The sequence below is a fragment of the Nycticebus coucang genome, chromosome 17, assembly GCF_027406575.1.
Source record: "Nycticebus coucang isolate mNycCou1 chromosome 17, mNycCou1.pri, whole genome shotgun sequence".
Taxonomy (NCBI): domain Eukaryota; kingdom Metazoa; phylum Chordata; class Mammalia; order Primates; family Lorisidae; genus Nycticebus; species Nycticebus coucang.
In genome coordinates this window covers 5,929,117-6,073,295 of record NC_069796.1, presented here as the reverse complement: position 1 = coordinate 6,073,295, position 144,179 = coordinate 5,929,117, and positions in this window count along the sequence as shown.

Sequence of the window (144,179 nt, the reverse complement as noted above, 5' to 3'; positions counted from 1 at the left end):
TATCTAATCCAGGGTTTTACTTTCCTAGTGGGTTTGTACCACATTGAAAGACACATGTAAAATATAAAACCCATATCACATGATTTCCATAAAATTTTTGTAATTGTGACAATACAGTGGTAATGGTTAGTGGAGGAGGTTCCACATGCCCTACGATTTAAGAGATAAGAAAAATGTTAATTCCTAAAGACATACATGACTTGGGAGACTAAAGAACTCTACAAAGACTAGAGATTGTGGAGTGTAATTTTGGAACCGAGAGTGACCACTTTTTCTGAAAAAACAAACAAAACTGAGCTGAAGGGGGATGGTGATACTGGCTGAGGGACAGCCAAGTGAGACCCGTCCCCTACAGATAGGTTTCACTGAGCCATCAGCAGTTTGTCATCAGGCTCGCTTCCGCAAGGGGGGTACCGCAAGGCACATGGTCTCAGATCTGGAAGTGTAACAAGCTAATTAGCTCAGGTGGGGATTAGACCCTTTGCCTTGACTCCATTAGCACCAGACGCTAAGCAGCCAGGGCGCCTAATTGAAACTGGCTCCGAGTAAAGGCCTTTCTCGTTACCTTGTTATCCTTTCATTAAAAAAAAATAATAATAAGGACAAGGAAATATTTTAATAAAATAATGTTGTGTAAAATGTTGCACAGAAACTATTTATTTTTATATGCCCCTATTAACATTTTTAAAACAGATGCTTCAAAGAGAATATGGTTGCATATATATGTGTACATTGGATTTATGAGGCAATTAAAACACTTGGTGTTCTAAATTTTAGAAATTAATTTTTACTCAAATATTATAACTGTTATATGCCTTTTAAGGCTAAGGAATGTGCTTAACCATTAAAACCATTAAAATTCTAAAATACACATTTTTGTTAATCATGTGGAGTACCTGAGATCTTCAAAAATAAACACATTTCAAACATTATAAGAAGTTTAGGAAATTTAGTACAATGCATAAAACTTCATAGATATAAGTAATCAATCATATATTGCTATACTGTGGCCTGTCTTCTAGAAAAACAGTAAATTTTGGTATATTTTTACAGGGTACTTTTACTTTTAATTTCTTCACATCCGTAGCATGCTGTGTTAAACATATCTTTTGAAAAAAGGTACTGGTTGCTACTAAATCAAGCATTTGTAATTAAGATAAAGAAAATCGTTTTCCTAGATTGCTAACAGTTGTCCATCTATATCCACAGTTTCCATACTGTGGATTCAGCCAACTACAGATCTAAAGTATCATAAAAGTAAGAACAACAATAAAGCAATTGGAAACAGTTAAAATAATACAAACAAAAAGCTACAGTCTCCCAACTGTTTACACAGCATTTAAATTGTTGCAGGTGTTGTTAGTAAACTGGAGATGATGACTAAAGTACAGGTGGATGGGTATGAATTACCTGCAGACACTGGGCCATTTTGTAAAAGGGACTTGAGCCTTCTCAGATTGTGGTGGGGAAGAGGACGGGTCCTCCGACCAGTCCCCCACAGACACTGTTGGACAACCGTGTATTACAGACGCCTTAAAATCCCGCATGGACAGTGAGTAGATTAGATGCCGAATTTTCATAGATTTTGTGTTTAGCGGTGACATTCAAGAGAAAAGACAGAACCCCATGTGGGTCCTGAACACTGGATGGAACCAGACAATTGTTTTGAACATTTTGGGAAATTTTCACCAAGAGATTTGGGGTTAGAATACAAAGGTACATTTATTTTACTCCAAAAAGAGCAGAGTGTTGATAGTTTGGCATCTAGACATTATAAATAAAGAAGCATAAACTAAACTACCACATACCTTTTAAGATTTAAATCTGTCACGGTGCACAATAATTTTATTAATAACACAAAAGCTTATTTTATTCCTTAGAGCTATGGAAGGCCATAACCTACTCAGCTCCAGTAACCTAGAAGCTAGAATCGTTTCTGTGGACCTGTAAGATTGCAAATTTAGTTTTCTGTTTAAAATCTCTTTAATCTATTGAATACAGCGTAGAGATGAAATTATTTCAATACGTGTTTACATACTGGACTTTAAGAAATTCATTCCATTCCTCTTTTGAACTTGTATATTTTCAGGTCTTCATTAAAGGGAGGTGTAGTAGGGGAAACTGACTCCATTCCTCCAGGTAGTAGCATCTTGAGGTGGAGCCTGGAGAGTCTGTAAAAAGCATCTGCAGTGGCGTCTCAGGGTCTGGAACGGACTCCTAATTCTGCTTTCCTAAATGCCAGTGAAGTCAAGGACCTTTGTGGATTTGGTGACATTCTGATGCAAATATTTCCCTTATACCTCATCTGGGTGTTCTTATTATTGAGTTATAAGTGTTCCTTACATATCTTGTATATATGCCCTTTGTCAGATATGTAAACCACGAATATTTTTCCAGCAGCCTGCCTTTTTATTTTTCTAACAGTGTATTTTGAAAAGCATCTTTTTAATTTTAATGAAGTCAAAATTTTATATAATTTCATTTCCTACTTTATGGTTTTATTATGTCCTCTTAAGAAAAAAATCAATGCCTCATTTAAGATCACAAGGAATTTCATTTTTGCTTTGTTTTGTTTTTTAGGTCTATATTTCTAGACATTTGGGTTTATAATCTACTTCAAGTTATATTTTTTTATTTCAGTGAGAGAATTCTATTTTTATTTGTTTATATATAGATATCAATTGTTCCAGCTCAATGTGTTGGAAAACTCTCTTTTACCCATTGAATCATCCTGGCAGTTTTTTGTAAAGTCAGTTGCCCCTGTATGCCTTGACCTTTTCCTAATCTAGTCCAATGATCAATCGTCTATCTTCCCACAATAAAATGCTCTGACTAGATGTCTTGAAATCAGTAAGACTCATCTATCTTTCTTATTTCACAGATGTTTTGGCTTTGCATTTTCATAAAAATTTTAGAAACAGTGTTTCAATTTTCTAGCAATGAAAACAGCCTGTTGAGGTTTTGATTGAGATTGCATTGTAACTATTGGATACCTTTTGATATCTTAACAATATTCAGCCTTCCGACCTGTGTGCCTGGTGTTTTCCTCTATTTACTCGTGTCTTCTGCAATATCTGTAAGCAACATTTAATAGTCTCCAGGATAGAGGTCCCATTCATATTTCATTATATCCATCCTTACATGGATTGTATTTTTATGCTCTTATAAGTGATCTTTCTTAAAATTTCAATTTACAAATATTTCCTATAAGCACAAATCCAGAAACCTTACTAAACTCACTTATATGTTATCATCACTTTTTACATCTTTAGGGCTTTCCACATAGATGATCACGCTATTGGAAAACCAAGGCAGTTTTCACTTCATCCATAAAGTATGTTTTTATTTATTTTTTGCCTGCCGCACTGGCTTGTGCCTTCCTTGTACTGTTGGGGAAATAGTGAGAGCCACTTCCTTGCCTCGTCCCTGATGGCAAAGGAAAACATTCAGTCTTCAGTACCAAGGACAATGTTGAATGTTAGTTTCAGAAAGATGCTGTGGATACCGCAATTTTGTTTGCAGTAGGTTCTCGGTCTCAGTGATTCCAAGAATGAATCCATGGACCACAGATCAGTGGTAAGACAAAGATTTATTTTATAGAAAAGAATACAAAAACTCCAAAGCTCCTGGCAGAGAGAAAAAAACCCAAGTCTGGGGGAAAAAAGCTCCCTTTCTGGGCTCTTTTTCCAGGGGTAGGTATATATAGTCACTTGTGTTCCTTGTGGTTACATGAGGCCAGGACTTGGTGACAATGAATGGACAGAGGGCTTTCCTGGGAGGTAAGATAATGAACCCATTAATGAAGGATACAATCCCTTCAGCAGGGGCCTGGAACTGAGGCCCAGGAAACTTACATGAAATTGACCCAGGCGTAGGAAATGGGGGTTTCCTGTTCAGCCCTCAGTGCAAGGGGAGGGAGACACTAAGGCCTGGTGTCCTGCCCCTCTGGCTCTTGGGGGCTCCTGCGGGGGCCCCCTGCCTGCCCGCTGCTGGTTCCTTGTCCAGCTGTCCCACCAACACCTGCAGGGCAGAGGCAGCAGGTCTGCCCCTCAGCTCCCGGAGGCTGGCTGGTCTATATCACTGTTACCAGGTTGAAGATGTTTTCTGGGAGGCACCTGTCCTGTATCACTGTTACCAGGTTGAAGATGTTTTCTGGGAGGCACCTGTCCTGTATCACTGTTACCAGGTTGAAGATATTTTCTGGGAGGCACCTGTCCTGTATCACTGTTACCAGGTTGAAGATGTTTTCTTCTGAAGTATAGAGATCTTAAAAAAAACCATCATAAATGGCAAATTAGTTCAATTTTTTTCAAATGTATCCAAAGTTTACGGATTCTCTTATCCCTTTATATGATACATTACTTTTAAATATTAAGCAAACTTTAATTCCCAAGATGTATCTACCTGGTGGTTGAGCATTATCTTGTCATGTATTGTGGGATCTTAGCTGCTAAAATTTTGGTAGAAGATATGTTGGTAGAAGAACAACCCACATTCCCAAGGCTCATTGAAGAATAAGGAGCCAAATGGACCTTTATCTTCTAAGCCATGAAAACATTGTTACAAAATAAAACTTCTGTGTCAAACTGTCTTCAGAGTAGAAATTTAGCAACATTTAAGAAAGAAATAAAGCTAATTCCATGCAAGTCCACCATTCAATGAAAGAAGAAAAAACACCAATTAACTAATTAGATGAGGCCAGCATTATCCTGATAAGCCTTGTAAATATGGTAATAAAAATATAACTACAAAGCAATATCCTTCAGAGACATAGACGTAAAAGTATTTATCAAATAAAAAACCAAATTCAGATCTATTTTTGATTTTGATTACTAGTTGAATTCCACCGTGGCCAGAGAATATAATTGTTGTGTTTTAATTTTGTGAGGGCTTTTGAAATTTACTGGGCTTTTTAAAATTGTCCTAATATACTGTCTTTATTGCGGAGTGTTCTTTATACTATTGAAAATAATGTATGTTTACTTTCATGGGTATTCTATAAATATCAATTAGGTCAAGTTAATTGATAATCCTCCCCAGGTCTTTTATATCTTTACTCTTTTTCCATTTGTTCTAATAATTACTGAAATTGCATGCAGGAAATCCAAGGTAACTGTAGAGAGCCTGTCTCTTCTTTTATTTCTATCAGATTTTGCTTTATTTCCCAAACTATGTGAGATTTTTATGTCCCTCTGAAATGATTATTGTTCCCTCTTCACCCTGGTCCTATTTATTTACATGGTCTGATGTCAAAACATTTCTCCAGCTTCCTTCGCTTAATGTTTGTATAACACATTTTTATTTTGTTTGCTTTTCATAGACCTTTCTAGCACCAGCTATTTTAATATCCATTTTAAAGATCTATCTCCATCATCTTTTGGCTTATGTATTTTCCAACGTTATGTACTTAAATCTATTTCTGGGTTATCTATTTTACTTCCACTGTTCTCTTGTCTGCTCATATGCCAATGCTACACTGTTTTAATTATAGAAGCTCAGTATGTTTTAAAGTCTGGCAGGGCTGCTCTCTATAGGCGTTTAGTATTCCTTGTCCTTCTGTGAACAATTCCTCGGCTATTCTTATATTGGTCTGCCATATGAACTTTAGAATCAATTTTTCTAACTCTATAAAAAAGCTTTGTGGCATTTTTATTGAGATGACATTGAATTTATAAATTAAGTTAGGGAGAATGACACCTTTCTAATGTTGAGTTATCCTCTCCAAGAATATGAAACCTCTTTTCATTTGTTCAAGTCTTTATATATATACAAGTATTATACACATAATTTATGATTTAAAAATACATACAAATATATTTTGTGGGGGTGAAAGGAAAGTTTCCCTTAGCCCTGGAAGGTCTGCTGAAAGATTAATCACAAAAAGGCAAATTAATAAGAGACAGAGATTTATTTACTGTACGCATGGAGAGAATCACAGAGTGATTATCCCAGTGAGGTCCAGATATTTAAATACACCATTTCAGAGCAGAGGGACAGATGAAAAATATAGGTAAATCTATTTAGGAGCAATAATGGCTACTACGGGGGGTGAACAGATGCTTGGGAGAATGAATGGATGGGGGAACAAACAAATTGATTGTAAATGATTCCTGCACACGCGTGGTGGTTTCCTATATGCCATTAATTTTCTCTCAAGCTTTACAGCCTCTTTACGAAGCAATTGTTTAAAAGATGGTGTATATGGGATCTTGTCCCACTTACCTGAACTTTAAATAACAATTTAAGGTTCCATCCGTCAGCCATCTCTCTTACACCCAGCACACATATTGGCTAAGCAGTATTACAATAAAACACCACTGTCTCTTTTTACACATAGGCTTACAGCTACAAGTTGGCCATCAGGCTGCAAGGACTTGCATCTGATTGGAAGAGCAGGAGATGGGAGCTCTCTGCAGTGGCTGAGGTGGGTCCTGCACTCTCTCACCTGGAAAGAGTGCTCCTACAGCCTCGCCCCAGGCCTGCTCCTCCCCTCTCCTGCTCATTTAGCAAGTCGCCGGGTCCATTCCACTACAGTGCAATGGGGTCCAGGCAGGGACACCAAATTTTGTTTTGGAAAGTATGTGATGGGACCCTGAGGCCAGACCAGTGAGAATGAAGAACAAAGACAAGTGGTTTAAGTAAAAGGAATAAGTTAATTAATTTGCTGGCAATTGAGGAGGACAGCAGACTAGAACTCTACAAGACCACCCTCCTGCCTTCAAGCGGAAAAACAGGGCTTTTTAAGGGGGGGGGAGTTTCTCCTTGACAGACGCACGTGTTGTGGAGTCAGGTTAATGTTGTTTGTAACTGGTGGCTTCAGTGGGCGTGAACTCCAGTGACTATGCTACTGTGACCTTGTCCACACAATTCTTGTGCCTTCTCCTGTGCTTTAAGATGCTAGAAAACAATCGGCACAAACATATTTTTCTGCCCATTTGATGACTGGCCTTTGCGAATGCAGGTTTAAATTCCCAATAAGGGTGAGAGCTTTTAAAGACACCACTGGTGTGAAAAAACATTGTGTTGTTCTTTGCAGCCCTTTACCTCTGTTGGTTACCTGTATCTTTCTTTTTTTTATTTTATTTATTTTTTTATTGTTGGGGATTCATTGAGGGTACAATAAGCCAGGTTACATTGATTACAATTGTTAGGCAAAGTCCCTCTTGCAATCATGTCTTGCGCCCATAAAGTGTGACACACACCAAGGCCCCATCCCCCTCCCTCCGTCCCTCTTTCTGCTTTTCCTCCCCCCCATAACCTTAATTGTCATTAATTGTCCTCATATCAAAATTGAGTACATAGGATTCATGCTTCTCCATTCTTGTGATGCTTTACTAAGAAGAATGTCTTCCACTTCCATCCAGATTAATACGAAGTATGTAAAGTCTCCATTTTTTTTAATAGCTGAATAGTATTCCATGGTATACACATACCACAGCTTGTTAATCAATTCCTGGGTTGTTGGGCATTTAGGCTGTTTCCACATTTTGGAGATTGTAAATCTCAAGCTAGACCTCCCATTTGATCCTGCAATCCCATTACTGGGCATCTACCCAGAAGGAAAAAAATCCTTTTATCATAAGGACACTTGTATCTTTCATTTGTTTAGGTGCAAATTTTCATCTTGTATTATTTTACCTTTGCCAATAGACCCGCTCTTAAAATTTAATATATCGCATTTCAGCAGTGATGAAATCTCAGAACTGTTTGTCTATCAAAACCTCATTGGTGTGCCTTTTGATAAATCTATAATTATAAACTATAGGATGACAGCTTTCCCTGTAAGTACATTGAAGACATTTGCGTTCTGAGTCGTGCTGTATCTGATGAGAACTTTGTTGCTATTTTTGCTCCTTTTTAATTTTCCTATGGCTATCTATGAAAGGTAATCTATTTCTTTGGTTTTCAGTAATTTGATTATACTGTAATTTTGAGTGGTTTTTGCCATATTTTCTACTTATTATGAAATACTTTGAATCTATGAAATTGTAGTTTTTACTAAATTCTGAAAAATGTTTGCCAATATGTCTATAAATATTTTCTTCAGCCTTTCCAACCTCATTCAAAATTTTTAGGTCTTTCTTACCTGATTGTTAGACGTTGGCTTTTTGCATTCTTTTCTCTCTATGTATTATTTTTATATAACTTATAATGATGTCTACAATTATTTTATATAACTTATAATGATGCCTATTACTTTCTTATTTGCAGTGTTTAATATGCAGTTACATACCCTGTGCATTTTTTTCTTTGATGTTTTTAATCTCTACAAATTACCCGTGGCTCAGTGAGTAGGGCGCCGGCCCCATATGCCAAGGGTGGCGGGTTCAAACCCAGCCCCGGCCAAAATACAACAAACAAATAGCCGGGTGTTGTGGTGGGCACCTGTAGTCCCAGCTGCTTGGGAGGCTGAGGCAAGAGAATCGTGCAAGCCTAAGAGTTAGAGGTTGCTGTGAGCTGTGTGATGCCACGGCACTCTACCCAAGGGCGGTACAGTGAGACTCGGTCTCTACAAAAGAAAAAAAAAAGGTGAAAGATTTATATGATCTGAAAAGAAAGCAGAGTATAATTATATGTTCTTTAAAAATATGTTTCCCATTTTTCTTTTCTGTCTTTCTTTTTTTTTGTTGTTGTTTTTGGCCGGGGCTGGGTTTGAACCTGCGACCTCCGACAGATGGGACTGGCGCCCTACTCCTTTGAGCCACAGGTGCCACCCTGTTTTCCATTTTCTATGTTCCTTTTTCCAGCTTTTAATACCTTCTCTGGAAATATGGAAAGCCATTTTACTTGCATGTTTCATATGTCTTCAGGATAAGAATTTTCTTTTTCAACTGCACATTTGGTCTCCGATTCTTATCTAGCTTTCCCCTTCTTCAGTCTTCTGAGCTCCTTGTAATTCTTCCTCCACACACCTGTTGCCAACTTACTTGCTGACCAGTTTTCTTTTTCTCTCTTTAATCTCTTGGTTTCTTCTCTGTGCTTTGTGAAAAAATTCCCAGTTTCTTCTTAAATTATGATTAAAATTTCCAGAGGGTCAACATTACTGTTTTTAGCCTTTTATTTAATTTTGTTATTGTAACTTACATTCATTGATTTTTGAAACACGTATTCAACTTCGTTCTATTATAGTTAATTTTCTTTGGTTGACAGACACTTTATGGGGGTTAGAGTAATTTTAATGTCCACCCATCTTATGCTTTACATGCTGTTACTAAAATAAGGCTATGTTGAAAATGTGTTTGATCTATTTTCCTTGTAGCTAAGTGTGAACATATGGTTTGATCTTAACCTGTGTGATGACAGCAAAGTTCCTTCGTTGCCCTTCGTGTGCAAGGAAAATTAATCTAATTAGCCTTTGGTCAGGAAATAGAAATTACAGCACATATGTCAATAGATATGGTTAGGTAAAATGAATTTATCAAGTCGTTGTAACTTCTTATTAACCTGGTCAACACACACAAAACCGTGATCATATAGATACCAACCTTTAAGAAGTAGCTATCACCCCCGTGGGTGAGGAAATAAACAGATTATATGAAAGAATGAAAACTTAAAGCTTAGAGGAATATCCTTGAACAGACAGAATTCAGCCTTCTCAGAAAATCATGCCACTTAGTTGATTTTATCATCTCTGAGGGACCCAGCGAAGTTGGTTCTATACGTAAATAAAAAACTGCTAACTGTATCCACCCAGTCTCATGGGAGCAAATTACTGATGTCAGATTAAAAAAGCAAGGCTAAAGGAAAGCTGAGATGAAACCAAGAGAAAACAGAAAATCCCTGCTTTCTCACCCGTTCAGTCTCTCTATAACGCCCCCATTACTAGACTGTAACAAGGAATGTCATTGGCAAATTAGAAATAGGGTTAGAGTTCTAGTCTAATATCTCACAGCTGGCTAGCGCTTCATAGGATTTGGAGCTCTCAGAAAATCGCGTATGAACTGATACAGGATCTGTAAGAATGATTGAAAATGGAAGTATATTTTTATCACCCAAATCTGAAATTGAGAGCAAGGCTTTACGCAGTGCTTAAGTCTATCTCTTTAGGTAAACACCTGCACCTCGATTGAAACTGACATTGTAAGTATTAATGTATTTACCTGGATTGACATTTTAAAATAAACGTTAGCATGATTTTCTGCATGCCTAGTATGACAATATTAACTGACTGCCACTTACATTATCCTATGGCAGGTATTTTCTATAAATTGAGTGAATTAAATCTATAATAGTAAAGTTTTTAATAAAAATATTTAAAGATGTAATATATTCTATCTCTAAGGCACGTTATAAAAATGATGTACTAAAAGAGTATCATGTAAATATATCCATTTTACAAACTTTTCTCTCTCTATATATATGTATATATCAGACTAAAAGGATGTCTCTCAGGGGAAGAGGCAGAGATAGATTCAATACATACTTGCTAAAACTTTTTTCATCATTTCTCATAAACAGAAAATGAATGCATTCAATGATCATATAATAAATTGTTCTGAAATTTAACTGACTTTGAGTTGTTAGAGTCCAACAGTGCTGAGGGACATCTACAGACACTAATAGAATTAAAACTTCAAAATGTAAATGAGGCTTATTTCCTGAACACATTGTTCAGGTAGGTTTATACTGTTTCAGCTAAATGGTTTATATCATAAAATTATTATTTCTGTAGCACTTTTAATATTTGTTTGTGAGTTAAAGCTCCAAGGAATGATTACTGGACTCCTCCAAAGACTTACACACATCTTGCTGTGAGCTTGTCTTTAGATTTTTTTTTTTTTTTAGAGACAGAGTCTCACTTTGTTGCCATTGGTAGAGTGCTATGGCATCACAGCTCACAGCAACCTCCAGTGCTAGGGCTTAGGCGATTCTCATGCCTCAGCCTCCTGAGTAGCTGGGACTACAGGCGCCCACCACAACGCCCAGCTATTTTGTTGTTGTTGTTGTTGTTGCAGTTTGGCCAGGGCCAGGTTTGCATCTGCCACCCTCGGTATATGAGGCCGGTGCCCTACTCACTGAGCCACAGGCACTGCTCGCTTGTCTTTAGTTTTGAACCTTTAGATTTTGAGGACCAGATGAGTGACCACCATAAGTCCTTGAACACCCCCAATCCCACTTCCTCCCCAGCACCGCTGGACCGAATTACACACTACCTGTTTTTTTCACTAAATATCAGTGTTACTAAGAGTTGACATCATAATTAACATATGTAATTAAAATTGCTAAATCAAGAGAAAACATTTTATATGCAGTGTATATAATACAATACATTTTGTCAATAAAGAGATTAAAAGAAGGCATAGAAATGTGTTTTTTGTTAAAGAAAAGGTAATTTTGCCTAGTTTAGAGGTTTTAATGATTCTGAATTAAAAAATAGAAATAAATAATGGATGAAACTAAATGTAAAGTTGAGAAAGAAAGAATAGTAAAAATTATAAAATTATAAATATTATAAAAGGTTTAGGGATATCTTACCTTGTGGTCAAACATTAAAATTAGATTTATTTATAAGGATGGATTTCTTTATAATGTTTTAGTAAAACTAGCTTCCGCATTAATAATCTTCTAATACACAGGTAAAATTTTGAGTTTCTTTTTTAAGCAAGATTTTTATGTACTATTTGTAGACATACTAACAGATAGTTGTTCACCTTTTGAGTAAACCACCAAAAAGTCTGGGGTGGAGGGAGGTAATGAGATTCAGTTTGCTTTCGTATTAATTTGTCTTTCAGTTTGTTTTTATTAGATCTTATGGTTAGATGGTTCTCCATCAACAGGTAACAGTTTTTGCTTTATAAAATCATCAAATTATCACTTTGGATTAAATGAGTGACCATTATTTTACAACGACCTGTGATCCTATTTTGTGATATCAAGTATTTTAAATCTTTGATATTTAGCAAACTTTCTAAAATCAAAAATTTTAACTTATCTTTTGTATTCAAACTAGCTTTGTAAATATGAGGACCACTGAAAATCTAAGAAACACATCTGGTTTAGTTGGTATGCCAAAACCACACAAAAAACATTGCCAAATATGAAATGGGGTTTTACTTTCTCAGGATATTATTTATATAAACATGTTATTACTATATGTTTCAAATTTATATGAGATTCCTAAAATTCAGATGTTTTGATACATGTTATCAATAATAGTTACAGTTATTATGTTAAATTATTATATGCCACAGAAATGACCAAATTGTCTTGGTCTCTTGTTGTCTCTTTAACCATGGCTAGTCTAAGACTTTTTAGTCATCCACAATTATTATTTTGTTTTAATTCTCAAAAAAACAGCTATTTAGGGCAGTGCCTGTGGCTCAGTGAGTAGGGCGCCAGCCCCATATACTGAGGGTGGCGGGTTCAAACCCAGTCCCAGCCAAACTGCAACCAAAAAATAGCCGGGCGTTGTGGCGGGCGCCTGTAGTCCCAGGTACTTGGGAGGCTGAGGCAAGAGAATCGCCTAAGCCCAAGAGTTAGAGGTTGCTGTGAGCCGTGAGACATCATGGCACTCTACCCTCTACCCGAGGGTGGTACAGTGAGACTCTGTCTCTACAAAAAAAAAAAAAAAACACAGCTATTTGGAGATGGTACAATTTCAACTGAAACCTGAAATCTTTTATAGCTATAAGTTTCCAAATAATGTTTTCAAACCCTTATTCCATTTTTCTGATTTGGACTCAGCAAACTTCCACTGCCTCTTCCTGAGATGCCGTAAGCACACTGGGTGGCTTATAAACCCCAGATTGGAGCACTACAAACACCGGCTAACTTTTATTTTTCTCTGTGAAAGCTTCTTTAACTGCTCCAAGTTTCACATCTAGGTACCTCAGCTAAATGCCCTGCAGACTCCAAAAGACTTGGTTTAATTTTAATAAATAAACTGCTTCCTTCATGAGGACTACCATTCCACACTCCAGCATACCACGGTGAATCATATGGGAGTAAACTACTTGTTTGATCATTTATTTTAAATATTGATCATTCTTTTATGTTTGTTTTCCAGAAGACAAGAAAACTTTTTTTCTTTTTTGAGTTATGTATAGCTTATAATAATTTGGTAGACTATTGTGCAAACAATTTGAAAAATTTACTTTCCTCTACTTGATTTCTCCAACATTTATTATTAGTATTTTTTTTATTAAATCATAGCTGTGTACATTAATGCAGTCATGGGTACAATGTGCTGGTTTTATGTACAATATGAAATATTTTCATCAAACTGGTTAACATAGCCTTCATGGCATTTTCTTAGTTATTGTGTTGAGACATTTATATTCTATGCTTAGTAAATTTCACATGTGCCTTTGTAAGATGCACCGTAGGTGTGATACCACCAATTTCCCTCCCTCCACCCTCCATTTTTCGCCCTCCCCCCTTTCCCCCTTCCTCCTATTCTTGGGTTATAACTGGGTTATAGCTTTCATATGAAAGCTATAAATTAGTTTCATAGTAGGGCTGAGTACATTGGATACTTTTCTTCCATTCTTGAGATACTTTGCTAAGAAGAATATGTTCCAGCTCCATCCATGTAAACATGAAAGAGGTAAAGCCTCCATCTTTCTTTAAGGCTGCATAATATTCCATGGTGTACATATACCGCGATTTATTAATCCATTCATGGGTTGATGGGCACTTGGGCTTCTTCCATGACTTAGCAATTATGAATTAGGCTGTAATAAACATTCTGGTACAAATATCTTTGTTATAATGTGATTTTTGGTCTTCTGGATATATACCTAGTAGGGGAATTGTAGGATTGCCAGGCAGGTCTATTTTCAGATCCCTAAGTGTTCTCCAAACATCTTTCCAAAAGGAATGTATTAGTTTATTTCTCCAGTATTTAGAAACTATTCATAAGTTTTCGTATTTTATGATAACATAGTTAAATAAGTTCAATAAGAACCTTCTTTTCTTTAATAGGATGGAATTACAGATACTCCTTATTTTATCAAGGCTTCGACTGGAATGGCATATTTTCAAATATACCCAGACTTCGTTGAGGAATCAGGTTGACTTCAGAGAGCCAATAAAAGCCTCCTGGCAAGAAAATACTGATCTGATAGCTGATCTATGTAATTTCCTGATCTGTGGTAAGTAAAGCACATTACTGTGTGACGGGTCCAGGAATCTCAATTTACTTTGGGACCTCACAAAGGAGAAATATCCCATCCATACAAGCATCTACAAGCAGTAAAATCTTCAGCTTGGCTTGAAAGACTTTTAAGGAACCTGAAATTCCTTAAAAAAAAGAAAGGGGTATTTCCAGAAAGCCAATACTAAAAAGAAAAGCCTATATTCTTACTGTACTTTATGCAAAAAATGAAACTGTGTATAATAAAACTAAAATTTATTTTACAAATAACTTGATCCTATATAATTTTTAACAAAATGAGAAACTACAGGGAGAAAATGATGATCTCAAAAAAAGCCTATTAATAAATCTTAGCATTGTCCTTTGGTTTTTAAGATTGTACTTTTTCTAGGACAAGTTTGCAGATTTAATTGTCTAAACTTGTGTGTGTGTATATATATATATGTGACCCTATTATATATTCTAAAATGAAAATATTTTTATCAATTATTATTTAAAATTTCCTATAACTCCAATGTGAAAAATCTCTTTATTATTAGTCTTATTTAGTGTTAAAATGTGATAATCAAAATAAAGGTATTACATACTTTTGAAATGATAATTATCTGTGATATGTAACTTCAGAATAAATTAATGAGATGTGGCCATTTCTCTAGTCAATTTACATATTCATGGATAGGAATGACTTATTTTTATTAATAAAATGAGACAGTGCGACAGTTAGGATCCAAACAGAAATATATGCAATAAGAAATATACACATATTAGGAGATTAAATGCAAAGAATCAGTTTGACTGTGGGGTCTGGCCTGGCAAGTCTGAATTCCACTGGACTGGCTGTCAGAAAACACAGACTGAGACTCCTGCCAGAAGAAGCTGCTCTGCATTGACAAAATTCTTCGAGGAAGCCACAGCTCGTTCTTGTGGTCTCCCTTACTTAATGCCAACTAGTACCAACTTTATTTTCATCTACCAAATGCCTGCACAGAAGCACATGCCCTGGCCAAGTGGACACGTAACTGACCATCGACCAAGGTTTGACATCAACATTTGTGAATCGGTGTTTTGAGCCTCAATGTTTTAAGTGATACATTTAAATACTGAGAATTTTCAGTCACGAAAGTAACTCGATAGAAATAAGGTTTTGTAAGTGTGTGTTTAAAGCTTCATCCTTAAATTATTTAAGGGCATTCCCTGTTACAGGCCCAAATGCACATGGTTATCCCTCTGCCTGAAACATTTTCAAAACTGGTAAAAACTCAATAAGATATGTAGCAGTCAAGGAGCTGCACCCTCAAGCTTTACTGATAACTCACTGATGTAAGTCAGATGAACACATAGGGGAAAGAACATACCGAACCTTAGAATGAATGGGGTCTGGGAATTATGGCAAAACAGATGTTGGTGGCAAGACAGGTTATGGAAGGAGGAGAGTGAGAGGCATGGCCAGCAGTGGTGGTCTCGTAATGTAGATGAAACCTGCCAGGTAGAAGCTCTCAGAAAGAAAAAAAGATGTCTGACTCTGAGTTAATGTTTCCTAGATTGGCCCCAGCTGCATGATGGAAATTCTCTGTGGGTACACATTCCCCCTCCAATGATAGACAGCTCTGCAGCCCTACTTTTCTGACTGCTGACTCATAGCAGCCATCTCAAAATATGTCCAAGAAATATTTTTGGGGGCCAAATATTCTAGTTTCATTCAGTTCCCATTTTTGAAGCTTTCAAAAAGTTTGGCACATTTAAAACCTTGCTGATAGCTTTGGAGAAATTTTGGGTAAAGGCTATTAGGTAGAGATACAGGAATAAAAAATAATTAGGACAAACGAAAAAGAATAAATGTGAGTAGGATGCCCCATATCTTCTGAATCAGTTTCTGCTTCCTGTAAGTACATGAGTTCACTGAAACAGCTGTAGGGCAGGAAACATGCCGTATAAAACCTGCTGCTGTTCCCTTGCCTTCCTGTAATGGCTTACAACACAGGAGTTATGTAGCTGATTCACATAAAGATTCTTAGCTTCCTTTATTGCTCCCACAGAAAACATCACCCTTGGAAAAGCATAGGTTACATTTTTGCAACATCTTCCAGGCCCTGTTTTCAGGTGGAATGGCTGGCCCACCTAGTCCAGTGGGTCACACTGAGAAACCGACTCAGCAGCTTTGAGACTCCCACCCTTGAATCAAGGGCGCAAAGACGACAATTTCCATACCCCTAGGGTTCTGCCCTGAACTCCACTGACTAGCAGGACAATTACCTAGTCTTTTGCCAGCTAAACTATCTTTAAAAATCCTTTCTCCCAAATCTTAGGGGAGGTGGGCTTGAGAACTTCCTCCCATCCCCTGGCATGGTGCCTCTGATACTCACTCCCTTCTGGGCTATAACCCTGCTGTCTCAGCGGACTGGCTCTGGAGCAGAGGGCAATAAATCTGTTGGGCTGTGTGTTCATGCATTGACTTAATATTTTAGACCATGAATTTTAAGGAATTATATAATACTTTTGTTTAAATGTCAGCATTTATAAAATATCAAAATTATATTATCTGGAGTTATTAGATTTTAACGTTAAGATGTGTGAGAGAGAACTTAGGTTTTCAAATTTCTTTAGGGGTAATGTAAGCAAGTTGTTGGCATCTGTATCTTGAAATTTTCACTCTGAAGTTCTTTTCTTGGAGGCCTGGCATTGTAGCTCAAAGAGTGAAATGCTGTCTGCTGTGAGAAGCCATTGTCAGGAAGTATAACAAAACGCAGCGAGCAGGAGACATAATCTGAGTTTATTTGTTCTCCGGCACATCCTTTCCCAATAATAAAATGAGCATAAGGCCATGTGATTTTACTTAAATTCCTTCAAAATCAACCAGACAGTCCAATCCTTCCCTAAAGAGGAATAAAGAAAGGAGGACTTATACTCAAATACTGAAAAGTGCAGATAGTATTCTTATATATTATATACATCATTAAATAACTGGAAATTCATTAAATACTATTCAAACATGTGCTCAGAAATCACAGTGGTTTTTGAGAGGTGTCATTTTTCTAGTACAGATTTAGTTCCAATGCTAATAGAGAAACCATAGTTAAATACTAATCAGAAATGTTTTTATATCATTAAATTTAATTTACATATTTTCTTTCTGAAAAATATTTATGATATGGTCTAAGTTGCTGAGTCTGCTTGCCCAGAAACTGAGCTCTTCATATTTCATACGTGGTGTGTTGTATTTCTTATTTTTAAGTTGTTGCCTATAATTAAAATATTATTGATTGTGTGATCAAAAACTAAGTAGAAAATCCTATTTACACTTAATATACAATATCCTGTTATTAAAATTATAAATAGCAGAGATCATTGGGTAATATTACTTTTATAGTTTAAAAATATTTTAAGGGAAATTATGTGGAAATGGAAATATTACAAACCAAACTTTTTTGCACTATATTTCAAAGATGTTTTAAGAACAAGAGAACTATTTTTAGTATTTCCAGAATCTTTTTACATACTAATTCTTACATAAAATTCTCCACATCAGAGAACAATTTTTGGAAGAAAACAATTAGTAACACACTTAATGAGAAGAGTGTGGTAAAGAAGCAGCTGTTGTCGTGAAAATAACGTGAAAATAAACAAATGTCCCAGAGACTTCCCCTCGCCTACTTTACCAAGCTTTTCCGAGTAAGAAACTATTTTTTTCAGTCATAAAAAATTATTTTAAAGAAACTAGTAAGATGTATACGGCATGTGGTCCTTTTAATTTTTATATACTCAAATTTCACATATCAATTTGACTGCCCAAGTATATAATTATATAATTTTTTTTATGAAATGCAATGAGAAAGCAGCTCTAACTACCTTTAATATTTTTCTTAGAGCATCAAGTATGGTTTCAGTTATAAAATGTGGGTTTCTTACATTCTTACTTACCCAACAAGCTTAAATGTACTCTGAAAAATTACCGGGAGTTGAGAGCACACTATATTCCCTAGATTCAATATTTTTTCAAGGATTTATAATCTGAAACACCCAGTGGATTCTAAATGTCCTTGTTTCTTATTTGTCCAACTTCTTGTTTCAATAATGATGTGATGCTCCCCACATGAATGGCCTTGAATTGAGCTTTTTCTTGCTATGTGATGTATGTGGTACCTCATGGAAAATGATACAAAGAGGAGGCAACAGGTGTTCCCTAATGGCTAAAAACGTAATAATAAAAGGAGAAGCGTGGATGGGGCACATTCTCATTTTCACAGTAGTTTGTGAAATCATTTGCAGAACTGTTTCTCAGCAAGATAGGGGTCACTCAACCAGACAGAAGACAGGTGGCTGTGAGGCCATTTCGACCTATACAAATGCTATTCACGTGGCTAGGCCCATGTAAAATTAAATTTTGATCAAGGTTTTTTTTTTTTTTTTTCCCATGTAATGTTAATGATTGCTCTTAGCACATGTCATCTGTATAAGCATTTCTAGAATTGATAGCTGTTGTAGTGAAAATAAAACACAAGTGTTCCAGAATTAAACAAGTTTGAAATGTTACATAGCAGATTATGAAATATCATCACAAATATTAGCTCAAATTAATTTGAATTAATAAATACAAATACTGGAACTCTCGGACGTATTTTTAGTGGTATCTTTATTAGTAACCTCCTGACTGTGCTAACAAATTCCTGACTCTGTCACAGTTCCGCAATTGAGCTCACTAACCTGACTCTGTAGCATTCACTATCTTTAATACTCTTCAGTCAATTCACAGTTCATTATATGCAACTGATGATGGTTATTATACATTTATATATAAAATTGAAAAATAAACACATTGGGGAAGCTTACCAAATGCAATTAGGCTTTCGTTTGTGTTCCCCCAAAAAGCCATGTTGAAGTCCTAACCTCCAGTACCTCACAGTGTGATTTCATTAGGAAATAAGGTTTTGCAGAACATAGTCAAGTGAACATGGGCTCATTAGTATAGGCCCTAATTCTATTTGACTGTTGTCCTTACAAAAAGGGGGAAATTTGGACACAGACAGACACACAACATGCAGAACACCACGGGAGGATGAATGCAGAGACAGCGTGATCGGCCTGTGAGCCAAGCATCACTAGAGATTGCTGGCAAATCTCCAGAAGCCAACAAGGCGGCCAGGGCCACGTTCTCACGCCCAGTCTGCAGAAGGAAATAACTCTACCAACACCTCGATTCTGAACATCTAGTCTTTAGAACAGAAAGTGAGTTTCTATTGTTTCAACCACTTAGTTTATGAAATTTTGTATGACATCCTCAGAAAACTAATACACCAACTAGTGTGAAACATGGAATATTTGGGTGTTTGTAGATGATGAATTATTTATGGCATAAATTAACAAGCTTTGTGCAAATAGAAGATATAAATTTACTTATTCTTACAACTAATTAAGTTTATTAAAATAAAAAGTTATTAATGTTTTCATTTTTCAACATGCAGAGTATTGAATGTGCTATAAAATATTGCACCATGTGGGTACAAAATCATATATTGACATCCACCATGGATCAATTTAGAACATTAATTCATAGTCTTCATACATTTTGTAATCACTATTTGCACCCTGAGATGCAAATGTCACTAGAAAGGTGGAAAGCAAATTATGAATGAATGTACTCTATAAAATGAATATGAATATTCTGAAACTTTAGAAGGAAACTTTTGGACATATTTCAGAAGGAGGACAAAGGATATAGTTCAGCAAAAAAGTGAAAATAATTTCTATTTCAAGCATTAGGGAACTGTTTGAAGGTAGCCAAGTGTACAGTAAATGGGGAATTTCATGGAGTTCATATCAACTACTTGTAAATCGAAATATTCTAAATTTCACATTTAAAATCAGATAAATTTGGACATGCCAAATACTGATGAGATAAAAAATCAATGTGTTATTGTATTTCATTCATTGGATTTGAAAGGATAATGCCATCCTCAAATGTGAATATGAAAGCATTATAGCTTAAATTAGTGAGATAAATAGAAGACAGATAACAGCATCCACATTTGATGAAGAATTAATGAAATATATTTGGAGCTATGTTAGAGGTAAGAAATAATAAAAATTAGCTATGTTCCTGGAGCTATTAAAAACAAATGTGTAGATTTTAATTGTAATAACAGTATTATTTAACAAGAAGAGGAACTTCTTAGCTATATATTACTACACCTTACGATAAAAGTTTTTTAAATTTTATCTGTCAATTTGCATAACGCAATTTCATATGTTTGAAACCAAATGAAATTGAAGCATCAATCTTATAGCAATATGTTGGTCTTACTATGATTTCTACCAAACCACAAATATTCAGTTGATTTTGACAATCTCAAAACAGTTTTGAAAAATTTCTAGGATCTGGTATAAACTGAACCATGTTTATTCAAAAGGCATGTGAACTTTGGTCCAATTAGTCCAATTTTTGAATGGGTTTTAGATTGTACTTTCCAAGTCCAGCAAAATTTTTTATTTATAACTCGTCCTCATGCATATTTTTTATGAACGTCTAAAAGTCTGCCATAAACTTAAAAATTGGAAGAAAGGGTCAAATGTAACAGACATAATTTGTCATCTGCATCTCCTATAAGTGATGCAAATGTATTTCTCTTAGGTCAGAGATCAGATGTCACCATTCACCATGCTGTTATGTAGGCTATGCTTTTAAAAAAATGAAGAAAATGACTCATTAGACTTCTACTGACATGAGCATTAAAATAACCTACTCTCTGGAGTGGTAAAGAAATTGGATTTTGAAATTCTTCTGCCAATTTTAAAGAGGAATATATATATAAGAGGGACTCAGTACCTAACAAATGCAATCAATGTAACCTTCTTCATACCCTCAATGAATCCCCAACAATTAAAAAAAAAAAGAGGAATATAAAAATGTTTAATGTGGACATTTGTGAGTTTTTAAAATCAGTATATTTAAAAAAACAAGTATTTGCAGATGAGCATTCACAAATTGAAGCCAAAATAAATAAATAAGTGTAGAATATAAATGTCTTAACACAGTAACTAAGAAAATGCGGTGAAGTCTATGTTAACCAGTTTGATGAAAGTATTTCAAATGGTATCTAAAACCCGCACATTGTACCCCATAATTGCATTAATGTACACAGCTATGATTTAATAAAAAAATAAATAAATAGGCTAAAATCATGGTCAAGACTTCCAATGTCTTAAAGCAAATGTCAATTCTATATGTAAAATAAACACTTTCCCTTTTAAAATAAACACGTCGCTTATTTTTTTATACTGGTAATTGTAGAGAACAAGCTGTGAGGTGGCAGGGCCCCCACAGCCTGGAGAGGCCTTCAGGGAATGACCCCCAGCTCTTGTCCTCCTTGAACAACAAACATTCTTTTCACCTGCCAGAAGTCACCCAGCCCATGCATACTTTCCTTATTATTGACAAGCACACAGCATTTTCTCCTTAAAGTTCATCTTTACCCCAGGTGTGAAGATTTACCTTGCTAAAGATACTTTAAAAATAATACTGTTTCCACAGTTTGGTGCTGGCTGCAGTCATCAGCTGCGTCAGACCTCCCAACCTCTCCTACCTTTTATCTCTTGTCTTTCTATCTCCTTTCCCACCATTTCCACTCAAGTTATTTCACCTTCCCTGCACTGGGTTGTGAAAAATATTCACCTAATCATATCCACATTAAAAAGCATAAGCCTGTTAAAAGTAATATATTAGGTTTTTCCCTCTCATCTGCATTCCATTAATAAAGAGGCTTTGCTGATGTTTTAGCTTTCAGTAAAAAATAAGAGTTAATAAAAGCAACAGGTCCAAGCATCCCTATCTCTGTAATGTCTCTCTTGGTTTACAGGACATTAAATTTGCTGTTTTGTATTCATTTAACTTCAAAGTTATTCTGCTTTTTCACCTTTGGAGACCACGAGTAATTTCTACTATTTGGTAAAAAATGCTATTACTCATACTATTTGAAAAGAAATTAACTTGATTTTTGTTATACATTCTTCTCTGAAATTGAAATGCAAAATTTTATTTTTACTATACTAACTAGTATTCAGAATTTTCTTTTGGGATTGAATAGTATGCAAAAGCAATTTATTACAAAATTTTGAAGCTATGTAAATATGCATTCATACAGTCACAAGTGCTCTGGTTAAAATTAGCCTTTAATAATTACATCATGAATTTTGCCTCATAGCTCTCATGTAGTTAATAACGAAATCAAAAGAAGAAAAAAAAATTAATGGGGAATCAATAATCTTTAATCCAATATGTTTATTTATCTTCTAGCTTGTAGTCTATTATACTTATAAAAAGCATCCTACTAGCTTTACCCTGGATTAGTGTAATGACAATAACACTAAAGCCTATAAGTATGGATTATTATGTAACAGACCATTAATCTTATCTAACCAATTCATTTAATTGTTACGATGAATATCAGTTATAAACGTTACCACTTTTAGTTTTAAGGGAAGAACTGAAGCCGGGGTAGTTAAGTAATCCTTCCTTCTATTAACTCCTCCTATGTCACTTTTTCATTCATCCATCCATCCATTCTTTGCTCAATAACAGCTGTGTTTACTGTAGCTCCACTGTTATGCTAACTGCAGTGCATTAAGTCTAAATCATGCAGATGTTCTTCCGAAAGTGGAAAAGTTAATGTGTTTGAGGAGTTAAAGGAAGGTCCTTGGGGGCGGCACCTGTGGCTCAGTCGGTAGGGTGCCGGCCCCATATACCGAGGGTGGTGGGTTCAAACCTGGCCCCGGCCCAACTGCAACAACAACAACAACAAAAAAAAGTAGCTGGGTGTTGTGGCGGGCACCTGTAGTCCCAGCTACTTGGGAGGCTGAGGCAAGAGAATCGCTCAAGCCCAAGAGTTGGAGGTTGCTGTGAGCTGTGTGAGGCCATGGCACTCTACCTAGGGCCATAAAGTGAAACTCTGTCTCTACCAAAAAAAAAAAAAGAAAAAAGGAAGGTCCTTGGTACTATAATGCATTAATGAGTCTTCAAAGATTCTCTAACTAGGGTTGTTTTTTTAGTTATCATTCACAAGCTTTATGAAAAGTACTGTGTAGAAAATACATTCATTCTATGTAAAGTATAGATCAAGTACCTATTTTACATTTAATTTGTGATCTATAGAGGCAGCAACCAAGGGACAGTAAATTAAGAGCAGTGATTGCATCAAACTGGGTTTGAATTAGTCATTTATTCACTGATGTTGAATTCTGAGTCCATTTCTGCCACTTTCAAGAGTGAATAAGGACAGTAGGCTTATCGTGAGAATGTAAATTGCTTGATAATGCCTGGCATTTAAGATCCACTGAGAAAATGTGTACCTCCTACCAAAAATAAGACCTCTTCCTTTTATGTTCCATATCAATGCTAAATATGGCCTTGTCTATTCAGTTAGTAAAGCTGAGAACACTGAATTCTTATCAATCATGTAGTATTTCAAAGTCTTTCTTTAATAAGTCATTCTTCAAGTCTGGTAATTCTGGTATCTATACTTCTCTATAATAAACCTCTACTTTATTTTCTCATGGAAGGATATTTAATATAGACCTTTGCCACTTTTACTTGGACAATTTATTTAAATCAACCAGTTAGTAAGCATTTATTTAACATGAACTAAAAAAAAAAACATTATTTTTTAGTATTACATAGGAAAGAAATTCAAACTACCACTTTTTCTCTTGGAACTTAAGATAAAGTTTGGAAAACCTGACATGTGTGTTCAAAATTATAAATAATATTAAAAAACTTAAATATATTACTGTGATTTATTTTATAAGACATATTTAATTCATTGACAGAAAAAAGCATAAATGGTATTTAACTTATAAGTCCCACAAATCAGAGACAACTATTGATTAAAACTTTTTAGAAAAGCTTACAAGTCAGTAGAGAGTTGACTTGATTACATTTTGATCAGCCAGGAAAGGAGCATGCTATGACTAGTATTGAATGAAATGAATGAATGTACTTAAAAATTAAATCTTGGGCCGTTCCTGAGGCTCAACAGAGTAGGGCATCGGCCCCATATGCCGGAGGTGGCGGGTTCAAACCCAGCCCCAACCAAAAACTGCCAAAAAAAAAAAAAAAAATTGAAAATTAAATTTTGCTAAGATTATGTTTCACTCACAGGCAGTAGGAGACTCAGGTGTTTGGCTTCTGTGTTCCGAGTGTCCTGGGAGGCAGTTTCTGGGAGACACCAGCAGCCTCAGCAGCCTCAGCAGCCTACGTGATGAACCGGCTTCCAAGTCCAGCTCAGCAAGCTGCAGGGCAGAGAATGCTGGGAGGCGCTCCTGATGCTAATTAGTATCCAAATGAGCAAAACCTGGGAAGGAGCTCCAAGGTGGCATCCTAGGGACTCTTCCATCTCTCAGTCCTCATTGCTCCTCGCTCCCTGTTCCACATTACTACTGCACTGTACCACAGATGTGGCTTTTTATTTTAACACTCTATAGTAAAGATTTGTTCCTATGCCTACCTTCTTAGTCTAGAAAGCAGGCCTGTGAAAACAGGAGCTTGTTTCCTTGATTTTAATTCAGTACCAGGTGGCACACGTTAGTAATCACTCAGTAAAAGACTTCTGATTGTATTGCTTTACATTCCTTCACACAGTTTGTTGTTTCGTTTAGATGATAATATAGCCAGGACCTTTTTTTTTTTTGAACTGGGTTGAATTTCTTGTAGACTGAATTAAATAGATGTGTAGGTATTCGCTAGATTTGCTCTATTTTGAATAATAGCTGTGCTAAGCTGGCTTCAACTGATAGCTGTTTTCCATGTCCTATAGGCATTTTGATTGATTTTTACAATTCATGGGTTCTTGAAACTTGCTGGAACGCAATTCTTTCTCTACACACATCAAAGAACACACACTGTATTTCATTATCTCAATTGATCGTTTTAACTTCTAATCTTCATGGAAGGCTTCCAATCACTTCCCTGACTCCTTAAGCCTTTTACTATTGTAAGTTCAAACTCTAACCACATTTTACTTTCCAAACCAAAATAGTACTTCAAATGTTAAAGATGGGTGTGTCAGGGGTTTCTGAGACCCTCAAGCGGCTCCGCAGACCTGGTCTGAGCTAGCAAGTTGAGCCCCAAGTGAACGCTAGGAACAGGGCAGGGTGGGAATAAAGCCCCCGAGTGCAGTTTATTTAAAGTAAAGCATATGTTAGCACAGAAGGAAAGATTAGAAAAGGGTCCCACTCACAGGAGAGAGAAGACCTTGACCTAGAGGAAGTTCACGGTATAAGTGTCTTCTCCTTGCTCCCCTTCTGTCGTCTGTAAGAGCATTTCAGTGATCCCCCCTGAGCGCGTCAGCCTCCTTGTCTGTCTCTCATTGGTTACAGGTTACCTTAGTTATCACATGTGCCCATTTCCCTTCCTGAGTAGCAATGATGCCACTGGCTACTCCCAGGCATTGATGGTGGTGGCTGTTCCTTCTGGGATGTCCGTGACCTTTGCTGGGCACACTGCTCTGTGACATGACTCCACTTTGTGTCACAAGATAGAAACTGCATTTTGTGGAAAACAGGTCATACTTCAACTGAGTCCCAAGATTCCCCAAACTCACTGCTTGCGGCAGAGGCCTTTTTAATTTCCTTGTCTAGAAAGTCAGACTTTCCTCCCACTTCCCTGTAGCCCCTTTTTATTTTCTGTGGCCTTCCTCGGTTTTGAGTGTGACCCTTTGACTGAACCCAAATTTCATGTTGCAAATCCTTACATTTGTGCAGCAGAGAAAGAGGAAGCTTTTCTTGCCTGCTTTCCTACTTACAAAAGAATAATCTTGAAACCAGGAGGCCACAGATGCCCGCAGGCTTCTCTGATGTTTCTGCCCCAATAAGGTCTTTGACAGTCCAGAGATCGTATCCTCCCAATTCCTGCAAGTGGTTTAAGACAAACCCAGCACCTGTGTGATGTCCATGATATTTCTAAATTAAATACTTGCTCATTTAAGTGCCCATTTGAAGAAGCTGTCTCAGACCTCCCCATTCCTCATATTTCCTGCTAGGCACAGAGAGAGATGCAAATAATTCTCTTGTCTCCAAAGAAGGAAGTATGGCATTTTGTAACAAAGATTAGTTTTCATCCTTTTTTTGAAATAATTTAACTTTCAAAAAAGTTGCAGAATAATGAAAATAAATTCCCATAAATCCTTTGCCCAGATCCTGAATATACGTATTTTATGAAGTGATATTTTTATGTAATCCTTTTGCTTTCTATAAATATTATTTTCTCAAACTTTTGAGAGTAAGTTGTGGAAATGATACATTGGCCCTTAAATACCTCAATGTGGTTTAAATACAAGGACATTTTATTAGTACCTTTGGCATGATAATCAAAATCAGGAGGTTAACATTTATAAAATAGCAGTATCTAATCATAAACTATAGTCAACAACTTTTGTTCTAAAACCTCCATTATACTCAAAGAAACAAGAATGTTAGTGTTTGTTTTTCTCCGGTCCAGTATTCCTCGGTGTGCTGAGTTAGCCCCTTTCCTGCTTCCTTTAAGCTAGGGCGTGAAGTGTCTGTCTTTGCTTTTCCTCAGCTTGGCATTTTGATGTTTTGTAGAATGTCCCTCAGACTGAGTTTGCCTGACATTAGCTCCTGATCAGAATCGTGGTGTGGATTTCTGCTGAAGTGATGCTGCGCCTCAGTGTACTCATCAGCAGCTGAACGGTGTCTGTGAAACCTCGACCCGGTGATACTGACTTGGACTCCTTGGCTAAGGTGGTGTCTACCAGATGTCTCTAATGTAAAGTTCCCGGCTTTCCCTTTATGTTAGTGACTATCTCATGGGGATATTTATGTGGTTTCTGTTCCCCATCAAACTTCCCTGCACTACTTTTAACACCTACTTATGATTCGTCTGTAACTATTGTTACTATGGTGTTTGCCAAAGGCTGATTTTTCTTTCTTTTACATTTAATAGTTGGGAATTAGAAGAAAAACATTTTTCTCTTTTCCTGTATGTATATATTGATTCATTTGTAACAACATGGATTTATAGATTCTAATTTCAGTCTATAGATTATAATCACTTATTATCATTGTTTGTCTTTTGTTTTTTTTTTGCAGTTTTTGGCCAGGGCTGGGTTTGAACCCACCACCTCTGGCATATGAGGCCGGTGCCCTACTCCTTTGAGCCACAGGTGCCACCCTTGTGGTCTTAATTATTAAAGTGTTAGTGGAAGACCCTATTAAGGTTGTTCATGTATCCTTTTGATCTACATCATCAAATGTATCTTCTTACTTTTCAAATTAAAAGTTGGCAATTATCTTATTTAAGCCCAGGAGGAGGTTTCATTTATGACGGGATCCATAGTTAGTTTTATTGAAGAAAGGTATTTAGAACTAATAGCTGAGTGACGGGTGTACTTATCTGTATTTGAGTGGTGATGCTTCTGTTATGTCTCAGTGGTCACAGATGGTCAGTGCTTGGAGACACACAGAGACATGGAGACTTACATATGTGCAGACATCTAAATTTATTTATCCATCATTGTACTTAAAATAGATTTTATATAAAATTGGCAGATTTTTGAAACATAACAAGCTGAAGATGGTATTAGAAGTAATAAAAAAGCTAGATAGCCCTAAATTTATTACAGGAAATTAACTTGTTACTAAAATATATTAATAAAGAACACTCTACACACAAATGGGATTCTTGGTGAAGGATTCCTACCTAATGTGCAATGAAACTATCACCAATCTTAAATTCTCAAATATATAAAATTGTATTTCCTTCTAGCTTTCTCTTTGCCTCAAACCTACCTTGATAGAATTTTTTTTTTTTTTTTTTGTAGAGACAGAGTCTCACTTTACCGCCCTCGGTAGAGTGCCATGACGTCACAAGACTCACAGCAACCTCCAGCTCTTGGGCTTCCGCGATTCTCCTGCCTCAGCCTCCCGAGCAGCTGGGACTACAGGTGCCTGCCACAACGCCCGGCTATTTTTTTTGTTGTTATTGCAGTTCTGCCGGGGCTGGGTTTGAACCCGCCATCCTCGGCATATGGGGCTGGCGCCCTACTCACTGAGCCATAAAACAAATCACAAAGAAGACAATCTGAAGTTCAATTTCTGGTATGTATATAGGAACAAAAATGTCAAATCAATCCAATGACATATGAAAAGGGTCGTGTATTATGGCCCAGCAGTGATTTTTCCAGAAAAGCAAGAATTCTTCTATTTGACAATACATTTAATCACTTAGCTGGAGGCTGAAGGAGGCCTACAGGAGTGGGGCTGAGGGGCACAGAGAACGGCAAACCCAGAGATGGAGAAAGGAAGATAGAACCATCTCTCCCATCCAAGTACTAACCAGGCCTGACCCTGCTTAGCTTCTGAGATCAGACGAGATCAGGTGCGTTCAGGGTAGTATGGTTGTAGTAAAGCATCACAAGAATGGAGAAGCATGAATCGTATGTACTCAATTTTGATATGAGGACAATTAATGACAATTAAGGTCATGGGGGTGGGAAGGAAAAGCAGAGAGAGGGAAGGAGGGAGAGGGGTGGAGCCTTGGTGTGTGCCACACCTTCTGGGGGCAAGAGATGATTGCAAGAGGGACTTACCTAACAAATGCAATCAGTGTAACCTGGCTTATTGTACCCTCAATGAATCCCCGATAAAAAAAAAAAAAAAAAAGAACCATCTCTCAGTGTACGTAAAACAGCATTTTGGCTAATTCAATACTCAAGCAAGATAAAAACCCTCAAAATTCTAGGTTTGAAAGGATTTTTCTTAAACGTAGAAGGACTATCATGAAATCGGCAGTAAACACTATGACAAATGATAAATTATTAAGATGTTTCCCCTAAAATTGTAAATAAGTAGAAGATATCAATAATGGCCAATTCTGTTCAACATTATGCTGGGAAAAGCATACGGAGGTATCCAAGGAAGGAGCCATTCGTAAGTGACATGAATGCATATTCAGAAAATCCAAATAATCCACAAAGTATTACTAACAGTAAACGAACTTAATAGGATTGCTACATATAAGACCATTAAATAAATCAACAAAATCACAAATCACTTAATTTAAGCAATATGTTCATAAATGAGAAAGATATAATATCTATGCAATAGATAATGCAATCTGGTAAAGATATACCTGCTTTCTTAATTGCAGTATAGATTCAATGAAATTTTAGTCAAAAGTTCAGTATATGTGTAATGAAAAGCTGGTTTTAAAATTTACAGGAAATGAAAAGGGCAAAGACAAACTATAACAAATTTGAAACCAGCAGATCTGGAGGCCTTATACTTCCAGGTATAAAAGTTATTATAGAGCTAGAGTAATTAACGCAGTTTATTATTAACTAAAGATCAACACATCAGAGAATCTATAATCTACTTGCTAGTGATTTTTATTTTTTTTATACATCATACAGCAAAGCAGACCAGTGGACATGGTAACAATGAACTGCACAGAATTCAGATAGTAGACTACTTATAAAGTCTTTATACTCTTTGTTACGAGCTGAAATTGTGACCCACTCCTCCCCACCCACATGTTCAGTACCTCAGAATGTGACAATATTTGGAGATAATGCCTTTAAAAAGGGTAGTTAAAGTAAAATGTGGTCATATGGGGGAGCTGTAATCTTACTGAGGAGATTATTAAAAGAAATTAGGGTACAGACTCAGAGGAAGTGATGGTATCAAGAAACTGATTTACAAGCCGAGGAGAAAGGTCTCACAAGATATCACCTTGATCTCAGACCTTTAGAACAATGAGCATGTGAATTTGTGTAAGCCACTGGGTGACTTACATTCTGGCAGCCTTAGAAGGGCTATAATAATCTAATATAAAAGTAACAGCCAATTGGGAAGGGTGAGCTAGAAATTCTCAATTGTATTAGCAATTCTAAAAATAATATATCTAAGATAGATAATTTTGAAATATTATTAAATCATATAAAACCAACTTAATATGAAGTTACATGCCATTTTCATGGATCTGAAGACTCAATATTATGAGAGGCTGTTCGTCCCTGAAATTAGAGCAGGCCCAGGAAGCATGAAAGCACTTTTAAAATACATTTGCTGATTTAGTGAGAAAATTCTTCTGTGTTGATGCAATTGGCTTCATTTTCATAATGCCTTCCTTTCAATAATTAAAATATATGTTTTCAAATGTTCTCTTTTTTCAGTTCTTAGTATGCCCACTAACCTTTTCTGTTAAGTTTATTGACATTTCTCATGATAATAGTTTAGTTCATTTCAAAACTTTGTATTACATTTCCCCTCTCTTAGAGTCTGTGTGCTCTGGACGTTCCCAGGAGAAGATAGTTCTAAATGTGTTGGTAATTGTCTGGTTTCAGAGATATTTTGATGATTTTTCTTTCTCTCTCTCCCTCTCTCTCTCTCTATATATATATATATATATTTATTTATATGCAGACACACATATTAGTAGAGTATTATAGTATTGTAATTATACAATTTATTATATATATATATATAATTGTAATGTTCCAGTCATGTTTGATTTCTGCAATTACCAGATATCAGATACCATATGACAAGGTAGTAAATGTTATAGGTATATATTGAATATTACAATTTTAATACAGTTTTTTTCTTTCTTAAATTGTTCATACATTTTTGGCACTCTCTATATATTACTTTGGGATTAGAAAAGGTACCCTCCTTTTCTCAGCCCAGTGCACAATTTTTCACTATTAACACTATAGTTATCAATTTGGAACATGCATATTTTTGGATACTACACTGATGACATTGTACCTGTTGACTAATTTAATGCTAATGAATGTCCTATTAGGTGGTTACCAATATTATTTCATTATAAAAAGTCCTCCTTTGCTCAATAGGAAACATGAGGCAAGAGGGGTTTGGTAACTTGTTCCCTGCCCCGTAGTCTCTGAGATGGAGCGGCAGGAATTTGGATTTGCATAGCATGACCGAAGACCTCATGACAATAACACACTATCACTGTTCTCTAATTTTCCTATGGCCTTTCTTCTCTTCAATTAAAGTAAATGGTTCTCATGGGTAGAATTTTTTGATCTGAAATTTATGTTCTTTTTTCCAGTGTACATATTTCTAAGTGCCTAAATTTGAAAATATCATGGCATTTCTTCTAAGATTCCAGGATGTAGTTGGCAGCAGATTTTGAGTTTTTGGTCTTTGAAATGTGGAAAGTAATGTGATTATCACAATCTTGGTGCTGCAATATGAAGAATTTGTTGCCAAATAGTTCTATTTTCTATTTGTCTGAACTTGCAAATTGTAAAAAATAATTATCTTGTCTTCTTTCTTAGAATGACACTAGTCTCCTCCCGTCCTAGACAGCTCTCCCCACTACTTCTCACAACAGTAAGTCTGTTTTACATCTTTAGAGATTTCTGAAAATGTCTGAAAAATGATGAAAATCTTTACTTAGCACTTTTTCGTACATTTTTTACCCTAAATGTCTTCAGAATGCATACAACTTTGTTTTCAAGTTTCCAATAACATATTGATTTCTTTATATAAGAGTTGCACATCCTCCAGTTTCTGAGAATGACTTAATCAATAAGGACAGCACACTAAAACCTTTAAGAATATATTTTAGAAGAAATTTATGATTAAAATAACAACTCTAAAAACAATACTGTCTAATATTTAAAAGTTAATCCATCATTACTACTGATCATTCATTCATTGGCTAATTAATTCAATAATTATATAAATATTGATTACCTACTATCACTCAAGGAATATTTCAAGAACTGAGGGTGTAACCATGGTCAAAAATCATAGTATCTATGCACACATACAGCAAAATTTTTTAGGGAGAAAAAGAAAATAAGCAAAGTAGACAAATGTATATAGATTATCATTTTAGGAGGACATTTTCCATGGATTTCTCAGGATTTGTACATATTATATCTTATCTTATGAGAAAAATACACATTTGAGTAGCAAAATGCATTAAAAACAGGAAGCTTGTTACCCTGGGGATAAATTGAGATATATACTTTGAAGATGTCTGTGGTGGAAAGGATGAAGAGCCTTAAGCACAGAGACATGTGCTTAAACTCCAGGATAATAAACTTAGAGAGCTTCCCTTTTCCTCCAGAAGAGATTTTTCAGTATCTCAGAGAAACAAGTATTCCCCCTCCATAGAGGAAGATAGGTGGATTTGCAGCAGCCCCATTTCATAAGTCTCCTAATTTTAGTGTTTCCCGCCTGCGGGGCAACCCCCCGCCCATTCAGGTAAACCTCTGGTCTTCACCACGTTCCTCCACTACAACTGGAGTAGCGGGAACGTGCCCAAGAAGCTGCTCTGGCCGCTGTGTTTGGTCTTTTGCTGAGGTCTGTTTTTGACTCAGCAATCTCAATCTTTTGATCTGTTTTATAGGCATGTGTGAATGTGCATGTGTGCATATGTGTATTTATAACATTCTAGCAGGCTACTTGTTAGCTTTAAAGTAGAGTAAAAATTTCAGACCCTTCACAGATTCCAATTTAATAACCATAGGTACTAGACACAAATTACACAGGGTAAGATAAAGGAAAAGATAGTAGAATCTCTTAAATTGGCCACTTGAGGGACTGTACCAGACTGGTCAGCGTATGGAGATGTTCTTTACAAGGGACTGGGCCAACTGTACTGATTTGTACATGTGACGCATCTCTGCTCTGTGAAAATCAGACCAACCTAAGGAGGTGATCAATATCGGGATGTGGTCAGCTGTGGGGGTTCTAGTACGTAGGGACACAAGAGTGGGGATGTATGTTTAAGAAAAGGCTCTCTGTCATTGAATCTGAGCTCTGGAGATATGAGGGTATCATTAATGCAAAGAAAAAAAGAGAAGAAAAAAACAGCAAAAAATATTCAATAAGCCACAATAATAAAAAGACAAGCATGGAGGAAGCTTGAAGAGTCGGACAGGGCTAAAGATGTGGAGGTCAGCAGGAGCCAGATCACACAGAGCGGCAGGGAATTATAATTATATTGAAAAAATTAGCAGAGATTTGAATTGAAGCTTGGATTCAATAATTTGGTCTTAGTTACAGTAATTTTGATATTGCATATAGAAATGGAAATGTTGAGGAGACATTGGTTTATATAAGTCTGTAGGGAAAAGGGAATTCTGGGATTGAGAAAAAATAGTCTATGCATAGTGTTTCAGGCCAAAGGACCACATTGCTCTCACCTAAGGAGATGGATGGACAGAGAAGAGAATTCAGGAGAGGAGGACTAGAACAGATGAGAAAATATCTGGGCAGTGAATTAAAAATAAGAAAAAAAAATTTGTGGCCTACAACAGAGGGTGGTTTTTCATATGTTGTTGGGAAAGTGACTCCTACGACAGAGAAATGTCCACTGTTTCTGGCAATGTGAAAGTCATGGGTGAGAACCGTAAGATGCCCTTCAGTGTGGTTGTCAGGGTGGTGGATGAGAGGAGAGAGCAGGAGGGAGGTCAGAGCACCAGGATGCTGAGTGCACGTGATTCCTTGGATTTCTTTTCCTCCTGTGAAAAGGTTTAAAGAAAGCCATGGAGAGCTATATGGATTCAAGTGAATTCCTTCAGATAGAACTTTTTTTCTTCATGTTAGGCATTTTAAAGAAAAGAGACTGTCACGGGCTTTTGGTTTTTGACTACTAAAGAATGCGTTGGCTGTTCAAGGAGATGCAAGTCTGTACTGTAATGTGGCCAGGGCCTTAAAACAAGCCTATTCTTCTGTTTGTAAGAGTGTTGCTCAAGCCAATAATAATCTCTCTAATCTTCAATTTCTTTATCTATAAATCTGAAGATAATTTGTACTTCCATAGAGATTTTTAACATTAAAGTATGTTTAACTATGAGAACACTTTGAAAATCAGTGGAAAGTCTCATAAAGATTTATTTCACCAGTCTAGCTAAAACAAAAGAAAAATAAAACTAGTTGGTGTTTTAACATATCAAAAGCTAAAATATGCATACTAATGTGCTTACTTAAGAATTTTTAATAGGATTCATTTAATTTTAATATAGAAATATGTAAAAGTCCTATAAGCATACGGGAAAATCCTATCAGGTCATAGCAAATCTTCATTATATCACCGTGATGTTATAAGTCCTACAAATCAGTCAAACGTTGACCTCACCTCTGCATTCCATTTCACGTAGAAAACTTAGGAGATTCAGAGTTTATAATTAAAATAGTTGAGAAAAGCATAATGAGTTGTGTTACTATACTTTATAATTGTGTTATTACGCTAGAATACAGTGTTCAGATTATCTCAATATTCACATTAACAATTTTCTAAAGTATGATTTATAAAAAAAGTGATGCTATACTAAGGCCTGGCTTTTAACTGGTTAACCAGGCTTTTAAAGTGCACCAGGGCTTTCTCATTGCTCATTGAACATGGAAAAGAAATTCTAATAAACTTTGAAAGAAAGTTTTGAAAAAAATTCTAATAAACTTTGAAAGAAAGTCTAATAAACTTTGACTTAGGGTGGAGGGAGGGTAATCTGTGGGACTTCACCTATGGTGCATATTGTAAGCGTACATGTCAAATCAATGAAGAGTAGAGTATAAATGTCTTAATAATAATTAAGTAAGTGAAGTGAAGTCTATGCTAACCAGTTTGATGTAAGCATTCCAAATTGTATATAAAATCAGCACATTGTACCAAACAAAGACATTAATATACAGAATTCTGATTTAATAAAAAAAATTAAGAGGAAACAAAGAAAATAGACTTAGGGAATCTAAGTACTCAAATTTTGTATTTTTTTTTTTTTTAGAGACAGAGTTTCACTTATCGCCCTTGGTAAAGTGCTGTGGCGTCACAGCTCACAGCAACCTCCAACTCCTGGGCTTAGGTGATTCTCTTGCCTCAGCCTCCCGAGTAGCTGGGACTTCAGCCTCCCAAAGTGCGCCCACCACAATGCCTGGCTATTTTTTTGTTGCACTTTGGTGGGGGCTGGGTTTGAACCCACCACCCTCAGCATGTGGGGCTGGCACTCTACCCACTGAGCCACAGGCACTGCCCTAAATTTTGTGTTTTTTAAAAGACATTAAGTCACTGATTGAACTGTTGTGTTTCTAACTGTACATATGACAGCGTCTTCTATTTTATTCTTGTATATATAATTTCCAGAGCTCAAGTTAAATCTGAGTTTTTATTCCATCAGAAATTAAGAATCTATTACATCTATGTTTACTGGTATGAGAATAAAACCTTGCTCTCTGTGGCCTGCTGGTTACCAAATAGTTTCTTTCCAATTCTGTCTACTAGGTTCTTACTAGATGTTATATCCTCCACTTACATTTTGATTAAACACAATTTTAGAGAAATGGAAGATTTATTTGATGCAACTGAGGGATTCCTGTTAAATGTTTCTTCCCAGAGAGCAGCTCTAATGGCTTCCCTCAGCACTCAAAGCTGAATATATAAATACATCACAATCTTTTTAAGGTTTATGACAATTAAAAAAATAACTTTCCCCATGTTGGAGGATATTAAACCTAACATCAACATGTAAGGTTTAAATTTTTAACAGCTTTTGTTTTATTTATAAACTACATGTTTTTGAGAAGTGCCTGTGGCTCCAGGAGTAGGGCACCGGCCCCATATACTAGAGGTGGTGGGTTCAAACCCGGCCCTGGCCAAAAACTGCAATAAATAAATAAATAATAAAATAAATAAATAATACTACATGTTTTTTTCTTAAATATTAAAGGTGTAATGTTGTTGGTGAGAAAGAAGTTATAATAAAATACGTGGCCTGTGATCGATTTATTCTTTTAACCAAAGTATAACCCCAGGGGAAAGAAAATAGGGAGGTGACCTGGCCTAATCTTCTTGTCAACTTGACCTCTGTTCAAACAGACTGACCATATTTGCTAGGAGGAGGAGACCGTATCTACAGAGCCCCTTAGCTGATGTCCCTGGAGAAGGGAGTACTTACAGTAAATAAAATTGTAATCACCAGGTTTATGAGGCGTGGCTCCCTGCTGAATATCATGTAAGCCACACAACTCTGCGGGTATAAAGTAGAAAATGTTACATAACTTAAATCTCTGTCGGTGTGTGAGGTAAAGCCACAGAACCTCACGTGGAAACCTCATCTATTATTCTAGGGAGGAGAGTGTGTGGCTGATATGAACATATAGGAAGGATCTGGTGAGGTTTCCAGATTTAGCAAATAATAATAGAGAAGCCCAGTTACATTTTTATTGGAGAGAAACAATGACATTTGTGTGTGTAAGTGTGTCTTCCTTAAAAAAAAAGAGATTTCCTTAAAAAAAAGAAAGAAAACCATGTGTCTTTGCAATTCAAATTTAAGGGATGTGTACAGTTTATCCAGCAAATCTAATCTGGAGAAACAGCTGGATGTCCCAAGAATTTAACACTAACCTTCTTTGCCTTTTTCTCCTGAACCTGTATTTTGGAGATCATAATCTCAAACTTAATACCGAGTAGTGCCTCGGACTCATTATTTACAATCTGATTTGTGTGTTACCTTAGCAGAATATGCATGTGGGTTTATACACCGTGAGTCAATTTGACTCAATGCATCAGTGTGATTTTAAATTTGCTGAAGTAATTGCTCATGAACCATTAACAGGTTACTCCACTGACGTGTCATCCTCAGGCTGGATTCGTGCTTATGTGGTCCTGACCCCATGCACAAAAGCTCACATTGATACCCACCTGCCTTAAAGTTTTTCACCTCCATAAAAAAAAGTCCCACATAAAGGAAAATTATCTAAATTTAAAAATTAGATAAAAGTAATGACTTCAAAGTCATACTGAAATATTATTTTTCCTGATTTATTGAAGTATAATTGACAAATAAAAATTGCATATATTTAAGTTGTACAACATGATTATTTTCCACCTGTATGTATTGTGAAATACTTGCCAGATTCAGGGTATTCCTCACTTCACAGTCACTCTTTTATTTTGTGTACTGAGAACACCAAATCTATTCTCACAGCAAATTTTAATATACATTAATATTAACTACAGACGTGATGCTGTGCACTAGATTTGTAGAACTTAATCTTCTAACCGAAAGCCTATATCCTATAACAAACATCTCCCTTTCCTTCAACCCTTAGCCCCTGTTAATCATCACTTTTCTCTATTTTTCCATGAGCCTGACATTTTCGATATCACATAACGGTAAAACCAAGCATTATTTCTGTGTTTGGTTTATTTCACCGAATATAATGTCCTACACCAGGTTATCACCACAGCACTGTTTTCTTCTTTGATAATGCCGAGCTCTATTTCATGTCGTATGTTCGTATCCACTTACCTCATTTTCTTTATCCGTTCATCTACCAGCACTTGGGTTATTTACGTTTCTTGACTATTGTAAATAAAGCCAGAGGGGATATGAGACTTAAGGTTCAAAACTCTTATTTCATGCTTTGGATATGTGCCCAGAGATGGGTTTGCTAAATTATATTCTAGTTTTACTTTAATTTGTTGTATACCTCTACCTGTTTTCCATAAATGCTGTAAACAGTGTGGCGATGTTCACTTTCACCCACATGATTGCCCACACTTAATCTTTTGACTTTTTAATAACAGCCATTCTCACACGTGAAGTAACATCTCACTGTCGTTTTGATTTGCACACTTGGTGATGTTGAGCGTTTTTTCTATACTTGTTCATCATTTGTATGTCTTCTTTGTAAAAATGTCTGTTTAGGTTTTTTACTCATTATTTATTTCTTTGGCTATAGAGTTGTATGAGTTCCTTATATAATTTGGATATTAGCCCCTTAAAGACATAGGATTTGTAAGGACTGTCTCATGTCCTGGACTCCCTTTTCCCATGTTAATTGTTTCTTTGCTGTGCAGAAACTTTTAAATTTGATCTAGTCTTTCTTGCTTATTTTTGCTTTTGTTGCCTCTGCCCCCAAAAGATAATTGCAAAGACCAAGGTCAGTGAGCTTTCCTGCTGTGCTTTCTTACAGGAGTTTATGGCTCCAGGACTTAAAACCCAGGCTCATTCTTTTGCCTGTGGGCATCCATTTTTCTAACTCTTTATTGAAGAGACTACGCTTTTCTGGGAGTGTACTTTTGGCACATTTGTTGAATATTAGTTGATGGTTTATGCAAGTGTTTATTCTGGGCTTTCAAGTCCAAATTCAACAGGGAAAACATCAATAAACCTAAAATCTTCTTTGTTCCATTGATGGCCTTGTGGGCACCCTGGGATGAGGGCAATTTCACCCTATGCCTTGGTGGAGTCCAGCCCAGGCCACAGCTGTCATAGTGGTGCTGGGCACTGGGGCTGCCCGGCTCCCACAGCTCCACTAGGTGCAGCCACAGTGGGACGCCCCGGTGTTGGCTCGACCCCTGGGGGCACCAGCTCGCAGATACGGGTTGTGAAATCTTGGGGTGGATGCCATGCCTCTGAAGGGCACATACTTCATGCACCTGCAGCATTAGCACGATGCGAATGTGGCGAACGTTTACAGTTTGCCCCCTCCAACTCTGGGCCACTTGGGCCCCCGCTGGGGGACCACCGAGCAGTACAGTAGAACGCAAAGGAACAAAGTCTGTAGGCAAGAGCCCAGGAGGGCCGCCGTGCACCCAGCTCCGGAATACTTTCCTGCCCTCCTACAGCTCTGGGTTTGTGATCACAGGGCCTGCCTTGAGGATTTCCAAGCTGCCTGGAGGCCCTTCTCTTACTCTCTTGATGAAGAGTAACTAGGTTTCGTTTTATTCATGCTAATTTATGTATTGTGTTGTAACTTGGCAACACCCTTGGAATAGTCTCCCCAAAATTATTTTAAAATTTTTTTGTTAAAGAAATTCAGGCTGAGGACTTTCCCAATTTTTAACTTCCGTTTTCCTTTCAGGGATAAATTCTCTCTTTAAATTGTTTCTTTCTTTTCTCATTTTACCACAGATAGTTAAAAGGAGTTAAACACTTCTTCAGTGTTTGGTCTGGAAATTTCCTCTGCTAAATATCCCAGCTTGTTGCTCTCAAATTCTGCCTTGCATAAAACCCTAGGGTACAGACATAATTCGGCCAAGGTCTTTGCCACTTCATGAAAAGGATAGCCTTTTCTCCAGTTTCCAATAAGATATTCCTCATTTCCGTAGGAGGCCTCATCAGCATGGCCTTTACAGCTTATAGTTCTGTTTGTACCATTCTGACCACAGCCACTTCAGTGATCCTCAGGAAGTTTCGGGCTTTCTCTACAGCTCTGCTCCGTCTGAACTCTGCCCAGAATCACTCTTAATGTCCCATTAATGGCAATACAGGTTTTTTCTAGCATACTTTTCCTCCAAATGCCTGCAGACTCTAGCTGGTTCTGAAGCTGAGTTCGCATTCCCATGTGTTTGTTACAGCAGCAGCTGCTTCTCTGGTCCCAATCCTCTGTCTTAGTCCATTTTGTGTTGTTAAAACAAAATCCCACAGCCTGGCTAATTTGTAACGAATAGGAATATATTGGCTGACAGTTCTGGAAGTTAAAACGTCCAAGACCAAGGGGCCAGCATCTGGGGAGAGTCTCCACAGAGAAAGAGCAAACAGCGGGGAAGAGAGAGAATGAGAGAGGACAGAGGGAGAGAAGGCAAACCCTTTGCCGTGGTGAGGAACCGACCTCTGCAACAGAGGCACCCATTCATTCGCGCCACTCTCGTGGCCTGAAGCGCTCCCATCAGGTCCCGCTTCTTAACACTGTTTCATTGGGACTAAGTTTCCAGCACATGCTTTCTGAAAGACACGTGTAAAGGAAATAATATTACTTGAGAAATTCAACAATTCATAGGACAAAAAGTCACAAAATTTTCTCTCCTAATAATGTCCTTAAAATTTTTGTGATGTTAGATAAAACATTCAATAAATTACTTAATCACTAGAATAACAGGACTGATCGTTCTGTTAGAGCTTTTTTCTTTAATTTTGGTGGGTGTTTTGTTTTACTACAATAGCATCAATACAAGATGGATAATTTACAAACAAAGGCTATTCATAAGCAAGAACAAAATTTTAGAAGGCAGGGCTGAAGTTGACAAGGGGAAATATGTTAGAAAGCCGTGTCTTCATCTCAGAGAACATTATACAATAAGTGCAGTTCATTACCCTGGATTTTAGATAACTCTTGAACATGGACTGGTGGGCATTGGACATAGTCAAATCTGTTCCACTGTTCCTCCTTGCCAGTTGAAAACAGACTCACATTTGTAACTGTGAGACAGTCACAATCGCATTAGGTTCAGAGGCTAATGATAACTTACTTGTGCCCAAAGGGAACTTCTCCGTCTGCCCTGAGCTGATCTGCTGGTAATGCCATGGTTCTTCTTAGAACGCTGCTTCAGAACAGCCCCACTGCACTGACAGCTGGGCAAGATGAGCAGCAAAGGTTTGAGCCACAGACTCGGTAAGTCCTGACGATGTAATTGAACCTGTTTTATCTAACTCCTCACTCTCCCATTCTTGTAATACATTATTCACAACTTTCATAGGCATTAGTATTACTCTAAACATTATCGTTGCCAGGTTATGTTTGTAAATACAGATGTTCTAAATGATGATGCAGCAGGCTTATTCCATAAATACGGCCACTTCTCTAGGATATTCTACCAAAATGAAGTGGCTCTTGGAAAGAAGTTGTTTGAGTATTCCCTCCTAAGTATCTGACTGCTCATTAAGAATGAAAATGTGTTCCACATATGCTAGTCTTTGACCTTTCTATTTGTAGAGCATTTTACATTTATGGTTTCATTACCTCCTCTAAAGCCCTGACAGTATTTGTCAAGCTGTACAAAATAGTATCTGGAGCAGCTTGCCTTTGGGCCACCCAGCAAGTCTAGAGCAGCCAATAAGGGCAAAACCCCAGATATTTTGATTCCCCTTTTTTCCCGTGTTATACAAAAATATTTATATGTCAAAAATGTATTTTTCTTCAGAAATATATTCAATATACTGGATGCATTATTATTATTAAGAAAGAATAGAGAAAACTAGAGAGAATAAAATGTGTTTATCGTGTTGCAGATTCCATAACTAGTTTTTTTCAGCTATTTGTCCCGAAAGGTGGAACTTTTTGAATCACAGGTACAGTGTTTGACACATGTGATTGATAAGCAGCTTCCAGAAACACTAAGTTGCAAGAGGAAATATTTTACAACTTATCAGCTAAAAGGAATCCTTAGTATACTTCATTCTTCCATGAATGTTTACTTTTGCTGAAATTTAAAAAAAAAAACAGCTAAGGAGCTTATTAAATTAACTCCATAATTCATATGAGATTATTTGCATAACTGTTGCAATGAAGCTTTCCTCCCTCGTGCTAAATCCATTCCAGAGATAATCGTAGAATAAAATTATAAAGCTTTACAAGCAAAGAAGCCCGTTAAGATAATTGTCCTTGCCATGCATGTAACGAAGCTGAGGTCAAAAAGATTAAGTGATTTGTTCAAGGTCATACGACTAACTGGTGAGTAGAATTCAGAGATTCTAACACTCACTCCATAATCTTGTGTTTATGATCTATTTAATAGCTTTCTGTATGAGGCAGTAAATAGCTTAATCACTTGATCACAAGGGTACATTGATTCAACAAGTCAAATATGACACAGATTAAAAGGTGCGTTTTATGAAAGATGTTTACCTTATCCTTGTTTACACAGCAAGGAACTTTGAGGAGTTAATTTCAAAACTGTTAAGCTGCACGAATCAACTTAGATGAAAAACCAATACAGAAATCCCAAACAACCTCTGAATATTCTAAGTAGATAAAACAGTACTGTAACTTAGAAACATGTCATGTGTTTGCAGTTCAATGAAAAAGAAGTTAATTCAAACTTCTTAATACCAAGTCAGCTTGCAAAAAGATCCAGAAAGTAAAAAATAAACTCAAGTAATTAAAAAAACACTGTGATCATTATAAATAAGATTAAACTTTTAACTGTTTTCTTAGGAATAGTGGGCAGGAATTAAATGAAAGATATTTGATTTAGGGCAAAATGTAAAAGTTTAATAATAATGTAAGTTTCAGTATACACACTCTATACCTGGACTGTTCTATATTAATAGTGGTACTAAAACAGATATTATAATCCAAAAGTCGAACTTTTCATTAATATACATAAGAAATATTTTCAGTAACATGAGCTTAAGCTTTTAGTATCTTGAGAAAGAACATTTAATCATTGTGAAGTTCTTGGCTGTGCTTTGAAGAAAGAATTTAGTCATAACAAGGTAAGCAGTAGACACAGTTTTTATTTCCATATACATGATAGAACATGAATATATTACATGTGCATTATTTTTAGTTTCAATTTTTTTTTTTTTTTGCAGTTTTTGTCTGGGGCCAGGTGTGAACCCACCACCTCCGGTATATGGGGCCAGAGCCCTACTTTTTTGAGCCACAGGAGCCGCCCTGGTTCCAATTTTTTGTTCTTTAAATTGCCATATAATAAGTTAAGAGACAGGAAGGAGAAAGTCTTAAGGAAACATGAGATGTAAAATATTCTCAGTTTACAAAGAAGAGAGTGAAGATGCAGTGCATATAATTGTTAGAAATAAAGTTTCAGTTATTTTTTCAGGTTAAAAATTAGATCTATGCATTAAACAGAATGATGAAAATAAGTGAACGGAAAAGATAGTGTAAGTGTGTAATCAAATTCTCCCTCTCACAGTATGCAGACAAAAGGTAATATTTCATGTTTGTAAATAAAGAAAATCTCAGTGTATTATTTATAGATATGAAATTAGCCACCAAAAAAAAAAAAAAGAAAAGCTATTCAAAAATGTCTATTAGTAAGTATGGGTCAGGCCTGGGAAATGAGCAAGAGATTGTTCCTTTGTAGTCTTTTAATTTGTAAAGCATGAATTCATTATTAATAATTTTAGATTTGGTTATGAGTTCTCTATTATTAAAATAATACTTATGTAATCATCAGCTCTGGCTTAATGTCATTGAGACAGTCTCTAATTCGTTATCATTTTTCACTAAAGCTAATTAAAACTATAAAAAACATAGCCATTTTAAATTATATGTAACTATTGGTACAAAAATAGCATAAGCCTTGGTATAACCTTAATCAGTAGATTTATAATACTTAGTAATATTTCAAGTTTAGTCAAAATATTTTGCAGTCTACCATGATTATTAGTAGCAAACCAATACAGGGCAAACTTAGTAGATTGTTGATTATATTAAATTAAATACCACTCTGACTTCTGTTAGAAAAGTCCTTCAAAATTGAAAGGTAATTTAAAGTTACATATTTTGAAACTGGTTAAAGATCCTAACTGTATCTAAAGCTGACTACAAATGTTAGGCACTTTTGGAAAATAGTTTTATGTATTCTAATATTATTACATTATACATTTTTATATTTCACTCATTGGAAATATTTAGTAACAGCAATAGTATTGTTCAAAGCAGCAAGAACAAATGAGAACCATATATTCTAAGCAATTAAAATTAACCACATATTATTTTAGTGCTATTAATGGTATAATAATATATCAGTATTCTGTAGTCAGCATTTTTCCCCAGTATAAACATTTTTAATGCATTTTTGAAAAGTAAGCATATTTTAGTTGTGATTAATAATTTTAATAATAGTATAAAATAATATAATACAATTTAAGCAATATTTTTATATTTTAAATGATATTGTATTATAAAAATGTCTTTGATTTTTAAAAATTTAAATAGTGCATATGGATTATTTTTTCCTGTAAAGCCATAAAATATTCTAAAAGTATATAATGTTCATATATATACATGCAGTGCACAATTGAAGGCTTGTACATTTGTCAAAAATACTTACTGCTTATATTCCTGTCAAAACTATTTCTCAAGCTACCCTGGGAATCAAGGGATTTTAATTGTAGTCTTCACTCTGCTACACCAGAAAGTGCTTACACAACAACAGCATGTGAGCCAGCAACTTCTGTGAGCTACAGAGTCACAAGAAGGTCAAATTCTGAAATTCTAAGCAATAGAATTCTGAATTTTTGTTTTTGTTTGTTTGTTTTGTGCCTGGTTAGAGAACCATTGCTTTTAGCTCACAACAACCTCAAACTCCCGGGCTCAAGTGATCCTCCTGCCTCAGCCTCCAGAGTAGCTGGAACTACAGACTCAGCCAAAACACACTGCTAGCTTTTCTATTTTTACTTGGGACAGGGTCCCCCTTTTCCTCAGGCTCGTCTCAAACGCATGAGATCAAGCAATCCTCCTGCCTCAGTCTCCCTTAGTTCTGGCATTACAGGTGTGAGCCACCAGGCCTTGCCCAATAAATCATATGTTTACATTTTAAAGTCTTAAAATTATCTTTCTGAAATGTTGAGTTAGCCTCCACCATAAAAATACAGTCTAACATTATGCTGTAGGGTAAACCAGCCAGCCACGTAGACAACTAAATCACAAAATTAAAACAAATGACTGCATTATATTAGCTCTATTTACCAAACCATGATGTTAGAATACTGGAGCCTCTAGCAAATTACAAAACTTATTGTGACTAGACATGTAATGTTGTGGGTTTGAGAGGAAGTGTGTGGAACACTAGGTGGGAGGGGGGCTGAGCAGAGCTGCAGAGAGCATCCCTCAGCACTTCTGCCTGGATGGGCAGCGCTGTGCAGGTGCAGTGAGCTGCTGCCATGTGAAAACGTGGGCCTGGAGCGGCAGGTCTGCAATTGCCTGCAGAACCCATGAACCGGACTTTTGTCTGAATTATCTAACAAATAATTAGGGCAAATAAATGATTCGAGCCAAACAGAACAAGTCTGCGGGCCACATCTACCCCACAGAGGATCATGTTTTCTCTGTGCTTTTTACTTTTTCATGGTTAAGTAAAGAAAAAAAAATTTATCCAATATTACATAATTTGATACTCCATGAAAATATTTTTGCATGTTAATTTTAATTAGTGTTTAAATTTATTTCTTGGAATATATCATTTTAATATTATGATTAAAGAAAGTTTTTTTTTTAGTTTATGAAATGCCTTGTCTTACATTCAGATAATGCTTGGTTGAGCCATTTCAAGGCACTTGCATTCATAAATGAATTTCATCCCTCAAATATCCCACACATTGGCCTCCATAATGATCAGAAACTATGTCATCTTAGAATCCTAAAGGAGTAGATATTAATTATAATGTTGGGAAGGTATATATGTTTTCAGAATATTTATATGTGGCATATGAAATGTGGCAGTATAATTTATCTGTATGATATCTTTCCTGTATGATAGTATGATATCTTTCCTGTCATTCAATTTGAATGTCATTTGAAGTAAGAAAATTAATAGATACTATAATCACAATGTATGATGTTAAAAAATAGAAAATGTAATATTCATGGGGTTACTCAACTTTCCAAAAACTAAATGGCTGTACATACACTCACTGCCCATGAAGGGTGTTTAACAACATTAGCTGTCTAATACTGATGATTATCAACACAATGTATTCATTACAAGCTCAGTTTGTCTGCATTGTACTATGTGTGTGTGTCTGTGTGTGTATGTTTGGGTATCTTTGTGTGGGGGGGGAACCTACCATAATATACAGTGTCTACAATACTGGTTGGCACATGGGCAGTCTATTGCAGTTACAAATGAATTACCTTTATCATTAATATAACACATATTTGAGAAATGTCCCTTTGTCTCCCCTACATGCGTAAGCATAGAGTAGGAGCATTAGAGAAATTGTTGGGAATTGCAGGAGGAGAAAACCTCAGCCAGAACCATGAACACCATGGTGGGCAATGACGGATTAGACTGTCTTACAGGCCCTCTGCCCAGAGGAGCTGAAGGTGAAGAGAGTGCACCACTCATACAAAAAGAGAGAGGGGAGCTGGACAGGTCATATGAATTATCTACACCAGAGGAATAAAGCAGCTTTTCTATCAGTGAGCTGACCATACCTGCTGTGTTTATTTTGAACTAAAAGATAGAAAGAGTGCTGTGTTATTCAGGGCCAGACCCTTCCCTGACCTTTCAACTTTTACAAGATGCCTTAACAATTTTAGACTTTTTTAGTTACTGGTTCAAAGTTAAAATGTTATGGATGTGCACATAGTTTGTCCCCTCAGTTGCAAATAAATTGAAGCAAAACTAAATTCAATTTAATTTTTTTTCTTTTCTGGCACAGTGAATGATGGTGGAGATTGGCCATTTGCAGTTCAAAGAGACTGAACTGTGCTGTGCTTTTTGGATAAAACTTTTTCTAGCCATATGTATCCCAGATGATGTACTTGTCCATGTTTAAATAATATTTCTTTTTACTCCCAATAGGATGGGAATTATAACCTTAAAATGATTTTGATGTTTATGAATGAAAATGTTTATTTTCAATGCAATTTTTCAAATAAGATTAGACATACGTTAACTCCTGCAAAGCCGGTAATATCCACATTTCTACAGCTCTTCGTGTTTCGTTACAATTACTAAATACATTCTGATCTCCATTTTATAATGAGCCACAGTTTATCAATTTTATCCTAAATAAACTCCAAAAATGTAAGAAAAAATTTTTCGGTTAATAAAATAAGTTCAATGTCTAATTTGCAAATAAAAATACATACTTCTCTATGTGAATGTCACAGCATAAAATGCATCTCTCTTGATTTATCATAGTTTTCTCTTTTGTATCATATAGTACATAATTGTATTGCTCATCACCAAACAAGTTATCCGATCTATCAGAAAACAAGTTTGAATACTAACTCAGTGCCAAAGTCACATTTTGTTAATCGCCCAACTCCTATATCCTAGCTCTCTCAGAGACCTGTATAACAATTTAGATCAACTCAGGATGTGTACAATTTGGATCTATTCCATATCCCCTGTAAACTTCATGTTCTACCTGGTAGGGAGTGAAATCAGTTTGGAGTAGATTCCAGAGACTTTATTGCAGTGAGGAATTAGACTTTCTCACAGTGTCGTCTTCCAGCACATATGTCAGTATTAACAAAAGAGCCCCCTAAAAATGAAGAGTCTGTGGCTCAACCCTAGAGCTAGTGCATGAGAAGAGTGGAAATTTGAGACACAAATCTACCACTTTAACACACAATCAGTTTAAAAACCACTGGTCTAGTCTAATTCCTTAATTTGAAGAATTTTAAGATAGGGAAATTCAGTTTTATATAGTTTAATGTGGTTAATGTATACACTTAGTTAACAACTAAGCTGTTGCTATTAAGCTGTTCAGTTCAGCACCTGAGTCTGTGTTCTCTGGGGATCCATGCACACACCCCCACCCCCACGCACACATGAGCAGGTGCATGTCTGCAGGGCTGAGAGCCACACACTGCACTCCTGGCCTGACTGCAGCAACTTCATGTGACTAATTCTTTAATTGCAATTCAGATTCAATGCTTTTGCTTCATACAATGTATTTTCCTCAATGAGTTAATGACAGAGTCTGGTGGAAAAGCACATTAGAATATTGTATTTGAATCAAAGGGGTATTCCAAGATTTTAGAACTTTTCAAGTTTTTCAAGGGTTGTTTTCTTGAAGAGTATTCATAAACTAAGAGGAACTCAAATCCATATTTCATATCATGGTGAAGCATCCATTTATACAGAAGAGATTACTTACTCAGATATTTAAAATATGATGTGGCCACCTTTATAATGAAGACAATTTTATTATCTTTACTTATAGATAGTTTACTCACAGAAACATTGCAAAATATCAATGAGAAAGAAAAAAATGACTAGAATTCAATCTCTCCTTGGGATCTAGAAAACTGCAGGAGAATGTCTTTCTGCTCTTAATAATGAGAAGCATGAGAAAAATGAAACCATCTACAAATTTAATAATTTTTCCTGTCAAAGAGCTGAAATTGCAAGGCAACCAAGGAAAAGATAATAAGCACGTTTAAATTGTAAAGAGTCGATTGCAGTGTTCAGCAAGTCACGACTGGGACAGTGCTGGACGTGAGAGGCCAGCGCTCCCAGGAAGGGGCGAGAGAGGAAGTGTGGATACAGGGGTCGTAGAAGACAAAGGAGACAATTTTGATTGGTTAGAATGCAAAGTCCCCAGTGAGCGAGGTTCGTTGGTGGTTTGTGATCAGCTTCAATTTAGTACTTACCTTGGTTTGTGGCTTGTTCATGGAGGAATTTAATGTGGCAGAGTTGCCTGATTCCGAGAGCCTCTCATGTAGAAGTTTTTCTTTTTCGTTTTCTTCCTAACTGGACTGTTTCACCTTTATCATATCGGGGGAGGAAGAGGTAGCTTCTCCAAAAGCTAATCACAAGAAATGAACTAAAATTTTAGCAGATGACTGCAGGCCTGGAGCAGAGCAGCGCTCCTGAACCTCAGCATTGTTGACATTTCTCACTGGATGCTGCCACGTGGCGGGGCCTGCTCTCTACCCTGCAGTAAGTTTGTGAGCTTCTTTGCCCATCTCACCATTAGACGCCAGGAATAACCGTGCATTGTGCACTAAAAGTGCCCCCAGACATTACCCAAACTTCCCTGGAGTCAGAGAAAAAGTGTCCTCCATTGAGAATCACTAATGGATAAGGATAACTGGAAAAAAAAAAAAAAAAAAGGAAAGGAAAGCCCCCTTGGTTGTTTATAACAAGATTAGGGGAGCAGGGCAGGAGGCCGGAGAAAGTCACCCTGAGTCGTGCAGAGCTAGAGGAGGTAATAAACTGTGGCTGGCGACAGGCACGGACTACTCTGCCCTTGCCAGCCTCACCTCTGAGATGAAGGTGAAAGCTTACAGGAAGTGCAGGAGGACAACAAGCCCAGAACAGCTGAGCAGCAGCAGAAAGGAAGGGCTGTCCTCTGGGCTGGGCCGGCAGGAAACCCTTTCTTCCTGAATGCTTCAGAGGGAAGGGGAGAAGAATTCCTCTCTCTAACGGTGAGACAGGAAAAATTTTGCACTAGTTACGTTACATAAAAACAAAAGAAAGAATTTGTATAGCGAGGTGGGGGACAGAAAAATTCTCCTGTCCCTGAGACCCGACAGAGAAACAGCACAGAGTTCAGATGCCACGTCAAGGGCGCAGGAGCAAAAATGCTGAGGTGTACCAACTCTGAGGCCAAGCTGGGCACTTTACACCACAGGGGGAAGAAATGTATCATTAGGAGGATCTTAGGCAATTTATGAAGCTACATAGTGTGATTTGAGGGTGGCCCGTGATAAACTGAGGATGTTGCAAGCCCCAAGAGCAAGCGCTAAAATATTTGTACAACAACTTGGGAGAGGGGTGGGGTCTTGGTGCGTGCCACACCTTCTGGGGGCAAGACATGATTGCAAGAGGGACTTTACCAAACAAATGCGATCAGTGTAACCTGGCTTATTGTACCCTCAATGAATCCCCAACAACAAAAAAACCCTTATAATTAATAAAACAAGGATAAAGTAAAAAGTAGAATCAAAGGCCCCTTAAAAGTAAATGATCTAAAAATTGGCATTAAAATGCAAGTATTGTCTGGATAAAGAAGACTCAACACTATGCTGTCTACAAAATTTTCTTTTAAAATGTGAAGATATAGTTTGGTTAGGAGTAAAACAGATAACAATATACATGAGGCAGGACGATTAAATTTGCTAACTCATCCTAGACATAAATAATGCTTGGTTTTACCGTTATGTGATATCGAAAATGTCAGGCTCATGGAAAAATAGAGAAAAGTGATGATTAACAGGGGCTAAGGGTTGAAGGAAAGGGAGATGTTTGTTATAGGATATAGGCTTTCGGTTAGAAGATTAAGTTCTACAAATCTAGTGCACAGCATCACGTCTGTAGTTAATATTAATGTATATTAAAATTTGCCACGAGAATCGATTTGATGTTCTCAGTACACAAAATAAAAGAGTGACTGTGAAGTGAGGAATACCCTTGAATCTGGCAAGTATTTAACAATACATACAGGTGGAAAATAGTCATGTTGTACAACTTAAATATATGCAATTTTTATTTGTCAATTATACTTCAATAAATCAGGAAAAATAATATTTCAGTATGACTTTGAAGTCATACTTTTATCTAATTTTTAAATTTAGATAATTTTCCTTTATGTGGGACTTATTTTTATGGAGGTGAAAAACTTTAAGGCAGGTGGGCTTTGACGTGAGCTTTTGTGCATGGGGTCAGGATTACTAAGCACGAATCCAGCCTGGGATGACACGTCAGTGGAGTAACCTGTTAATGGTTCATGAGCAATTACTTCAGCAAATTTAAAATCACACTGATGCATTGAGTCAAATTTATGTCTTAGAGAGGAGCCTATTGAATCCAAATGACTCCCCGGTCCATTTTTGGAAAATTCTATCTGCTGAACTATTTTCAGGTAAATATTAAGTTAGAAGTTTTATTTTCTCTTTTAATTAGAATGTGTTCAGCTTTCTGTATTAAAAGCTTTCACAGATTTGGGGTCAACGTGATAAAAACATCACTGAATATCACTTCGGTCACCTTTGAAGTGCTCTGGTGACTGTAGAGATATTCTGCAGTAAGGTGTGTAGTGGTTTTTCTAGGATGAGTTTCCAACTTAATTGTCTGACTTTGTGTATTCAAACTAAAGTACAAAGTAATTAATGAGCATTACCAATGATGTAAAGGGATAATGATGAGAATTAAAAACATCAGATAATGCTTCTAAAGAAATATTGAAATAATATCACAGATAAAATTGTAAGAAGAAGAAACTATCGATGTAACTAAAAGTGAAACAGTCAGAGGCTTCAACACTACTCGGCCGGTAATTGGTAGAACTGGTACATTAATCATGAAAGATATAAAACACCCAAATAACACTGATCAACTGAATTATAACACGCTACATACAAAAAGTCTAATGTACATTGTAGGAAAGTACAAGTAGACGATTCACTAAGATGGGCCATCCTATAGGTCACAAAACTAATACCAACTATTTACAGCCATCCAAGGAATACAGAACAGGCCTGAATTTAAGTAAAAATCAATAATAGAAAGATAAGTGGAAAATTACCAATAGTTCTGGGCTAGCCATACTAATGACCTCCAATGATGTCCAAACCCTTTGAATAATTTATGTGGTTAGAACAAAGAAACAACAACAACAAAACACAGGGATATATGATTCCATTAAAGATCTTGCGATCACAGGATGACTATGGATTATTGAGGTTGGCCAAATTTAATCACAGAGGTCCTAAAAGAGACAAGAGAACTAAACTCAGAAAAATCGATGTAAAGATAGAAGCAGAGGCAGGTAGGATGTTTTGAAGATGGAGGGAGAGCCAAGAGAAGCAGGTGGTCTCTAGAAACTGAACAAACCAAGAGCCAGAGAGTCCCCAGATGGAAGCCTTGATCTGAGCCCCGTAAGATGCATTTCAAAGATCTGACCTCCAGAAGCATAAGCTTGTGGTCATGTATTGATAGTTTTAGGGAACTAATATGACTTGTCGATTAAACAACACACTTGTAAACGACTCATGCTTCAAGAAATAAATTAGATGAAGAATTTGAAAATATTTGAAATTAAATGACAGTGATAATACAATCTGTGAAAATTTCTGGGACTCAGACTATAGCAATAGAACTGGGTTAGCATTTAATGCTGACATTAAGAAATCGTATCTCAAGCCGGGTTCCTAGGCTTCCCTTTTAGGAAACTAGAGAAAGAAGAGAAAATTATATACATAAAGAGTGTAACACAATTTCAAATGTCAAGAATGAAAGATTCTACAGATAATAAAGGAAAATATATTATGAATAATTTGATCTCAAGAAATTCACAAAATGAAGTGAAATGGGCAAATTCTATGAAAGATCTAAAAGAAGCTCCTTATGGAACAATTACCAACCTGTACAAATTAAATATATTGAAATTATTATAAAATATCTCTCACAAGGAAAACCACAGATAATTTAACTGGTGAATTCTATAGAAAATTTGCAAAAAAGGAATAATACTAATTCTAAGCAATCTCTACCACAACACTCCTGGGCTTATGAGGCCAGCATTAGCTTGGTATCAATGTCAGATAGTTGTTCCTAGATAACTATAGACAAATACCCTTCATAAATATGAGCACAAATTATTTCTCAGTATGCATAGATAACATTCAGTGGTATATTAAAAAGATAATAAATCTTGACAATATGAGATTTATTCCAGGAATGAAAAATTGATTCAACATTTAAAAATAGATAGAAGTGAATTACCATATCAAAACATTAAAAAATAAATGACTATCTCAACAGATGTAGAAAGATGCTTGAACAAATTCACCATATAAATGACAAAAACTTTGTCTTCAAACTAAGAATGGAAGAAAACTTTTTCAACCTGGTAAAGGTAAACTATGGGAACCTATTTGCATAGTACTGAATGGTGAAAGAGTAAATTCTGCTTCCTTAAAATCTCAAAGAGAGGAATGATGTTCACGGTCACTATTTATTTATGTATTTATTTATTATTTACTTATTTATTTAGAGACAGGTTCTCTCTATTACTTGGTACAGTTCAGTGGTGTCATCATAGCTCACTGCAGTCAAGCAATCCTCCTGCCTCAGCCTCCCAAGTAAATGAGGCTACAGGTATGTTCCATCATGTCTAGCTAATTTTTTTTTTTTTTTTATTTTTATTTTTAGTAGAGACATGATCTCACTCTTGCTCAGTCTCCATCTCCTGACCTTAAGTGATCTTTCTGCCTCGGCCTCTCAAAGAGCTGAGATGATAGCCGAGAAGCCGCGCCCAGACTTACTTTTGCTACATCCTAATGAAAGTCTTATTCTGTGAAATAATGTAAGAAAAACAAATAAAAAGCTTAAAGATAAGAAGTAAATACTATTGTGGTTTGTGTATTTGTGTGTGTAAAAGACAACATAAAAAACTACATTGAAAACCCCAAATAATCTCAAAATAAACAATTTTCAATACTAAGTGAGTTGATTCAGGTTTCAGAATAAAATATTGAAAAAAAATGAAATGCATATATAGATATAAGCAATACAAAATGAAAAGTGATAAGTCCATATCATTGAAAATAGCAATGATAGGGCGGCGCCTGTGGCTCAGTTGGTAAGGTGCCAGCCCCATATACCAAGGGTGGCGGGTTCAAACCCGGCCCCGGCCAAACTGCAACCAAAAAATAGCCGGGCGTTGCGGCGGATGCCTGTAGTCCCAGCTGCTCGGGAGGCTGAGGCAAGAGAATCGCCTTAAGCCCAGGAGTTGGAGGTTGCTGTGAGCTGTGTGAGGCCATGACACTCTACCGAGGGCCATAAAGTGAGACTCTGTCTCTACCAAAAAAAAAAAGAAAATAGCAATGATAAAATATACTAGTTATAAATGAAGTATTATATGCTTAAAATTATTATAATTTTTTTTTTGAGACAAGAGTTTTTCTCTGTTGCCGAGGCTAGCATGTCATGCCATCTGCCTAAGTCACAGCAACCTCAATGTCGTGGGCTCAAGTGATCCTCCTGCCTCAGCCTCCCAGGTAGTTGGGAGCTGAGACTATGGGCACCCACCACAAAGTCTGGCCAATTTTTCTAGGATTAGAAGAGATGGGCATCACTCTTGCTCAGGCTGGTCTCCAACTCTGTCCTCAAGTAATCCTCCTACCTCAGCCTCCCAGAGTGCTAAGATTACAAGTGTGAGGTACTGCACTTGCTAGTTTACTTAAAATTATAAAACATTGATGAAGTAGATAAAATAGACTCAAATAATAGAACAATATATACTGAATTTATGGCTTGGAAAACTCAATACTAGAAAGGTAGCAATTTTCTCAGTTGGTACAGATATTCATGCAGTCACAATGAAAATATCAGACAAGTTTTGGAAGACGTTGATAAACTAATACATAATTTTATATTGACATGTGGAGGACATACATTAACTGAACACCATTAAAATAAACTTCTAAATCTACAACATCAAGTTAGTATAGAATTGGCGAAGAGAAAGACAAATAGATCAATGAAACAAAACAGAAAGTCCACGAATAGACCCAGTCTTATATATTCCATTGATTCACACAAAGTTAAAGGTGCTAACAAGGTTTACTGAAAAAGTAAATTGCAGTCCTCAACGAACAGGGATGGATCATTTAAATAGTAATCAAAAATGAACCTCAGCTCTTATCTTGCACCATATTTAAAATTTAATTTTAAGTGGCTAACAGACTGTCTTAGTTGACTTGGGTTGCTATAAAGGAGTATCTGAGACTAGGTAATTTATAAAGAAAAAAGCATTTATTTGGCTCCTAGTTATGCAGGCTGTACAGGAAGCTTGGTGCCAGCATCTGCCTCTGGTGAGCGTTTCCAGCTGCTACCACTCCTGGCAGAAGGTGAGGGGGAGGAAGCCACAGAGAGACAGAGGGAAGCACCAGGCTCTTTATAACAATCACGGGAACTAGTCAAGCGAGAGCTCAGTCATTATCGCTACGAGAGCCCACTAAGCCTTTCACGAGCCATCTGCCACCACGACCCACCAAACATCTCCCATTAAAACCCACTTCCAACACTGGGAATTAAATTTCCCATGAGATTTGGAGGGTCAAACAAACCAAACCATAACACAGACCTCAACACACAACCCAGACCTGTAAAATTTCTTTAAAAACTCCATAGGAAAGAAATATTTGTAACATTAGATAAAGAAATGATTTCTTTATATGAGATAAAAGCATGAAAGAAAAAGAAAATAAATTAATTGGATCATGACAATATTTTTTTCGAAAGGCAATGAATGTCTTTTAAAATGTTATTAAGAAAGACAAAGTGTGAGAAAGTAATTGCCAAACACATTTTTTAGAAGAATGTTTATCTAGAATATATGAAAAATATTTGCAACTGAATTAAAGACAATTCAGTTGAGGAATGAGCTAACAGACTTGAATAGACATTGCATCAAAGAAGGGGTGACTGACAAATAAGAATATAAATACCTTTTCCACATCATTAATGATTTGGCAACTATAGACTAAAGTCACAATGATACTGTGATATAACTATAAGAATGGCTAATACGTAAGAACAAAAAGATTAAGCACTGGCCAGGATTCAGATTAATTACAGGTACACAGTACTGTGCATTGCTAGTGAAAATGAAAAGTGGTATAGCCATTCTGGAAAAGGGCCTGGCAGTACCACGTGGACTTGTACAGAACAGGAGACACTGAAATCTACTAGATATTTACCTCAAAGGGAAGACGATGCGCCCATCTAAAGCAAGTATGTGAGTGTTTGTACTATTGATGCAGGAAATTATCTTCAAGGTCATACTAAACTGAAAAATAACTCAAATAGTCATCAACATAGTGTTGGATTAAAAAACATTGTCTTATATCCATACACATTGCAGATGACAAATAGAACAACAAATCACTAATATTTCCAACAGCAGGGCTAAAATTTCAAGAACATTATACTAAATGAGATTAGACGGACATGAAAGTCTACACTCTACACAGTTACAGGACTCTCTGCAAAAGGCAAAATACGGGGAGACAGATGAGAACAGTCACGGGCAGAGGCTGGTTTGGGCAATGATGGACTCAAGGAGGGAGGATTGACTGCAAAGCCACATGGAGGATCTGGGATGAGGAAAATGTTGTTTATCTCAATTGGAATGGAAGATACAGCAGTATGCAGATCTGTCAAAACACATTAAGTATATGCCAAGAGATAGGGATTTTTATTGTATGCAAACTAAACCTCAGTAAAGTTGGGGAAGAAAAGCTTAATGGATCTCCTAAGGAAGGTAAAATTTGTATATATTATTGACTACTCTTAAAGAAAGTTTGAAGGTGTTAAGGGAGAAAAGAAGTTGAATGCTCTCCACCAGCAATGTGCTTATTATATAATCAGCTTGGCTAAAGAATCTCTTAAATTTTACCATGAATGTTACGCTTAAATTACTTATATGGAAATAACTAATTTATATATAAAGAAATGGAAAATGACTTTATTTTTCTAGTCTCAAGGAAAGCAAAATAGCCCAGAGAAACACAGTTCACTTTCCTTCTTTACTTTGTTTTAATTACAAAATTAACATGCTTATCAAAACTTAAACTAAATAATGTTAAATACAAATGTAATTCTTTCCAAATCCCTTTGAAAGACTCCCTCTACCACCACTTTTTAAGAGTGTTCATTGTGGATGCATGGAAAGAGTAATTCTGTACCTGGCTGCTATCTAAAAGGAAATTAAATTGAATGTGTCAGGTGTATCCAAAAAGTAAACTATATTCTTTTTTTTTTGGGGGGGGGGAGATTCATTGAGACTATGAAGAGTTAGGTTACACTGATTGCATTTGTTGGGTAAAGTCTCTCTTATAATTGTATCCCGCCCCAAGAGGTGAGCCACACTCACTGAAGCCCTCTCTCTTCCCCTCTACCTGTTCCCTTCTTCCCCCTCCCCCACCTTGTATTAGATCATCTATTGCCTTCATATTATAATTGAGTACAATGCATTTTTGCTTCTCCATTCTTGTGATGCTTTACTGAAAAGAATGAGTTCCAACTCCATCCAGGTTAATACAGAAACTGTGAAGTCTCCATTTTTTTTTTTTTTTTTCCGTAGAGACAGAGTCTCACTGTACCGCCCTCGGGTAGAGTGCTGTGTTGTCACAGCTCACAGCAACCTCTAACTCTTGGGCTTACACGATTCTCTTGCCTCAGCCTCCCGAGCAGCTGGGACTACAGGTGCCCGCCACAACGCCCGGCTATTTTTTGGTTGCAGTTTGGCCGGGGCTGGGTCCGAACCCACCACCCTCGGTATATGGGGCCGGCGCCCTGCTCACTGAGCCACAGGCGCCGCCAGTCTCCATGTTTTTTAATGGCTGCATAACTTTGTCTATTCAAATAGTTCAGCTTTCTTAATTGATTTTCTTCCTCACAAATCTTGAACTATAAAGTTAACAGTGCTTATCTCTGAGGGCTATTAGTTGAATGTACAAGCAATGTTAGGTTTATAGATTCCATGCAATACATGAAGTTCAAATATGCAACATTAGGGACAGTTCTCTAGGTGGCCTTGGACTTACCAAGTCCTCTCTGCTTTCTTATTTGTAGGTCTCAGTGATGTCTGTAACGTAAGTGGGAACAAAACATGGTCAGATAAGTGGGAGCTGGCAGGAACAGCCCAGTCTTGGTTCCAGTCCCCACTAGAAACAGAATGTCCTTCATCACTTTAGCCCATCGTTTCATGGGACTCTGTGGTAAAAAAAAAAAAAAAAAATACGAGGGTGGGCTGCTTCTTCTGTCCTTCAGTTGGGACAGGTACAGCAGGAATTCTATCCAGCTCAGCCTGCTTTCCTGAGTCTTGGGGGACTGGCTCACAATGAACCCTAGGTGTGTGTTGTTCCTTGCTCTCTCTGTAAGTAATAAATCACTTCATATAACTTGTCATATGCATGGATATTTTGTCATGAAAAATTCCTAATGACATCATAATGACTCAGAAAAAATTCCTAATGACATCATAATGAAATTCACAGAGGCAATAGTCCATTTCACATGAAATCCTTGGTCCAGGAGAGAGGTGCCTGCAGGGCCTGGCTGTCTGCAGGAGCTCCGGGGTCAGACAGATGCTCGTCTGATTTCGCCTATGCATGCTTTATCCACTTTGGTTTGTCAGTTGTAGGTATGTTTAACAAGCTTATCAACTTCACTGAATATATTAAATTTAATCTAGTTGGGGGGCAGAGCAAGATGGCGGACTAGAGACAGTGTCTTTACAGCCAGAAATGGTGATACTGGGAAGAAAAGACTCCAGGCACCTCTGGCATGTGGGCTTTTAAAAATCAGAAACACCCCTTCAGGGGCACAGGAAGGCAATGGGACACTTGGGGACACTTCAGGACCCTGAGATGAGGATGGACGAAAGCGGTGCAGAAAGCGGCAAGCACTTGTGTTCCAGAGGAGGCTGGCAGTGCAGCTGCAGCTATGGCCTGGACAGTTGACAGACAAAGGCCTGCCCTTGGGGGACGGGGTTTGGACCTGGGCATGTGGTTGAATTACATTGGAAGAGCTTAGGCAAGTGAGTGAGTGATTTTTAACAATGCCCAGGGGCCAGGACAGAGCCACCCAGGTGGAGCAGAGCTTTCATTGTTCAGCTGCAGGCGGGGCGCAGCCGTTGTGGTAAGGTTGCCTTGCAGGCTTGCACCACAGAGCAAAGCCAGTTCTGGGACACCTGATAAGTGGAGTGGCCACTTCTATGAACATTTGAGTGACACATGTTTTCCTGGGAAAGCCACTGGGCAGCGAAGGGACACGGTTTGGAAAGGTAAAGGCGTGCCTATTAAGTGAGCCAGGGAGAGCTTCAGGGTCCCAACTCTGTGGGGTTTGAGGGCAAAGAAGGAAGAGGGGACACAGTCTCCTCGGCAAGGCAGAGGCTTCCAGGCTCCATCTTATATACAGGTCCATCAACTTGGTGATGAGTGTCTCATACCCCAGAAGATCACCTGCTGCCCAGGCAATACACACCAATATATATATTTTTTTCAATAAATTTTTTTCAACTTTTTCTCCCTTGATTTTTCTTTTTCTCGTGTAATTATAATTTTTCGTTGTTTCCTCCTTTAATAATAAGGGCTTCATTTTTGCTAGTTTGTCTGCCCCTGTTGTTTATTTTTTCCCTCAATTTTATCCTATAAGATTTTTTGTTTGTTTGTGTTGCTTTGAGTTATAGTATTTTTGTTTTTCTTCTCTATTTGGTTGGTGAAAGTGGGTTTTGTGTCTGCTCAGGCTGGCAAAGAGCTGCAGACATCAAGGGACCCACCCAAGCCATCCCCCCACCCCCAGGTTGGGATTTGAGGGTGAGGGTCAAAGTCCCCTACTGTCACCACTGCTACTCCCTCTCTCTGTTCCTCTCTTCTTTTTGTCAATCTTCCCTTTTACTCACCCTTTTTCTTTTCTCTTTTTTCATCTTTTATCCCTTGCTCTTCACTCTTCTCATCCTTTTAGTCCTTTACCAAAAGCATACTTCAACACCTTTGATCAGAGGCATGGTAATATAAAGAGCAAGAGGAAGTGAAAGGAAAATTAGGGCAAGGAAACAGACAAAAAGAAAACACTCAGGAGGAAGAAACAGCAGAAAAATCCTGGCAACATGAAAAACCAGAACATTTTGATTCAGTAGTTTCTCTAAGGCCATCCTCCCTCACCTTGGGCCAGGATAGACCCAGACCTCATAAGCCAAAATAAGGAAATAACACAGAATTATAGTATTCAAATTAAAAAGGAACTTAAAGGAGCTGTCATCTATAAACACTTAAAATGTTATCATCCCATATAGGTATAATTTTTGTGAAACTCATTCTCATTATTGAGTTTGTTCTTACAAGCTTCTCAATTTATGTTTTAGGTCAAAAATACTTATTAGTGTATTCTTATTCATTTTCACATAAGACTTTTATTAAGCCATGAAGCTAAAATTATAACATGTCATTTCTATGAGAACAGTTCTTGAAAATATAATGAGATTATAAATATATCTGGAAATAATATAGTAACCTTACTCTAGCACTCTACAGTATGAAAGATTTAAATCAGATATGTAAAAGAAGTGGTAAAATGCAATTGAGCACTATCTATCCACTCCATAAGTTATTTTCTCATTATTTTCAAAAAGTCAAATATGCAAAACTACCCCATGTTGTACTCAAGTTCACTCCAAGGAAGACTTTATACTCCCAATAGGTTCATTGTACAGATTGGCACTGAGAGTTAGAGAAAAAAGTGAAATAGGCAAATCTCAGAAAAATAACACTTTTTTTTTTTTTTTTGGTTAAACAATAATTAAATCACTAGGGATGAGATTAGCTAACAGCATGAAAACTTCCCAGAAGGAGCGTGCCTAAAAGGGATTTGGAAACATTCAAGGTGCTTCCCTGGATGCTATTATGAAGTAGTGAAATTAAAGTGAACCAGTCTTTTAAAAAGTTTGTCAACTATGTTATTAAACAACACTTACATTACGATGCATGTTTTTGTGATGACAAATGTAAAAGTCTCTACAGTATTGAAATCGTAGAAGGAGCTGAAGATTTTTACACCAGGAGGGGTCCCAGCATTATTCAATAAATGGTAAACAATTATAAGCTAATAAAATCACCACAGTATTTCCTTAATACTTTTGATTAAATGTTGGTGGAAACAGGAGATTTTTAAGAAGTGTTTTTGTCTATTTATCTTTTCAGAAATCCCTCTTTTCGGTATGTTTTTACCGAATGATTTTAGTGTTGAAGTTGGACCTTGGTAGGAAAGGGAATGAGGCAAGGAATTAGGGAAAAGAACAAAAAGATGAAGTAGGTGTCTGGATAACGTCCTCCACGTTATATCAGTGGTTTTTGGCATTAAAGAGTCTTGTGTTGTTTTGTTATTTGGATTGCTTGACTTTCAGAAAGTAGGAGATCTAATAAAATATTTGCATCTGTCAACTGACTATGAGAGAGAAACCAAACTTTGATATTAGATCTTACAATCTTAAAAGGAATTGCAAAGTGTTTCTGTGATTATGTGATGTATTTCTGGATTTATAAAACTTGAATTTAAAGAAATTATAATAAGGATTTTTAATTATTTAAAGAAAGTAATATCTAAAATTATCTGGTAGGTATTGTTGTTAATTTAGAGAAGCTTCCCTTCCAAGAATTTCTGTATATACGTATAAAGGTCTCTGCAAGTAAGTATATACAATTTTATAAACAAATATAAATGTGTGTATATGTACATGTATAACATGGGTAAAAATGGGTAGGAACAAATGGTGGAAGAGATAACAATCTCTCTTTTCACAGTATTTATTTAAAATTTTCTTTGTAGTCAAGGCACATAAAGACTTTGATTTGAAGAATTTTCTTTTTGAAGGTGACAAGTTAGCTTTCATTAAAATATCCGTCCTCTGGCTATTTACCAGAGACACTAGAGGCAGCCAGGATGTTGGAGAACAGAAATTTACTAAGAGAATAAAGAAAAATCACAGTACTTGTTTAACTCAAGGATTTTTTTTTTTACCCCATACAACAAAATTATTTGGAATTTTGTGTCTGAAGTAAAAATGGAAGTAGGAGCCTTCACTGATTTATAATAAATTAATTACAGAAAAGTATAATTTGGTGGATTTTTTGTAAATGCTTTTTAAAGGTACTGCACACATAAGCAAATGTTTAAGTGTAAAAATCAATTTTAATAGATATGAAAAAAGATGATTTAAAAGATTTTAGTGACATTAGTTTGTTTGATATCACGAAGTTCCTAAGGAAAAATCAAGAGTATGTGCAGAGTTCACAGGAAAAGCCCATTCCTGAAAAGTCTACTGACAGGACCCTGTGTCAATGTGTGGAAAAGACGCTAGACCGGTTTCACAAATCTTGATTCCCCCCTAACTACTTATATTCCCAGAACTACAAGAGATTCCAAGAAAACACACAAGACCTAACACCAAGGGCCAATATATTGATGGGGAAATTTAAAAACAGCCACGATGAAACAGTGTAGGTAACAAAATTGTGACTTGTCGAGCTTCGAAAGCACCATCATCTAATTCAGCTGTGTGGTCTTCTCTCGTCTTCTCTCTCCGGGTTTCTAAGCGTACGCTGAGATTCAGAGTTGGGAATTAGGCAAAATAACACTGGGGGGGACCAGAAGTGGCTGCTACGTGGTGGAAAGGGATTGGGCAAACTCACTCAATTAGTTTTATTAAATGCAAAATATCTTGGCTATCATTTCTCTAGTTATGAAATTTGAATGCTTGGAATCAAATGTAACAACTTAAAGGAATTAAAAAATATGGTAACATGTGTCGGTGTCGCAGGGCCGCTGACCAGCAGGGACGAGGACACCAACGGAAGGATCAAGGGCACTTTATTGTAGAGATGATACAGCTCGGGAAAACAGCAAGCTCTCCTCTTCCTTCCTCTTCTTTCTCCTATCAATCAATCCTCCCCCGTTACAAACTCTCTGGTACTTATATCCCCTGGGCTTCCGCCTCCCCCGCATCCGGTGCTAGCTCTCGGGACTTTCCAGCCACTCCACCTAATGGGAACCCTAGGGGAGGCAACCTCAGCAGTTGCTAGGGAAGGGGCTCTGTTATAGGTTGCCTAATGTAGTACAAGCAGTTAGCGCCATCTGTTTCTGAGGAGCAGCTATCTCTACAGGTTAGGTGCATCCCTCCGCCATTTTAGGCCAGCGGCCGTCGCCGTCTTACAGGTCTCTCCACAAACATGAGTGGTGCCTGTGGCTCAAAGGAGTAGGGCACCAGCCCCATATGCCAGAGGTGATGGGTTCAAACCCAGCCCCAGCCAAAAACTGCAAAAAAAAAAAAAAAATATATATATATATATATGGCAACATGTGTATATGCGTATATCTTGAGGAACTAATTTTCAGAACTATGCACACAGTCTGATTGATGCTACACATTTAAACTTAAATCCACGAGACACTAGTGCATATTATTCATACATAGACATACGAATGCAAATGTCTCCATGAATGTACACTAAAGTCATAGCATTGGGTACTTCCGAGAAAAAGCTAATACAAACATGCCTGGGGCTTGTGCTTAAAAGAAAGCACAAGCACTTTGTAAATGCTTTTTAAAGGTATTAATTACCTTAAGTATTAAGATAATAATAACCTTAAGTATTAAGGTAATACTCATAAGGTTCCCGTGTCTAATCAATGCGCATGATGTAATACTAACATGATGTAATACTTAGAACAGTGATTGAGAAACAGCAAGATGCTATTGTTATTACCATTTTTGAAAAATAATTGGGATATCGGATCTATCCCTTGAGCTAATCGTGTTCAACTACATTCCAAGTAAATCTTGAATTTTTCTCTATTCCTTGCAAGGAATAAGTTTAGCAAGGAATAAAGATAGGAAATAATTTACTTCCAAACAGTTTTTAACAGAGGAAAAGTTTTGTATTTATCAAATTATGCGTTGCATACGTATCATCATTCATGATTTTCATAATATGTAGTCATTTGCTAATGGTAATTATTATACATTTTATGCCCACAGAGAATATTTCATAGATACATAGAGTAAGGTTTGCCAAGTTACACATCAACATTTCACTGTAAATTATTTTAATACAAAAGCATACCTATGCCGTTTGGAAATACAGCCACTCATTAACTCATTAATCGTCACAACCAATAAGAAAAGTTTTGAGAACTGCCGATCCAAGGGTGTTGGATGTTAACGTGGGTAAAAGTCTAATAATAATAGTCCTAAACGATGAAAACACAGCTCCTCAGGTAAACAGTTACACAACAAAAAATGGCGGGGTCTCTCTCTGACCTCTCCCATTGGTATACTACTGGACAGCGGGCAACGTAGAAGGCTCCAATTATATTAATGTAATACGGTTGGCTATTTAATTTCTGTTTGTGAAATTATTTTATCAACACAAAACTCAGTATCATTTTAAATTCATTATCTTTTACTTGCTATATTTTCAATAAACAGTGTACTTGCTAATGAAATACACATCATAATGTTAACTTGAAACAATATTGTCAGCTTATTTAATTAGTAATGAACAAACAGATGTCACTTATTCAACATATTGCTTAACTATATTGTTTTGTTGTTTTTAATAATATATTTAAGTATATTTATTCTATTTTGTGTTTATATTTTAATTAGGAATAGGTGAAAATAAATATCAAAAAGGCCTGTTTCAATATTGTTGTAATTTAAAATGTTATTCTACTGGCAAGTATTTGAAAAGATTACTCATATTTACTAGTTATAATTAAGACATGTATATAATTAGAGAAAATTTCAAGTTGATTTTTAAGATTAAATTTAATTCTAATCAAGCAATGTTATCTTAGTTTCTTAACAAATGATATTATGGACTCCAGAGTAATTATATCAATGTGGCATATGAATTAGCAGTACTTTAAATAATATATGCACCAATTCACATAGTGAAAATGCAATAATTTTATTATATAGCTCCAAGTATTTTAATTTTAATGATCACTGAACTTTTAAGAAACTCTTAAGTTGCACAATAAAAGATTAAGTATTTTTTTTCTGTTATTGATTTTCAACAACAGTGGAGACTTTCCAGTTTGAGTTAAACTTCATGTTCTAGTACAGCGGATTCAAAATCTCCTGCTTTCTGTACAAATGTATAAAATATAAAAATGCATAAATTACTTAATACTCAAAAAGTTCCCTACAACTCTCATTGTCATGATTCATCAAATTAAGACAACACTGTTGTCTCTGGAGGCGGAGACATTTTATCCATTTATCTTTGATATTTATTATGTGTTTTTTGCATGGTGAAGCACTATATGAAATTCGGTTACGGAGGGAGACAAGATGGCGGACTGAAGCCAGCTTTCAACAAAGGCTCCGGTCCAGAAGGAGAGTTAAGGGACAGGAATTTAGTAAGTATCCTGGTGGACTTGAGCCTCACCAAGAGAGAAGGCTGAAGAACGCACATCAACACCGCTGAGGCAAGTTGTGATCACAAGGACGCAAACAAAAGGTACAAAATCCACCACCAAGCGGACGGGAGTCCCCCTCCCCCATGAGACCGGCTCTGGAGCCCCACAATTGAACAAGCGGGCAGAAATTAAAGGCCCTCCCACTACACTCCACGGGAGAGACCTTCTAAAAACTGGACCTACCTCCCCTACTGGGGTGCCGTGGCGTTCTCCTGCCGGACATAGGGCTGAATAAAACTTTGGGAATCCTTTGCCGGCAACCCTGAATCCCCGGCACTCCCCTCCCGCCCACTGAGGTCTGGAGGCCTGTCCCCCAGGACTTCGGATCCTTGGGTGATTTCTCAAGGGGAGTGGACAGTCCCCGAGTTGCGACTGGTCAGCATTGACTCTGAGGCGCGCCAGAGTGAGGAGAGGGCACCGGGCTGAGGGGGAGTCACGCCTCGCGGCACTTCCCTGCGGTGCAGTGCACCAACCCTCCCCGGGCATACGGGGCCCAAGACTGAATAAGACTCTGGCCTCCCCGCTGAGAGCTGAGAGCCCCTACTCTCACTCGGGGTCTGAGGGCCTATCCCTCCGGAGTTCGGCTCCTTGGGTGATTTCTCGAGGGGAGTGCACAGTGCCTGAGCTACGTCAGGTCAGCGCTGACTCTGGGATACGTGAGCGAGGAGAGGGCACTCTGCTGAGGGAAAATCAAGCCTTGGCGGCACTTCCCTGCGGTGCAGTGCAGGAGCCCTCCCCGGACCGTAGTATTGCGTGAAACTGAATGAAACTCTAGCTTCCCCCCGCCCCACTCCCAATCGGGGTCTGGGGGCCCATCCCCCAAGAGTTCTGATTCTTGGGGGATCTCTTAAGGGGTGTGGACCCAGCACAAACTGTGGCCGCTCAGTGCTGACTCTGGGGCGCGGGACAGAGGAGAAAAGGGTCGCCTGAGTGCCCACACCAGAGCAGCAGTTCCCTGGAGGTAGATCAACAGCCGTTTTTTCTTTAACGGCAGAACGCTCACTTCTGGATATTCTGAGGCCACACCCCCTGTCTCCCTGGGCAACCAGAGGAGGCCACCGGTGTCACGGCTCACAAACCCAGAAGCCTCCAGGGCGGGGCTGACCCAGAGAGGTGTTCAGACGCAATTCTCCAGCAGCAAAGACGTTTGAACTCAAAACAGCCCGTCTCCTGTAGGCGACGACAGGAACAGAGACAGAACCTCACAAAGTTGTCTGTTCTGTTCTGTTCTGTTAGCAGCATCCATCAGGGACGGGGCTAAGCCTGAGTGAACACCTCCTTCCCATCACCTGCATCAAACACTCAAAGATGTCAAGCCCCATCTCCTCCTGCTAGATAGCGGCAGTCTGCGGGGGCCTGGCAGACTTCCTCGCGATTCAGGCAGGTGCAAACCCCTGGAGTGTCTGTTCACTGCAGGCAACTGGGTTAGCCATCTGCAGAGATACCAGTGACTGGGTCCGACGGAGGGGCAAAGTGGGGAAGGAGACGTCAACCTTCCCAGACTGCTCTGTTTGCGGGGTGGCTCCTCCTGACTCCACGCTGCACTGGGGTGAGCTGTCTCAGAGGAGTCACCAGGCCCCTGTGATCCAGTTCCCAGAGACCTCTTGAACCCTTCCACCTGAGACAAGTGCCGATTGAGACAGTTGATTCGGACCTTTTGAACTGGGCTAATAGACTGAGGACTTTTCAGGTGGTGCCCTGGGTGTGCGATTGTAGGAAGGTTTGATTCTCCTTTTCCAACTGGGGCCAGAGGTGGGCAGGCGGGGTGACTTAATTGCTGATTTTTTCACACAGCTGAGACTTCAAGCCAGAGTAGAAGTTGCAATAGGATCGAACAGAAACCAGCTGAAAACAAGACAGAACCACTTTGCTCCACCACACCAGACAGGGCCCCAGTTTCTCAGCCCACAACACTGTACGGGCCCTCGATAAAACCCCAGGGGAAAAACCAAAGGGAGTAAACCATGGGGCGGAATCAGCGGAAAAACTCTGGTAACATGAATAACCAGAATAGATCAACCCCCCCAAGAAAAGATACGGCAGATGTGATTGAAGATCCCATTCATAAACAACTGGCTGAGATGTCAGAAGTCGAATTCAGAATTTGGTTTGCAGACAAGATTAATAAAATGGAATTAGGAATTCGAGGAGAAATTCAAAAACTGTCTCAAGAATTTAACGAATTTAAAGACAAAACCACCAAAGACTTAGACACACTGAAACAAGAACTTACAGCCCTCAAAGATATGAAAAATACAGTAGAATCCCTCAGTAACAGAATGGAGCAAGCAGAAGAAAGGATTTCTGACATTGAAGATAAAGTCTTCGAACGCTCCCAATCTCTCAAAGAGGAAGAGAAATGGAGAGCAAAAACGGATCACTCACTCAGAGAGCTCTCAGATAATTCGAAAAAAAATAACATAAGGGTTATAGGAATTTCGGAGGCTGATGACGTGGCAGCCAAGGGCACAGAGGCCCTTCTACATGAAATTATGAAAGAAAATTTTCCAGACATGCCTAGAGAATCTGAAATTCAGATAGCAGACAGCTTCAGAACCCCAGCACGATTCAACCCCAAAAAGCCATCTCCCAGACATATCATAATTAGCTTCGCTAAAGTTAACATGAAAGAGAAGATTCTCAAAGCAGCCCGGCGAAAGAAAACTATAACGTACAAAGGTAAGAATATTAGAATAACTGCAGATCTCTCTGCTGAAACTTTTCAAGCAAGAAGAGGCTGGTCATCAACTTTTAATCTCCTAAAGCAAAAAAACTTTCAACCCAGGATCTTGTATCCAGCTAAACTGAGTTTCATCTATGATGGAGAAATTAAATACTTCAATGACATTCATATGTTGAAAAAATTTGCCATAAGTAAACCAGCTCTTCAGGATGTTCTCAGACCTATCCTCCACAATGACCAACCCAATCCTATACCACAAAAGTAAACTCACTCAGAAACTTCGGATCAAACTCCAACTTCCACACTGGCGAAAGGATTAAAAATGTCCACTGGACCTTTGAAAAACTCGATACCCAAAATTCCACCAGACTTATCCTTACTCTCCATCAATGTGAATGGCTTAAACTGTCCTCTAAAGAGGCATAGGTTAGCTGACTGGATACAAAAACTTAAGCCAGATATTTGTTGCATACAAGAGTCACATCTCAACTTAAAAGATAAATACAGACTCAGGGTGAAAGGATGGTCATCCATATTTCAGGCAAATGGTAATCAGAAAAAAGCAGGTGTTGCAATTTTATTTGCAGATACAGTAGGCTTTAAACCATCAAAAGTAAGGAAGGACAAGAATGGTCACTTCATATTTGTTAAGGGTAATACTCAATATGACGAGATCTCAATTATTAATATCTATGCACCCAACCAGAATGCACCTCAATTTATAAGAGAAACTCTAACAGACATGAGTAACTTGATTTCCTCCAGCTCCATAATCGTTGGAGATTTCAACACTCCCTTGGCAGTGTTGGATCGATCCTCCAGAAAGAAGCTGAGCAAAGAAATCTTAGATTTAAACCTAACCATCCAGTATTTAGATTTAGCAGACATCTACAGAACATTTCATCCCAACAAAACTGAATACACATACTTCTCATCAGCCCACGGAACTTACTCCAAAATTGATCACATTTTAGGTCACAAGTCCAACCTCAGTCAATTTAAAGGAATAGAAATTATTCCATGCATCTTCTCGGACCATCATGGAATAAAACTTGAATTGAGTAACAACAGGAATCTGCATACCCATACAAAAACATGGAAGTTAAATAACCTTATGCTGAATGATAGCTGGGTCAGAGATGAGATTAAGAAAGAAATCACCAATTTTTTGGAACAAAATGACAATGAAGACACAAGCTATCAGAACCTCTGGGACACTGCAAAGGCAGTTCTAAGAGGGAAATTTATAGCACTGCAAGCCTTCCTCAAGAGAACGGAAAGAGAGGAAGTTAACAACTTAATGGGACATCTCACGCAACTGGAAAAGGAAGAACATTCCAACCCCAAACCCAGTAGAAGAAAAGAAATAACCAAAATTAGAGCAGAATTAAATGAAATTGAAAACAAAAGAATAATACAACAGATCAATAAATCAAAAAGCTGGTTTTTTGAAAAGGTCAATAAAACAGATAAACCTCTGGCCAACCTAATCAGGAAAAAAAGAGTAAAATCTCTAATATCATCAATCAGAAACAACAAAGACAAAATAACCACAGACTCATCAGAAATCCAAAAAATCCTTAATGAATATTACAAGAAACTTTATTCTCAGAAATATGAAAATCTGAAGGAAATAGACCGATACTTGGAAGCACGCCACCTTCCAAGACTTAACCAGAATCAAGTGGAAATGTTGAACAGACCCATATCAAGTTCAGAAATAGCATCAACTATACAAAACCTCCCTAAAAAGAAAAGCCCGGGACCAGATGGTTTCACGTCAGAATTCTACCAAACCTTTAAAGAGGAATTAGTACCTATATTACTCAACCTGTTCCAAAATGTAGAAAAAGAAGGAAGACTACCCAACACGTTCTATGAAGCAAATATCACCCTGATCCCCAAACCAGGAAAAGACCCAACAAGAAAAGAAAATTATAGACCAATATCACTAATGAATATAGATGCAAAAATATTCAACAAGATCCTAACAAACAGAATCCAGCAACACATCAAACAAATTATACATCATGACCAAGTTGGTTTTATCCCAGGGTCTCAAGGCTGGTTCAATATACGTAAATCTATAAATGTAATTCAGCACATAAACAAATTAAAAAACAAAGACCATATGATTCTCTCAATGGATGCAGAAAAAGCTTTTGATAATATCCAGCATCCCTTCATGATCAGAACACTCAAGAAAATTGGTCTAGAAGGGACTTTTCTTAAACTGATAGAGGCTATCTACAGCAAACCCACAGCCAATATCATATTGAATGGAGTTAAATTGGAATCATTTCCACTCAGATCAGGAACCAGACAAGGCTGCCCATTGTCTCCATTGCTTTTCAACATTGTAATGGAAGTTTTAGCCACCGCAATTAGGGAAGAAAAGGCGATCAAGGGTATCCATATAGGGTCAGAAGAGATCAAACTCTCGCTCTTCGCAGATGATATGATTGTGTATCTGGAAAACACTAGGGACTCTACTACAAAACTCCTAGAAGTGATCAAGGAATACAGCAGCGTCTCAGGTTACAAAATCAACATTCATAAATCGGTAGCCTTTATATACACCAACAACAGTCAAATTGAAAAAGCAGTTAAGGACTCTATCCCATTCACAGTAGTGCCAAAGAAGATGAAATATTTGGGAATTTACCTAACAAAAGACGTGAAAGATCTCTATAAAGAGAACTATGAAACTCTAAGAAAAGAAATAGCTGAAAATGTTAACAAATGGAAAAACATACCATGCTCATGGCTAGGAAGAATCAACATTATCAAAATGTCCATACTACCCAAAGCAATATATACTTTCAACGCACTCCCTATTAAAGCTCCACTGTCATATTTTAAAGATCTTGAAAAAACATTACTTCGTTTTATATGGAATCAGAAAAAACCTCGAATAGCCAAGACATTACTCAGAAATAAAAACAAAACAGGAGGAATCACACTACCAGACCTCAGACTTTACTACAAATCGATAGTGATCAAAACAGCATGGTATTGGCACAAAAACAGAGAAGTAGATATCTGGAATAGAATAGAGAACCAAGAGATGAATCCAGCTACTTACCGCTATTTGATTTTTGACAAGCCAATTAAAAACATTCAGTGGGGAAAAGATTCCCTATTTAACAAATGGTGCTGGGTGAACTGGCTGGCAACCTGCAGAAGACTGAAATTAGACCCACACCTTTCACCATTAACTAAGATAGACTCTCATTGGATTAAAGATTTAAACTTAAGACATGAAACTATAAAAATACTAGAGGAGAATGCAGGGAAAACCCTTGAAGAAATTGGTCTGGGTGAGTATTTCATGAGGAGAACCCCCTGGGCAATTGAAGCAGCTTCAAAAATACACTACTGGGACTTGATTAAACTAAAAAGCTTCTGCACAGCTAAGAACACAGTAAGCAGAGCAAGCAGACAGCCCTCAGAATGGGAGAAGATATTTGCAGGGTATAACTCTGACAAAGGTTTAATAACCAGAATCCACAGAGAACTCAAACGCATCAGCAAGAAAAAAACAAGGGATCCCATCGCAGGCTGGACAAGGGATTTGAAGAGAAACTTCTCTGAAGAAGACAGGCGCACGGCCTTCAGACATATGAAAAAATGCTCATCATCTTTAATCATCAGAGAAATGCAAATCAAAACTACTTTGAGATATCATCTAACTCCAATGAGACTAGCCTATATCACAAAATCTCAAGACCAGAGATGTTGGCGTGGATGCGGAGAAAAGGGAACACTTCTGCACTGCTGGTGGGAATGCAAATTAATACATTCCTTTTGGAGGGATATATGGAGAACACTCAGAGATCTAAAAATAGATCTGCCATTCAATCCTGTAATTCCTCTGCTGGGCATATACCCAGAAGACCAAAAATCACAACATAACAAAGATATTTGTACCAGAATGTTTATTGCAGCCCAATTCATAATTGCTAAGTCATGGAAAAAGCCGAAGTGCCCATCGATCCACGAATGGATTAATAAATTGTGGTATATGTATACCATGGAATACTATGCAGCCTTAAAGAAAGATGGAGACTTTACCTCTTTCATGTTTACATGGATGGAGCTGGAACATATTCTTCTTAGTAAAGTATCCCAAGAATGGAAGAAAAAATATCCAATGTACACAGCCCTACTATGAAACTAATTTGGGACTCTCACATGAAAGCTATAACCCAACTACAACTTAACAATAGGGGGAAGTGGGAAAGGGGGGGGGTGGGTAGAGGGAGGGGAATCGGTGGGATCACACCTGTGGTGCATATTACAGGGGTATTTGCGAAACTTGGTAAATGTAGAATATAAATGTTTTGGCACAGTAACTGAGATAACGCCGGAAAGGCTATGTTAACCACTGTGATAAAAATGTGTCAAATGGTTTATGAAGTGAGTGTATGATGCCCCATAATCATATCATTGTATACACTTATGATTTAATAAAAAAATTAAAAAAAAAAAAAAAAAAAGAAATTCGGTTACATTGTACAACAAATCAACGATTCTGTATGTTGCCTAAATATAATCCATATCTCTAAATTGTCCTTAGTTTCAGGTGGAGAATTTAAGAAAAGACAGAGGATAAAACAGAAGAAACCAAAAAACACTGCTGTCTAACTTTAAAGGCAGGGTGTAACGGGGCTAAGAAATGGTGGAATTGAACAACCGTACGCCTCTCTGATCTGCTATATTCATACGCTTATTGTTTATTTTAATGCAATGATCGTCATAGAGTCAATGTGAGGCCAGTCAGTGGTTTCCCTCTGAGAATGAAGAGTGTGTCATTTCCATAAATAGGCAGGCGATGTATTTATTTTTATGAGTAAACTTGGGAAATATCACATAACCTGGGCTCACCAAATATGTACCTGTCACACTTGGAGCCTCCAAGTTGAAATCTTTCCTTTGGTTAATCTCCTTTGTAATGATACAAAGTCGCATCACTATCTCTAGAAGGTCCTTTATGAATCCATTATATTCTGGTTAGACGCATGACTGAAACATTCGATTGAATTTGACAAAAAGTTAAAATAAAAATTCCGTATTTTTAAAGAAAAAAGTCATAAAAGAAATTCAAACTTATTTTTCTATCCCACAAAGTTACTTTAATACCAGTATATATATGGTCAATACACAAAAATAAATTGTATGTGTGTATACCACCAGCAAACAATTGGAAAGTGCAATTTTCAATAATGTTTTCAATCATCAAAGGTCATACGCTATATACTTAGAAATAAATGTATTGAAAATATTGAACTTTCTAAACTGACAACTATGAAACATTGCTAAGAGAATTGAAAGATGATCTAAAAAAGCAGAAAGACACATCACAGTTGCAGATTTCAGCCTGATTATAATAATAATCACACAAATAGCAATTGTCCAAACAATCCAAATAAAGACAAAGATGATTAGGTTGGATAAAACAGCAAGACCCCGTCCTTTAGTACGAATTGCTGTGTAACAAATTACCCCAAAGCTGGCATGTTAAAACAAGCACTGTGTTATCTCACACATTTTCTAGGATTCAGAAATGTGGGAAGAATCTTCCTGGCAGGTCCCAGTGCCTGGTCTCTTGTGAGGTTGCAGTTAAGTTGCTGACCAGTGCTACCGTCTCCTGAAGCTTTGATGGGCGCTGGAAGATCTGATTGCTGGCAAGATGCCTCCCATCTCCACTGTGTGGATTTTTCCACAGTGCTGTCTGAGTGTCCTGGTGACAGAGCAAGTAACACTCCCGGATGAGCCACCTGAGAGCCATCCGGAACAAAGCTTCAGTGCCTTTCGTGACAGAGTTTCTCAAGTCAGTACCAGGTTTGCCTTCTTCACGTTGGTAAAAATGAGTCACTGAGTCCAGCCTACAATAAAGATGAGAGTAGACTCCAACTGATAAAAACAATTCTTAAAAAAAAGAATATGAAATAATTTATAGTCATGTTTTAAAAACATTGTACCTAGCTATGTGCTATCTACAAGAAATTAAATATAAAGCCATAAAAGGCTAAAAATCATTTTTTTTTTTATTGCCATACTAGCATTGATGTAAAAAAAAATCTAGAATGGTCAACTTAAAAACAGACAAGCCAAGAAATATTACTAGGGATAAAGAAAGGTATTGGATAATGATAGTCCATTTGTCTAGAGGCCGTAATAGTTTCACGACAAGAGCTATGAGAATCTTAATAAACCTAACAGGAGAGCATTAACATACATGAAGCAAACAATGAATAAAACTAATAAGAAAAATAGACAAATTCACAATTAAAATCAGCTATTCAATACCTTTTCTCTCAACAAATTATGAGATAATTAACAGAAAGCCACTAGGAAAAGAAAATTGTAAATCAAATTGATATTACTGAAATTTATAGAAAACTACATCCTGTGGAGTTGTTGAGTTGTAGTTTTTCTTTCTTTCTTTCTTCTTCTTTTTTTTTTTTCCAGTTTTTGGCCAGAGCTGGGTTTGAACCTGCCACCTCTGGTATATGGGACTGGCACCCTAGTCCTCTGAGCCACAGGTGCCACCTGAGTTGTAGTTTTTTTATAAGCATACATGGAACGTAAACTAAGACACACGATATTTTGGAACAAAAACAAAATACAAAAGCTGAGTATGGCTCAATAGGCTTAAAAGAAATAAAATGCACATGGATCGGAAAGGAAATAAAACTGTATTTATTTATAGATGGGCATGATAACCTATGTAGGAAATCCTAAATATCTACCCTAGTAACAACAAACAACAAAAAGTTAGGACAACTTCCTCTGAGATAACAAGGTCACAAGACACTCAATAAGAACGCAACTTAAAAACAATTCTATTTCCATATATTACTATTGAACAATCCAAAAGTCAAATTATAACTATAATATTTAAAATAACATCAAAACCATGAAATGTTTAGTGATAAACTTAATAATAGATGTGTATAAACCATACACTGAAAATCAGGATATATTGCTAAAATACTAAAGAACTAAATAAATGGAATACACTATTTGTGAGAGTTACGGAAATGCATATTTGGGGCCCATTGACATGGTGAATTTCCTATGCAATTTATACTTGAGTGAAGTTTATTTTTTAATTGAAACATAATGGATCTTCTTTAATCCTTATCCTCTTCAAGCACAATTTGGTGGTATTTGTATATTCAGCAAGGTTATACAACTAGCACTATAATTTAATAGGCAAATATTTCCAGCATCCCCAGAAGAAATTCCAATCCATTAGCAGTCACTCCCATTCTGGCCCAGCTCAGCCACTGGCAACAAACAGCAAACTTTGGTCTTCAGTGATCTGCCGGTTCCAGACTTTTCACGAATACAGAATCTGATAACATGTGGCCCTTTATACTTGGCCACTTTTACTTCATGTGGTGAAGTAGGGTAGGAGTTCAGCTTTATTCGTTCTTGTAGTGTATCTAGCTGTTCCTGTCATATTTAGTGACTTTTTTTTTTCAAATTTATGGTCTTATCAGAAATCAATTGGCTATAAATGTACGACTTTGCTTCTGAACTCCCAATTCTATTCCATTGACCTGTAGGTTTATCTTTATGCTGATTACTAAAGCTTGTAACAAGGTTTTCAATTGGAAAGTGAGAGTCCTCTAACACTGTTTTGCTTTTTCAAAAGTGCTCTGGTTATTCTGGGTTCGTTGCATATTCATACACATTTTATGATCAGCTTCTCAATTTTTGTGGAAAAAAAACAGCCAGCTGGGATATTTGTAGAAATATCACTGAGTTAACAGATCAGTTCGGTGAATAGTGTGATTTTTATCATTGTCACCTTCAATCCATGAGCATGGAATAGTTTTCCCTTTATTTATTTTATTAAACTTTTTCAATAGTATTTTTTAACTAGACTGTACTTGCCTTCCACTTTTTTAATTGCATTTATTCCTAAATATATTTTTATTGTTGATGTTATTGTAAATGGAATTGTTTTCTTAATTTTATTTTCAGATTTTTGTCGCTCGTTTATGGAAACACAGCTGGCTGTTGTTTATGGGTCATGCCATGTATCTAGTGGTCTTGACATGTGTATTAATTAGTTCTAAGTCTCTGTGTGTGTATATTTTCAAATTTCGTTTGTATAAGATTGTTCAACTAGAATAAAGATAGTTTTATTTCTTCTTCATTTCAATCTCTATGTATGTTTTACTTATGTTCCTGAATAGTTGTTCTCATTAAAACTTCCATTACAGTGTTGAAATCAAGTGGCAAGATTTGCCTGAGATTAAAAGAAAATCTTCAACTACTTTCCCATTAAGTAGGATGGTATCTACTGATTTTTAATAGATGCTATTTGTCAGTATGAAGAAGTTCCATTCTATTACCATTTTTTAAGTGTTTTTATTAAGAATAGATATTTGGTTTTATTTTTTTTTCTGCTTTTATTAAGATGATAATGGAGCTTTGTCCTATATTATATTAGTATTTTATATTATATTGATTGATTTTTGTATGTTCAAAGCTTCTGAAATGTTTAGATAAATCCCACTTGGTCGTGGTATATAATATATAAATTATATGTTGTTTAGCTCATTTATTAGTAATGTGTTGAATATTTTTGTGTAAAAAAGTTATAAGGGGAATTGGTCTATAGTTCTGTTTTCTCACAATGTCTTTCCGTGTTTTGAAATGAAGGTAGTGCAGGTCTCCTAGAACACATTGAGAAGTGTTTTCTCTTCCTCTAAGTTTGGAAGAGTGTTTCAAACACCGATGCTAATTCTTATTTATAGATTTGGTAGAATTCTTGAGATAACATGTGGTCCTGGAGTTTTCTCTGTGAGAATATATTTAACCACTAACTCAGTCTCTGTACCTGTGACTCCGTTATACTTTATCCGTCTTTTCAGGCTGCCTATCATTTCTGTTTTTGTTTTTTTTTTTGCAGTTTTTGGCCAGGGCTGGGTTTGAACCCGCCACCTCCAGCATATGGGGCCAGCGCCTTACTCCTTTGAGCCACAGGTGCTGCCCCTGCCTATCATTTCTGAAGTCGGTTTTGGCAATATTTCCTTCCAGCCTTTCGTCCATTTCCTCTAGATTATCTTATTTTTTGCCTTACAATTATTCTCAACATTCTCTTATAATCTGTTTTTTTTTCCCTCTAATGTCTGTAGTAATTCAACTTCTTGTATCCCTAATTTTAGTACTTTTGAGATTTGTTCTCTTGTTCAGTCAAGGTAAAATATGCCAATTTTCATTCAAAGATTTAAAGTTTAGTTTTATTAATAATTTTGTGTTATTTTATAATATTTGTTATTCATATTAATCTCATTTTATTGTTTCTTATGCTTGATTATGAATCGCTTTGCTCTTTTTTAAAAGTGTTTCTAGTTGGAAAGTTAGTTTACAGCTTTGATCACTTTTTTTAAATTAGGCATTTATATTTACACATTTCCCCTTTAAATACTGCTTTAGCTTCATTCCACAAATTTTGGTGTGTTTTAGGTTTTTCTTTTCTTCATCTCAAAGTGTTCTTAAAGGTATGCGCCTCCAACCTGGTCTCATTGCTTATTTATGCCCTGGTCATTTAGTTTCTGTTTCCCTGCCCTGACCACCCACTTACATAACCTCACTCTCCTGGGCTGGACATGCACCACAAGTACGCAGCAGTAGATCCTGGAATATTTCCATTTCCTCCTTATCTTTGATGTATACATTTGATGACTATAAAATTCTTGATTTAACAGTCATTGACGCTCAAGAGTTTGAATATTTTATACCCATGACTTATAACCTTGATGATTTCTGATGAAAAGTAACAGTTCATCTCTATTAAGTATCTTTTACATGATGAGTTTCTTCACCTAATCTGCATTCAAGATTATTACCTTTTACTTTTTCTTTTTTTGATTTTGGGTTTTAATAATTTGATTATAATGTGCTTTATCATAATTTGAGTATAATGTGTTTCATTGCATGTTTTATTGTGTTTTGTCTCTTTGAGTTTATTTTACCTGAAATATACTGAGGCTCTTCACATATGTCTTCAAATTTGGGAAGGTTTTGGTGACTATTTTTATCAAAATTCTTTCTCTTTATTTCCATACTTTGTTTCTGGGATTCCCATGATACATTAGTTGCTATACTTGATCGTATTCCAGAAGCCTAACGATCTGTTTTTTGGTTGGTTGGTTTTTATTTTTTAATTCATACTCTTTTCTTTCTGTTAGTCAGACTTGATATTTTCAATTGACCTAGCTTCACATTCTTTGATTTTTTTTCCCCTGTGTCTACTAAAATCTGTTCTTGTGCCCCTCTCATATAATTTTCATTCCAACTATTATACTTTCAACTCTATTATTTATACTTACTTATTTTATTTGTGTTCTGTTTTTTTTTTTTTTTGCAGTTTTTGGCTGAGGCTGGGTTTGAACCCACCACCTCTAGTATATGGGGCCAGCATCCTACTCCTTTGAGCCACAGGCACTGCCCAGTATTTTTTATCCCTTTATGAATATTCTGTATTTGATGAGACATTCTCAAACTATGTTTTAGTTATATTTCTCTTTATTTATGTAAACATATTTAGAATAGACTCTTTAAAGTTTCTTTCTAGTATGACAAAGACATTGTTGCCATTTGTTTATTTATTTAGTTTGAGCCATAATATATTTGATTTTTTTGTATAACTCTTAACTTCTTACTGAAAATGGCACATTATAATTGATATCAGGGCCACTCTGTAGATCAGAATCGTCCCCTCCTCCAAGAACTGATTGTAATCGATTGTTTAATGGGTTTCTGAAATAATTCTGTTAAGTCTGTATTTGTCATTTGTAGCTCTAGAGACTCTGTTTAGTCTGCTTGGTGTTTAAGTAATAGCTGGACAAAAATATCCTGCAAAGGATAAGAATTGCTATATATGCTGAAACTCATATTGGGCCACACCTCCAACTTAAACCAGCCAGTTTTCATTGAGACTGACACTCTAATGTCTACATATGAGATCTTCAAGGTCACAGGAAGAGCAAGCTTAGGGCCCTGACGGAACTTTCTGTTCATGCACAGAGTTTTGTGCATACACAGCCCTGTGCTTGTATGTGGTCTTCAGGTTCTCAGAAATAATGAGAATTTTTCAAAGTCCAAATCAATATCATACTCCCTCAGTATGTATTTAAAGATATTTAATTAGCCTTTTATTTTCTCCTACTGTTAGTCAATGTCTCAGACCGCTAAAAAATTAAAAGGTTGCTACTTCTTATATTTAACAACATCCCAAAGGAAAACACTCTTCCTCTATTATTTTCTCTTCAGAAATCCTTTCTTATCTTATGAAAACTTCTTCACTTTCACCTATTTTTTTTAATGACATTTGCTTTCCCAAGAATACCTGAGCCTAGAAACAAATCCTATGTGGATCTAATTACATCTTTATTAAGTTCCAAGCTTAGACCTGTCTCGTGGTAACTTCATCTTCACATTCTGGACATATCAAGATTACTACTAGAAATCACCATCTAGTAAGACATAATTAGTTTTTTTCCAAATTTTATTCCACCTGTATGATAAAGATTTCCAAATTTTATTCCACCTCCCATTCAGCAACACTTCCTCCATTCCTTATGTCCCAATCTCTCATATTTCCTGGAAGAATTTTATAAATTTCAAAATTCATTGCTATATTATTCTTATTCCCATGGTTATTTACATCTTAGAAAATTAAGTATAGAATGAGCAAAATACAGCTTCGAAGAAAGTAAATGCAAATTTGACATTGATTGTTGCCCAAATTTATATGTCATCTCTCTCTAACAGGAAAATGTATTCAGAATCCTTTACTGAAGCCAGTTTTAATGGCCAGTGTACTTACATTCTCTATATCCAGTTGTCTGCTATCATTAAGCAATTTCGATACTACGACAATTTCTTTTTTCAATCATAATTCCAAAAAAATGGTTTGGTTTTATCATATCTCCATTTTCAAATCATGTTTGGAAATAAGTAAGGCACATTAAACAATAAATGCAAAACAATCAGCATTTAATATCATTTTCTAGCCAAGTATGTTAGATATACCTATTGCCTATTTATTGCCTAAGTAGATGCTATCAATATACTACCACACATCATTTTTTGAAGAAAAAATAGTATCGTTTGAATTTTAAAATATGTATTGAGAATTTATAAAAGGAAAATTCAAAAGAACCTGGAAAAATCTGGAATGACAATAGGAATGAGTCAGGATAGACAAGAAGCTGAGGGTAAAAGAAGGAATAACATTGAAGAAAACAGCAGGGATTCAGAAGAATAGTCATGGCCCTGCTTGGATCATGAAGTCAGTCCAATGAAGCCCAGACCACCAGGTCTCTCAGACTCATCATTCCTTTCTAGAGAGCATGTGGGACGGTGTAACTGATGCCTCATGCTGGAGCTGTGGTTTTGTGGATTGGTGAAAGATCATTCTCCTGAGATGGATAGAAAGTTACACACACATAAAAATATTTTCTTGATCCAAAAGAAAAAAAAATAATCATGCTTTCTCTTTCCTCCGATTTGTTCTTTACATCGCTGGCTAAATGAACTATTCAAGGTGCTTTGTAAATATTTATCACATTTCTTTCCTCCATTTCCCTAAGCAATCTAGAAAATGTCCCTTTAGAGTGTTTAGTGAATAACAAAGACTGCTATCAACTCTGAAAGGTTTTTTAAAAGGAAAACTCAGTACCCTTTAACCAACACAATGCTCTTTGTCTTGAAAGTAATTCTGCTTCTCACTTAGATTTGCTGGTGCAGGGATGGTAAGACAGCAGTATAACATTCTAATATTGTTGTAAGACTCTCCCTTCATTCTACTCCCACCTGTGCAGAGAAAATGATGTAACAGCACAGAGCTACTGTACGATAAAGAACCAAGTACTGATTACTAAAAATGGCAATGTTTAGACAATGTTCATTTTTGAAAATACCTTGATAAAGAATAAACCCCGAAATTCAGTAGGTAAGTGTCACAAAAGTGTTAATATTAAACATGTGTATGTAGAGGCGGGAGAAGTATTAGGAAATTGCATTATCTTACTCTATCACGATATAGCTAGAATTTCACAACAAAAAGGATTTACTTTTACCAAATTGTTTATGAGTAATTTCACTTGACATAAATGATTATAATACATATGGATTAATTATTATTTTTTTTTTTGTAGAGACAGAGTCTCACTTTTGGTAGAGTGCCGTGATGTCACACGGCTCACAGCAACCTCCAGCTCTTGGGCTTACGTGATTCTCCTGCCTCAGCCTCCAAAGCAGCTGGGACTACAGGCGCCCCCCACAACGCCCGGCTATTTTTTGGTTGCAGTTTGGCCAAGGCCAGGTTTGAACCCGCCACCCTCCGTATATGGGGCCGGGGCCCTACTCACTGAGCCACAGGCGCCACCCGGATTAATTATTTTTTAATCCAAGAGTAACACTGGTAAATAAATGTGTCCACAGTTTCTTTATCATGGGTGGTTTCCACAGTATTCTAATGTTCTGGTGTGAGGAACACTTGTCTTTTGATGACTGATACATTTGAAATTACCTAAGGTACAAAATACTACTTTATCAATGTAAAAATGCATTTCTAAAGTTTTGGTTAACTTGAGGGAGAATATCAATAGTTAACATAGTAATGTTACCACCTTTTTAGTGAATATGTTACTAGACATCATATCCCAGCATGAAGCTTTTTTCAGGTGATGCTGGAGTAATAAGATTGGGAGGGTACTGCTCTGGATTTTAACATTCTTTTATAGGGACAAGAAATTTGCAAACAAGGGAAGTACATTCTTCAGATTAAATGTGCTAAAATTTTCAAATATTCTGCTATCACCAACTATAAATATAATCATTTTTTTGTCTATTTAAAAGAAGTACTTGACTTTTATAAATTTAAATAGCATTTTATGGTACATTAAAAAATTGACTACTTAATATTTCAATAAATAAAAAAGCCTTGCACTGAGCTATATGCTTCATTGTACTCTTTTATAAACATATTAGTATAGGTACCTTTACAAACAATATAACTTTATACAGTTATTAAAATTTATATTGGAATGCACTAAATGTATCAAAATATTTCTTCTTTCTAAAATATATAATCCATTTTTCATTATTTTTTTAACTTTCAATGTCACTTTTTCTAATGTTGTTTTAAACTTAATTTTTTTCTTCTTTTGGCATCTCTGCATAGGCAGGCCTTTTTTTTTTTCTTTTACTATTTTATATTACAATTATTCTAAAAATAGATTTTAAAAATGCTGGTAAATAGAGAGAAAAAGAGTAAGTGTCCCGTCGGTAGATGGGTGAGCAAGTGCAGTTAAAAAAAAAAAGCAGAGAGTGAGCACTGGGATAGCCCTTCTTTTTTGCTGGCATCACTGGGGCTCTTCTTTCTCCTTTGCACCAACTCTCAGTCGGGCACTTTGCTTTCTTCTTTCTACTGTTCAACCCATTTACATTTTTTTTCCTCCTTTCTCATTTCTCCTTTGATTTCTCACTCCCAAATGTGTTGAGAGATTTAAAGTCACATCTAAGTTATTACAGAGCCTATTTCAGATTATCTCCTGAAATGTAGGCACATGTTGAAACAATACCATTTTTCTGCTTTTGTTGTGAAAATATCCGAAAGGCCTCGCTTCCATCAGCAAGTTATCGGGCTGTTGCTGGCTTTTGTAAATAGGGTTTTACTGGAACGCAGCCACGTCCATTTGTTTATTCATTATGTATGGCTGTTCTTGAGCGGCAATAGCTGAGTACTTGCACCAGAGACAATATGGCTCACAAACTTTAAAATATTTACTATCCAATCCTTTACAGAAACAGATTGCCAGCCCTTGCTCTACAGCTGCTAAAATTCTAAGGTATATTTCTTTTTTTTTATATGTCCTGAGTGTGTTCTAAAATCTTGTTATTTTCAAGCTAATTTTCTGCATGTCTCACTCACAGACTAAAACTTTAGCTCCTATAACACAGGAAAAATAAAGGAGACCTTCCGGAATCTACCGTGTTAATGTCTGTCTGCTCCACAGAAAGATTGCACCCACCTTTGTCTCTACCTTTTTTCTTCCTATTTTCCATTTTTTTTTCTAGCTGACTAAAGGCAACACCTTCATGGCCCTTTGTGTGCCGTCCCCTCCTCTCTTCTCTACCAGGTAGACGCAGAAACTTTACTCTCATTTACCTGCGTTTTTATACTTTCCGTTCCACTTGCATCTTTCATAAGAAAGAAAATAAATTTTAGTACAAAAATATTCAGGAATCTTTAATTCAGTTAGGAACCCCCTAAATTCTTAAGATTCCCAAAATTAAACATCCTCAAAGTTTTCTTCTAGCCTTTGATTTTTTCCCCCATCCTTTGCCACAATTTCCTAAGGACATAGTGAAGGTTCTTGATGTCTCCTTTCAAGTCTCATATTTGTTCTGTAATCTCCAGTGTTTGATTTATCATCTGGAACATAGCGGGTTGTCAGCAAATGTTTAATGAAAGAATGATTTAATTAGGAATTAATTAATTCATGTTAGTCTCTCTTCTCAGAGATCTGTTAGGCAGAGACGTCATTGTCTTACTGAATCTCTAGCCCGTCTATATCCTCCTCAAAAGAAAAATGGATACCAAAAGTACCATCCAACAAATGACTCAGTCCAATTTAAAAACTGTCTCTTCAAAAACTGCTTTATCATTTTTTTTTTTTTATTGTATTCTCCTGGCTCCACCTGCAGCGAGGCCACAAGTTTAAGACTTGAAATCTCAAAGCATAAAGAACGGGGGCCTTTGTCATGATGTTATGGGAGTCCATTTGTTCATAGCACAAGTTTCTTTTCTACTGAGTTTCTAAGTACTCTAATAAATAAATTGCTCAAAACGCCATTGGTAGGGTTACAACCCATCTTGTTTTCTTACCTCCTTCTCCCTCACTCTCTCCCTTTCCTCTCCCCTCCTCTTCTCTCTTTCTTCCCCAGATCTCTAAAAGGGGACGACCCATACAAGGGTTCTTACCTTCCGCTTTTACTATCCACTCTTAATCACCTTTTATACATACCCAAGTCAATTGCAAAATCTTCACTCCACATGATAAAGATACGTATGTTTAAGGGCTTACGGCAGGAGTAAAAACAACATGAAAAATCCTCTGTTAGGAGACCATTTTCCATGAATCTGTTACATGTTAAATTTGAAGTATTAACTGTCTTTTTCTTGAACAGCGGACACACTTGGTGGATACGTTACGTACTAGGTGGGCATGCTTGCCAGTCACTCTCAAAGACTGATTCTCCCACCTGGGACTCCTCTCTTGTAATGTGACCCAAGGCACATGCAGATGCCCCGGCTGCTTTCACATCTCCCCGTGGGAATCGGGGCTCAGAAAACTACCATAAGAAAATGCTGATATCCTGGTTGCTGCTGTTGATACGACGAAAAGAGCCTTTTTGTCACTGAAGTGTCACTTGCGTCTTCTGCCATCACCATGAAACAGTGTGAGAGTGCCTTCTTAGCCTGCAAGGCGGGGCAAGTCTCAAACCCAGCCCAGCTCTCCTAGACTACTTTAAGATGACTGTCTCACTTATGTGTGTATTTTTCCTGTCACCGGTGAATGTTACCTTTTCCCCTTTCTCTCTGCATTTCTTTTATAAGATGTTTTAAACATGTTTTAGGTACATACCTCAGAAAAAAAGAATTCACCATGTATTCAAAACTCCAAACTACATTACTGTATTAATACACGTAAATGCCATGTTATAGCTTTAGCATATGAATACTCATAAAATTAGCATTATTCTTGTAGAAAAAAATAATGCAAAAACGAAATAACAAAAAAAAAGAGAACAGTACCCCCAACACAGATACAAAATTTCCCGCAATGTATTAAATGTGTTAGTGAATTCTATTTAGCTAGTTGGCCAGCTAGGGTAGAGATATTGAGATATAGGTATAAATATTTACCATCAAGTAGGGTTGGAAATTTAATCATTTTCAATATTTAAAAATCAATCAATGCAACTAACCTCTTAATAGACCAAAGGAAAAAAGTATAATTATATGCAAAAATGAAGGGAAATAATTTGACTTTATCCAATATAAATTACTGGTTTTAAAAAAGAAGCTTAAGGAAACTGGAAATAAAATAAATATGCCTTAACCTGATCAAGACCTCTAATAAAAACCTAAAGCTAAAGTAATACATAATGGTGAGGGTCAAAATGTGTTTTCCTCCTGAAGTTGGAAGAGGAGGAGGATGTCTATTTATGTCCACCTCACTTGACATCCTACTGTAAAGTCTAGTCAGTCAATAAGACAATAAAAGAAAATGAAACAGTTCAGATTGGGAAATAAAACCATCCTAGGAGCATATGACATTTTAGCACATATATACAATCCCCAAGAAACATATAAATTTCTCCTAGCAAGGTAGTATATAAAGTCAATACTTAAGGAAAAAAATTGTCTTTGTACTAGTTATAAAATATGAAAATCAAAAATAAAATAAGAAATTTACACTTGCTCCTAAGACAAAATAGTTAGAAATCGTAAGAAAATCATAAGAAAACATACACATATTTTATATGCTGGAAACAACAAAAACTCAAATTAAGGAATTTTTTTAAATAGATGTAAGTGATGAGAAAAATATACAGTTTTCATGAATTCAGTGCTCACCATGGTAAAGATTTTAATTCATTCTAAATTTATATATCAATTTAATATTATTCTTATTAAAATTTCAGCAAGATACTTGAATAGGTATAGACAAGATTATAATTATATAAATCAAAAGAATCAAGTATTTAAAATAATTTTGATAAAGAAGAATTAATTTAGTGGGATCATACTATGCAATTTTAAATCCTCTATATTGCTCCATTAATCCTCAGAGTATGGCTTTGTCAGAAAACGGACACAGGCTTAAATGGAACAGAAGTGGGTATCTCAAAATAAATCCATACAAGTATACACAACTAACTTTAGAAAAAATTGCAGAAGAAATTGAAATTGAGAAAGGGATTTTTTTTTTTAGCAAATGGTAAACAGTAATTGTAAAAAGTGGATCTCAATCTATACATCATCTCTTACACAGATGCAGAAAATAAAGTCATTAAAATCTAAAAAAATGAGTATTAGAGAAAATCCTCATGATCAACAGATAGGTAAAAATGTTCTTAGAATTGGCAACAAGGAATTCCAATAAAAGAAAAAAATTGAATTTCATCAAAATTGGGAACTTCCGTTCTTGCAAAAATTCTGTTTAGAGGGTGAAAAGACAAGACATGGCTACTAGGAAATATTTGCAAATCACATATGTAACAAAAAGACAAAAGAGCCACCTGTATTTGACAGTAAAATAACAAAGAAATCCAATTTAAAAAATTACAAAATTTAACCGTTATTCACGAAGTGTATGAATGTATATAACACATAGAAGGGGGATGTGGAGTATTTCTTCTCTCATACCAGCTCGTGAGGACATAAAACAGTAAAACTCTGAATTTTTTCTGGAAGTTTCATAAAATTTATACACTTCCTTTATGACCAAGCACATTCCTGGATATTCATTCTAGAAAAGGAAAACTTACGTCAATAAAATTACTGTATATGCATACCCGTAGTGGTATTATTTGAAACCACCAAAAAACTGTAAGCAACTCACATGTCCTTCAATAAGTGACGGGTTAAACAAACTGCCCTGTACAGAAGGAACGCTGCTCCTCCACCCACTCTGCTCCCAATTATGGCAATTAGCTTTTTTTTTCTGGCCGGGGCTGGGTTTGAACCTGCCACCTCTGATATATGGGGCCGGCGCCCTTCTTGAGCCACAGGCACTGCACTCTGCTCCCAACTATGTAGACATGTCACGGAGCGCTCCCTGCTCCCTGGGTCTGAGTCAGTGGGTCTTCCCCTCCCAGGGCAGCAGCGCATCTCACCGCCCCTCCGGGTCGCCTTTAAAAGAACTTGAGCTGAAAGTGTTCTAATACCTCAGACCCTGCTGTGAAACATGGGCAGGGACATTAACCACCCACACTTCTGAGGAATGTAAGACACACGGAAAAACTGCACGGTTTTACACACTGGTGAAGTGATTGACACTTCAGGAGGAGGCTCTGTGGGCGGGAGGTGACCGGGTTGCAGGGTCCCCAGCCCCCCGCTTTCTTTTTTTTTTTTTTTATTAAATCATAACTGTATACATTGATATGATCATGGGGCATCATACACTCGCTTCATAGACCATTTGACACATTTTTATCACAGTGGTTAACATAGCCTTTCTGGAGTTATCTCAGTTACTGTGCCAAAACATTTACATTCTACATTTACCAAGTTTCGCAAATACCCCTGTAAGATGCACCACAGGTGTGATCAGCCCCACCCCGCTTTCTACCTGGGAGTTGCCAGCGCAGCGCGGTCCGAGCCCACCGAGTCCATGTTTTGTTTAGCGTTGATCACCTTTCAGGCGGTCCGCTGTTCAGGCATTCAGAGCAGATTTTTTGTTTGGCCGATTTGAATGTTTTAAGTTTATAAAAAACCAAAGGAGAGTAACTTGTTTAGTGTTTCCACCCAAAATTCTCAGCGTAGAATTAGTGAGCTTATAACTAGTCCTTACTCAAGTCTAGAGACACAGTTACTAAAAAAGACCCCAAGTTCTGAATGTGTTGAATTTGAACAGCTAGGCTCACAGAGCATTACAAAGCAATTTTCCATTGCAGAGAACATTTTTCTTCTACTAAAAACCCAAAGGATGTCGGCCCTGGATTCCTTGAGGTCTTGGGGACTGTGTCAGCTGCCCCACCAGTCCGGAATTTTCTTATCATCACCCTGGTTCTATCTTCTTCCTCCAGAATGGTTTTGTGAAATCTATTGACCCATTGTGTTCATTTTTAGCTTAGATCAAGACGCCTCATTCCATAGAAGCTCCTATTTTCTTTTATCGTAACAATAGTTGGTAACAGAAGAATATCAAGTCTTCCTCCATTTCACTAGTGTGCGTCTGTGAAGATGAATTTTTGTTTATTTTTGCTATTGACATTCATTTCCTTCTGATCTTGTTGGATTTTGCAACTTAAGATGTTAGAGACATGGTGTGTTTAGTCCTTTACGGGCTAACTGGCCACCACTAGCCCCAATTTCCCAGAATTGGTAAATTGTAATTGCTGCAGAAAGTAATCAAAGTCATACATTATTCCAAATTAGCTGAAGTGTTAGTATGAATGTGAGTGACAAGGACCCTTAGGCATGTGAAAGGGAATGTAAAATCACGCATCCAGTGTGGAAATCACTTTGGCTGTTTTCTTTATAATGTTAAGTGTGTACATATTGTTATTATTCATTCTATTCTCAGATATTTACTGAAAATTAATGACAGTGTATGCTAGCACACCACTGTACACAAGTGTTTATAAGAGTCCTACTTAAAGGCAGATAAACTTGTAAATCCTCTAGTTCTGAGAAATACATGCATGGGTACAGAAATCGTGGTGCACCAGGGCGTTGGAATGTTTCATAGCATTAAAAAGAATGGATAACGGATACTCACAAAAACATGAATGAATCTGAAAATAATGATGCTGAGTGAAGGAAATTAGTAAAAATGGTACAATGGTACATACAACATGATCCATGTATTATATTTCTAGAAAATAAAAATTAATGTATCATGACAGAAAAATGATCAATGATTCCCTGGGGCTGAGTGTGGATGAGTTGAAGATTATTAGGGGCCCCAAACCTTTTTGAACATGCTTGTGTTTCTTATCCACAGAGATGGCAATATCACAGCTACCCACATAAGCAAAAATTGAAAATTTGTATATTTTATACCTGTAACGTTTCCTAAATGTTAATTATACTTCAATAAATCTGTTATAGAGTGGAGTGTGAGTAAAACAGAATGGACATGAGCTTCATACTTGAAGACACCAAATTGCTGAAAGACAGTGTTTAATTTTGGAGAGTGTGGTGAACCTTTCATAGGGGGGTTCTAATAATCACAGAACAGTGGGGGAAATAGCTCACAGTTAATAGTTACAAAACCATGTGTTTTCTAGATATAGCACTGCTTATTCCTTTTTTATTGTAATATAAATTTTAACATACAGATGATGACTGATGAGACAGATGTGTGGTAATTGAAGATCAGATTCTAAGAAATTTTCAATATTTTCCACGAGATCAATGAGAGTTCATTTGAAGGACAAGGTGCTGACTCATGCAGATTGCACCTTTAACTGAGTAGAACATTTGTTAATGCAGAGTGGATATATGGAGGATATGTGGAAAGATTCTCCCTATATTTGAATTTTACAGTTTATGTATCATTAGAAAGCAAATAATGTAGAAATTCTGTCAGTGTTCTAATCTATGTATAACCCTTTTGGTGTATCTTTGCTAAAAGTAACAATTTCACAAAAACTTTCTAAGTGAGACTGATCCCAGAACATGCAGAAATCTACATATTTTGTCAAAAGCGCACAGACCATATATTAGCACTCACTGTTTGCTTTGATTACATACGCTCCCAAATTATGAAATCATTGGAAACTTGTGCTGCAGAAATGAGAGACTTTCTCATTTTCTAAGTTAAATTGCATGTAAATCAGAATTTATTTTTATTTCTGAAAGTTCATATTAGCTAAGCATTGTATAAATCTTTTAAATATGGTACTCAAGAAAAGTAGTTTTCTTCTCTCTTTAGTATTACTTGAGCAAAACAATCAACAAGTAAACACCACTTGTAACAAAGGGAATATATTAAGAATTTTCTGTTTACACAGATGAAAACCATTTCCTTACAGACCGATGAATCAACGGCCTGTTCTTTCTCTCTTATCTGTCACATATTCTGGTGTCTTAAAATCCTGATTGCCCATACGACCATGGCTGACATGAGTATTAGCAACATTGTAACGTATAATAGGAATTAAATTATCATTTTATGAAAAGTATTTATTTTTCCAAAAGTTACTACTGAAACCCATATAATTCATTTGCATTTTGTTAACCTGAAATTACACATTATGCTACCTGATCACTTACTCGAGTCTGAAGAAGTGTCCCACCCTACTCTTACCAAGCCCAACTCACCTGCCCAATGACCTTTTAATGATAATGTATATATTATATATATTTTATGAAATTTTAATAATAATATATATTTATTTCTATATAAATATATATTTATATATGGTGTTTTATATATAATATATATAAAATTGATATATATATATCAATAAAATTTTTACATTAATCTGCTTGGGCTGCTCATACAGAATGAGCAGGTTAGCCAAAATTTATTTTCCCGCACATCTGGAGGCTTGAGGCACAAGCCCCAGGTGCTGGCCGTGTTGCTGTCTCCCGAGGCCTCTGCTGTGGGGGTCACTGCTGTCCCACTGTGTCCTCACGAGGCCTCTTCTCCATATGCATGTTTTCGCTTTCCCCCCTCTCTTAGAAAGAACCTCTCCTTTTGGATCAGGGCCACCCAGCTGCAACCTTATTTAACCTCAATTAATTCCTTAAAGTCTCTATCTCAAAATTCAGTCCCACCCAGGGCCCAGGCTTCAATCTATAAACTGTGAGGGGCACAGTTCAATCCATAACAATCGTTGAAAGTCAGAACTCCAATATTCCCTAAGACATTTGAGATAGTTTGTCAGTGGCAGCTGAATCTCCTGCTGTGGAATGAATATTTCTGCATTTAAGGGAGTTAGTAGAAATATTTTATTAAGCAAAATGTGCCTTAAGATACAGTGACCATTGTTCTTTATTATATCTGTGTTTGCAGGAGAGTAAAAGTGAGTCCTAAGCAAACTCCGTGCCGCAGCCTCGCACTAGCAAAGGGGACGATCGGCTTAATCTTCTTAGGAAGAGACTGGACCTTTCTAGGAACTAAAAGGATTGTCTGAATTAGGACTTGGGCTCACAAATTTTAGTCTGATTGATGGAGGGAGGATGGGGGAACTACAATTAAATTTTCTCCTTATTTCACAACCTTGCCCTTTCACATTCAGGAAATGATACTCAATACTTGATTAGAGGGATGGTTTGGCTGGGAAGTGCAGATGATCAGTTTTTCATAAACCTCCTGCATAAATAAGAAATGCCAACTGGAGTTCAGAACCAACCGGACTCTAGATATTTTCAATATTTAGACAGAAGCTAGCCAAGCATGTCTTAGAAGTTTATTTTAATAAGAATTTAAAGTCAATGTGAACCTTAGACTTCCCTTCTTGGTGTCTTGAAATGTCTTTTTACCTGTAATTAAAATAATGTTTTAACCCAAATTAAGGGAGCATGCATCTCTCACATAGGGCTGTTGCAGAAACTACCAGATGATCATGTATTTTGCTATACAAACTTGCTTAGAAGAAATGAGGGACAAGGTGGGTTTGGCTTCAGTCAGTCTCGAGTGGTAGGTCCAATATATGTTGCTTACTCTTTAGAAAACAGAGACAGTAACAAAAAATATAGGATGTTATCTTAACCCCCCAAACGAGTTAATAGGAGACATAAAGCTATTATATGGCCCTTTCTGTCTCTAACCAGGAACCTTTCCAGTGGTTTCTTATACTATTGACTGTAACTGTGGATCGGATTGCTTAGCTGAAATTTCTGAGAAGAAGCTGGCTGAAATTTAAAGTAGTTAACCGCAACTTAACACGATTACATTTATTTGGAAAGTCTAGAGCACAGATTTCATCATCCGCAAATGACTATGAATTAGACAAATAAGAGAGAGAAAGCACTGGAATAAATAAAATAAATCATTTTATATACACATATACATATATTTAGTAGTAAAATAAATAAACCCTTGAGTTTTAAGAAAACATATTGCTTCTGTGTCTTTCTAGTTAATATCATTAACACTGGACTGCATCTTTGGTATTGTCTAATTCCAGATGTTTTCTTTCCAGAAATTATGTAAAGACTACCAAAGTAGTTGAATCTCTGTAAACATGAAGAAATAGGCCTGATGAGCTGATTTGTTCAGTGTCACAGGCCTGTCAGGGGTTAGTTTTTGCTTATAGGTTCTCTGGCTCCTAGATTCTATGTCTGTCTAACACACTTACTATTTTTTCTCAGTTGTTCGCACTTAGGATCAAATGTTAGTTTGTGCTCCAGTTACAAATTAAGCTGATGTGCCCTTCATTTCTTTAAAGGTGCTCTTTAATGATGCCTTGGCTAGCCTTCAGGATTCTTTAAGTCCCATGCTCTGAACTTGCGATGTCTTGGTGATTTAGAAGACTGGTTTGTGTATTTTCCTCTTCCTCGACCCCTTGATATCAGTCTAATCATCCTCGTTCTCAGCTGATGACTTTGTTTCTATTTTATTGAGAAAAAGTAGAGCCATGAAGAGGACTTCCGTGGTCCCACCAGGGCATCTTCTCATCCCCCAGCACCTGTAGCTCAGAGTCCTGCCCACACTCATGTCCAGAAACCACTTCCCATAACACTTGGACCTACCGCCTCCCACAGCACAAAGCCATCACTGCAGAATTCTACCTCTCCCTACAACCCCCTCTCTACTAAATCACTCTCAGCAAGTGCACTGTGCCATTTTCTTCTACCTGAAAACAAAATGTGGTCTTCATCCTACCCTCTCCAGGTCACTGCCTTAGTTCTTTGCTGCCCTTTGAAACATATTTCCTCAGAATTGTTTACACCAATGTTTTCAATTCTTCTCTTTCAGGTTCTCCTTAACGTTACATCTGCATCCATCCCACAGTCTTTGTTCAGACACCACCAGCAGCCTCCACCGTGTTAGGTCAACTGTCCATTACACAGCTTCAATATTTCTGAAATAGTCTGTGGCCTTTACACTGTTGATAATAGATTTCTTTTTAATGAATACATCAGTCAGAATAGAGTGGGTGATGGAATAGTAAAAAACAGTCCTCAATGGGTCAGTTTTATGTTACTTTACAAAATGAAAAACTGAGACAAATATTCCGTAATGCTGTTCATGTACACACCTCTCTGAAGGCCCCAGCACCACTCACCTATCCCCACTGAACTATCTCTTTAACTACCTCACTTACTATATCCTCACTCACTCCCCCCAGTCAGATCGGCCTCTGTGTAACACTAAGACTTTATGCCCTTTGCACTAGGCATGTCTTATCCTCTCTCTACCTTACAATCTTTGGATAAATCTCATCTTCTCAATGAGTTGCCTTGATCAAACTATTTATAAAGCAACACCCCTCCAGATTTCTACTCACAATTAACCTGCTATTCATTTTACATAGCACCTAACGAACTTCAACATTCCATGTGATTTCCTTACTTATTGTATTTGTTTGGTTGTTTATCACTGATTGTTTCCTCTTGGTAGAATATAAAAGTCCTCCACAATAGAAAGCACAGCGTTTTTATTACAAATGAGAATGGAAGTATAAGGCTGCTTATAGGAGGCACTTAATAAATATTAGTTGACTTTTGAATAAATAAAGGCCACTCTACTATTCATTTGACATATCCAAGTTTTCATTTTAATAACCCTTAAAGACATGCTTGCTGTCATCTTCCAGGCAAACTCCACAGAGCATAGTTATTTCAGCTTTATCCTAGGCCCTCATCTCTATAGCAGGTGGTTATGTAACAACTACTCCAGCTGGACTTTGTGATATTCTGCTGCTTACTTTATGTCTACTTCTCTGCTTATTATTATATCTGTAAGGATGAGAACAATGATAGAAAAAGCAGTAAGCTTTTATTATACTTTGTTTTCTCATTTTTTTGTTCTTATGAGTTGTCTGGTAAATACAAATTATTTTTAAGGATAGTTATAAATTATTGGGCGGCGCCTGTGGCTCAGTGAGTAGGGTGCCGGCCCCATATACCAAGGGTGGTGGGTTCAAACGCGGCCCCAGCCAAACTGCAACAACAAAAATAAATACAAATAAAAAAAAATTATTGATGGTGGAATTGAACTTTACCAGTATAAGTAGCGTAGGGGTATCATCCAAAATTTTAATCTTTAATTTATGCCAATTAGATAATGTTGTCATGTTAGGTAATGACTTTAAGAATAAATTTTTATTATATGTGTGAACTTTGTGAAGAGCAGGAATTTTCCAATTTTAAACAGATAATAAGTCCGAAATAACAAAAACAGTTCTTCATTTGAGTATCTCTGATTCAGAATATAGACGTAGGTTTCAAAAATAACAGCTAAACTTTTCTTTGTGACTTAACATTTAATACAACTTATTAAACAAAATTGATAAAACTTTGGCCAGCCTAACCAAAAATGGAAAATTAAAGTCCATAATATCATCAATCAGAAATGACAAAGGCGAAATAACAACAGACACCTCAGATATTCAAAAAATTCTTAGTGAATACTACAAAAAACTTTATTCTCAGAAATATAAAAATGTGAAAGAAATTGACCAATACTTGGAAGCATGCCAACTTCCTAGACTTAATCAGAAAGAATTAGAAATGGTGAACAGACCTATATCAAGTATTGAAATAGAATCAAATATACAAAGCCTCCCCCAAAAGTAGAGTCCAGTACCAGACGGCTTCACATCAGAATTCTACCAAACCTTTAAAGAGAAACTAGTACCTATATTACTTACCTTTTGCAAAACATCAAAAAAGAAGGAATACTTCCCAACACATTCTATGAAGCATATATCACCCTGATCCCCAAACCAGGAAAAGACCTAACAAGAAAGAAAACTATAGACCAATATATTTAATGAATATAGATGCAAAAATGTTTAATAAGATCCTAGCAAACAGAATCCAGCAACACATCAAATGAATTATACACCAATGATCAGGTGGGTTTTATCCCAGGGTCTCAAGGTTGGTTCAATATATGTAAATCTATAAATATAATACATCACATAAACAAACTAAAATACAAAGATCATATGTTTCTCTCAATAGATGCAGAAAAAGCTTTTGACAATATCCAGCATCCTATCACTTAAGAAAATAGGTATAGAAGGGATAGAGGCCATCTACAGCAAACCCACAGCCAATAAAATAGTGAATGGAGTAAAATTGAAAACATTTCCACTCAGATTAGGAACGAGCCAAGGTTGCCTATTGTCTTCCCTGCTTTTTAAAATTGTAATGGAAGTCTTAGGCATCGCAATCAGGCAAGAGAAGGTGATCAAGGATATACAAATAGGGTGAGAGGAGATCAAACTTTCACTCTTCACAGATGATATGATTTTATACTTGGAAAACCCCAGGGATTCAACTAGGAAACTCTTAGAAGTGATCAAGGAATACAATAGCGTCTCAGGATACAAAATCTATACTCACAAATCAGTAGCTTTTTATATATACCAATAATAGTCAAGCCAAAAAAAAACAGTCAAGGACTCTATTCCCTTTACAGTTTATGCCAAAGGAGATGAAATATTTGGGAATTTACCTAACAAAGGACATGAAAGAACTCTATGAAGAGAATTATGAAACTCTGAGAAAAGAAATAGCTGAAGATGTTAACAAATGGAAAAACCATGCTCATGGCTAGGAAGAATCAAACTGTTAAAATGTCCATATTATCCAAAGCAATTTATAAATTTAATGCAATCCCTATCAAAGCCCCACCATCATACTTTAAAGATATGGAAAAAATAGTACTTCATTTTATATGGAATCAGAAAAAACCTCGAATAGCCAAGACATTACTCAGAAATAAAAACAAATTAGGAGGAATCGTGCTATCAGACTTTACACTGTAAAGCTATAATGATCAAAACTGCATGGTATTGGCACAAAATAGGTGGATGTATGGAACAGAATTGAGAACCAAGAGATGAACCCAGACATTTATCATCATTTGATCTTTGATAAGCCCATCAAAAATATAAATTGGGAGAAAGATTCCCTGTTTAACAAATGGTGCTGGGAAATTGGCTGGTGACTTGTAGAAGATTGAAACTGGACCCACACCTTCACCATTAACAAAAATTGACTCTCACTGGATAAAAGATTTAAAGTTAAGACATTAAACTATAAAGATTCTTGGAGAGAGTGCAGGAGATACACTTGAAGAAATTGGCCTGGGAGAATATTTCATGACCAGTCCCCCCCCCCCCCCAGCAATTGAAGCAACACCAATAATACATTACTGGGATCTGATCAAACTAAAAAGCTTCTGCAGAGCCAAGAACACAGTAAGTAAAGCAAGCAGACAGCTCTTAGAATGGAAGAGAATATTTGCAGGCTATGCTTCTGAGAAAGGTTTGATAACCACAATCCACAGAGAACTCAAACTTATTAATAAGAAAAGAACAAGTAATCCCATTTCATTGTGGGCAAGGGACTTGAACAGAAGCTTCTCTGAAGAAGACAGGTGCATGACCTACAGACACATGAAAAAATGCTCATCATCTTTAATCATTAGAGAAATGCAAATCAAACCCACTTTGAGATATCATCTAACTCCCATAAGAGTGGCTCACATAACAAAATCCCAAAACTACAGATGTTGGTGTGGATGTGGAGAAAAGGGAACACTTCTGCACTGCCGGTGGGAGTGCAAGCTAATACATCTCTTTTGGAAAGAAGTATGGACAATACTCAGGGATCTAAAAGTAGACCTGCCATTAGATCCTGCAATTCCTCTATCAAGTGTATATCCCAAAGACCAAAAATCACTTTATAACAAAGATATTTGCATCAGATTGTTCATTGCAGCTCAATTCATAATAGCCAAGTCATAGAAGAAGCCCAAGTGCCCATCAGCTCATGAATGGATTAATAAATGGTGGTATATGTATACCATGGAATATTATGCAGCCTTAAAAAGGATGGAGACTTTACCTCTTTTACGTTTACATGGATGGAGCTGGAACATATCCTACTTAGTAAACTATCTCAAGAATGAAAGAAAAAATATCCAATGTACTCAGTACTATTATGAAACCAATTTACAATCACTTACACTTTCATATGAAGAATAGATCACAGCTATGGCCCAAGATGAAGGAGGGAGGAGGGGACGTGGGAGGTCAGCTCGAGGGAAGGTTAATGGTGGGATCACACCTATGGTGCATAATGCAAGGGTACATGTCGGATCTATTAGTATAGAACATAAATGTCTTAACATAATAACTAAGTAAACTAGATGAGGTATATATCAACCAGTGTGATGTAAGAATTCCTAATTCTATATGAAATCAGCACATTGTACCCCATAAATGCATTAATGTTTACATGATCTATGACTTTATGATTTAATAAAAATAAAAAGAAAATGTCTCTGCCAATGCTTTCCCACCTAATGGGCACAATGTAAGGGTATGTGGCACACCTCCTGGGTGAGGATACAACAGGGACTTTACCTAACAAATGCAAACATTGTAACCTAATCATTTATACCCTCATAGTAATCAGAAATTTTTTAAAATAAAAATAAAAACCAAAAATGGCCAAAAAAGACAACTTATTAAACAAACAAACAATTAAAAACTCGTTCTATCACCAATTGAGGCAAATGCCCATAACCTTTCCATTTGGATTTTGAAGCCACTTTAAGATTGTTGTAGAAAACAGTAAACATACATTTCTCGAATGTGTCGATGTCCCATTTCTGTATTCAAAAATGTATACAAAGTAGTATATTTATATGATTCAGTTTTGTTCTCTCTTGTATTATTTAAACAAAATAATTCCAGAAATATGCTTGAACGCCTTCTGCAATTTGCATATAAACACACTTTTGCACAATGAAGTCGGAGTAAATGTTAAAGATTTCATCTTGCAATTATGCTTGCACTTTGCAAAATGGGCTTTCAAGCAGTGGTTCACCCATTTAACTTCCCACTTCCCGCCTAACACCTGAGCAGGGGTTGACTGCCCTGTGTGCCATTTCAATCATGGCTTTTTAGTAACACAGGGAGTAACTACTTCCAACCCCTACGTTACTACCATCAATTCAGATGGCATCTGAAAAAAAAAAATTAGCTCAATTATACATTTAGTGGTACTGAACTTTAGCCTGCAAACTAACGAATTCACTGTAATTTAAAAACCAATTATTTGAAAACATGCAAACATACACATTACCCCATTCTTCAAATTTCTTATTTCTCTTCTATTTCAAGCTAGGGCTCAGGATTTGAATGGAGAGTTAGTGCCGGCAAAGGCTTTCTCTACTACTCTAAATACTGCAGGACAAAGTCTCATACTGTTGAATATCAAATCTAAGATTTACACTATTTGCTTACTCACTGGTATGCTGGCAAATGTTTATTAATGGGATCTTTAAAAATGTATACGTGTGTAGCTACAGTTATTAAAATGTTTATACTTATATAGTACTGTATGAGTAAAATTAAAAATATAATTATTAATAAAATATGTTTAAATAGATATAAATATATATATATTTCAAGAGCACCATGTGACATGTTGGTATACATATATGTAGTAAATGGTAAGGTTATTACCACAATTGTACACATTCACTATCTAAAACCTCATATTGTTACCTTTCTTTTCATGGTGAGAACATTTAATATCTAATCTTAGCAAATTTTGAGTATACAATATAGTATTATTTATTATAATCACCATATTGTATATTATATCTCCAGAATTTCTTCATCTTGTAACTGCAAGTTTGTTCTTTGTACCAAAATCAAACCATTTCTCCTATGCTCCAGCCTGGGAGTAAATATTTGCAACTCATATAACTGATAGGGAGTTCATATGTCAATATACCAAGAATTTCTATAACTCAACAGCAAAACCACAAATAACCAGATTATAAAAATGGGTAAAATACCTAAGTAGCCATTTATCTACAGTAGACATACAAATGGTCAATACATTCTTAAAAAAAAAAAAATAGAGCTACCTATTTATGATTTAACTACCTATGATTTAACAAGCCAAATTCTTGGTATATATCCAAACGAATTTCAATTAGTATTTCAAAGAGATAGCTGCATTCCCATTCTAATTGCAGCACTATTCACAATGATGTCCATCTAGGAAAAATATTCCACATAACCACGTGATTCCCACAGAATACTTCCATGGAATTTTTTTTTTTTTTGCAATTCTTTGTAAACATAAGGACCATATAGTGACAAGTAACGGCTGTATTTCTGACATGAGTAATGGTTAATATTTGTATACATTGATATGTAAGAGGAAAATGAAACAATTATGATATATTTTGAAACTCTGCTTGTTCTTCAAGGACATAAATGACGTTTTTTTCTAAATCAGAGAATGAAGTTTGAACACTAGAAGACTATTTCCTCAATTTATTTTTGCATTTAAAACAATGGATGTATACATTGTAAATTTTATTTTACAAAGTATACACTTAACGTTAACGCTTTCTTCATCACTTTCTTCAGCCTGGATATTCAAAAAATAAAATAAATGAAGCCCTCAATTAGAGCATTTTCAGCGTGGTGGCCAATTTCATGATACCAACATGATATCGCTGATTAAGTATTTCTACCTTACAGAAAGAATATTAGCGTATCTCCTGGATCATAAAAAAAAAAAATCTCTAAGAACCAACTTATTTCAGAAACATTTTTTATACACTCAGCAACACTTGAACTTTTACTTTAGCATGGTAATAAAAAATTCTAATTAGCTTATTCTCCCTACATTTTTCAATCTTTAACATACCTCTCACTGAGTCTTGCTAAAGGTGGTAATCCTACCCAGCTGGTGTCTGTGGTTTTCCTAGAATAGCATAATAAGCATGCTTTGATACTCAGGGTGTGTAGGTTATACAGATTCATAATTGTTTTTAGTGGCTGCTCTCTTCAAAAACACAGTTGGCTACTAATCACAGCAAACCAGTTAGTCTAATAAAAATCAGTGAATTTATAGACTTAAAAATAAATGAAACTTTGTTAAGTATAAATAATCATTTGCATTTCTTTTTAATTCTGCAGTATACTAACCTTTACCGTCCTACATCTCATCATTCAGTAATGATTTGCAATACTGTCTGACAATAGCAAGCTGCCAGGATAATTCAACAATAAAATGCCCTTTTGTTTAATGATTTCACTTTGGCAAAGGTTTGTTTACATATAAAATGACTTCTGTTTAAAGCAGTCAATAAACAAGGCATTTCTATTTATGACAGGACCGATCTGACTTATGCCAAAACGATTCCTGCCTTGTATTACATGTGCTTTGATAATCATCACCTTCACGGGAAATCCAATTCTGGCTGGGCACACACAGGCGAAATAAAGTGCAAGTGGAAGCAATTCTCTGAGCATTTCCAGGAAAATTAATTTGTGGAATGGAAAACAAATCACTTAGGGCTGAATTATGAGGAGTCTTTTTTTTTTTTTCGCTTTATGGGTTTTCTTAAAACTGGGTATGTTCATTCATCTGTACAGAAATAAAATGTAAATTTAGAACTTTTGGGGTGAGGTGGGATAAGGAGGGGAATGATTTAAACATTTAAAAATTTGAGCGGGGAACTCGTATTTTAAAAGCTCAAAGCTTGGCATATACTTTGGTAAAATTATCCTTTCCTTCCTTCTTTCACAAATCTTTGCCTTGGGTGTATAAGAAGAAATGCGGCCAGGTTTTGACAAGGTTCAATGATTACCTACAACCAAGTTTAATGTGTTTGAATCCATTTAAAATGAATCTATTTTTCCAAGGATGTTTTCCCTAAAATCTAAGTTCACATATAATTTAAGGGGAAAATCTTTGCATGTGTTTGCAATTCTTCTATAAACATGTCATTAAAATATACTATTGCAAAGTCCAGTAGGTAGCCAAAAAACATTCAAACTCATTTTCCCTAAAAAAAAAAAAAAAGGATTTGAGGAGATAAATATGAACAAATATGATTCTAAAATATTTTGATATTGATAAAGAAATCTTCATTCAATCTGCTCACACTTCTTTATACATTTTATTTTATGATTTCTAGTTATTTTTTCTCATTCTCTGTATTATTTTTGTTGTTGTTGTTGCCGTTTTTGGCCAGGGCCGGGTTTGAACCCGCCACCTCTGGTATATGGGGCTGGTTCATACTCATTGAGCCACAGGCGCCACCTTCTCTGTACTATTCTTTAAGCAGCTCTTCTCAAACTCTTTTTTAAAACATCTGTCTATTTTTAATCATTTCTAAAACAATGTGTTATATAACTAACCTGGTTAGGAGAAGCATAAAACTATAGGAAAAATAAAACAACAACCACATGTCCCACAGAAGACGTTGAACATGAAAGTCATACTTTAAGAAAGGAAATACAGAGACAGCCAAAAATTTAACATTTGGATATTTATCAAATGCTTGAATTTAAAGCACTCAATAAACATTTTCCAAGGTTTATGTTATGCCCTAAACTTAAACTTTAATAATTCAGGTATAATTTTTTCTGAAAAAGAATAATTTTTTAATGAAATTAAACTTGGTTCTTTAATAATCTGATATTAAAAATATTTTACTTTCACTTCTGTTCTCATGCTCCTTACAGCACTGATTTGAAGTCCAAACATTCCTGTTATATATCCACTTGCCCAATCCAAATTCCAAATCAACCAGTTACATTTCATATATTTTTCTTGATGTATGTTCTTCAAATATGGCAGGTAAGAAAATGGCGGGTATGAAACCATTCAGAAATGCAAAAATCAGAACCATATCTCTTTGTCTCACAGACCTCCTCTATGAAGAGATAAAATTAATGAGTGGAATTTTGCAAGCTCGTCAGCCTGACCTGACCTAAGTGCCGTAGATAAGTGAACGAGGTGGTGATCTATCTGTGCTCTGCGTTGGCCATTCAGCTTTTCTGTGGTCCCTTAGGCTAGTTATAGACCCGTGTCCAAGAGGTAGAATAAAATGGACAGTTGAGGCAATTATCTGAACAATTCTGATGAAAAGATAGCTGATAACTAAAAGATATAAAAGGGGGGTGCGTTAATGATCCCAATTGAATTTCTATATTGATCACATACACAAGAGAACAACTTGACTCATCACTTCATTTTGCCTGAATGGGGTTGGGCAAAATAGTGAAAGCAATTAAATAGCAATGTCTGGGTAACCTCAAGTGACAGCATAGGCCAGTTACTGTGAGGGTAGAGTAGCTTTGCCAACTGACTCTTACCCAAAATGTACCATTCTAGATATTGGGAATAGAATCAGTTAAGCACACGCATAAATATATACATTATTTATATATATATATATTTTTTTGTCTGTGTAACTGGTGTATATACATATATATATACAGTTAAGCAGACAAAGATACATATATCTTTACATATAAAATGACTTCTTGTCATTTTATAACTTAAAAAAGGAAGTTTCTTAATGAAGGAAACTTTATTTTCCTTGAATCACATTTGCATCTCTTAGAATATATACTTCTTGTCATTTTATATCTTACATATAAAATGGCTTCTTGATATTAAAGATTATATATATTTATCTGCAAACTAGTGAAAGCAGGCATGTATACATGAAAAATTTAGGTGGCGATGAGTTCCCCAGTTCAACAGTGAGTTTTGAAATAAAAAAACATGTTGTAGCAATAGGTTGATATATTTCCAAAGCCCATTGAGACTAAGAAACTTGCAGTTCAACATTGAATTGGCCTTATAAAAAGGCATGCCATCCTTGGAGGAGAGGTATGAAATTTTTTCTCTAAACAGGTGCACAAACTGCTACTTGAAATTCTACCCTTCTTTGAACGAAGAAACATCACTCTGGCCGTCCTTCATTCAAAGGGAGATGTATCTGGGGAGACTCCAACTCTGACAGTGCACTCTATCCCTCAGGCCTTTCCTTAAGAAAAGTGGGTTGTCCTTTTCCTCCAGGTGAAAGCAGCAGCCTAAGACCCCTGGGTGCCTGGAGGAGATCACTGAAAGGAGAAGACAGCACAAACTAAGGGCTGAAAATAAACTCTGCACACACGTAGCAATTCTGTCTTCAGCCAGCCAGGTGGACTAGCAGGCCCCCAGGACCAACTGATGATTACAGTGAGAGCAGCAGCCTGGTTACTAAACTCCACCTATAATATTGAGGGAAGACTCCAGACTGTGTCTAAACTAACAGTTTCTTTAGATATTATCTTTTTTAATGGGAGCAATATCATTGAAAGCTCTAGCGTAACTTTATTTTCCTTGAACCACATTTGCATCGCTTGGAATATATTGCACCTGAGTCCTATATTAACACCGATAAAGGAAAAATGAGGAAGGTTAACTGCTTTATGAAGTTGGGAGGGTAGATTTAGCATTTCTAAAGTGTAAACACTGAAGTATTCACGTGTTTATTTTTATCATGTGACGATTTTAACTTTTTAATATTTAAATACTGTTTCTCTCTTCTTAATTAAAAAATAATCTTTAATGGACATATAATCATCCATATTTTGGGTGTACAATTCAATGCTTCAACATATGTCCGTGTTGTATCATGATACAACTAATGTGTACAGACCCTCATACATTTATCATCTCTTTGTGGCAAGAACATTCAAAGGCATCTCTCTAGTCATTTCATGTTATACGATGTTTTACTCTTAACAACGGTCGTGTTCATGTGCAAGAGAATACCAGAATTGTTTTTTTCTATGTAGCATAACTTTGTACCTGTTGACCAAACTCTTTCCAACGTCCCCTCCCCAATCTTCAGTATCTATCTGCTAACTCTCTGCTTCCATATGGAAAACTTTTTTGTTTTTGCTATCAATAAATGAATGGATAAAGATGGTTTATATGCACAATGGAATCCTACTTACCCGTAAAAAGAATGAAAACCTGTCATTTGTGAAAGTTGGTGAAGCTGGAGGACTTTGATGTTCAGTGAAATAAGCTAGACAAAGACAGATAAATGTCACATGATTTCCTTCATAATTTTGGGTATATCTGGGTAGGCAGGTATAATTAAATATTGAACATACTATTAAATATTACCTATGATGTTGAACATACTATTAAATATTACCTGTTATGTTGTTAAAAGAGGGCTAATGTAAATAATTACTGGATTAAACATAATTTGCTTTTATATAACAACTGAGATTTTATTTGTTGTTGAAATCAGTTATGTTTACATAAGAAAATAATTTTAAGTCAACAACATCTGGAAATATATGTAGACACTTCCTGAAATTTCTTAGATTGTTCAGGTTGCTAAAACAAAATATTAACACCATTAACTGGGCTGCTTCGGCAACAGACATCTATTTCTCCATATTAAAGGCTGGGAAATCCAAGATCAAGTTACCAGCAGATGTGAAACTTACATCCCGGGTTTCTTTTCCCTATGCCCTCAAGTGGCAAGAAGAGAAAATTAGCTCTCTTACAACTCTTATGGACATTAGTTCCACATCAAGGGCTCCCCCCTCGTCACCTCATCTAATCCTAATTACCTCCAGATGACCCCACCTCCTCATAAAATCACATGAGGGGTTGGGTTTCAATATATGGATTTTGAATGAATACATTCACTCAGTCCACTAGCAGATAATAATTTAATGTTTTAAAGGAGATCAATGTGTCATTAGAATTAGATATTCCAGTTATACATATGCTTTCATATTAATGTTTATTACTGAAGATTAGGACAGAAGTGATAGAAACAGGTTCTAGGTTCCATGGACACTGCCTGGGCTGTTTTTAGCACACTGCCCCCACCAGTACACACACACACACACTTCACACTGCCCCCACCAGTACACACACACACTTCACACTGCCCCACCAGTATACACACACACACACACTCTTCACACTGCCCCACCAGTACACACACACACACACACACTTCACACTGCCCTACCAGTACACACACACACACTTCACACTGCCCACCAGTACACACACACACACTTCACACTGCCCCACAAGTACACACAGACACTTCACACTGCCCCCACAAGTACACACACTCACACACACTGCTCCACCAGTACACACACACACAGTTCACACTGCCCCACCAGTACACACACACACTTCACACTGCCCCACCAGTACACACACACACACACACACACACACACACACTTCACACTGCCCCACCAGTACACACACACACTTCACACTGCCCCACCAGTACACACACACAGTTTACACTGCCGCACCAGTACACACACACACACTTCACACTGCCCCACCAGTACACACACACACACACACTTCACACTGCCCCACAAGTACACACACACACTTCACACTGCCCCCACCAGTACACACACACACTGCCCCACCAGTACACACACACACATACACGCACACTTCAGACTGCCCCACCAGTACACACAAACAGTTCACACTGTCCCACCAGTACACACAAACAGTTCTCACTGTCCCACCAGTACACACACACTTCACACTGCCCCACCAGTACACACACACACACACACACACACACTTCACACTGCCCCACCAGTACACACACACACTTCACACTGCCCCACCAGTACACACACACAGTTCACACTGCCGCACCAGTACACACACACACACTTCACACTGCCCCACCAGTACACACACACACACACACTTCACACTGCCCCACAAGTACACACACACACTTCACACTGCCCCCACCAGTACACACACACACTGCCCCACCAGTACACACACACACATACACGCACACTTCAGACTGCCCCACCAGTACACACAAACAGTTCACACTGTCCCACCAGTACACACAAACAGTTCTCACTGTCCCACCAGTACACACACACTTCACACTGCCCCACCAGTACACATACACAGTTCACACTGCCCCACCAGTAGACACACACACACTTCACACTGCCCCACCAATACACACACACACTTCACAGTGCCCCACCAGTACACACACACTTCACACTGCCCCACCAGTACACATACACACACACACACACACACACACTTCCTTTGGTGCTCTCAGATGCACATCTGCAACAAAAGAGCTAATCACAAAAGTACTGGGGTGCAGAGGCAACTTATGATAAACTAATTTCCTGCTTCAGACTTTCCTTATTAAAAACTTGATCTATTTCATTTACCTCTCTAATTTAATCTATGATATCAATCAAATGAAAGATTGGTCCAACTATATATAAGTTACAGTGGTTCTGCTCTACTGTAAGGATAAAACAATTGTTATCCTTTAAGTAATTGTATCTTATTCTGAATCAACCTGAATTGCAACTGAGAAACTAGAAAAGTTACAATTGGCTTTACTTGCTCATTCAGCTGTACCTTTTCTAAAAGATCTGTACCTTCCCACAAATCCTCAGAGGCGATACAATTCTCTATTTTAATGAATTCACTTGCACCCTACTGAGAATTTATTGCTTTGGAAGAAACCCAATGTTCTGGCATGCTGTGAGGCCCACTGGTAGATTTTTCCTAATAAAGAGCTCTAAGGAATTAACCAACCTCTTGACCAGGTATAATATCTGCTTCTATTATTTCCTTCTAAGTCTGTCCCTCTGTCCCTCTATCTCTGTATGTTTTTCTGTCCATGTCTCTCTATTTCTGTCTCTACGCACACTGAAGAAAAATTAGGAAAGCTTGTGAGCTCTCTAGTATTACTGACAAAACCTAAATAGCTTAGCATATAAATATAACTCGAAGATTCTGTGGTATATAAATCCCTAAGTCAACTCTACAGTTTCTTTATTTTTATTAGAAAAATCAGCAACAAAGTATTTGTGAGGATTTCTTGGTAGCCACAATCTGTAATTGGAATAATATTTGTTATACTTATTTGTTAAAGGAACATTTATTTGGCAACTATTATGTGCCAACATTTGCCAAAACTGTAGCCAAAGATGTGGCTAGTTCCTGGTCTAGAGAAAGATGCCAGTTCTTGGTCTCAGCGATTTGAAGAATGAAACCACGAACTATGTGAGAAAGTGAAAGGACAGATTTCCCAATAGATTAGAGTAGAAAGAAGGACAGGATCTTGGTTCCTGAGCCGGTAGTCCAACTGGGCCTTCTGCCTAGGGGCTATATATCACTTTCCCTAACTAGCCGGGGAAGGTTGGGGAGTTGGAATGACACCACTGTTTGGCACCAGGGACTTGAGGGCAGCAGTGAATTTTATAACTGCCCCTGTGTAGGAATGCCATCTCATTCAGGGTGTGTTCTTGGCTCTGGAAAGGAGGCTTTGATGGAACACTGGTCAGCCTGCATGTGCGAGCCTGTTTTGGCCCAGAGAATGTGGTCTGTGATCACACTGGTCTGGGAGCCTGCTTGGTCTAACATGGGGGTCCTTCCAGCCTTGAGTTGGGGAAACCTATATCATTATGATGATAATGGAAATTCTGCTCCCGGAGGATGGTATATAGTGAGAGTTGTTCAAACACACTACACAGGTAACTCAAATGACACCTAAGGGCTGGGATGTGGAAAGATGGAACTGAGAGATTGGTTGATTTTTATGCATATACTACTATCGACCTAAAAGGAAGTTGCTGAGGTAAAATTAGTAAAAGGAGGGTGACTATTTAGGCTAAGCTTGAGGATTGCAAACCTGCATGAATACAAGTTGCCCTGAACATGCTCTCTGATTAGCAGCACTTATAAGCAGGTTTTTAAAGGAAATAAAGAGGTTGGGGGGTGACACAAAGCTTTTGGTCAGGAATCCTCATTAATTTACAGAAATAAATGATTGATTTATTGATTCGTGTTCGCACATCCATTGTTCAGCTATAGGGTGTGGGCTATAGAGAATGGTGTAGCACTGGGGCTAATTTGTATAATTTATAGCTACTGGTGTCACGAGCAAGCAGCTTCAAGACATGAATACATAACTTAAGAATAAGAAGTGACTGGTGTCTAATTTTAACATGTCTCTCTGATGAATTATTTCAAAAAACTCTCATTCTTCAGATAAAAATACAAACCAACAAGAAAAATCTTCTCTTATTCTCTTATTGTCAGGTCAGGACAAGGAGGAAGGGGGAAAGTCGGGTGTCTTTTCCCCTTACTTTTCACTCTGACCCAGGGTGTCTGTTGAGAGGCAGATGGTGCAAAGAGATGCTTTGTCTACTAGGAGGAACAAGTTGACCATAGAGGGCTTTCCAGGAAGAGCAGGTGCCTTGTCCAGGGGGTCTCCTGGGACTGACTGGCTATTTGGTCAGCAATAGAGGATTTCCAAAAACTGACCACTCAGAAAGAGGTAGAAAAACCACAAAGTAGAGATATCATCCAGGCCAGACTAGAGAGTCTTTGGAGCACGTGTACATTTGAGGTAACAGTGTCTTTAAATGCCTGCTCTCATCAACACAGTCCATATCACACCCACCAATGTCATGCCATTTAACAATACCATAGCAACCCCCAACAATTCCATTATGAAGATAGAAATGAGGAGGGTTCCCAATTACAGGATTTCTCCATCCCTTTCCAAAATAAATTAGGTAATCCGCATCAAAGGACAAATCTTGTTAAGCTGGGGGTCTCTTCCACTTACAGGTGCTGGCCTGTCCCTCCTCTGGAAAGCACTGGGCTATTAATAAGCTTTGGCATTTGGCTGCTTTCTCCTGCTCTCTCTCTCACTGACTCCGTGGACTTTGTACCAGAAACTATTCTCTGGCCTGGGAATCAGGAACCAGGGAAAGCAGGGACCTGACACCTAGTCCCCACACCTAACATCACTACTTCTTTTTATGTTTATTGTCTACACCGCTTCAATCTCTTAAATGCTATAACAAAGACGACAGATAGATCTATTGTGTCTCTAATTGTTATTTTATAAAATGTAAAATATATATATATATATATTATTCAGAGACTTTTGCTTTTAGCTAAGTTAGAGTTGCAGGAATCAGATTTACTTTATGTGTGAAAAAAATACTAAAAGAAAAAAGGGGGAAAACATGCAAAAATAGTACTAAAATAATACTTTTTTTTTTTAACAACAGGCAAGGAAGGTGATTAAACTCTGAAATTTATTTCTTCCCACTGCCTGAGGAGTGTTTCCAGACTGTGGCAGGAACAATTGGAATTCAGGCAGATTATATATGAATCGAGGAGAGAGAGCTGAGAATCTGGGGAGGCCAAAGTGGCCAGAGATGTCAGGACAAAAATTTGAAAGGAGAGAGTAAGAAATTACTCTAAAAATCTTCAGAGAGTCTCACCCAGGCCCTCAGCCGATTACTGATCAGAAAAGACCATGAGGGAACTATCAGAGACTGAGGAAAGAATCCATGTGAAAAAATGAGAGAGAACAATCCTCAGGGGTACAGCATATTCTTTAAATAACTAAAGAAAAAAATATTCATCACTTGTAACTCATCCAGGAGAGTGTTCTAAACAACTTGGTTCAGTAAAGAAGGCAAACTTGGCCCTGGACCAAATGCGGCTCTGATCTTGTCCCCAAAACCTCACAGTTAGAACCAAAAAGATTACGTTTTCATATAATGTTATTGTATTCTTGAAAAAAATCTTATGAATATTTATATGAACACAAGACAGCTCTCACATGGAACAAAATAAAATTTTAATGTCTGGTATCTGATAGTAAATCAGACTTCGGTTGTGAAAGAAGATCGTAAGACTCAGAATAACAATGTTCACATTTCAAGTTCACTTTAAGAAAACTGAATCGTAGCTCAAAGCTATCTTCCAGGAAGGTTTTGTGAGAAGTGGGATCCAGTCGTCCTGCGGTCTCACTTTGTAGGACTCCACCGTCTGCCCAGGACACTTGAGATCCAGGAAGCACAAAACAGAGTCCCCGCCTGTGCTCCCTGTCCCCCGCTACACATGTTCTTACTGTGTCTCCATTAAGCAGCTAGCTAAATATGAGCAGGGTGGATGATGGATCTGGTCTGGGTCAGACTGACCTGGACTATTATGGCAATGGGGTTGATTAACTCCTTGTGGGTGGGTTGTATTGAGAACAGAGTTACTTAAGATCTTGGGAGACTTCCAAGAAGCAGCTGACTCCTCAACATTGTGTACAAAACCCAACAACTGCACACTCAGTGGGGCCTGCAGTCACTAGGACAGAACCCAGTTTGCTGTGCAGGTTGTTAATAAACTTTCTTTTCTTGCTAAAACATTATCTGCTCTTTCCAATCATTTCAGTGACTACTTCAAACTGCCATGCAAATAACATCATCAGTTTCCACCCTCTGAAAATCTTGCCCAAACCAGGTATAAATCATTAATCATGATTTTACCTCCCCCAGAAAAAAAAAAAAAAAAAATATATATATATATATATTTGAAGGTAGTTAAAAAACAAAATAATTCTGAAACTTGCACCAGAGTTATAAAACAACAATTATTAATCAGTACCTTTCAAGCTCTGTCCAGAAATTGGATGGTTACAATCATTCTATATGTTCAAGAAGGTCAAAGAAATATTGAGCATTTGAAGTAGGTATGTTCATGACAACTGTGAAAGGACTCAAGTCTAACTTCTAGAGATGAAAACTACCAAGTCTAAATAAAAATAATCATGTGGGTTGAATGACACAATAAACATCACAGATGAGATTAATAAACACAAAGACATAGCAACAAACACTATTTAAAGTTAAAAACACAGAAAAAAAAATGACCAAAATTAACAAAGAGAGGAACAGTTGGACATGCATTTTGAACTATTTTTAGTTCAAAAAATAAAAAAAGTAATCCAAAATAGATCATTTATCATAAGTGAAAACGAACCATAAAATATACAATTAGACAACTTTTAGAGGAAAACTTAGGAGGACAGTTTTGAGACTTAGGGCTTAGTAAAGAGTTCCCAGACAGAAAAAAAAAAAAAAAAGACAAGAAAACCATGATACACATAGAAAAAAAAAAATCCATGAATTGAACTTTGTTAAATTTAAAGACTTGTTTTTTGAAAGACCCTGTTGTGAGGATGTAAAGCAAACTGTTCTACTCACCAGCTGTGTGATTTGGGATATTTACTTTGAACTTCAGTATTATTATTTCTGGAAGAAAATAAACAATAGCTCACCATAGACGGTTGTATTGAGTTAGTGATAAAATAACAAACATTGTAGGTACACTCAAAATTCAGAATTTTTGATGTCTTTACCAAACATATCCATTTAGGCACATAACAGATTGAATTAAAATTTAATCTAGCTTTGTTGTTTTTTGATTAGAAGAAATAATTCTGTAAAATCATAGGCAATGGAAATAATCGAAATCAACTGAGATGGCTAACAATTACTTTGCACCTAATGGAAGATGGTTGCTTCCTCAATAGCAGTAAGAAAGAATCTCTATTAGATTCGATTTCACCTTCGCTATCTCATAGATTAACATTCTGAATTTTATTTGACACAGGCACATAAATAAACGTAAGTCTTTTATGAAGACTCTGAAAACAGTCCTGAAATCATGAATTATAGATAAAAGATTCATGATTCAGGACTTCCAAAATATGCTCTCAGGAAAGAACTGGAAGTCCTAAAAATACATAGTATTTACATTTTCTAAAATTGATATCAGCTAAATTATCTCTGGGTAATTAATTAAAAAGCAATGAGAATATTATATAAAAATCATCTAAGTGTCCTCTTGTATACTAAAAGAGACAAAGAGATACAAAAAAATGAATAAATATAAAATAAGGTGTATGTTCTCTAGCACTGACTGAGACTGGTCATTATTGCCTTGATTAACATTATGTATCAGAGGTAACAAATGGATGACAAAATTAAGGAAGAGTTAAACATAAGGAGATCACTTTTAAATATAATCTAGTACATAAAAATATTAAAGAGAAGAATATTTTAAAAATAGTTTTCTATAATTAGGTTCTCACACTTTCCACATGCAAAGTTTTAATGTCTATGTTGAATATTAGTAAATCCTCAGAATCAAGAAAATTGGAGTTGTTTTTCTCTTTATTAATTCAATAGTGTATATGTCTACAATTGCTTTTAAAATAACCTGAACAAGATTGGGTTGATTTGCTTTTCATGTTTAATTTCTCAATTTGTGAGAATTGAGAAAATGTGTATATTTCTCCAGTCAGTTCATCTGAATAAGGGAGGTTAACATTGAAATTAAAATACCAGAAAAAATATACAGCATAGTTAAATTTTCTGCTGAATTTAAATGAAAAGCTGTGCCACATGTTTTTAAACTGTAACAAAGATGGTACATTTTGGAAAGGAAAATTAGCACCATTTATAATATGGAATATTTTTCTTTTACAGCTCAGTGCCATTTAAAATTTTAAATATTTTTAAATTTTGTAGATCATTTTAAAAAGCCATTCAATTTAAGTGTACCATTTGTGTTACTTCTAAGAAATAATGATATTATAGCACTTAACTAAAGTGCTTGTTTCAATAGTTTTATTGTTAAAATTATGTTTGGCGATCAAGACCCTCCAGGGGACCTTCTGTTTTATGATCTTCTGTTTCACCACGGCTCTAAGTATCTGCAATAGCAAGTGTGATTTCCTACACATAGAAAACCGCAGTATATTTGCTTGGTGATATGACAGACAGTGATGAAACTATGAAGACACGTACACACCCATGACATACACACACAAACAGAGACACACACAACGCTGTGCCTTGCTCAAGAGTTTTAAATGAATTGAAAAGACCAAAAGAGCATAAAGTATGTTTTCAGCATCTAAAATAGAAATGCAAATCATAAGCATGCTAAAAATATTTTCTCATTTCAAAATTTTTGTGACTAAATATAAGATTAATGCACATAATCTGTCATGACAAAGGAAGACAAGAAATATTTTCATTGAGGGAAAAAGAATACCATCTTCTTATTTTAAATCCCATTTTTTATAAAAATGAATCCCTAACATTTCCATGGGATATGAACTATACGTGCATTTCTGTGGAGGGCCCTTATACAATGTGTCGATCAGGCACAAAAACAGGATGGCGGAGGCGTACTTTAGGAAACCTGCTCGGCAGGCTGCGCCCTGGCAACAACCTTGTCGCCCCGTGCCCTTTGCGCTCATTGGAGAGATATCTAGGTCAAGAAACCGACAACAGGATGTGTCCTAGAGTATATATACAGAGTGCTGTAAACAAGGTGATAGCTTTTCCATCCTGCTCTCCCCGGACAAGCTGCTTGCCCCCGATAATAAACTTGCTGAAAGCTGACTGCGTTGGTGTGTTCGTCCCTGCTGGTCGGTGGCCGAGCGACACCGACACATTTCTTTGATGTCCTAAATGTAAAAATAAAGAGAAATGCTATTTTATTGCCTAAGTATTAAAATGGTTCCAGTTTCTTCAAGTAGAGGAAAGAAGTAAGAACTCTAGAGGTGAAAGGAAGGCATGGTAGATTTATTATTGACACTGATTCTTTAATTCTCCTGGAATTCAAAAGTGCTGTCATATTGTTATTTTACATTTCTTCCCAATAAACAAATAAAGTTTAATTTCTCCCTGACTTTGGTCTGGACATGTGACCTGCACTAGTCATAAGAAGAGATAAAATCAACTGTATGTAGCTATGATAATGGAAATTAAAGCATTACACACATTTCTGCTTGCTGTCTTTCAATTCAATTATTATTAAGAAAATAACACCCCCTAGACGGCCTGCCTCTAGTCCAGAAAGAAGAGACAAGCGGAGTGGACCTGCCACAACCCATCCACCAACCATCCAAGAGAGCCTTGCAGCCAACCCAGCCTAAAACAAACAAAATCTAGCAGACTCGAAGATATGCAAGAACAATGGTTTTATTGCACCCACAAAAATGTCGTGGTTTGATTTGGCACAGTAAACTGCACCAGCAACTAATTGCAAAGATGATAAGTTCATAGGCCCAAGTTAATATGAGAAGCAAACCAGAACAGAGCTGATAAGATTTAGGAACTCATGCCTTCATGGAGATGGGGAGTAGCATTGCTCCCCTGATGTAATTGTCCCCAAAGAGTAATTGTTCTATGGCTACTAAACCATTTTAAACAAAGGCATTATGAGAAATGATTAAAATGATAGTTATTATATTGCCAAACATACATTATAAAAGTTCCCAAAGAGTGAGCTTTGCATACAAACTTATCTCAAACACCAAGGCAGAAGACATATCTCTCAAAATCTCCAAACGTGTCAGACTTACACTTTTTGTTATTAAAACCTGACTATATTTTTGGATTGATTTGAAAAAGTATAAGACTCATATAAATTTGTCTGAGGGTCATTTTTAATGTATTCTGCCTTCTCCTTTGGCATGTTACTTGTGATTAAAAATAAGTGGCATTTTGTTCTGGGACAAGGAACAAGAATTCTAGTAAATATGTGGTAAAAGTGTCTGCTGGGAACTCTGGATGCCCTCTCACCCTCGGAGACAGGATGACTCGAAAAGAACTCAAGATAAACTTTCCAAATAAGGAAGGTCAATTTTGAATTAATCCTATCCCTAATAAAATTAAAATGAACTTGGCCCATTTGAATCACCTATCCAATTTACGAGTAACTCTTCTCCAGAGGATGAAAATATCATTTAAGATATCCATGTATTTCGTGCAAATATATGGTACTCAATGAAATATAGCAATATATTATGGAAAATAAAAAGGTAGAAATTTGACCAAAATCACAACAAAATTACAGTAAACAAAAATATAATAATAAGTTTAAGAACTAAATGGGAAATTTTAGCAATTTATTTGACATAATTGAGGAGATGATTTTTAAATCTGAAGAGAGATCACAATAAAATACCCACAGTGAAGCATGAAAAAAACAAAAACAAAAAAACTAAAGACTTGAAAAAGGAGTGTAAGAAATATATGAAACATTATAAACATGTTAGTATATAAGCTACCAGAGTTCCAGAAAGAGAAAGAGAATTAGAAAAAGAAATATTTGAAGAGGTAATGGATAGTAATTTACAGAAGGCAATGAATGCAATTTAAGAAGCTCTATTGCCCATCAACTGGACAAATAAAAAGAAAATTAAAAAGTAACACTTCGTTGTCAAAGAATAATTCTAAGAAATAGAAAAATCTTGAAAGAAACATTACATTCAAAGAATTAGCAACGATACTGACAGCTAATATTTCCACCAAACAGTAGAAACAAGAACACAAGGGAAGAACATCTCCAAATTACTGAAGCAGTGGCTGTGGTAAATGTTGTCACTACGTATAAATTTCCCCACTGGAAGAGAAGTTCTTATTCTTCTTCCAGAATTGAGGGTGTTACTCTGCCAGCTATGCTGATGGTTCAACTGGTTCTACATAAGAAATACCTCCAGCTAAATTTAGCTGTATAACCCAAGCTTCAACTACCCCAGCAGGAACAGCTCACATCTATGATCTGGTTGATGGAGTGAATGAAAGTTCATTTCACTTGTCTCGATTGGGGCAGGCTCAATGGCCATCTCTTCACCACCGTCCCTAGAACTGGCTGAGGAAATCCTATCAGTTCCATAGCAGGTTAGTCTCTCCCTCTGCCAATCTTTCTTCCTTTGCTTCTTCTCAAGTATTCTTGAGAATGTTTCTTAGCAAACGTCTCACAAGCAAGTTACTTTCACAAGGTGATGTGTTTTAAGATATCTGCCAAACTAGACTCCAGAAGTAAAGCTCATGTAAAGGTATTTACTCTTTTTTCTCCTTGGATTTGTCACTAGCAGTATCTCAGTAAGTTAATGAAAAGGATTTATTAGGAGAAGGAATATGACTCCCAACAACAAAGCAAAATGGCAAATTCATATAAAGAATACTGGAAAATGTATGTAGGTAAATCTTAGTGGCTTTTTTTTTTGTAGAGACAGAGTCTCACTTTATGGCCCTCGGTAGAGTGCCGTGGCCTCACACAGCTCACAGCAACCTCCAACTCCTGGGCTTAGGCGATTCTCCTGCGTCAGCCTCCCAAGCAGCTGGGACTACAGGCGCCCGCCACAACGCCCGGCTATTTTTTGTTGCAGTTTGGCCGGGGCTGGGTTTGAACCCGCCACCCTCGGCATATGGGGCCAGCGCCCTACTCACTGAGCCACAGGCGCCGCCCCAAATCTTAGTGGCTTTTAAGCATTAAGATTTTAAGTTTGTACAATAATAAAAAGCAATGTCTTCTAGGAGTTAAACTTTATAGTGAAAATTATAACAGTAAAAATTCAGAAAGGGGAAAATGGAGTTAAAATATTTTATTTTAATGTCTGTTAACTGTTAAAAGTACTAATGTGTATTTGACTGTAATAATTCAACTGTACATGTCGTAAGTTCTAGACAACATATTATAAAATATTAAATAGGGCGGTACCTGTGGTTCAAGGAGTAGGGCGCTGGTCCCATATACCAGTGGTGGTGGGTTAAGCCTGGCCATGGCCAAATCTTCAAAAAAAAATTTTTTTTTAAATAAATAAATAAATATCAAATAAAATAAAAATAGGCAATAAAGGGAAATATAATAATAAAATATTTAATTACTGAAAAGAAAATAATACAGGAGAAAATAATTGAACAAGTTGGGTTAAAAAGGAAATAAATTATAAGGGGATAGATATGAACATGAACATGTCGATAATTTATGTATAAATGGACTAAATATTTTAATTAATGGCCAGAGAATTTTCAGGCTGGATTGAAAAACAAAAGGTAAGAAGAAAAATCTTTTTATGTTTTTTACAAAACAAACAGCTAAAGATAAGAGTCCAAGAGCTGTTGAAAATATGCGTTTGTAATTAAATGTCCTTACATGACTCTCACTTCTAAATTAACAGTTCGACAGCTTTAATTGGTAATGTAAGGTGCATTACCTTTTACGAGCAACTTGCTTGGGAGAAGTTAGCTAAGGATTGGTCTCAGAAGAACACTGAGAGGAGGAAGGAAAGAAAGACAGAGGGAGAAGATAAAGTTTGATAATTTATGTTACATGAAATAAGCCAGGTACAAACGGACAAATAATACATGAACTTAACTTGTATGTGGAATCTGAAAACATTGAACTCATAGAAGCAGAAAGTGGAACAGTGGTTATGAGGGGCTGTGGGTGGAGATGGCAGAGTTATAGGTGAAATGGTAGTTATGAGGGTCTGTAGGTGGAGGTGGTGGAGTCGTTGATCAAAGGATACACAATTTCAGTTAGGAGGAATCAGTTTAAAGGATCTATTGTAGAACATGATGAGTACAGTTAATAACAATTTGCTGTATGATAAAATTCACTGAAAGAGTAGATTTCAAGTGTTATCACAACAAGAAATAAGAAGTGTGTTATCACTACTGCATATAGTCACAGTCAGCCATTCCACGACGTATACATATTTTAAAACATCAGATTGTGCAATAAATATATATATATTTTTAATTGTCAATTTAAAATATTACATTAAATCTAAAAATGTGAAGTTTGAAAATGCATACATTATACAAATTCTAAACTGAAAGAATGTTGGGTTGAATACACTAATATCAGACAAAGTTAATTTTAATGTCTTAAGAAATAAACCTATAGATTCCATAATATATGAGCAACAGGTCAGAAGTATTTAAAATACAGATAGTTATTAACATAATTTTAAAATATATAAAGTAAAATTTGACAAAACTAAAAGGCGAATGGACAAATAACTACAAAAGGAGACGTTAGTACCCACTCAGCATTCTCTTCCACCAGACAATCTGGATTTATTAATGTGGGGGAAGCGTGGCTATAAATGTTTTAAAAGCTTAACAGGTGACTCTATATGTTCCTTACTTTGCATAATATTTTCCATAGAACATCACCTTGAAGGAATCACTGGATTAAAAACCAATTAGATGTTCAATAGAAATTTTGCTCTAAGGTACTTACCCTCAGAGAGAGTTGAAACTTTAGGTTTTCCTCCTTTTTCCCCATATTCCCAGTCTTTTCCATCAATTTATATTCATAGATACTGGAAAACGATCAAATTAACTTCTCATTGCCGAATGTGGAAACAAAAATAACCTTCAGTACAGAGAGATAGTTTTGTTCACTTCTGAAGATTACTAAGGTGAGTCAATATTATATGTGGAGTAATCAGATGGGGAATAACAAGCTTGTCACATAGAGAACAGGGACATAGAAAGGAAGTGTTTTGTAATACCACCGGTCTTACAGAATTGAAGATACTAAAACATATGTTTTAATATTTTTTTACGATGAAAGAACTTTTAAGAACCACATCCGGGGATGCTGCCCTTACTTTTAATTATCTGATAATGACTGAAATCAAATCCAAAATAACCATTAGATTGTTCATAATTCCATCATTGCTGAATCATGTAAGACATTTATGTCAGAACCAGAGAGATAATGTAAATTAATTTATTTGAGTTATAAAGTTTAGAATTTAAAACTAATTTTGTATCTTAATAGGAACAGACTCTATATTTCTGACTGTACCCAAAGAAGGAAAGTTACTGTAACTCCCCTCCCAACCCCCAAATATATATTTATGTACATTTAAAAATGGTGCCTTTTGTAAACAACAATTTTATCTATATGCTCGTGACTAAATTGTCTTGTATTTAAACTGTAAGGGTGAGGGTGAATCCTGTCCCCATGATTCACTGAAAGAACAACTCACAATTAAGGCAGATTAATAAGAGAAAGTTTCATTTAGCGTGCGCATGGGGAGAATCAGAGTGATTGTCCAATATCCCAGTGGGATCCAGATGTTTTTCTATGCGTCTTTTAGGACGGAGGGGTAAAAAGAGGAGCATATGCAATTCTGTGTATGGTCAATAGACAGCTGTAGAGTGGATGGATAGACACTTGGGAGAATGAAGGAAACAAGAGAAATAGATTTGTAAATTAATCTGAGAGACAAGTACTATGCTTTAAATGAGCTGGGTCAGGTCTGGTTGTATTCTGTAATATACTGAGATAACAGCGGGAGGAAAGGAAGTTAGTCCAGTTTCTACATATTAAAAAGAAAGCCCCTTCTGATGTACTTTTATCTGGACAAACTTTAATTTATAATCTTTTATATCAAAGAATGATATTTTAGGGTGAAATTTTCTGAGCTCCTTCCAACAAATTAATTAGCCTTCATTTATTCCTTTAATTTTAAAATCGATTATTTAACTCAGGGGAAAGTTACGCAAAATGCTAGATACTAGAACTGCATGGTAAAGCTGCCTAGGGAAAACATAGCAATGTTACTGGAATTTCTCTATTGGGCCCTTAGTCGTGTGAAATTGAAGAATGAATTCACAAATCACCAGTAGGCAATAGATTTTATTATAGATAAATGGAAGAGAAAAGCAAAGCCTGGCACAGTGAAGGGGGTCCCCCAGTGGGTTGTGTTTTTGGCTTTCTGTGTAGTGGGTTACATGAAGTTTCTCCTTCCCTGAAGGCCGAGGGGGGTTGGAGAAATGGAATTTACTGTATATCACAGCCTGTATAAAAGGTCTGTGGGCAGAAGTTAATTCTAAACTGCCATTACAAGCCGTCTGCTCCTCATGGGGAGTGGTGGCTTACATGGAAACTTGATCGAACTTATCGACAAGACTGGTTAGGCCCAGAAAATGGAGTCTGTGTCCAGCCCAGAGTAGAAGGAAGCCACATCAGCAATATGGCAGTGGAAACTGCCCGTGCACCTGTTTTTTACCCCCCAAACTGTTAGAGGTTATGGCTCCTATTTTATTCTCCTAATTTGCAAATATATAACCTAAATACATTCTGTAGGGTAACTAATAATGACAGAATGCACAAAGTTCATATTTCTGACAAATTTCCCAGAAACTAAAGGCAAATAGATGTCTCTATATATTTTATAGTAATAAGAGCTAAATATATACTAGAAAGGCTGTGTGCAATTTGACTATGCAAGTGTTTGGAGGAAGGCATAATCTTCCGTACTATGGAGGGAAGACCTCTCACCACAAATGATTTTACTCTGATCCTTAGCAAAACCAATTATTCTGTGGATGTCAAGGTTTAACAATGATTTATCTTATATACTACTTCCCCACACACCTGCCACAAATTAGCATGGTGTGGGTAAAGGATGGGCTCCCTGGAACAGAGACACTATCCCAGCAAAATGTGAGGAATAATTGTGGCTTTAGCTTTTCAATTGAATCGCTTTAAGCAATGTTTAAAAAAGGATATTGTTCTCTAACAAAGGAGTAATTTGCATTAGCAATATGTTTGGGGTTTGGTGTTTCTATGATTTTTACAGGTTTATTAATAGAGATTCACGCAATTATGAAAATGTTATTTTTCAAGCAGTTATCAGTACCAGACAGTGTGGCTAGTTTCAGGCTAGGGCAATTATCAGTTGATTTGGCATCTATCTAGTAGATTGGTTTCCAAATCACAAGGCCTTTCAGACTAAAATGTGTTTGCTCTGCGAGTTGTTCACAAGCACTCATCTGCGTTTATGAAATTTCTCCTCTGATCCCTGTTTCTGAAGGTGCATATTAAGCAAAATTGTATGGTTGAAGCTGTATAATATATTTTAGGTTCCGGCTAACTTACTGTCTTCTGAAGCCATTCTTTAAGTTTTTAACTCCTCTGATTAGGAATTAATTATTCTAATAAGGATTTACTTCACAGACTCACCACAATACCCTTAAGCGTGGACCATGAGTGGAAATTTAAGGAAATTCTACTAGAAATTCTAGTTCATTTGCACACAAACCCATTGTAAGAAAATGAAAAACAATAGTAACAAGAATGCAACAAAGCATACAATTTATTTTCATTGATTAGGAAAATTTATGCATAGTTTAGCTGTCATAGTCACGTAACATACTGAAGCCTTGAGACAGAATAAAAACAGATACATTTATATGCATTTATATTTTTTGATGTACTGTCAAATATTTTCCAAATTTTGAGTACAACTGAATTCACTCTAACATTATAATATTTTGTTCTTTAGTGAACTTCGGCAAAGCACATTTCTAATTTGTTACTTTTGGGTGGCCTAAGGCAGCCCTCCATGAATCCTCCTCCCGCTTCCTCTCCTCTTAAAAAAAGATCACAAAGGGGCAGTGCCTGTGGCTCAGTGAGCAGGGCACCGGCCCATATAGGGCCCATATAGGCCCATGAGGGTGGCGAGTTCAAACCCAGCCCCGGCCAAACTGCAATAAAAAAATAGTCGGGCGTTGTGGCGGGCGCCTGTAGTCCCAGCTGCTCAGGAGGCTGAGGCAGGAGAATCGCCTAAGCCCAGGAGTTGGAGGTTGCTGTGAGCTGTGTGACGCAACGGCACTCTATGGAGGGCAATAAAGTGAAACTCTGTCTCTACAAAAAAAAAAAAAGTTCACAAAAGACCTAGTTGGCCCTACCCCCAAAATATGTGCCAAGGACCCAACCCATCCAAGCCCTCCAGGGGAGCTGTAGGATGTGCCCTCCCCCTAGGCCCCAGGGTTTCTAACTAACTCTGTAGGTGTCATCTTTGCCTGCCCAGGTGGGTCACTGTCCCTTTTCAATAAACCTGACCTGAACTTCTCTGCTCCTGGTATCCTGTCTGGACACCTCCACACTATCATTCAATTATCATCTTTTTAAAAAACCCTGACACTTTTTGTTAGGGTGGAAAGCTCAGTAGGTGCTCTGTGTAGGATGAGAAGATAATTTCTCTACAGCAAGATAAAGGTGTAGACATTATTTTATTTTAGGAAGACAGGGAGTGAGAGAGGGGACAAGATTGGGGAAGGAGAGAGAAGAGAGCAGGTTGATGGTGAGGCTCCCGGAAAGAAAGGACAAAAGCCGCCATGGAGGTCAAGTGGTTGCTGAATTTAAGGGGAACAAAGAGGAAAATGTAATTGCAGCCAAATTCTCAGGGTATCGGGAGTGTGCATGCTGTGTCCGTGCTTTCCTGATGTTTCCAATCCCGATGCCTGATGTTCATGCCCCATTGTTAGTCTGGGAAACTCAGGAACCCGTGAGGCTATAGAAACAAGTTCTGAAAGACAGAGAGCTGATGAAATAGAAAGTATTTACATTTGCTTTTCTGCTCTTTTTGGTGGCCTGTGTAAACGGAAATGGGGTTGGGGTGCTGCTAGTAAGTCTGCTAGGGAGTTAAAGAAAGCAGGCAGAGTGAGATTGATTTTAGACCTTACTCAAAAAACTATTAGTTAACATTTTTGCTATGATTTCACTGTAAAGATCAACCATCCTTACACTTTTCATCGTAATACAGTGCTTGGATTTTTTTGGACACATATTTGTATATGTTTATAGTTTTATACTTGAAGAAAAGCTCAATTTGAAATGTTTTTATTGATTCATTACTTCTTTTTTTAACATGATTGGTGACCTTGCTTTCATTGTATCAGTTTTACCCCAAGCAGAAAAAAACAATAAGTTCAGCAATATTCCTACCTTCCTCTGTTGTTCTCCACTTGTATATTATATGTCTATATATTGTACTTGTCATTATTTTTATGAAAAGTTTTAATGATTATATAATTTTTTTACGTATATAATAAAGCAACACAAAAATTCCTGCATGTTACTAATAAGCACGAGAAAAATTGCTTTGGATAATTTCGGCCTCTCCTTCACATTTAAAATAGATTTAAGGTGGGCGGTGCCTGTGGCTCAAGGAGTAGGGCGCCGGCCTCATGTACTGGGGGTGACAGGTTTAAGCACGGCCCCAGCCAAAACTGCAAAATAATAAAATAAAACAGATAAATAAATAAATAATAAAATAGATTTAAGGTGATTCATCTGTTACAATGACTTGTGTTAATTAACAGCTGTGGTCAAAAGTCAGTACAGTATTTTTGGTGTATTGAAGAAGGGAGTGGAAGTATTTGGTTTGTCATTGTTGAGCTGAAGAAAGTAGAGACCTTGAAGTCTGTTTGATTTGGAATGATGAGCCCAAGAGGACAAGGATTTAAACCATGTAACTAACAACTATGTGGAAGGTTGTTTTGCTTCTTGGGGTACAATGAGAATACACTAATTTCCTTGCTGGATTCAACTACGCTAATAATCCGCTAGTCCAGGCATTCTAGTTGTTTCATTGTTTATGGTCAGTGGCGTCTGGATCGGCAAGTCTTTGTGCTATAATGACTCTGAAGTAATGTAATTTCTAATCAGACCCAGTGTTCATGCAGTCCATACATTGTCATTAAAATGGTTTTCAAATTGAAGAGTTTCAATTGACCTTTTTTCTTTTTTTTTTTCTTTCTTTTGTAGAGACAGAGTCTCACTCCATGGCCCTTGGTAGAGTGCCGTGGCCTCACGCAGCTCCCAGCAACCTCCAACTCCTGGGCCCAAGCGATTCTCCTGCCTCAGCCTCCCGAGCAGCTGGGACTACAGGCGCCCGCCACAACGCCTGGCTATTTTTTGGTTGCAGTTTGGCCGGGGCCGGGTTTGAACCCGCCACCCTCGGTATATGAGGCCGGCGCCCTACCAACTGAGCCACAGGCAGCGCCCACAACTGACCTTTTTTCAAGGGTAATACTCCTGGATTTTGCGCTACATTTGAGACTACGTTCTGTAATGGACAACTTTCCAGTGTTTGATTCATTAAGTGTTTGTTGACTGATCAAACGTTTAATGAGCAGCTATGCTTGACGCTGGACTCTCATGCACGGGTGGAAAAGAAAGAAAGAAGCAAGTATATTAAATGCAGAGATACGTGGTAATGGGATGTGCACAGCGCTCCGCTGTCATATTTATTTTTGAAACAGAGTCTCACTATGTCACCCTCAGTAGAGTGCTGTAGTGTCACAGCTCACAGCAACCTCAAACTCTTGGACTTAAGCCATTCTCTTGCCTCAGCCTCCCAAGTAGATGGGACTACCAGCACCTGCCACAACGCCCAGCTATTTTTTGGTTGTAATTGTCATTGTTGTTTAGCTGTCCCAGGCCAGGTTCAAACTGGCCAGACTCAGGGTATGTGGCTGGCTCCATAACCATTGTGCTACGGACGCCGAGCCCATATTAATTTCTTTTTACAATAATGTAGGCACAAACCTTGGGTGTAAGTACAAACTATTTATTTGTAGCTTATATGATTATTTTCAGGTAATGCTTTTCTATACGTTTCTTGCTTATTTTGTAAAGCATCTGTTCCTTTTATTTCGAATACATATATTATTTATTACTTGAACTGTTTTACACACAGTTTAGGGTTTAATTCATTGGCCATATCCATTCAATAACAAGTCTTTTCTAGGTTTAATAACTCTAGTTTTATTCACTGCATTTTCATGGCCTCTTGTATTGAAGCTGGTTTGCTTTGTTCCTTAAGACACACAGATTTCTCAAAATCTTCTTATAGGTTATTACTATTCATCTTTTATTGCACCAATACCTCCAAAAACCTAAGGGTCATCAGCAACTTCACAATGGCATTTGTACACTCATTTTTTGGTAGCATGTATGTACAGGGTGTATGTGTGCACATACAATTGCATAATCTTTTCCAGTATCACCTACCAATTTAATTTTTATGGAGGAAATTTCTGTTGTGTCCTAGGTTTAATGACCCTTTGTTCTTACATATATTTTAAGGAAAAAAAAAAAAAAAAACATGAACAAAGGCACTGACCGAGGTTGACATGCGAAGGAGGATTCTCAAGCCTGGGAAATTTTTTTTTGGTTGGAGTGTAGAATACGTTTAAAATTTCCAATAGAAACTAACTAGAAACTAACTAATTTGGGGCATATTGTAGAAAACCTTTTAGGTAAGTCTGGCAATATCTTAATATTTTATCTGATCAGTTGGAAAGCAATTAAAGTTTTGAGTCATATTAATAAAACATAAATACCTGTATTTTTTAACTTTATATAAAAAGCAATAATATTGTATAAATGAGATAAAATGCCAAGTAATTATGAAAAAATGACATGTACAATGTCATATCTAAATAATATGAATCAGTTTTCTGAGATGAAATAGATATGAAGGATAAGGGTTGTGCATGTTCATGGTCAAGAATTAACAGCAGAAGAAAAGTGCACTGTCTTAAAATATTATGAGCAAAACCAAGAAAACAGAAGCAATTGGACCATTGCATATGGTGGGGCTGAGAACTACAGAACACAGGAAAGGAATAGACGATCAATTCTGAAAATGTCAGAGAGAAAAAGAGAAAGATCGTTGTCAGAGATTTCATGATAGTAGATTTTGATGTAGTAAGTGGTATGGAGCCTAGTTTTTGGAGGCATAATGCAAGGCTGAACGTCATTTCATGTTTTGGCCTGTACAAATATGTGTGTGAATTCAAATAGTTCAGACTTAGAATGAAAATTGCTCGTTGAAAACATTCCAGGTTTTCTGCCTCTGGATTCACTCAGAAAAGTAGTGGGGGGTTATCTCATTGTAACGGGAAATGAAAAAAGATGGAAAGACGGTACCAAGGTAACAAGAGAGTCTTCATTATTCACTGAAGTTTGTAGTAATTATCCTTGAAGAGAGATGCTTTTATCCTTCAGACTTTTCTTTCTTGGCACAGACATGCCCTTTTCTTGGATCTAAGAAGGTACTTGAAACTAAGAAAGATGAAGCAGTCCCATTTTGAAACTTCACTGATGTGCATTCTGCTCAGACATTTTTATAGATTCTGACAAATTTCACTTACAGTCTGACTTATTTTAACATGTATCATTTTATTTTCCATTTGATGAAAGATTTTTTTTTTTTAGTGTTCATTCTTTAATTGGCACAGGGCCCAAATAAGTTTGATGAAAAAATAATAGAGAAAATCTTTAGAGTTTTTAATTAGGTCAAGTCAATTTTCTCTTCTTCTTAAGCCAAGGGCATCATTATTAGAAAGAGCCTAATGTGATACAGGATTTCAAAAGCAGCACAATCAATAGCTTTTCCATTGTCAAGAAATAATAGGGCTGAAGCTTAATTATATTCCGAAAATGAGCAGCAAAAAATCTTGAGGTAGAGTATCCTTTCATCACAGTTTTTCTGAGGTTAAAATTTATAAAAGTAGGGATAAAAATTGGTTGATTTTCTCTGAATGTTTAGTGTACACTGAAGGCTCATCGGGGCTTGGCTGTAAACGGCCATAACGCAATGACAGCTCGATGTGGTGAAGTCATTATGACTTCAAGTGGGTAGATGTTATTTAATTTAAATGTTTTGTTCCTGTCTCTTTATAGGGGAAGGGGAATGGGGAAGAGCATGTGGGATTGGTGAGCTCTCGTCTAAGGTGCACAATGTGAGGGTACACAGCACACCCCTGGGGTCAAGGGCTCAACTACAACTTGAACTTTACCTTAGAAATGTAAACAAAGCAACCCAATCATTTGTACCTTCATATTAATCTGAAATAAAAAAGAGTAAGTTAAAATATATATTAATCATCAAAATTGTTAGGAACCAGGCCACACAGCAGGAGGTAAGTGGCAAGCAAGCCAGGAGGATTCATCTTATTTACGGTATCCCCTCATCACTCCCATCTCCACCTCGACGTGGCCTCCCGTCACCTCAGCGGTGGCATTATATTCTCATTGGAGCACAAACCCTACTGTAACCATGTGTGGGGTCCAGGTTGCAGCTCTTTCAGTGACTCTCATGCCTGATGATCTGAGGTGGAGCTGAGGTGGTGATGCTCCTGCTGGGGAGTGGCTACAAATACAGGGAAAGACCGTCTAGCTGGAGGAAAACAACCTCAGGGCTCCCACTGATTCTGCATTATGGTGAGTTATGCAATCATTTCATTATATTCTACAATGTAATAATAACCTAGAAATAAAGTGCATAATGTAATGCACTTGAACCATCCCAAGATTATCCCCACCCCTCCTGGTCGTGGAAAAATTGTCTTCCATGAAACTGGTTCCTGGTTCTGAAAAGACTGGGCGCTGCTGCTATAAATTGCATACAATTTTTGCCAAACATGCCTCAATGAAGGTGGGGGAAAATCAACTTGCTCTTGTGTTTCAATGGGCCTCACATTTTCTTTCCAAAATTGATAGGGTCATCTTTGCATGATACGCTTTACAGGACAACTGAGAAACTCTGTGACAGTGCAAGGACTGGTGAATTAGTAAACCTAAAGTGAGGGGAATGAGATCAGCAGGTGTTGGGGATAGGCCATCCTGCAGGAGTGAAAGGTACTGTCACTGGCTGAAATGCATCCTCTGAAGATTCTCACGTTGAAGTTCTAACCCCTAGTACTGTTGTGACTGTTGTTGGAGATATGGTCTTTAAAGAAGTAAAGAAGTTGGCTCAGTGGTTACGTGGCCAGGGTTTGAACTCAGCCCAGGCCTGCTGAACAACAATGACAACTGCAACAACAACAACAACAACAACAAAATAACCAGCTGTTGTGGTGGGCGCCTGTAGTCCCAGCTACTTGGGAGGCTGAGGCAAGAGAATTTCTTGAGCCCAAGAGTTTGAGGTTGCTGTGAGCTATGATGCCACAGCACTCTACCCAGGTTGACATAGTGAGACTCTGTCTCAAAAAAAAAAAGGAAGTAATGAAGTTGAAATGGGAGCACTAGAGTGGGCCTTTCTCCAATATGAACAAGAAATGGAGATAAAGACACACACACTAGGTGAAGACACAGACCAAAGATGCCATCTGCATGCCAACCGATCTTGAATTTCTAGTCTACAAAATTGTGAGAAATTAAGATTTGCTGTTATGTCACCACCACTCTGTGGTCCTTCCTTCGGTGGCCATGGCAGAGGAATGCTTTCTTTTTTGTGTGCGTCCATTAACCTGTGCATTGTTCAACAAACCATATTGGGGATTTTTTTTTTCCAATAAACGTGAACAGTTCCATGATTTGGAAACTCAGCACAGTTCACTGAGAAGAAATGAAAAAGTTCCATGATTTGGAAACTCAGCTCCGTTCACTGAGAAGAAATTGTGTACACTCAGACCTGTACGCAATTTTCATGATTATGTCGTGGTACATAAAATAACAAAAGTAACTTCTGCCAAAATGCTCATATTACATCATAGGAACCTCTAATATGACGGACTTTTGATGACATCTTGACCTGTCAACTCTTTTGTTCTTTGAGATGTTTATATTTAAAGGCATCAATATTTGTTTTGTTTTAACCTTCAGGGTTTTATTACTTAAATCACATCACATAACACAGGTCTTTTCAGAACTAAGTATGGGTGAAGATTGGCATTTTCTGTTTCCTTTTGTTTTTAATTTCAAATTTAAATCATAGTTCATTAAATCATAGTTCATTACTGTTGATTGTTTCTTTCAAAGTTTTCTTAATTTAATTTTTTGTTTTTTAAAGGCAAGTGTGAAACAAAGTTTATTGAAGAAAAGAAAGACAGGTTTACAGAGTAAGAAAGTTTACAAAGCAGGATACATTCGCCATAGACAGTGAACGGACTTTCATTGCCAGATCATGTAGGCAAAAAACCCTCTTTATTTAATTATTATGCTCATAGTTTACCCATTAGAAATAGAAGATAGTGGAATTAATCAGAAATAAGCTGCATGGACACTACAAATATGACTTTATTGCATCATAATCTTACATAAAATTATTAATTTTGCTACAATTAATATCAAATATTAATTGACTTTAATCTAGCTTTCCTGGAAGTTTGATGTGAATGGGAAATGATGGAGTACTGGCTATCACTTTTAAATTTCTCCAGAGAGAATAAGCTAATACATTTTCCCTTCCAGAAAACAGAAGTATTCAAAAATCGTTTTGCTGACCTTAGAATTATACTTATACTAGGAGATTTAATAAATGTTTTTCTGTTGTCAATGCCAATGACAGTGTTTTTCCAAGTGAAGACATTTGTAGGGGGTGACCCAACATCCTTTCTCTTTACCTCCATACAATTCCACAAATACTCAGTTATAGGCACCACTCTTTGTATAAAGCTCCACCAGGAAACAGTACAACCTGCTCAGTCTTTTTGTGACTGCTTTTGAAGAGTTCCTGCTTTCCGAGTGTTTGCCATTTCACTAAAAGTGACATAGAAAACCTGGTTGTGTGATTAGCCAGGCCTCTTTATAAGAGGAGTTTCCCATGTCAGTCTCAGGCCCATCTCAGCAGTAAGAGGCAGTCTCCTTACTGCAGATCCTGCTTCAGGTGGGGCTCAAATGTTCGTAAATCATCCTTAGAAAGAGAATTTTCAAGTTTTGATGTAAGCAGGAGATTCTGACTCCTTCTGTGTAAGCAGATTTTACTATCTAGAAATGGAATATTTGGAAGAGTTTTAATCAATAGAGAAAAGTTTAGAATACCTAAGAAAAATTACTCACTTTTTTTACAGATTTGGTAAGAAATAAATGCAAACACTCATACCTGCACACACTTTTCATGATTATATCCTGGTAAATAAAATAACAAAAGTAACTGTCACATTATACACAAAAAGATCATTTTGTGGGAAGTTTTCAAAACAACAAAATTTGCCAGGAGAATATTGATAGAAATAATGGCTGTGATTTTTGACAGGCTTTTAATTTCTATAACTTGAAAGAGACAGTGATGGGAACAGTGATAGATATCCTCATTGTAAAGTTTATGATAAAAATTACCTTTGTTAAATAACTATAGAAACATCAAAGAGGAAGACGGTAAAAAGAAAAAGAAAACGTTTTCACTGTGTTGTTTATATGTGTTTATAATTAAAGAGACTTCATTTGGCTTAATTGAGAAAGTGTTTTCCAAAGAAACAGAAAACTCCGATTAAAATATTTGTGCTGTTTGTGGGAAGCAAAATGGCCTGAAAATTAAATAGGAAACATCAGAATATCAACCACATAAAAATAAAAGATAAAATTATCTTGTGTTCACAGCTTCAGAGATGTTTAAAAAATGGAGAATAATGACCTCAACCAGAGTGCATGTGAATTAGCTGCATTATGATAAGAGGAACCCTGGCTTTCCTACCTGGTTTGTTTCCAGGTGTGAAACTCTGGAAAATCACCTTGCTATCTGGCCTACTGGTGTCTAATCTTTTAAAGGAGACTTTCGCCAAATCTTTCAGGAAGGTTTATTTTAATTATGTCATGATTTTCATTTGTACTTCGTTTTGCTTTATTTCCTCCTTTGTTTAACTGGATCATTCCTATATTCTGTTCAAACAATAGGATTTCATGCGGCAAAAAACTGCTTGAGGTTATATAGAGAATTTGGGATTTAAACCTCAGGGATCAAGGAGGCAGAGAGTTGAAATAACAGAGATTTAAGGAAGTTTTTAGAATTTAAATCTCTTTTACTAATTGTCATCTTAGGTAAAATTTTATTCTGTTGCATTTAAAAAATCTTTCTAACATAGAACGTTTGGGTCCCTCCTTAAAAAATTTACAATTACTTCATTATAAATGGTATATTAGGAGGAGTTCACACACACACAGTCATGTACCTACGTCTATTTAAAAATAAGGCCAGCTTCCATTTATTTCTTTCTTTCCATGTGCCAAGAAATATATTTAATGCTTTCATACGGGCAAGAAAGGAAATTTTTCCAAATTGTCCCATTTTATCATTGCTAATAATATTAACATCAATAATATTTTTAAATCTCAGTTGTGGTGAAATATAAATAATATTAACTTTACCATTTTAATTATATTTAGTGTATTGTTTGATAGTGTTTAGCACATTCACACTATTATGCAACCAATCTCCAGAATCCTCACAAAATGAAACTCTATACCCCTTTGAAAAATTGATACCCCATTCCCCCTTAAACCCAGCCACTGGTAACCACCATTCTGCTTTCAGTCTATAAATCTAACTTCTCTAGGCAGCCCACTGAAGGGGAACCATGCAGTATTCTTCTCTCTGTGAATGACTTGTTTCCACTGAGCATGTCCTCAAGTTTCATCCATGGTCGAGCATGACCATAGTCTCCTTCCCTTTTGAAGCTGCATAATATTCCATTGTCAGTATATACCATATTTTGTTTATTCATTCATTTATTAATGAACTCATAAATAGCTTTTATATTTTGACCATTTACAAATAACCATTCTGTGAACAGAAGTGAAACTCTGCTTTCGATTCTTTTGGATGTCTACCCAGAAGTGGACTTGCTGGATCATGGGATCATTATACTTTTGATTTTGGGGAGTGGGAGCTTCTTAGCTGTTTTCTGCAGCAACTGTGTTATTTTTCAGTCATAGCAACAAAGCAGAGAGTTTCCAGTTTCTCAACAGCCTTACCTACACTTTATTTTATTTTATTTTGTTTCTTTTTTGACAGTATCCATCCTCATGGATATGAAGTCATATTTAATTGTTATTTGCATTTCCTTAATCATTAGTGGTATGAATACTTCCTCATGTGTTCTTGACACCAGCTAATACATTCTGTAGTGCTACATTTTGTAGTAAGTTTTTGAATAGAAAGTATGAGACCATAAGTTTTTTTCTACCTTTTCAAGATTGTTTTGGTTAACTACGGGTCATTTGAATTTCATATAAATTTTAAAATCCATTTTTCTATTTTTCAAAAAATTACTTTGGGACTTTTTTAGAGATAGCTTTAAATCTGTAGATTGCTTTGAGTAGTATAACATCTTAACAATATTAAGTTTTCTAATTTATGAACCTCGTGTATCTTTCCATATATTTTTGTCTTTTTAAATTTATTTTAGCAATATTTTATAGTTTTCGGTACACAAGTTTTTACTTCCTAATTAAGCTGATTTCTAAGTGATTTATTCCTTTTGATGTTACTCTAAATGGAGCTGTTTTCTTAACTTGATTGAATATTTCCTTGTTAGCATATATAAATATAACTAATTTTGTATATTACTTTTTATATCCTACGACATTGCCAACTGTTGCCAAGCTCAATTTTCTGGTCCCTCTAGGGTTTTCTTATATGTGTGTGTGTTGTGCATAAAAAGTCATGTTGTCTGCAAACTGAAATAATTTTATTTCTCTTCAATTTGATGTTTATTATTTCTTTCTATTGCCTAATTGTTCTAGCCAAGATCGCCAGTACTATGTCAAATAGAACTAAGAAAAGTGGATTTTTTGTATCCTTTCTAATCATACAGCAAAGCCAGTCTTTTACCATTGAATATGTTATTTATAGGATTTTCATATGTGGCTTTTGTAATGCTGGGTAGTATCTTTCCACACCTGTCTTTTTTTTTTTTTTTTTTCATGAAAAAATGTTGAATTTTGTCAAAAAATTTTTTCCATCAAATTAAATTACTATGTGAGGTTTTTATCCCCCTAATTCTGTTAATGTGGTCTTATGTTGATTGAGTTATATATGTTCAACCATCCTTGCATTCCAGGAATAAATTTCAATTTATATTGGCATGAAATCCTTTTTATGTTCTAATGAATTCTGTATTGCTAGAATTTTTGTTGAGGATTTTTAGTTTCAATATTTATCAAAGATATCATCAGTTTGTAGCTTTATCTTTTACTGTCTTTGGCTTTAATATAAGGGAAATGCTAGCCTTATTGAATAAGTTTGGAAGTCTTCCTTCCTCTTCCACTTTTTGAAGAGTTTGAGATAGTTGGTGGTAATTTCTCTTTACATGTTTGGTTGAATTCAACAGTAAAGTTATCTGCAATCATGCTTTTCTTTGTGTTGAGAAGTTAGTAACTGATTCAATCCCTGTACTTGCTATAGTTCTGTTCATATTTCCTCTTTATGATTTAGTCTTAAGGTTGTGTGTCATACAGGTTATCCAATTTGCTGAGAGGAATTATTCACAGTTTTCTCTTAAAATCCTTTTTATTTCTATAAAATCAGTTACAATGTCTTCTATTTTGTGTCTGATAATATGAATAGTTATTTGTCTTCTCATTTTTTCTAAATCTCACTTTTTTCAATAGTTGAAGTTTTATCAAATTTGCTGATCTTTTTGAAGAAGCATATTTTTGGTTTCATTGAGTTCTAGGCACACACAGCATAAAATGAGGCCTGTTCTAAGAGAAAAACATCAACATTTTTTGTAGTTTTATAAACACTATGGGAAACACATGTGGTGCTAGTCCCTTCTTCCAAGGGACGTTGCATGCCTCCTCGAGAATTGGCTTGCTAGTGATTGTTCTGTAATTCCTTCAGTGGTTTCTATGTTTTAGGTTTGTCTAAGGTTTTTAGTTGTGTGTGGGAGAGTAAGGCCAATAGTATTGACTCCACTCACTCACAACTATCAGTTGCATTTCTCAAGGACACCTTCCTAAAAGAAAATTCTATGCTTGCCTTTCTTATATATCGGGCTTCAAAACTATTGTGCTTTGTAATTTAATCATTAATTTGGGGGCGTTGTAATTTTGATTTACCAAAGATTTGAATGATGTCAATAAATTCATGCAAAGTGAGGTCATTTTACAGATAAACTTACTGTAAAAGTTTAGCTCTGTAGTTCTAAGAAGATCCCCAAAGACACTTACTTGCATAGTAGCTGATCCTTGACCTTAAGTATCTTTATTCACACTTGTCAGACACAGAGAGAACTACAGAGCACAGACTTTCACAACTATTGAGACAAATGTATTTATGGAATAATAAAAAAAGTGTGAGGCAATAGAATCCATAAATAAACTGAATATTTAGCTATAAAAGAAAAAATCAAAGAGCCCATGGTCCACTGAGGGATATTAAAGTGAGTCAAGAGGGGACAAAGAGAAACTAAATCCTAAGACTTTTGACTTATTAGCATTGAGGTTAGAACATTAGACTTAACATGTTATGATATCTGCTAGCAATTTATAAGCAAAGACTAATCCCAGGATCATCTCTGTATTATAAATATAGAAGTTGATTTAAGGAATATGTGTCTAGAACATAAGTTAAAGGAAATCTGGGACAATTCTTGTATACAAATCTTTAATTTGTTGAGTAAGTTGTTGAATAGCAAGAGGGTAAAATTATTCTAGGGAGCATTGGTTATTTATTTCTATCCAGTCACATGATGCCTATGGTTTCAAACTCTTTTGCCTACTTTTTGACTTGCATATGTGGTATTTCCAGCTATGCTATGGCTTGATAACTTAATTAGGAGGTGCCAACTTTGTGCCAGGGCAAAATGACTTTAGCTTGTTCAAATGTTCTTTAATTCAGAATAAATTTAAATTTAGATATGTAACCGTGCAATTTAATCATTTGACTATTCAGAAATTTTGCTGATATTAATAAAATAAAAATTTGCTTTCTGAAAAAGTTAATGCTATATAATATAGCATCTTTTAAAAGAACTTTTTCATTGGATATTTCAATAAATTGCAATTGCCTAAAAACACTAAGACCTTGTCTTATTCAAAATTAGTAGTCAACAGATCCTTGGGTTAAGTGAAGATTAATGTTCAAATAAATGAAGTATAATTGGTAACAATTTTTCATTGTGTTATATCCTCCCACAGCAATTTCAGATACTGAAATATGACAATTTGGTCTTATAGTGTTCAAGGTTTTATATTAATGTCTATGACAATGTCTAGTCTGATTTGCAATAACATCCTACAGACCTTTTAGTATCAGCTGTAAATCACGGCAGAAGGCTCACTTACTCAAACAGCTGTCTTTGAGTGATACTTTCGTTTTGTTTTATTCTAAGTGAAAGGAAAACCAAAGTTTATACTAAATTACATAAATAATATTTTATTAGTCTAATGGCACTTTAATTTCTTGAAATTCCCATAAAAATGCTAAACTAAGAAGAAAAGCAACATATGAAAAATATTGTGATTTTTCTATGAAGAAGGAAAATATGATTGAAATGAAAATATGACAACTAGCCTGATTTAATATTTTCTCCCACTAGGCTGGTACTAACATTAACAGCCTGCCGAATATAATTAGCAAAAATAGTCCTGTTCTCTGTGTCAATAAATCATGTTAACTAACATAGCTTTGGGAGATGGAAAACAAACAAAAAAATCTCCTAAAAACAAATGTAGTTTTAATGAGCTGCATCCAGTAAGGGCATTCAAATCTTTCTATCACATCTAATCCAACTCTACATGGGTATAAAAAATCTGAGCATAATTGATGAAAATATTTAGCAAAGCTTAAGATGGTATAACTTCTTAAATTCATAATGTTTCACTCATGTACATTTCTTGTGTATTACTAATGATGCAAATAATGGTAAACATGATAATCTGGGTCTTCTGTGAAGCAGACACTAAGATAAACATAAATGTGTAAGAAATTTATTAGGGAAAATACCTATGAGGAAAAAAATTATGAGGAGCCAATTGAAGATTGGAGAACTGTCAGATGCAAGTGATGTGAGTATGACACCATATGAAAGAAAGACAAGAAAAGGATGGTAGATATATAGAAGAACTATGGACTCTAGTGCAGATCGAGAAATGTTCTACCAGTCTTTTTGAGGAAGAATTCAAGTAAAAGTTGCATATTAGAGGATTCCTGTGTCTCCCAGGATTGGGGCTGCTTTCCAATCCCTGCCAGTCTGTCACTGGCTGGACATCCATGGGAAGCATAGCCTTGGTAGAAACATTGCAATGGATGTCCAAGTGCAGCTGCTGTGGTAGTCACTGACTTATTCTACCTACAGTAGAGGACTTGCGAGGCATCTCCATAGCAAACATTAAAAAATAAAGCATGGCTAAATAAATGATCTATAATCCATTCAGTGGGTCATTCACTAGCAACTAAAATAGTGAAATCTACATGTATTTTTAAAGATTAAAGAAACTTTATTAGTGAAAGAAACAGGATTTAGGTAAGAATTTAATATGTAATCCCATTTATACAAAAGGAAAATACCTTCAAGATTATCTACTCATTTACTCTCTTTTTTAAAAATTTTTTGAGCAAGTCTCATTCTGTCATCCTGGTTAGAGTGCCGGGATATCATAGTTCAAAGCAACCTCAAACTCTTGGGCTCAAGAGTTGAGCTTTGCCTGGGCCTCCCAAGTAACTGTGACTACAGGTATCTGCCACAATGCCCAACCAGTTAGTTTTTCTATTTTCATTAGAGACATAGTCTCACTCTTGCTCAGGCTGGTCTAGAACTCCTGACCTCAAGTGATCCACCCACCTCAGCCTCCCAGAGTGCTAGGATTACAGGCATGTGCCACCATGCCCAGCTGCATAAATGTTTGTAAGGAAAGAATATGAAGTAATTAACATTGATTATTTCTAAGGGAATGGAAAACTGATGAATGAGATTTTGAGTTTTTATAACATTGTGTGCTATTGATATTTATTGTAAGTCTGCCCTAATTAGAGGCAGACTTTCATTTCGTTGTTCAAAACAAAGGTTTGAATATTTTCTTATTAATATATTTCCTAAACAAATGTTAGGAAATTAGTTGTGCTTTTGAGACAACATGTCATAGTGGAAATATCACCAGTGCAAAGTTCTAAGAAGTGATTTTCCAGTATTCACTCCTACTGGCTGGTGCACTAATGTGAGTGATTGTTCTCTGTGTCAATCAAAGCACAAGCTTCTAATGTGTAATCTCTAAACTTTAAAATGCTTCAACAAAACAAGATGCAAACATTTTCACATTAATACATTTCCTAGTGTGCATATAAATGCAAGAAGACCTCTTCAATAATTTCAACTTTGCTAAATACAGCATTTTATATTCTGCTTTTGAACTTGTCATCAAAAACATCTTTTTCATCAAAACAACTCCCCCTTTTTTGAGATAAGGTTTCACTCTGTTGCTCTGTGTAGACTGCCATGGGGTCATCATAACTCACAGCAAGCTCAAACTTGGGCTCAAGAGATCCTCTTGCCTTAGTTTTTCTATTTTTAGTAAAGACAGGGTCTCACTCTTTGTCAGGCTGGTCTTGATACTTGATGTCAAGCAATCCATTCACCTCAACCTCCCACAATGGTAGAAGCAGTTAAATTATTATAAGCATGAGCCCCCCTACCCAGCCTTTCTTTCTTTTAAAACACACAGGTGACTCATTTCTCATGATATTTTGGAAAGGCCCCTCCCTTGACTGAAGGAAGCCTGCAGAGCTACTTCCTCCTGCTGAGACCACCACACTACACACACACACACACACACACACACTCAGGAATGCTCTCTGCCTCAGCACTATAAACTTCCTAGGAATATGGGCCCAACAAGAATGAATCACCTCCCTTTCCCTAATAGATCATGAGAAATAGTAACTTTATATAACACTCTGCTAAATTTCTTCATCTTCTTTAGCTATACATGCTATTTGGAAAATATTCTCAGTTCCATGTAAATAAATGAACAAAAAATTAAAGTATGCAGGGAGAATGGTGTTTTCCCATTCTTTCAAGGGAAAACACCCCCAGAAGAGAAGGAAAAACAGAAAAATAGCTGAGTAAGGTGGAATAAAAACAGTTTAGCTAGCTTACTTTTAAACTAACAGTTGAATTACTTCTCTGAGCAGTTTCTGCTTTTACTGAAAGCTTGCCTGTAAGGCGTACAGCTTACAAGCACCCCTACTGGGTCCATAATAACTCTGAAGAACAATGGCCATAACAGAAGTACGTGCAAGGCCTGGGAAGAAACATTAAACAGGCCAATCCCTGCCCAGTCAACAAAGTGAGTAACCATTGTGGGGATTTGTATAATGGCCAGTGCAGAGATCAAGGCAACAGCTTGAGCCCTGAGATATGAGCAAGAGGACTTGTACACTAACCATGGAGGGAAACATTTCTGGGTGGAGCTAAGGCGAAAATTCCTCTTTCCCACTGATTCTTAGAGGAAAACTGATGCCACTGTGTCTGCCCCACAGAGAAACTAGAGGGGTTTAACGTCCCCCAAGGGATCTGTGTGTGTGACCACAGGCAGGAGGTGGCTCCCACCAAGGGCTCAGGTTCTGCATTTCTCAAGGCTGCCCAGATCCTAAATGTTAATGATTATAGATAGAATAAGAACTAACATGCTTTCTCAGAGAAACTACTGATGTTTTTATTCCCTTCCTCAACTTACCCTCTGGGCTAAATGAGATAATAGCCTTCAATAAAATCTGGGTGGAACAAACACTTGAGGCCACTCACTGGAGTCCCATACGCTAGCAGTGGACCCCTGTGCCCACTTCTGAAAATTCTATTCTGTGTGTCCTCTTTATCTCTCGTGGCTTTTAACTATTTTTCCCCCATCAATCGCCACCAGTTCCACAGGTCTTAAAGGACCCTGCCTCCAGTGCAGGACCCCAGCAAAGTGTAAAGAATAGATCAATTTCTACACTGAACCCTTAATTACATATGCAATGGTGGTAGTTGCTACACATTATCAGTCTGTTCCATTAAGATAAATGCTCTCATGTAGATGAAAATTTCTTTTTTAATTACAGAACAAATGTGGGTATTATTTTATTATTACTATTATCAGGACTATTGCTATCATCATTTCATCATTTTTTTTAACTGATTACTGGGCTTATGTCCTAAAGTTGGGTGTTCTAAATAGCGCAATATGACTGAGCAACAGTTATATAGACTGGACACTAGCTGTCTCTTATGGGGCCAAGGATGTGGCATTAGGCGGGACGTAGTTTCCTGTCAGAGGTAAAGTATTTATGCTCCTCATGCCATCTACTGAAGAATAAGAAAGGATTTAACCAATGTCAGGGTTCTGCCCCCAGAACAGGGTCCTTTAAGACCTGTGGAACCAGCGGCAATTGACTGAGGAAAAATAAAGTTAAAAGTGGAGAGAAAAAAAGAGTCAGGACATGCAAAATAGAATTTTTAAAGATGGGCATAAGGGTCCACCACTAGTTTGTGGGGCTCCAGAGAGTGGCCCTGAGTGTTTGTTCACTCAGCTTCTATTGAAGGCTATTTTCTCATTTAGCCCAGAGGGTAACTTGAGGAAGAGAGTAAACATGAAAGCAGTAAGCATGTTAGTTCTTATTCTATCTATAATTATTAACTTTAAGGGCAGTCTTGAGAAATCTGAAACCTGAGCCCTGTATTGGGGCCACTTCCTGTTTGTGGTCACGCACACAGATCCCTCGGGGGAGGTTAGACCCCTCTAATTTCTCTGTGGAGCAGACACAGTGGCATCCGTTCTCTTCTGAAAAATTGGTGGAAAAGAGGAATTTTCCCCTTGTCTCCAACCAGAGACATTTCCCTCCGTGGTCAGTATACAAGCCCTCCTGCCCATATCTCAGGGCTCAAGCTGTATTTGTCATAATATAAATCTCCACAAGGAGTATTTTTTTTTCACTGTTGACTGTTGAGTGGGCAGGGGTGGGCCTGGTTAATGTTCCCTCCCAGGCCTTACCAGTAGCTTCTGCCAGAGCCATTGTTCTTCAAAGTGCTTACAGACCCAGCAGGGGTGTTTACAAGCTGTATCTCTCACAGGCCAGGCTTTGATAAAAGCAGAAACTATTCAGGCTAGTCATTTAGCTGTTAGTTTAAAATTAAGCTAACTAAACTGTTTATTTTGCCTTGCTCAGTTTCTTTGTCTGTTTTTCCTCTTTTCTGGGAGTGTTTTCCCTTGCAAGAATGTAGTCTTTGGTCCCCCATTGTCCTTTAAAACCAACATTTTCCTATTAAAGCTGTTATATAACTCTCTTTGGTGCTCCCTACCTCCAGAGATTCCATAAATCTCAGGGGCTTCATTCAGGTAAGGAGATAGCTGGATCTTCCTGTCAATGCAGGGCTCTCTGTCATGAAACCATGGACTCTGATCTAACACAGAGGAAAGTGATGCTGGGCTGGCTTTCCTCTTTGGGTTTCCAGAAGCTTCTGAGTTCTCATTTGCCTATTGGATCTGGCACCTGATGGGTTTACAAGGAGTGCTCAGCATTTGGAAGTTAAAATGAACCAGGCACATTCACATTGCAATTTTTCTGAAATCCTTGGTTAGCATATTTAAAATATACTCATGGTTAGTTTATTTTTATATTTGTTATATATTTATATATTTGTTAGTTTTTTAGTATGTCTTCTCCTTTTGCTGATTTTGATTCCTTCTTCCCTCAAGTATTTCATGCGAGGTAATTCAATATATATTTTTATAAAATATAATAGAACATATTCAGATATTACTCGTGCATTGTACTTGAGTGTGTGCTCTGGAGACTCCCATGTTAGGTACCATTCATGTACAGCTACTGATGGGGCTCCCCTCTCACCCAGGTGAAGTGATCAATCAAAGCTCTGGCTGGGAACTCACCCAAACTCCACCACCTTTATTTTAGCCTCTGTTTTTGACATCACAGATATTTCCAAAATGTTTTAGAATAAGAATTTATTCGTAATACTTCACTCGTCTATATTTGTATACCTTTTATCATCTACAAAACATGGGGCAATGAAGTGCACACTCATTCCATTCTTGTCTCCTCTGTTCTTTTCTCCAGTGGAAAAACTTCAAATCAATCAACCATGTTGTCTAGCACACAACTGATATCCAGTTTAGAAAACACTTTTTTCTTTGAAGGTAATGGACATCCTTTCAACCTATTTGGCAAGGTACCAATTGAGTCTATTTCCTAAAATATACCTGTTATATTTCGCAATACAATTCTTTCTTTCCACGCACTGATATTTTCCTTACAGAGTACACTTCTACATACTTTCCTTCTGTCCTTTCAAACTGTGCTGTTACTGGTCATTATTTTTAGAAAGCCAAAGTGCCTTGATAGTTTTATCGGTTTAATTTGCTTTGTTTTAATTTCTAACATTGGTTTTTAGGACTTTTTCCCACCTTTGGATTTCTTGACTTCTTCATTTATCAAGAAGATAGTTTGCTATCATATAGAAACATTTTTATATTACCTCTCCTATAATTGCTTCTAACTTTTAAGCTATAAGTACCTGGAGATTTTAAATTTCTTTCTTTTTTTTTTTTTTTTTTTCCCCAGTTTTTGGCAGGGGCTGGGTTTGAACCCATCACCTCTGGGATATGGGGCTGGTGCCCTACTCCTTTGAGCCATAGGTGCTGCCTGAGATTTTAAATTTCTTAACCATATTGTTGAAAAATATAGCTTCTACTTTTTCATTTACTGTGTGCTAATTTATATACTCCATTGTCCTTTTCCATTTTATTAAATTTTAAGTGAATTAAAAAAATAAAATTAAGAATACCAACTATGTATGCTCGCAAAGTAAGCATTTAGAATAAATGTTAAATGTAATATAATTTATGCTCTTAGAGTAAGTTCATTTATAATGTGAGCATTATAAAACCATATAAAGTATAATACATTAACTGCTGCATTTGGTAAAATCAGAGAGAAGATCAGAAAAATATGATTAATCTGCCTAGAGTAGATGTGATCTGGAAATTATCATAGGAAAGAAATCATGTTGATATGTGCTTAAGGATAAATATCACAAAACCTGGAATAGACATAAATTTAAAAAGGAGCTATCTGCAAACATGTAGCTGCTTTATAAGACTAATGACCCTTCAAACCTTTTCTCTAAAACTGAAAGAGATAAAAAACAAACAAAGAAACAAACAAAATCCCCCCACGAAACCAAATGTTTATTCATGAAGTGCTTCTTTCCCAAGTATCTGAGGAGGGAAATATTGCACTGACAGAAGAAAACACATCAAGAGTTTTCTTTTGAAGAAATTACATGGAAGAATATTTACTCTCCCATTGATGTCATTGCTTCTTAAAAAATTTTCTAAGAATCTGTGCAGAATTGTTTCCAAACCAATTCATGAGCATAATGAGGAAACTTCTCTCATTATTTAATCAAACTGTGTTATTGTTCCTGCAAAAGGTATTACATAAATTGATGTTATTAAAGAACCTGCATCTGGAATAAGGAGATCCCTCTGCTGCTTCTGCACCAAAAGCCAATTACTAAGACAAGAAGGACTGTCCAAGAAGAAATATATCATGAAGGACGTCAACCAGCATGTGCAAGACAACTACAGATCCACCTTTCCAAAATAGAGTCAGGGGTTTTTTAGAGAGGAAATGAATGAACCATGAAGTGAGTGAGCATCATTGCATGTTTGGGGTGGAGTGCAAGGCACGATTTTCCTCGCTAGGAGGAAATCACACTGACACATGCACAGCATGGTCAAAAACCAGAGGAAAAGGCTCTACCTGGGGAAGACTGTCATAGTATGATGAGCTAGGGAATGGTATTGGTTGTCCTTTTGGTTTTGTGGGAATGTGGTTGCTCAGTGGGTCCTTGGGCAAGATTTGTGGTAGAATGTCACTTTTCTCGACTTCTTTTAGTAACTGGGTAGTGGAAGCCTTGTGATTATCTCTTAATGCATGGAGTGTCCACCATTTCTGAAAAACAAATAGTAAGGGTGGGAAATCAGTGTTCTGGTCAGCAAATCTTACTGGCCTGGGATCTTGAAACATAGGAGAACTAGAGGAACCTGTTTTTGTGAGGTAAGCCATTGTTACGTTACTTGCTGGAGATGCTAGTCTTCGTCTTTGCCCGTTCTTGGGGATATTGCTTCCTTAAGGTAGTCACAATGCTTCACATGCATTAAAGCAGAGATCTCCTGCCAAAGTACTCAAGAGAGACAGGAATCTTATAGTGCACCTTGATCTCACTTTTTCCAGTGTAGAAATAGTGATTTGGGGAAATTTTTCTTTTTCTCTTGAGGCAGAGTCCCACTCTTTTGCCCTCGATAGTGTGCTATGGAGTCTCAGCTCACAGCAACTTCAAACTACTGGGAGCAAGCAGTCCTCTTACCTCAGCCTCCCAAGTAGCTGGGACTACACGTGCCCACCACAAGGCCAGGCTAGTTTATTATTTTCCACTCTTATTTTCAGTAGAGATAGATTCATGTTCTTGCTTAGGCTGATCTAACACTCTTATACTTGAGCATCCTACCCGCCCCTAGGATTATAGGTGTGAGTCACCATGCCTGGCCAGGGAAACTTTTTAACACTTTTGGTGCCAAGCTGAATGGGGGAAGGTTTTCATGGATGTAAAAACTTGCTTGATTCTCTTACCATCTTCTTGCAGTTATTCAACTCCTTCATGGTCCCAGGAACTACTTCATCTTTATATTTTTGTCCTGGGCTATTTATGATAATAGTCTTAGTGTTGTACACTTGGTTTTCATTCGTTTGTTTATTTGTTTCTCTGCCAATATTTTGGAACTAAAAATCTACTCTACAATTTTATATATTTTTATATTATTAATTATTTCAGATTGAAGAGCTCCCATTAGTAATTCTTTTACAGTAGGTCTAGTGATCCTATATTCACTCCCTTTTTCTGGTTTGGCAAAGCTTTAGTCTCTCATTTTTGAAAGGAAGAGCTTTGCTAAGTAAAGTATGTTTGGTTGACAGATTCTTGCTTTTTTTCTTCAGCATTTTGAGCATGTTATTCCCTTGTTTTCTTTCTTTCTTTTTTTTTTTTTTATTAAATCATAGCTGTGTACATTAATGTGATCATGGGGCACCATACACTGGTTTTATAGACCGTGTGACACATTTTCATCACACTGGTTAACATAGCCTTCCTGGCATTTTCTTACTTATTGTGTTAAGACATTTATATTCTACATTTACTAAGTTTCACATGTACCCTTGTAAAATGCACCGCAGGTGTAATCCCACCAATCACCCTCTCTCTGCCCATCCTCCCCACTCCCTCTCCTCGTTCCCCATATTCTCCATCTTTCTTTAAGGCTGCATAATATTCCATGGTGTGGAATGTGGTACATATACCACAATTTATTAATCCATTTGTGGATCGATGGGCACTTGGGCTGTTTCCATGACTTAGCAATTATGAATTGGGCTGCAATAAACATTCTGGTACAAATATCTTCGTTATAATGTGATTTTTGGTCTTCTGGGTATATACCTGGTAGAGGAATTATAGGATTGAATGGCAGGTCTATTTTTAGATCTCTAAGTGTTCTCCAAACATCTTTCCAAAAGGAATGTATTAATTTGCATTCCTGTTTTCTGTCTTACTAAGTTTCTACTGAGAATTATGATGATAGTCTCATATTGGTTTCTTTGTATGTGATATAACTCTTTTTCTTGGTTTTTAAAATTCTTTCTCTTTTAATTTAAATATTTGACTACATGTCCTGATAAAGCCTTCTATGAATTTCACCTGGTTGGAGAGCCATGAGTACCAAGTATCTTGATATCTATATCTCTCACAAAATTTGATAAATTATCATTCTTGTTTCTTCAAATAGGCCTTTTGCCTCCTTTTCTCTAAGAATCCCTAATGTGAAAGTTACTTCTGATTGTGTCCTGTGGACTTTCTTCATTCATTTTTATTTCTAGTTTTCTTCCTATGTTTGCATAATTTCAAAAACTTGTTCATTTGGGTTTGTAGGTTATTTGCTTTGTTTGATCAAATCTGTTTCAAAGCTCTCTATCAATTTTTTTTTTATTTCATTCATTGTATTCTACTCCAAAATTTCTATTTGGTTCCATTTTATGGTTTATACCTGTTTGTTAAATGTATAATTTTGTTTACATATTTTTTTTCTAATTAATTGTCTCCCTATTTTCTCTTGTGGCCTTCTGAGCCTACTTAAATCAAGTATTTTGTATTCTTTTTTCAGGCACTTCATAAATCTCCCCTTTTTGAGGTTTAGTTCTCGGAAATTTTTTGTGTTTCTTTGGTGTTGATGTATTTCCTTCTTTTAGGTGTGTTTGTTGACATTTTGTATTGCTGTTTTCACATTTGAAGAAACAGTTTTCTCTGCTCCTTGACACTAAGTTCCCTCCTCATATCCATTTGGAATGATAAAGTGATGGGCCTCTGTGCTGTGTTTGAAGATAGGGGAAATCAGGAGTTCACTTTGTTCCCACTTCCCCGAATAGAGTAAATTTTAGGCTGAAGTGGGTTCTCCTATTGCTGAGATATTTTGCCTTAGGAGAGGAAAAAGGCTGATGAAGTAAATTGTTCTTTCTACCCACTTCAGTGTGCTCTTGCAGTGTATTAGAACCTCTCTAATATAATTTCAGATTCCCACAGAGGTATTCTCATCCATGGGCAGTTATCAAAATTAACGTAGAGTGAGGAATGAAAGTAGAAAGCTATTATTATTTCACTATCTTGGTGACATTAATCCAATAGAGAATTTATTTTTAAAGATATAATTTATTGTTTTTCTTGTTATTGTTGTTCATATAATTCTAAAGATAACCATTAAATGAGGGCATATAAAAACATATTATTGTTCATATAATTCTAAAGATACCCAGTAGATATATATATATAACACATTTTTTGCATAGATGGATTTAATTATCTTTCAAGTGACTTAATGTATATAAAATACACATCAACACATTACTTTTCCTGAAAATATTTAACATCTTTGGTAGAAAATTTTTAATAATTTAACTCAA